General features: G+C 37.9%; 1 protein-coding gene across 1 annotated transcript; it reads left to right on the plus strand.

The window, feature by feature from the left end:
- The first annotated feature begins 37,520 nt into the window (after positions 1–37,520).
- Positions 37,521–115,706, plus strand: LOC130027620 (hyaluronidase PH-20-like). The gene is made up of 6 exons (XM_056118470.1): positions 37,521–37,696; positions 37,792–37,978; positions 44,043–44,103; positions 102,604–103,544; positions 111,386–111,475; positions 115,413–115,706. The coding sequence occupies exons 1-6, from the start codon at positions 37,521–37,523 to the stop codon at positions 115,704–115,706; spliced, it is 1,749 nt and encodes a 582-aa protein (XP_055974445.1).
- The last annotated feature ends 28,473 nt before the right edge of the window (positions 115,707–144,179 follow it).

A 144,179-nucleotide genomic window follows, 5' to 3' on the forward strand; every position in this document is an offset into this window, starting at 1 on the left:
ACTGCAGATGAGCTGGTGAAAACTCAGACACTTAGAGACCAAACAACTTACAACTGGACAATGAGTGTTCAAAGATTAAATATAGGAAGAAACCACTACATTCCTGGACACAAATGAGAATGAAAACATGGAGTTACTAGAACTTATGGGATACTACTAAAAGATATTCTATGAGGAAAGTTAATAGCAATATAAATATTCATCAGAAAATAAGAAAATTCCACAGAAAATACCTAAATGCACTACGTACGTAAAAGACAGTGAAAGGAAGACCAAAGTAAGCAAAGAGGGATATAAAGGATACAGTTAAATCAGAGATATAGAAACCACAAAATGGACAAAAAATGGTGAATTCAAGAGCTGTTAATTTTTATTAAAAAATATTCAACCCTTCACTAGACCCATGAAGGCAATAAAAGACAGAAAACACAAATCTCAGAAATGAAAGCAGAGGAATAACAGCAGATAGCACAAGTATTCGAAGGATCATCAGAACACCTTTAAGCTACAAATTTGGAAATGAATACACTTTGGAATTCTATCATTTAAGACTGAGTGAAGAGGAATCATAACTGCAGAACAGCCAAACATTAACACATAAATTGAAAGTATTATCAAAGAAAAAAAAAAGCCCAGGCTCAGAATGTTTTACTAGATATTACGTCCAAACCATGAAGAGGATCGTTTTCCCAACCTTCTCAGGCTTCGTCCCTCCTTTATAGAAATTGAAATTGTAATCCTACAAATATTCTCAGAGGCTGATATTTTCCTGGCAATAAAAGTAGACAATATATGACTGAAGTAAATTGCCTGTCCCTAATGAACTGACAAAAATGCACAAATGTCCAAAACAAAATCTCAATGAACAGAATTCAACACTTCATTACGAGAACGATAGGCCATGATCAGATGGGATTTATCCCAGCCATGCAAGAATGACTCATGATATGCCAATCAAATAATAATCATTTCTCATGAATATAAGGAAGGATAGTAATCATGTGATCAAACTAATAAATGTATAGAAAGCATTGATAATATCCAACAATATTTTATGATTATAAAAGAGTCTCAAAAATAGAAATAGTAGGATGTTTCTCAATATTGCAAAGTATATATATTATAACCCACATCTATCATTATATTCAATGGTGAAAAACTGGAAAACCTTTGCTCTAAGAACAGACATAATATAAGGATGTACTGTTTCACCACTATTAATTCAGCATAATATTGAAATCCTTTGCCATAGCAATTAGACAATAAAGAGATTTTTCAGGGATTTGAATTTAGAAAGAAGTGAAAATATGACTAGTCACATGAGGCATGACATTATACTTAGAAAATCCTTATATCTCCAAACACCAAATACTTCTACAAACAAATAATTCTCCAATTGAGTGGTAGGCTATACAATCAGTATGCACAAGTCTCATATGCACACAAAGTGAAAAAAGAGGGAGATTTATTTTTAAATAGTCAAATCCCTATCACAATTGTGCCTTCATAAACCAAATGCCTCGAGATCAACTTATCAAAAGAGGTTAAAGAGTTATGCAATGAGAAATCTAAATTACTCTCAAAAGAAAAAGAAACTCAAGGAATTGTTTCCATTTCCTTATTCAAAGATTAGAAGAATTAACATCATTAAAATGACCACTCTATCTAGAGCATTATACTGATTCAATACAATCCCAATCAGAATCAATGCTTTTTAAAGCAACATTGTCTATATAGTGCTAAATTTCATATAAAGCAAAAAATACTAAATTGTAGTAGAAAAATCTGGAGAAAAAAAGATAGGTCCCTTTACTCTCCTAAACTTTAGTATATATCTATAGTAATCAAAACTATGTGTTTTGTCGGAGGCTGGGGAGTGGTCCATTTTCCACACCCTGCGTGCATGTCCCTTTTCCCACAAAGTGGGCCCCCACCACCAGGCAGTCAGAGAAGACTTTGGGGAACACCTGCCCGAGTTCCGCCAGACCTCCCACTCATCTCTTCAGGGCCCCACCCTCCTCTGCAGGTTACTAGGTCAGCACTGCCCAGGAACCAGCTGGGGGAGTGGCCTCCCAAAAGTGGGCGTGGCCTTCTCCAGGGAGCTATTTCCCACTCCCAGCACTCTCGACTCACACCCTAGCCTTTATCACCTAGTTCTGTGGAAAAAAACCTGGTCACCTCAACTACAATACAGCAATAATCCACTGGCATACTCCAATTCTAACAAAAAGCCAGTACACAAGAAGCTATATAAGCCCAATAGTAAAGAGCACTTCCTCCAAAGTTTCACTAGATGCCCGACATAAGACAAAGAATAATGCCTGAGAGGAAGATCAGATTCTAGAAAGGGAGAAAGGCGTCCACCATCGACCAACATAATCCAGAATCCTATCCCACAATAAGAGGGAACAGTACTAGTGAATTCCAAGGTTTTACCTCTAGAATACCACAACAGTGTGAAGAAACAGCACATATCTCCATTACAAGGAGAGGACAAAAAAGAACCCCTAATACTCAACCGGGGTTATCCACAAATATGCTCTCTCTGATAAAGAATTCTTAGATGAAATGCGGAGGAGGTTCAAGGAACTACTCTAAGAATCAATGGAGGAGACATCCAGATAATTAAAGGAAGAAATTAAAGAAACGGTAGAATGGATAGTGAGAAAATACAGGAAGAAATGAGAGCAGAAATTAAAAAGCTACAAAAAGAATTGTCACAAACAAAGGATTCGGTAGACAAAATTAAAAACTCAGTAGATGCCCTCAGCAGTAGAATGAATACAGCTGAAGACAGGATCAGTAAGCTTATGAAGATGAACAACAGAAATCCCATAGTGAACAGCAAACAATGGGAAAATACCTCAAAATAACGCGAAAGAGAATCAGAGACCTAGGGGATGACTCCAAGAAGAACAATATTAGAATCATCAGAGTATCAGAAGGACAGTGAGGCACCTAGATGAAAAAGCCACAGTGAAAGAAATCATTGCTGAAAAGTTCACAGAGTTAAAGAATGCAGACATCCAGATCCAAGGAGCCAGAAGGGTGCCAGTTAAAAGAGACCCTAATAAAAATAATCCAAAGCATTTCATAATCAGAATGATGGATGCCATGGATAAGGACACATTACTGCAATCAGCAAGGTCAAAGAAGGAAATCACATACAAAGGAGCACCCCTTAGATTTACAGTAGACCTATCAGAGGAAGCCCTCCAAGTCCTAAGACAATGGTGGGATATAGTGAAAAAGCTCAATGAAATGAATGCCTCACCAAGAATACTTTATCCACCTAAACTCTCACTCAAACTTGATAGAACGATACACCTTTTTGTATATAGAAAATAGCTCAGGAACTTCATAGACTCAAAACAAAATCTAAAAGAAGGATAAAAGGGAAACCTGTAAGATAAGAAAGAAAACACATATAAGCACAGTCAACCCCTACAGAAAGATAGCACAAAACCTCATGACAATAATGGCAATGGACTAAATGCACTAATCAAGAGACACAGAGTGGCAAAATGGATCTAGAAACTGAAAGCAACATTCTTCTCTCTACAAGAAACTCATCAGAATAGTCCGAGCAAACACAGACTCAAAGTGAAAGGATGGGAAACGATGCAGCAAGCAAACAGCTTCATTAAAAAAGCTGGGGTGTCCATACTAGTACCGATAACATAGATTTCTGGTTGAGAAAGATTAGAAAGGACAGAGAAGGTCATTTTCTACTTACTAAGGGATATATACAACAGAAAGAAATCAAACTCTTAAATGTATACGACCTAATGAGGGACTAGTTGAAAACTTAAAACAACTTCCAACAGATTTTAAGGAGGACAATACTAGGAACAAAATAGTAGTAGGAGACTTCAACATCGCCTTATCACTTCTGGATAGGTCAGCAAGAATAAAATTCATCAAGGAAACATTGACTTTTAAGGAAGAAATAGAAGAGAGAGGGCTAATAGACCAATACAGGGATTTACATCCCAAAAAGAAAGAAAACACATTCTTCTCTAGTGCACATGAAACATTTTCCAAAATAGACCATGTGTTAGGCCACAAAACATACCTCAATAGAATCAGGAAGATAGAAGTAGTATCAAAAATTTTTTCAGACCACAATGCACTGAAGATAGTAGCGAATGACACAAAGAAACCTAGAAACAAAACAAAGAACTGGAAATCAAACAACTAAATGTTGAACAACGAGTGGGTCAGGGGAAGTCAGGAAGAAATCAAAAGATAGAGAAGTTTCCATCTAAGAAGTTAGCTTATGGTTCCTATGGCATATGTAGTGGGAAAATATTTCGCAGCCGCGTTAGTGGCCGCGGATCCGGAAAGAGTCCCTGGCACTGGGCGAGGAGTTGGGAACGTCTCCTGTTTGGAATTGGAGCCGTTCAGCTTTGTTGCCCAGAGCTGGGCCTCTGTGCCCGTCCCACGCAGATCAGGGGTTGAAAACCGGCTGTCTAGGGGCTGTTTCTAGCTGCACGTGCCCAGAGAGGGACCCAGGCCCTTGGGGGCGGGCTGTACCTGTTGGAATTGGAGCCGTTCAGCTTTGTTGCCCAGAGCTGGGCCTCTGTGCCCGTCCCACGCAGATCAGGGGTTGAAAACCGGCTGTCTAGGGGCTGTTTCTCAGAAGCCAATAACTCATAAGCCTATCTTAACTCACACTGCATATCAAGCAGAATAGTAACAGTGAAAGTGAAGGACTAAACCACACCTCTCACAAATGGTAAAGCAACGCAAAAGCCCACCAAACTTTCATATTGAAGAGTCTAGCCCAGATGACACCAACAGTACTGTAGTGTTAGACAACCTCTCTGACAAGGAATTCAGAAGGGAGCTACTTAGGATGCTTAGGGAATTAAAAGAAACAATGGAAACCAATGCCAATAGAAGACAAGAGGATCTGGAGGCAGAAGTGAGGAAAATGCAATCAGAAATGTCAGACCTGAAAAATCTCGTAGGCGAATTGAAAAGCTCAGTGGAAGGCCTCAGCAGCAGAGTAAGAGCGGCTGAGAACAGAATCAGTGAGCTCGAAGATGAAGTTCAGAGACTCTCCAGAAAAGAGCAGAAAATGGAAAAGAGACTCACAATTCGGGAACAGATGGCAAGAGAAGATCGTGATGAAGCCAAGAGGGGTAACATAAGAATTATTGGAGTCCCAGAGGGACAGGAAGAAAACCTCGATGAAGAAGAAACTGTCAAAGAAATCATTGCTACAACATTTCCAGAGCTGAAGAAAACTTGTGAGCACATTCAGGAGGCCCGAAGTGTACCAGCTAGAAGAAATCCGAATAAAAATACCCCAAGACACATTCTGATCAAAATGACCAAAACCTTAGACAGAGACAAAATTCTGAAAGCACCAAGATCGAAGAAAGAAATCTCTTACAAAGGAGCATCCTTAAAATTCACAGCTGATTTTTCTGATGAAACCCTCATGGCCCGAAAACAGTGGTGGGACATAGTAAAAAAACTCAATGAAATAAATGCCTCCCCCAAAATACTTTTCCCAGCAAGACTCTCATTCATAATAGAAGGAACAACACACAGTTTCACAGACAAACAACAGCTCAGGAACTTCATAGACTCAAAACCATGGTTACAAGAACAACTAAATGGGCTACTTTAAGGCAAGAAAGGCCCCTCAAATACACCAAATTTTAACAGAACAATGGGACAAAATCCCATAACAATAATCTCTCTCAATGTTAATGGGCTAAACGCACCAATTAAAAGACATAGAGTGGCAGGATGGATTAGAAAATTGAACCCAACATTCTGCTGCCTGCAAGAAACGCATCTCAATAGTCAAAGCAAACACAGACTCAGAGTCAAAGGCTGGAAAACAATCCTACAGGCAAACAGCTCCCATAAAAAAGCTGGGATACCATCCTTATATCAGACCACATCGATTTCAGAGTGAGGAAGGTCATAAGAGACAGTGAAGGCCATTTCTTATTGATCAGAGGATCTGTACAACAGGAAGAACTTACAATAATAAATGTATATGCACCTAATGAGAGACCAGCAAAGTACTTAAAACAACTACTCATAGATTTGGAAAAAGACATCTATAGCAACACAATACTAGTGGGAGACTTCAACACTGCTTTGTCACCTCTTGATAGATCAACCAGACTCAAGCTTAGCAAGGACATACTTCATCTGAGGGAAACAATCGAAGAAAGGGACTTAGGAGATATATACAGGACACTTCATCCACAAAAAGCTGAATACACATTCTTCTCAAGCATACATGGAACATTCTCCAAGATAGACCACATGCTGAGCCACAAAACATGCCTCCATAAAATTAAGAAGGTAGAGATTGTATCAACAATCTTCTCAGACCATAATGCGCTGAAATTAGAAGTAAATCACACACAAAAACAGAAAACTAAATCAAACACCTGGAAATTAAACAGTGCACTATTGAACAACGAGTGGATTAGACAGGAAATCAAAGAGGAAATCAAAAGATTCCTAGAAACGAATGAAAATGAGAACACGAGTTACCAAAATTTATGGGACACAGCAAAGGCTGTGTTAAGAGGAAAGTTTATAGCTCTACAAGCATTCCTCAGGAAGGAGGAGCGAGCACACATAAGTAACCTAACCTCACAGCTTAAGAGCTTGGAGAAGGACCAAAAAAAGGAGCACAACCCGAACAGGAGAATGGAAATAATAAAACTCAGAGCAGAGATTAACGAGATGGAAACCCAAAAAACAATCCGAAAGATCAATGAAACCAAAAGCTGGTTCTTCGAGAAAATTAACAAGATCGATAAGCCTCTAGCAAAACTCACAAAGAAAGGGAGAGAGAAAACCCTAATAAACCGAATCAGAAATGAAAAGGGGGTCATTACAACAGAAACCACAGAAATTCAGAGGATCCTCAGGGAGTACTTTGAGAAGCTTTATGCCACGGAACATCAAAACCTCGAGGAAATGGATAAAATCCTAGACTCCTACAGACTCCCAAGGCTGAACCAAGAAGACCTGGAATACCTGAACAGACCTATCACAAACAAGGAAATTGAAATGGTAATAAAAAGTCTCCCCAAGCACAAAAGTCCTGGTCCGGATGGATTCACTAGTGAATTCTTCCAAATCTTTAAAGAGGACTTACTCCCGATGCACTTTAAGCTTTTCCACGAAATTGAAATATCAAAAACACTTCCGAACAGTTTCTACGAAGCAAATATCACACTGATACCAAAAGCAGACAGAGATAACACAAAGAAAGAGAATTACAGGCCGATATCCCTGATGAACACAGATGCAAAGATCTTCAACAAACTACTAGCAAATAGAATCCAACTACTCATCAAAAAGATCATACACCATGACCAAGTAGGATTCACTCCAGGGATGCAAGGATGGATTAACATTCGGAAATCAATCAACATAATCCACCATATCAACAAAAGAAAAAATAAAAAGCATATGATCATATCAATAGATGCAGAGAAAGCATTTGATAAGATCCAGCACCCCTTTATGAAGAAAACCCTAGCCAAAATGGGTATAGAGGGGACCTTCCTCAACATAATTCAAGCCATCTACCACAAGCCTACAGCAAGCATCATCCTCAATGGGGAAAAACTGAGAGCCTTCCCTCTAAGATCAGGGACGAGACAGGGATGCCCACTCTCTCCACTGCTGTTCAATATAGTACTGGAAGTACTTGCAATAGCGATTAGGCAGGAAAAAGATATTAAGGGCATTCAGGTAGGAAAGGAAGAAATCAAGCTCTCACTATTTGCAGGTGATATGATACTCTACTTAGAGAACCCAATAACTTCCACCAAAAAACTCCTAGAAACAATAGACTCGTATAGTAAAGTTGCAGGTTATAAAATCAATACCCAAAAGTCCATGGCTTTCCTATACGCAAACAGTGAGAGAGAAGAAAGCAACATGAAAAAAACAATCCCATTCACAATTGTGCCCCCGAAAATCAAGTACCTAGGAATCAGCTTAACTAAGGAAGTAAAGGACCTGTACAAAGAAAACTACAAAACGCTACTTCAGGAAATAAAAGAGGACATGAGGAAATGGAAAGATATCCCCTGCTCATGGGTCGGGAGACTTAACATTGTCAAAATGGCAATACTACCGAAAGCATTGTATAAATTCAATGCAATCCCTATAAGGATACCCATGACATTCTTCAAAGAAATGGAGCAAACACTCTTGAAATTTATATGGAACAATAAGCCCCCACGAATAGCTAAAGCAATTCTTGGGAAAAAGAAAATGGGAGGAATCAACCTCCCGAACTTCAAACTGTACTACAAAGCAGTAATAATTAAAACAGCATGGTACTGGAACAAAGGCAGAACTGCAGACCAATGGAACAGGGTTGAATACACTGACATCTCTCCTCAATCATATGCTTATCTAATCTTTGATAAAGGTGCAAGTAATGTGAAGTGGAGTAAGGAAAGCCTCTTTAATAAATTGTGTTGGCATCACTGGACGGCTACATGCAAAAAAATAGGCTCAGAACTCTGCCTAACACCATGTACAAAAGTAAGATCAAAATGGATTAAAGACCTCAACATCAGACCAGAAACCATAAGGTACATCGAAGATAAAGTTGGCAAAACCCTCCATGACATTGAAGCTAATGGTATCTTCAAAGATGCCACGCCACTGGCCGAGCAAGTGAAAACAGAGATAGATAAATGGGACTATCTTAAACTAAGAAGCTTCTGCACCTCCAAAGAAACAGTGACCAAAATACAAAAACAGTCTACAGAATGTGAAAGGATATTCACCGAATACACATCTGACAAGGGGTTGATATCCAGGATATACATAATATTGGTTAAACTCCACAAGAAGAAAACATCTAACCCCATCCAAAAATGGGGCAATGAAATGAACAGAAACTTTCTCAAAGAAGAAATCCGAATGGCAAAAAAGCACATGAGAAAATGCTCTACATCATTAATCATCAGAGAGATGCAGATCAAAACCACAATGAGATACCATCTCACACCTCAGAGACTGGCCCACATTCAAAAGAACAAAAGCAACCGATGCTGGCGTGGATGTGGTGAGAAAGGGACACTCCTTCACTGTTGGTGGGAATGTCCACTGGTTCAGCCCTTCTGGAAAACAGTATGGACGATTCTCAAAAAATTAGAAATTGAGCTCCTATTTGACCCAGCAATACCACTCCTGGGAATATATCCCAGAGAGGCAAAAATGCATAGTCGAAGTGACATCTGCACTTGTTTGTTCATTGCAGCACTCTTTACAATAGCCAGAAACTGGAAGAAACCTGAATGCCCAAGAACAGATGACTGGTTAAAGAAACTTTGGTACATCTACACAATGGAGTACTATGTAGCTCTTAGAAAAGATGAAGTCATGAAATTTACATACAAGTGGTACAATATGGAAAGTATCATGCTAAGCGAAATGAGTCAGAAAGAGAGGGATAGACATAGAAAGATTGCATTCATCTGGGGGATATAAAGTAACAAAGTATGAGATTAATACCCAAGAATAGCTGAGATCAGCACCAGGAGGATTACTCCATAACTTAGAGGCCAGCCGGGTATCCTAGAGGAAAGGGCAGTTCAGATAGAGAAGGGAGCACCAAATAAAGGATGTTTGGAGGATCCTCCCAGGAGGGGAGATGCATGTCGAAAGTAGACTATGGACTGAACATGTTTGCCACTCAATGCCTCTTTTGCAGACCACAACACCCAAACGGAGAGAGAGAACACAGGGGATTGCCCTGCCACAGAGACAGGGGGGATGGGGGGATGGGGGTGGGAGGGATATTAGCCATGGTGGTGGAAGATGGGCACTGGTGGAGGGATGGGTATCTGATCATTGTATGATTGAAACCAAAGCACAAAAAATTGTAAATCTACAACTTTAAAAAAAAATAAAATAAAATAAAGGGGAAAAAAAAAAACTTCCTGCAAAAAAAAAAAAAAGAAATCAAAAGATATCTGGAAATAAATGAGAATGGAGACATGAGCTACAAGAATGTATGAAATGTAGCTAAAGCCATGCTAAGAGGAAAATTTATAGCTTCGCAAGCATTCCTAAGGTAAGAAGAAAGGACCTACATAGATAACCTAACAACACAGTTCAATATCTTAGAAAAAGACCAACAAAAATAACCCAAATTTGGCCAAAGGAAGGAAATAATAAAACTTAGAGCAAAAATTAACGACATGGAAACCCAAGAAACAATCCCAAAGGTTAATGAAACCAAGAGTTGGTTTTTTGAGAAAATAAACAAGATTGATAAACCACTAGCAAGAATCACAAAATAAGAGAGAGAGTACCCTAGTAAACTGAATCATAAATGAAAATGGGGACAACACAACAGAAAATAATGAAATTCAAAAGATCATCAGAGACCACTTTGAGACTCTGTATGCCACGAAACAAGAGAACCTAGAAGACATGGATAAATTTTGTGGATTCCTATAATCTCCCAATATTGAACCAAGAAGACTTGAGATACCTGTATAGACCCATTATTATCAAGGAAATTGAAGCGGTAATCAAAAGTCTTCCCAAGATCAAAAGCCCAGTCCCAGACAGATTTACTAGAGAATTCTTCCAAACATTTAAAAAAGAACTCATGCCAGTTCTCCTCAAGCTTTTCCAGGAAATTGAAGAAACAGGAACTCTCCAAACAGATTGTATGAGGCAGATATCTCCATATAAAATAAAGGCCCTCCCGTTGATCGTCGATTTGCTCGAGCAGGCCCAGTAACGTCTCCATTGGAGACTTTGTTGTTATTGTGTCTGGCATATCGAACACTCTCGGTAGCTTGCCAGGCTCTCCGAGAGGGGCGGAGGAATCGAACTCGGGCCGGCCATGTTGGCCGCTTGTAAGGCGAACACCCTACCCGCTGTGCTATGGAGATGCAAAATGTATATGTTATGTGTGGGGTCAATATGATGAACTCAGACAGTCTCTCACCCTGTTCGTTCCATTCTAGGCAAAGGGTCCCGATGTGGAGTTCTTTGGCTGATCTTCTCGGTCCTATCTTGGCATTAAAATCACGCACATTGATCTTCTAGAAGGTGTGGTCTTCTTTATAGAACTTCTCCAGCTCCATGTAGAACTTCTCAATTTCTTCTTCATCATAATTGGATGTTGGTGCGTAGACAACGAAGATAGAAACTGCCAGCAGTGAACCACATCTATTCAAATTTAAACGTCCGATTCTGGTTGTTAGGCATTCGAATGACTATATGCTCATGGCCAAGTTTGTGTTGACAAGGACACCGACACCTCTGACATCTCTTTTATCACATGTTCCAAGGAACAATTCTTCTCCAGTGTCGAAAACAGCATGATGAGATTGGTGCCTTCTTGTCTTGGTCAGACCAATGATGTCGTACTTGATCTTTCACACTTGTACCATCAGATCCTCAATGGATGCATCTGATGCTAGTGCACATGCATTTACAGTACAGATGATCATTTTTGTCTTCCTTCCTTGTGGCAGCCTAGTTGGCCTTGAGATTTTATCGGCCTCTCCTTTCTCACCCTTCTCAATGCTGCCATATTGGTGACGCCTTCAAGGTCAGGGGAATGAGATTCATTGCAATTACTGGTTTTGGCATATCGAATACACAATGGATAGCTTGCGAGGCTCTGCTGTGCGGGTGGAATACTCTTGGTAGCTTGCCAGACTCTGAGAGGGATAGAGGCTTTTAGGGCGGCCTCTAATCATCCTTGTAGGTGTCCCCATGGTTCAAACCATATTTGAACCTTATCAAATATGGTACGGCAATTCTGGAAGGTAGGTATTTAGTGTCTTATAATGTGTCGTGTGGTCGCTGGAGCATGGTGGCAGCTAGGTAGTGGAGGTAGTGGAGGTAGTGGAGGTCTGCCGGTGAGGTATTTATCTGGCACCACCAGTAGGAGTAAGGTGGGTCTTCTGTGTGCAATCCAATCCCTGGGTCTCTAGTGGTTGGTGGAAGCAGACAGGGGAGGGTAGTGTGGGGCTCCTGATTTTAATCCCTTTATCACCTGTGGTTGGTGGGAGCAAGCAGTGAATCTCTGTCTCTGGATCCATTGAGCCTGGAGTCCAAGGTCTCAGAGTTCCGCTTATCTTTTTCTGTGGGGCTTCAGTCGTGCATGAGTCTCGGCCAGAGTGTCCGGAAAGCATAATGGAGCATGGTGGCAGCTGGGTAGCGAAGGTAGTGGAGGCCAGAAGGTTCCAGAAGGCCAAATTTAAACGTTGGACATGGGAGTCTCCTGGTGGACGGTTCCACAACGCAATAGACCACATCATATTCAATCGACATTGACGGTTTTGCCTGACCGATGTCGCTGTTGCCCCAACATTCCAAACAGGATCGGACCACCGTCTCTTCATGCAAAATTCTACTTCACAGAGTGGGGAGAAAGGGCTGCAAACTTTAAGAAGAGAACTCCGAGCTGTGAGACCATCAGCTGTGAACTATTTGGCACTAATGCTGCAACATGGGCAGATGCCATTGTTGACAACATCGATGAGGAATATGATCGACTGGTTCAGCACCTTCATGATTGTGCGAGGAATGCCAAGAGAGAGATAGCCACAAAAAAAATGCCTGTCTTTGAAAACTCTTGAGCTTATTCACCACCGTGGTTTGGCGCATACCTCAGGCAACCACAAGCGAATGTCCAAGCTCACAAAGCAGTGCAGAGATGCGATCAAGGAGGACCTCAAAGAGGGAAGAGCAGAAGCGCTGGTAGATATGGCAGAAGCCAGGAAAAGTATTCATAATGCCTGCCTATCCTTCATCAAATAGAAGACCAAGATGACTGCCCTCCATCATCCTGGTGGATCTATCACATCTTCCACAATGGCAATGGAGAAGATTATACATGACTTCTACTCAAATCTCTTCGATAGCCATGTCCACCTGCTGACATACCAAATTCTACAGGATGGATATGTCGTTCCCAATGCTCTCCCTTCCGAAATCTGACATTCCATTTTGTTGTTAATGAAACAAACAGCACCCCGCCCAGACAAGGTCAGACCTGAACACCTGAAGAACCTGACGTCAGTACTCATCAAAATGCTGGCTCGGCTCTTCACACGCTACCTGTCTGAATGCAAGGTTCCGTCCCAATGGAAAACCAGGAGGACTGTACTACTGTACAAGAAGGGAGACATCCACGACATTGGCAACTATCGCCCAATCTGCCTACTGTCTGTCATCTACAAGCTTCTCACTCAAGTCATCCTGAGTAGGATTGGAAGAACACTAGATGAAGGAAAACCATGCGAGCAATCCGGGTTCCGAAAAGGATTCAGCACCATCAACCATATCCACATGATAACCAAGCTCATTGAGGTTTCTAGGGAGTTCAGCATGTAGCTCTTTCTCACGTTCATGATATAAACAAGGCCTTTGATTCTGTTGAGACTGAAGCGGTCATTGAAGCCCTAGCCAATCAGGGCATTCAAACTCAATACATCAAGATCCTCCGTGAGCTGTATTATGGATTCACTACCAGGATCTCACCATTCTTCAAAGAAGTAATCATTGATATCAACTGAGGGGTTCGGCAGGGTGATACCATTTCACCGAAACTCTTCAGTGCCACCCTCGAGAACATCATGCAACAATTGGAATGGGAAGGAATAGGAGTGAAGTTAGACGGTTGGCAACTGCACCACCTCCTCTTTGCTGATGACATTGTTTTAATAACACCAAACATTAGCCAAGCGGCACAAATGCTGGCCAACTTCGACGGTGAGTGTGGAAATGTCAGACTACAGCTGAATCTTACGAAGACAATGTTTATGAGAAACAGCCTCATTCCTGATGCTCCAACTACTTTCAACGCAACGACCATCTCCAAATGCAACTGTTATGTATACCTAGGTCGAGAAGTCAACTTGACAAATGACCTGGATCCTGAGCTGCACAGGAGGAAGAGAGCGGCTTGGAACGCCTTCAAGAGCGTCAAAGAAATAGCTAAGAGTACGAAGAACCTCCTGCTCTGGGCACATCTCTTTGATTCCACTCTTCTTCCTGTATTAACATATGCCTCAGAGACATGGGCCCTATGCAAATAGGATGAGAATGCTATATGGGTCTCCCAAAGAGGAATTGAAAGAGCTATGCTTGGAGTATCACGTTTCACTCAAATGAGAGAAAGAATCCGGAATTCCGACCTACGTCTAAGATCAAAAATTAGGGATGCTGTCTCGTTTGCCAAGCATCAAAAATCAGATGGGCTGGTCACGTAATGAGATTTAGAGATGACCGCTGGACTAGAGCCATTACCGACTGGATTGCACGGGATGTCAGAAGACCGCGTGGCCACCCACATACCAGATGATCAGACTTCTTTATCAAGATCATGAACGATCGTTTTGAGGCTCTTCGTGTTCCTAGAACAAACAGATGCTATTGGGCTACACTAGCACACGAGAGGGACAAATGGAGACTTTACTGGCGCCCTCTCGAGCAAATCTACAATTAATGGGAAGTCAAGTGATCAAGTGATGTGTGGGGTCAAAAATGCGAGGGATCTACATATAATGGTTAGGGATTATGATACTCTGATAACTGAGAGTTTTAATATTTTTGCAATACCGTGTTGGGTTCTGTAATGTCTCCTTCGTCCTAGCCCTAAGATTTTAAAGGAGCGATATTCAATGATCTTTCAGGGTTACAAGAATGAGTCCCATCATTGTCACTGGTATTTGGCATATTGAGTACTTCATGGTAAGTTTGCAAGACTCTGCTCTGCGGGCAGGATACTTTCGGTAACCTGACGGGTACTCCTAATGAAAAATGAGATAATAAGGTTCGCACAGCCACATTTGCAACAGGGAGCTGGGTTTTAGTACTACAATGGTGACAAAGTAATCAGAACTCTCCCGTTTTATGTAGCTATCTTCTTGAAGAGCTTTAAATTTGTTGAGCTGTGTTTATGCTTAGGCACTTTTGCTCTTAATCTCCCACCAGCTGCCTACAGATATTCCCTGAAACAGAGTATCAGATACTCCACAAATCATAACTTCTCGTCTTTGTTCAGAGCTTACTCTTTGAAGTATGAGTTTTGTGGGTGTAATTAGAATCTGAGTTCTCCCATCATTCAGAGTATGCTTGGTTTCTCTGTATTTAGTTGGGAAGTTCTACAACAATTGCTTTTTATTTTTAATAAAAATATCCCATGTATTATTAAGAAATCTAATTACTTTTGTTTACTGACTTCTTTAGAGACTAGGACATTTTCAATGATATACAGTATTTAAATATCATTTGAATATAACATATTGGATATGGTCTCTTAAATTGTACTTTCATTCTTTTTTATTATAATTTTCTTTCAAGTTTCCTTCTATACACAGAATTGTAATACTCTCGAAAATAAATTCTTTAGAGTTTCTTTTCTCCTTGCTTTTTAACTTCTGTTCTATAAAATTTATAATCTTAAATAGAGCAGTCTGTACAGCCAGCAGAAATAATTTTGAGGGGTAATAAATAATAAAAAACAGTTTTTACAACATACAGCCAAGGAGAAGGACCACATGGAGGGCGGGAACCACAGATCCCGGAGGAAAAAAAAAAAACAGGTTTCAAAAAGAGCCGAGATCACCGGCAAGTCCCAGATGGGGTAAGTACCGCATCCCGCCTACCCCAGATGGAACCCCGGTGACCAGAAGCCTCTACAAGCACAGCTCGAATATGCGGGAACTAGGACTTTTTCTCAAATCTGCCGGAACTACAGCTCCCAGGTAACCTCTGATTCCGGAAGTCACGCCCACAGCCCGCCCCCCCAGCGCCATCTTTACAACATACAGCCAAGGAGAAAGACCACATGGAGTGCGGGAATCACAGATCCCGGTGAAAAAAAAACAGGTTCCAAAAAGAGCCGAGATCACCGGCAAGTCCTTTCGCGGCTGCGCGACCTCTCTGTATATACAAAGTGATCAATGGGAAGTAAACCACCCAACTTTTCTCCCTGAAAATCAGAGTTAAGTTTGGAGCACGGCCACAGCCCCAGAAACACAAGGACTTAATGCAGAACCCAGCAGATCGGAGCAGAAAAGTGAACGGACTATGCGCTAATTCAGGCCATCACGTCTGCCGGAGGAGAAAGGGTGTTGCCCCATTGGTGCTCTCTTCTCTGGAAAGAAGGATGGCGGCCGCATGGGAGCCTTGTGGACAGCAGGTATGAGCCGGGGGTGTGGGGGCGACTAAAACCTCATGGGAAGGGGGGCGTTCCGGTCCGTCCTTCACGCCCTACCGAGGTCTCCAGCTGCCCCCTGCAAGCGGCTCTCCAGCACATCCACAGCCCCAGAAGCACAAGGACTTAATGCAGAACCCGGCAGCTTGGAGCAGAAAAGTGAAAGGACTATGCATTAATCCAGTCCATCAAGTCTGCCGGAGGGGAAAGGGTGTTGCCCCATTCGCCTTCTCCTCTCTGGAAAGAAAGATGGCTGCCGCATGGGAGCCTTGTGGACAGCAGGTATGAGCCGGGAGTGTGGGGGCGACTAAAACCTCATGGGAAGGGGGGCGTTTCGGTGCGCCCTTCACGCCCTACCGAGGCCACCAGTTGCCCCCCACGAGCGGCTCTCCAGCACGGCCACGACTCCAGAACACAGAAACCAATTTCTTAACTATCTGACTTTCAGTAGAAATACTTCCAGGGTCAATAGGTAAAATAGCAGAAATCCAAAATCAACATTTAATTCTTGTACCCAGCTGTAGAAAGCAAATCACTTCACAATGCTTTTTCAGCATGTCTGATTTGGGGGGGTAAACTCTAAATAATAGTGGTGAATCTTTTATTGAAACAATGAATCTAATCAAAGCAGATAGAGTGTTAACTAGAATTCATCTGCCTCACAGGGACTAGGAGGGGTGGGGTTGGGGTTTTATTGGGGTTCTTCATGGTAAAAAATAAGTATTGGTAAAGGGAAATGTGTTTGATATTTGCATGACTGAGACCTAAACCTGAAAGCTTTGTAACGTTTCCCACAGTGATTCAATAAATAAATAAAAAAAAATAAAAAATAATAAAAAACAGTCTAAGTGTCAAAGAATCTGTCTAAAATAACTAAAAAAAAACTTCCTGGTAAAAATGTATGCTATGATATGGATTTATTTTTTTTAGTTATGACAATTTAAAATTTAAGGACTTTGACATATCACTGATAAACATAAAATGTAATTCTTCTATAATGGATATCTTATTACAATTATAAATATTAATTTGTCAGTAATCAAATAAATTTTTTCATAAATTGCACATTTTTGACTTAAAATAGGAAAGTATGATCAAAATAATTTTTAAAACTTTGATATTTGGCATCAGAGTTATAGTAGAGTGAGTTGGGAATTGCCTTGCATGTGACCAACTTGGTTTTGAACCTTAGCATCCCATATGGTTCTCTTGAATCCTCCAGGAGTGATCGAGCCCCCAGCATATACAGGTGTAGACCCCAAAACAAAGACTAAGAAAAAAATTCTTTGACATTTTTTAGTTATAGGAAAGTACTAGTGTTTTGATACCTGCTCATTTTCCTTGATGAGAATGTATAGAGAAGAAGAGGGAAGAAATGCCCAATAAATTAGTGACATAATGCCTCAAAAACAACTCCCCTAGATAGATATATCTATCTAGATATCTAAATTTATTTTAAATATTTATATATTGGGCTGGAGCGATAGCACAGTGGTAGGGCGTTTGCCTTACAAGCGGTCAACATGGCCGACCTGAGTTTGACTCCTCCTCCCCTCTCGGAAAGCCCGGCAAGCTATCGAGAGTATCTCGCCCACATAGCAGAGCCTGGCAAGCTACCCGTGATTTATTTGACATGGCAAACACAGTAACAACAAGTCTCATGATGGAGATGTTACTGATCTCGCTCGAGCAAATCGATGAACAACGGGAGGACCATGACCGTGACATATATTTTTATATATTTGTACATTATACATTATATAATAAATTTATTACAAAATAAATTTGTTATTTATATATAAATAGTCAACTTTTATTTAATTGTTTCTCTTTGTAGAGAAGAGACAAAACAAACATTTTTACTTTGAGAAAACTTTGTCCTGTTGTGTCATAATACAACTAGAAATTATCATGTCTATATTTATTGAACAGCTATGGTTGACTTGATCAGAGAAAACTGTATTTATAAAATGTTTGTAATTCACTAAATGTCTGAACTTATGTCAGATCAGACTCACTGAGAAAAAAATTTACTGCCTTAAGCTATTTTGAAGATGACATAGCATAAAGCATGTTTTGAACACATATCTTTTTAACATAGCAGTAAAAACAGATGGTGGCTGACAAAAAAATATGTAAAAACAACCTGAGAAAAATAAAAGTGGCTTTCTGAGAGAAATAATAAAATAGATTTCACTGGGGTTACTTTGCTCAGAGGAGCTCCCCATTCACAGATAGGTATGCGCTCCTGTGAGAAGGCCACAGTTCCAAGACCTCCTCATCGCTAGGTCACTAGATTCTGTACCTCTGTGTTGCCTTCGACCTCAAAGTTGATAACACCTGATTCTTCCTAACTCACACTTTGTCATCTTAAATAACTTCCTCATAGTACTATAACCTTTTACCATTCTAATTATTTATTGACTTATGGATGTAATATTGATTCTGTGTGAACTACTTATCAACATTTTATGAAAAATCAGAAATTTATCTAAGCAGCAGTAACTTATGCATAAGGACGAGTGTTACAATTAATTGAAATATTTTTTATTTGTTGTGCTCTAATAAATCTGACTGTGTAAAGACACCAAACTTAGATGTTATGCTTTAAAATGACATCAATTGTAAGCATATTACTTAAGACAAAGAGAAGTGAGAAGGGCATAGACTGATGTTAATATGAAATTTAATTTGTCTATGTTAAGCAAATGATATTTATATATTGAAAACAGTGAATACCTTAGCTTTCATGAAAAAGCATGTGAGATTGATACAAATAAAGTTTGATAAAAAACAAAAATTTAATTTTGACTAGGAATGTGACTCAGTGGTGGAGCACATGCCATATACATACAGTATCCTGGGATATTTATCCAACACCAAAGATAAAAAGACATATATAAAACAATAATATTTATTCTATTGTTAACTTTTTTCAAGAATAATAAAAAGTAAACCAATATTACTAGTATTTGTAACAATACTAGATATTAAAAAAATCTAGTAATGCAGGTAAAAAATATAAAATGATTCTTATAATGATAAACTACTTGATGTTTTAAGGAGCTATATAAGAGTTCAGTGCAGTAATATTTTTTCTGGAATATCTGTTGTAAAACTTTATGTCATGTGATTCATTAATTTTATCCAGAAACATCTGAATGGCAGTTGTAGAATAAATTCCATCTTAATACACACTCACTTTCTTTTCTCATCTATACAAAGTAACTCTTTTCCATTCAAGTTTTATGTTAAATTTTTGGCAAATTAGTCACATTATCAGGACCAAACTATAATTTAAGGTCTTTTAAAATAATGGAGGATCTGGGTGTAGTATTCTCGACTCCAATCCAAGTAGGCTTAGAGATCTCGGCTCCGGAACCCGCGTGGCTTTGTCCCTTTGCTGGTACCTTCATGTGTGCGGAGAGTGGTCTCAGCATGGTGGTGGCTGGTCCTGGAGGTCTTTGGCTGCCGGAGCCCTGGTCAGGGTGGGGAGGAAAGCTCAACCTGCTCCTCTCCAAGGGACCCCGGCGAGGATCAGCCAGGCGCAAGGGCAGGAGACTGCACTGGTCTCGTCTGGGAGCTGGATTTTATAGTCTCTGAGTCTTGGCCGTTGATGGGATTACACGGCGCCAGGGGGCCAGGTGGTAGGTGTGACCCCCGCCTACTGGAATTTGGAGGATCTGGGTGGAGGATGCTCAACTCCAATCCGAGTAGGCTTGGAGATCTCGGCCCCAGAAACCGCGTGGCTTTGTCCCTCTGCCAGTACCTTCATGTGTGCGGAGAGTGGTCTCAGCATGATGGTGGCTGGTCCTGGAGGTCTTCGGCTGCCGGAGCCCTGGTCGGGGCGGGGAGGAAAGCTCAACCCGCTCCCCTCCAAGGAACCCCGGCGAGGAACAGCCAGGCGTAGGGGCAGGAGACTGCACTGGTCTCGTCCGGGAGCTGGGTTCCAGTAGGATCTAAATAGGCATCTTATCAGGACATTTTTTATGACATCTTATTATCTCATTCCTACTTTGGACAAACTGGCAGGCTATCGAATGTAGCCTGCCTACAGGGCAGAGTCTGGCAAACTCCCCGTGACATACCAAATATGCCAAATACCAGTAACAATGATGGGTCTCATTCTCCTAAAGAGCCTTGAATATAATCTCAGGGCTAGGATGAAAGAGACGTTACTGGGGCCTGCTCGAGGCAATCGATGAATAACAGGATGAAAATGAAAATAATAGGGCTGGAGCAATAGCACAGCAGTAGGGCATTTGTCGTGTGGACAGAAAGTCTGGCCAAGCCAGGTTCAATTCCTCCACCCCTCTCCAAGAGCCTGGCAAGCTACCGAGAGTATCTCACCCGCACGGAAAAACCTGGCAAGCTACCCATGATGTATTCAATATGCCAAACACAGTAACAACAAGTCTCAAAATGGAGAAGTTACTGAACACATACATTTTTAACATAGCAGTAAACATAGATGGCAGCTGACAAATCAATGAACAACAGGAGGACAGTGTTTATTATTTAAAATAATATAAAAAATGATAAATATTGAGTCATTCTAAATATGTGTCAAAAAAAAAGAACCAGATGAATGTTGGAGGTGAGATTTCAAGTATATTTTTGAGTCCTGGGACACCAAACCTATCCAACACCAAAAATAGATAGCAGAAAACCTAAGTCTACCAGGACTGAAACCTTTTTGACCGTATAATTTTACCCCATTCTGAATGTTCTGAACTAAACTGACTGAAAACCTCATTTTCATAAAGCAGACTAGATTGGGGACTAGCTGTTCCATTTTTCTTTGTAAAAATTTTGTTTTTAGCTGAGAACTTAAATAACTTTTAAATATTTCTTGGGCCTGTGTCTTGTGGAGTGTAGTACAGTTCTAAAGCTTTGTAGTATATATTTGTAGCATCGAAAATATTCCATCCTCACCACAGCATACAGCCTGAACATAGCTAGGAATAATCCCTGAGCCTAGAGACAGAAGTACTGCTGGGTGTGACCGAAAACAAACAAACAAAATGAACAACAAATGTAAATAATAGAGCAACAATTACAATGTAATGTTATGACATTTAGTAAGATACTATTTACCATCCTCTTCAGACAAAGGCTGTGGAGGGATTTTGAACAGGGCAGGAACCAAAGTGGATCATAATAAATTCACCTACTCAGATAGCCTTCCTCTTTTCATTCATTTTTGTTTGTTTGTTTTCTTTGTGGGCTATATCTATGCCATATCAGGGCTTACTTCTGGCTCTATGCTCAGGGATAACTCCTAGATTCAGGTGGCAGTATCGTGTGAAGGGGATTAAAACAAGCAGCATCCTGTGTGAAGCAAACACTCTACTTGCTGTGCTTCACCAAAACCTTTCTATTAATTTTTTAATGAAGTTTCTGGTCAGTTTCTCAATGTAATATCCTTAGAAGATTCAACTTTGCTTTGTAATACCACAAACTAGTATTGTTCTTTAATACACATATAAATTCGTAGTTAAAACTGATACTTTGATGTCTTATTTTTTGTTTTCTCAAGTCTCATATACATACATATATATAGTACACACATATACATATATTATTTTCTCCTGTTAATTTGTTCTTCTGTGAATTCACGGTGTTCAAGTATCTAAGAGTGAGAGAAAATTCTTTTTTTTTTCTTCAAAGTAAACACAAAGAATAATAAAATAAGGCAAAACCAAAATCATGTAATGATTCATAGACCTGCTAACATTAACTATTCTCTAGAAAATGTTTTTAATCTATTTGAGTCATGAAAGAGTCATTTTGGAGGAAATAAAAAGCTAAGAAATTCAAATTTCATAAGTCAGATATGAAGCTGTAACTCTTCTGTAGTAATACATTCATCTCCACATGGGAGACTCTGAGAAAAATCAAACTTGAAAAGTTTTCATAGATGATGGCTGTATCAGCAGGCAGACAGACTTAAGTCTCAGTAGGCATTTCATCCATTGAATTGCCCACTTATCTTTGTGAAGGGGTCCATTAAGAGAAAAAACCCATTCAAACCCAAATTTCAAGTTGTCTTCTCTCAACCTAGCCTAATCGAAATTGTAATGCTTACTAATTATTCTTTCTTGGAGTTTTAATTTAATTTAATTCAGATAAGTGTGATAAATAGATGGGATGTAAACATATTGGCTTTCAAAATAAATAATGGCAAATAAATTATTAATATGTAAGTCTGATAATTTTTACATTGTAAAAATTTTGGCCAAACAGTCTGACTACTTTTGATTCTATTTCAAAGCAGAGTTTTTTTTTAAAAATCACAAATCATTCGTTAACAAGGGGATTTCTCAGTAACAAACTCAAAGCAACTGACTTTGACTACTAGTATGTTCTTTATACCCACAAAACAGTAGTAATCACTAACAGTAATCATAGGTTTGTTATAAAAATAAACTATCCAGTGAGTATGTCACATATGATAAAATATGTGATTGATGTCAACCTTAAAAGAAACATAATTTATAACATGAACTTTCTAATATCATTAGAAAGAATTCTTAGTAGTTTTAATTTTCTTTACTGCTGTACACAGAGATAAAGACTGGAACACATTTACCCTTGCAGATGAGAAGAGCAGGCAGTTTCTTTGTCCACTCACCAAGAACAGAAGAAACCAAGAGTGCCCTATAATAAATGCCTGAGAGAAGTGCAACAGAAAGTCAGTGTTTGAGTGACAGCCAGCTAAGAACCTGGTAAGGTGATGACAAAATGGGAGTGTCCCCGAGACTCACAACTGGGAAAAGACACAGTAAATAAAGGAAGTCTGGCAGGATTAGAAAATCAACTGAGAATATCCAGGAATATTTAAGATGGAAGGTTTGTTTTAACTCACCTATATGTTAAAGAAGACCTCCAGAACCAGCCACAGCCATGCCAAGACACTCTCCACACATCCAGACAAGCCTCCTGCATGAAGGAACTGGCAGAAGAACCCAGGCATGCAGGTCCTGGGGCTGAGATTGCCAAGCCTGCTCGGATCAGAACTGAGCCTTCTCCACCCAGATCTCCCATCTTCCAGTAGGTACGTGTTACATCCACCAGCTGCTGCTGGCGCCAGGTGGTTCCCATCAACGACCAAGACCCAGAGACTATAAAATCCAGCTCCCGGAAGCACACGGCCACAAACGCGGCCGTGCGACATCTTATTGTCTCATCTTTACTTTGGAGAACCCGGCAGGCTACCGAAAGTATCCTGCCCACATGGCAGAGTCTGGCAAACTTTCCGTGTTGTACTCAATATGCCTAATACCAGTGACAATGATAGGTATCACTCTCCTAACCCTAAAAGAGCATTGAATATGGCTATTCTAAAATTCAGGGCTAGGAAGAAGGAGATGTTACTGGTGCCTGCTCAAGGCAATCGAGGAACAACAGGATGATCGTGATCGTGATGTTAAAGAACTCAGACCACATCCATATGAGGTTTGAAATGGAGAAAATATAAGGTTGGATAGGGGGATGATAATCTTGATACAATTACTCTTCTGATAAAATCAAATTATAAGGTTTAATATAAAATAATTTCAAGTTCATGTGCCTAGCTGTTATCATAATTATGCAATGTATATTCAATGATTCATGCACTACTCAACTGTTCAATGAATGGTTTGGAATATATCATTCCTCATTCAAATATTGACTTTGAATTCAATTATATTTTATTTGTTTTTTACTTTTTAGCGGGAAAAAACAAGATTTTACTTTTGACTTGTGGAAAAAGAGGCATATACTATACTCTGCACCAAAGCTAGCATTCACATTAGGCAGTCTAGTGATGATGCATCAAATCAAATGCAAGGCCTCACATATGTGTCCTCTTACTTGAGTCAATTCCTGATCCAACTGTCACAGTTTTAAATATTCAAGCTATAAGTAACATATATTTATTGCTCATTATGGAAATTCCTCAAAATGTTCAAATGAAACAAGTGCCCATCAGTTGAAAATAAATGAAGATATGGTAGTCCTCAGTGGCAGAATTGGATCTGTACACAGTTGCTATCAAACATATCCTGGTGCCTAATATGCCAGAGAAGAGGAGTCATGCCAGAGAAGATCAGCCCATCTTACCCTGGCTCTAGAACCAGCCAAGTGCAGCCTCCAACCATCAGAGACTGCACTATCCTGAGCCTAGAACCAGGTCAGCTGAATTGGTTCCCTCAGTCAGTTCCCCATCCTTAGACCAGGAACCAAGCAGAACCAACACACCTGACTTGCACTTCTACAAGCCCACCTGAGCTGGAGCTTTATAGTAAATGCCTCCAGACCCAGGCCCAATCTGACAACAGCCATCAAGGAGGATTGCAGTTTTCTCACTGACTATAGGATCCATATGTGAAGAATATATAACTCTCATTTATAAATGCATGAATGAAAGGACAATGAAGTTTATAAATGCATGAATGAAAGGACAATGAAGTTTATAGAACAATTTCTAATAGAACGGACGAGACACAATTATGCCATTCAAATAGTACTGAAAGATTTTAATACTCCACTCTAATCATTAGACTAATAAACCCGACAAAATGCCAATAAACAAGAACCCTTAAAGAGGAATTAGAAGAACTGACTAATGTATGCAGAGGCCTCATTCTCCAAAAGTTTCCTCCATGCCCATGAACATTCTCCAGGATAGATAACATGTTGGGATAAAATTTTAATTTCCACACTGTAACACTGTCCTTCCTTTGTTCATTAATTTTCGCGATGTTTGTTTATCAGACAAAGAAGATTATTATTCTCACATTTAAAAAGTGTGACAATCCAAAGAAATCATATAAGTGATGAAAAGGGAGAAACTGTAACAAATACCAGGGGTCACAAAGTGGGCCTCACAGAGAGTAGACTCTGGCACGTGGTTCAACCAGTTTCAATTTTCAACATCCTGTATTGTTTCCTAAGCTGTTCAAGTGTGATCCCTGAGCATAGAGACAGATGTAAACCCTGAGTACTGCTGGGTGGTCCAAAAAGAGAGTGAGAGAAGAAAAGAAGACAAGACAAGAGAAAAGGAGAGGAGAGGTGAGGAAAGGAGAGTAAAGGGGAGGGGAGGAGAGGGGGAAAGAGAGTGGAGGAGGAGAGGAGGACAAAAGAGGAGAGGAGAGGAGAGGAGAGGAGAGGAGAGGAGAGGAGAGGAGAGGAGAGGAGAGGAGAGGAGAGGAGAGGAGAGGAGAGGAGAGGAGAGGAGGGAGAAGGAGAGGGAAGAGGAAGAGAGGGGAGGGGAAGGGAGGGGAGGAGAGGGGAGGAGAGGGGAGGAGAGGGGCAGAGAGAAGAGAGGAGGAGAGGGGAGGGGACGGGAGGGGAGGGGAGGGGAGGGGAGGGGAGAGGAGGGGAGGAGGAGAGGAGGAGAGGACAGAGTTGGAGGAGAGGAGGAAAGGGGAGGGGAGCGAAGGGGAAGAGAGGAGAGGAGAAAGAGGAGAGGGGAAGGAAAAGGCGGAGAGGGGAGAAGAGAGGAGAGGAGAGGAAAGGAGAGGAGAGGAGAGGAGAGGAGAGGAGAGGAGAGGAGAGGAGAGGAGAGGAGAGGAGAGGAGAGGAGAGGAGAGGAGAGGAGAGGGGAGGAGAGGGGAGAGGAGAAGAGGAGGAGAGGAGAGAAGAGGAGAGGAGAGGAGAGGAGAGGAGAGGAGAGGAGAGGAGAGGAGAGGAGAGGAGAGGAGAGGAGAGGAGAGGAGAGGAGAGCGGAGGTCAGGAGAGGGGAGGGGAGGGGAGGAGAGGGGAAGGGGGAAGAGAGTGGAGGAGGAGAGGAGGACAGGAGAGGAGAGGAGAGGAGAGGAGAGGAGAGGAGAGGAGAGGAGAGGAGAGGAGAGGACAGGAGAGGAGAGGAGAGGAGGGAAAAATAGAGGGAAGGGCAAGAGAGGGGAGGGGAGGGGAGGAGAGTAATGATGATGTGCCAAGAGAATAGGAGAGGAAAGGGGAGGGGGAGGGGAGGGGCGGAGTAGGGCAGAGGGGAGGAGGAAAAGAGGAGAGGGGATAGTTGGAGGAGAGGAGGAGAGGGAAGGGGAGCGGAAGGGAGGAGAGGGGAGGATAAAGAGGAGAGGGGAAGGGAAAGGCGGAGAGGGGAGGAGAGGAGGGGAGAGGAGAGGAGAGGAGAGGAGAGGAGAGGAGAGGAGAGGAGAGGAGAGGAGAGGAGAGGAGAGGAGAGGAGAGGAGAGGAGAGGAGAGGAAAGGAGTAAATTGATGAACTACAGGATGTCAAGTGACAAGTGATATTCTTTTTGATATTAGTTGTAGAGTTTGTCCATTTCTCTGTAGCAAGATGGTGGGTGTGAGCAGGGGCTGTCAGTTTTCCTGTGACTGGGAAAGAGCATGGAGGACTCAGCCTGACCTCATTCTGAGAATATTTCAGTGTTTTCTACCCATAGAGTGTTCCTAACTGGGTAGGTTCAGAGGATCCTCATTCTTATTGAGATTAGTTGTGATAGGCTGGACAGTTAATGTGATGGAAGGATGGTAGGTGGGAGTGGTGCTCTTGAGTGTGCTGGTTGCTTGGCGGGATGTCTGAGGGGACTTGGAATGCTCCCACTTTGAAAATACCTCAGAGTTTCAGCCTGTAGATTGGTCCCTCTTGAAAGGTTCAGCATTCTTTATTCTTTTTAAGATTTTTTGTGGAGTATGTTTTCCTCTGTTGGAGGGTGTTCTGTGTGGCTGCGGACTCCTATGACTTCAGGCACAAAGTGGAATATACCTGCTTCTATTCCAAGAAGGCCCAAGAGTTTTCAGTCCTTAAACTCTTCCGTACAGGGAAGATTCAGATGCTCCTTGTTCTTTTTGAGTTTTGTTGTGAAGCTGGGCATTTTCTATGTTAGACAAGGTCTGGTGTGGCTATAGGTGACTGTGCCTTCAGTTAGAAAGTGGAGTCACCCTGCACCCTTTTCAAGAAGTTCTTAGAGTTTTCTCTACCTGAAAGATTTTGCAGCATTATATTCTTTTGGAGATTAATATTCAAATTGAACCATTTTTTTTCTGCCAGCAAGATGGTGGATGTTGGTGGTGTTACTGAATAATGAATGTTAGATAACTGCATTAGATCTTCAACTGAGGATTCTGCAAACACTATGAGCTTGTCCCAGTAATTAAACCTAATAACAAAATTAGGTTAAGTTTGTTAATTTGTTAATTTTGTTAATTAAAAACTTTATAACAAAACTGGGTTCAGATGAAGATAGTTGAATTCTAGATTTCCCTGGTACATTCTCCTTGATGTTGGCAAAGTGGCTTGTAAAATATTTGAGCTGCTAGAATGCAATTAAGGACTGTATGTTATATTATAAATAATTACATAAAAATTACTCAGCTTCATACAGGCACCCCATAAAATTTTAAGAAAGCCAATTTATTAAGAAATAAGTTGGGGCTGGAGTGACAGTACTGCGAGTAGGATGTTTGCCTTGCATGTGGTCCACTTGGGTTCAATCTCTGGAATCCCATATGGTCCCCCGAGCACCACCAAGAGTAACTCCTGAATGTAGAGCCAGGAGTAATCCTGAGCATTGCTGGATGTGATTCCAAAAAAAAGCCAAAAAAAAGTTAGTTTCTGTGTAAATTAAATTGTTATTATAAGTAATGTACAGAAATTGAGAAAGACAAAAACCAGATCAGATAATAGATAGAAAATTCATCATCTATTTATTTCAGATATATTTTGTAAATATTTCTAAGTGAGTTTTACATACAATTTCAAGCCATGTAATAATTGGTGAAAGCTTAACCTACCTTAATTGTGTTCTTCCTTAATATTTGATAAGTTTATGGGCTTGGGAGAAGAATAATATGCCAGTTTAAGCATGGGTCCTGGGCCCATATGTTGAGAATGTAGCCCTAATTCCACTAGGAACCTTCCATTCTTTTTGGAAGGGAAGGATTGCCAAATGGTGCCAGGAAGGAATCCATGGATCACTCATGGTTCTCAGCAAATGAGGCTATATTTCTAGCAAAAGAGCCTGAGGACATAGTGCATTTAAGATCCCTTAATGCTCAGGCCACACCTGGCAGTGCACTGGGGAACCAGATAAAACTTGGTTGGAGTGAATGTAAAGTATTCTTGAGATCAGAACCTGGTGGAATGCATGTAGAAAATGTACCTTAATCCTTCTACTATCTCACCACTACACTCACATTTTTTAAGTTTTCAATTATGGGTAAAGTCTCCAACTTCCTTTAGAAATATATTTATTTGGTTGATGTGATTAATCAATAACTAAAATATTTCTGAGTTTACAAAATCATGATCTGTTCAGGATATCAAACGAGACACCATACTTATTTTTTTTTAATTTATTTATTTATTTATTGAATCACCATGGGAAAGGTTACAAAGCTTTCAGGTTTAGGTCTCAGTCATGCAAATATCAAGCACATTTCCCTTTACCAAAACTTATTTTTTACCATGAAGAACCCCAATAAAACCCCACCCCCCACCCCTACCAGTCCCTGTGGGGCAGATGAATTCTAGTTAACACTCTATCTGCTTTGATTAGATTCATTGTTTCAATAAAAGATTCACCACTATTATTTAGAGTTTACCCCCCCACCCCCGAATCAGACATGCCGACAAAGCATTGTGAAGTGATTTGCTTTCTACAGCTGGGTTCAAGAATTATATGTTGGTTTTGGATTTCTGCTATTTTACTTATTGACCCTGGAAGTGTTTCTACTGAAAGTCAGATAGTTAAGAAATTGGTTTCTGTGCTCTGGAGTCGTGGCCGTGCTGGAGAGCCGCTATTGGGGGGCAACTGGTGGCCTCTGTAGGGCGTGAAGGACGGACCGGAACACCCCCCTTCCCATGAGGTTTTAGTCGCCCCCACATACCCGGCTCATACCTGCTGTCCACAAGGCTCCCATGCGGCAGCCATCTTTCTTTCCAGAGAGGAGAAGGCGACTGGGGCAACACCCTTTCCCCTCCGGACAGACCTGATGGCCTGGATTAACGCATAGTCCGTTCACTTTTCTGCTCCAAGCTGCCGGGTTCTGCATTAAGAGACACCATACTTAAATTGTTGCTTTCCTTTTCTTTTGTTTTTCTTAGCTGGGGTGGGGGGGGCAGTGTTGAGACCAACTGGAGGTGCCCAGCCTTATCCTTGGTTCTTTGCTCAGATAGCACCCCTGTTGATGCTTGAGGATATATGGGATTCTGGGGATCTAACTGGGGTTGCAATATGCAAAGCATTGCATTATGCTATCATTCTAATCACTGATTTTTATTTTATTTTATTATTTTTTATTCAAATGATTTTTTGGTTTATTCCTGTGACTATAAACCGTTTGTTTACTATTTTTTTCAGTAGAATCCAAGGTATATTGATAAATATATATCCAAGGATCAACTCAAAACAGCATATGAACAACAACAAAAAGGAATTTATATATGTAGATTTAGTAAAAACTAAAACTTGCTTGGTTTTTAATGTTGATAAAGTTCTTCTCTATCCAGAATCATAGTGATTTCCTTTAGGCCAAATTCTAGTGTTTTTGTCTCAACTTTAAGAAAAGTCTGCTATTACAGTACTTTCTTATTTTTGGGGGGGTGGTATGGGGTACTAATAGAAATGTTTGAAGTCCTAACAGATACGATTGATACATTTTAAATAACTGATTTATTACTGCTGTTACTGTTCTGTGTTAGAATGCTTTATTTTGTAAAGCATATCTGTGTAAATTTTTTGAAACTTATGAAAACTTCAAAAGATTTCATGATATGTAAATACCTATAAATTTAATTATAGGTAATACACTTAAATTTCTAATAGATTGTAAGAGAGCTGAGGTTTAGAACAAAGTTGTGTAATTTATCAATTTTCACGAGTTGCACAGTAAAAGAAGACTGGAAAAATAGGTCTCTATGAGAAGAAATCAATACTTAGAAATTATTATTACTGATGCCTATTAATAACTTTGAAAAATAGTTATTCTTTATTCATTTGTCTCTAAATTAGAGATGAAATTGGAAGTTACTGAACTAGAAAGCACAAGGGATAGTACAAGAGTAAGGAGCTCATCTTACATGTGTCCAAACTGGGCTTGATCTCCTATATTGCATTAGTTTCTCTGAGCATTGCTAGAAGTGATCCTTGAATACAGAGCCGAAAGGAAACCCCAAGCACTGCTGCATTGGCCCTTTCCAAAAAAAAATTGGATGTCATTGTAAATGGCCAGGTTAAAGTCTTATTAATAAATACAGGCCAGTTTTGCAGGGAAACAACATATAATCATACCTAGAAGTCATCATTAGGCAGTGTCTTCCTATAACTGTTTAGAAATATGAAAGACTTGACTACATAATAAAATAAAGCAAGAATTTCAGCAAATACTATCGATATAGTTGTATTAACTCATTGCCTTTAGTACAAATATGTACGCTAAATTATCATGAACAGTCAAGAGAGCTAAAAGATACCAGAATCTCAAAATTAGGTCCAGTTTAAGTAATTGACAGCAAGAGAAAATTTTATGAAAAGCCTTAAAGAACATGAGTGGATCAATGGAATGAATTAATTCAATATTTATATTTGGAATATGGCCTACTGAGTAAAGCAAACTTCAACCTGTTTAACAAGTCATTGTTTTTCAAAGTTGAACAATGACTGCTCACATTGTTCAGTTCAGTAGTTAATATTTTCCCCTTGAAGTCCTGGTGAGTTAACTAATCTAATGTTACCTATTTATCATTCTAAAAAATCTACACCTTCACAAATACCTCTATAAAATCCTATATGAGTTATTAAATATTGACATTTCTATGTATTTCATGTTGAGACACTAGCTCATAAACTAGACTTGATGAGACATGCAGATTACCAACACAGAGATCTAATATTTCAGTTTCATCACTCAATCTCAGCAATGTTAAACAACTTATGAAATATCTATTGCCCTTCACCTCTTGATACCCTGAATATTATTTAATAATACTGATGAACACTGCTGGGAGTCATCCCAATACTGCATCAAAAGGCATGCACACAATGTGAATTATCAAAGAACATTAATTTGATGCTAGGTTCTAGAATTGTGGCTGCTAGTCAGGACAGTCTAGTAAGTGTTTAAGCACATCCATTCCCTGTGTCAATCATGCATCTTCGCATGTTGATCAGATTAAATGGGAATACCAAGGCAATGTCATATCAACTTCATATCAAAACTTGGGGAGATGAAGTACTAGGATATTTATAGATGCGCAATTGAAAAGGAAGAAGATACAGGCAAATTGACGATCTAAGTATGCAACAAGAGGTCAAAAGAAAGCAGATTACAAGTAGAAAAGAAACAAAGAAAGAAAATTGTGATGATTGGAAAATTAATAAATGGAATGCTGAAGAAGTAAAATAATTGACCAGTTAAATATAAGACGATCATATATTTAAATCACTGTAATCACTGTAATCCCATTGTTCCTCGATTAACTCGAGCAGGCACCAGTAACGTCTCTATTCATCCCAGCCCTGATATTTTACCAGCCTCTCCCAACTCGTTTTTCCTAATGATTGGAGGCTCTTTCAGGGTCAGGGGAATGGGACTGTGATAGTTACTATTTTTGGCACATTTAATATGCCATGGGGAGCTTGTCAGGCTCTGTTCGTGCAGGTGGAACACTCTTCGTAACCTGCTGGATCTCTGAGAGGCATTTATATACATTTCTCTCTGAATCTGTTGCCTACTCTCTGAACCCCATAAAACTTGGTGTGGTAATTATGGAAAATGGGTAGAAAGTGTCTTATAATGTGTCGCATGGCCCTTTTCTGGAAAGCAGCCTGGAGCATGGCGGTGGGTGGGTAGTGGAGGTCGGCTGCTGAGGCTGGGTCCTTTGGGGTGGGGAGCGTCCCAGAGGGTGGCAGGTGATTTATTTATTTTAACCTTGAAAACATTAGAGATGTTTCAACAGGCTAAGACAATAAATAATTAATGCTTAGGTTCTAAAACCTAGCAAAGTTAAGTCAGGATTAACTCCTAAGAAGAAAGGTATTACATAAACTGTAGCACTGTCCTTCCATTGTTCATCAATTTGCTGGAGTGGGCCCAGTAATGTCTCCATTGCGAGACTTGTTGTTACTGTGTTTGGCATATTGAATACATCACAGGTAGCTTGCCAGGCTTTGCCGTGTGGGTAAGATACTCTCGGTAGCTTGCCAGCCTCTTTGAGAGGGTAGGAAGAATTGAGCCCGGCTGGGCTGGTGGGCTAGTGGCACACAAGGCAAATGCCCTACCACTGTGCTATTGCTCCAGCCCATTACATTAACTAAGAACCATAATTAATGCACATAAAATACTCATGACATTCAAAGGAAACCATGTTCTTTTTTGAATTCATATCTATAAACATTTAGCTATTGATGGAACTTTTAACATACTAACACACTATTTTATGTTCCTACAGATCTAAAAGAAATTTATAATGAATCCCCATGTACAAAAAGACCTCATTTTTATTACCTTCTAAACCCTTCCATGATCACCAATACCATCACTATACCTAAGAGAGGAAACTTCAGACATATTTCCTCTTTAAATTTTACATTATATAACCAATACAATGTCTACTATATGATAATTGTTGGCCATTTTTAGATCCTTCTGACCATTTTAGAAGTAGTATTGTGGGAAAGCAAATGGGAGTTGTGCATTGTAGCACTGTAGCACTGTCCTCCCGTTGTTCATTGATTTGCTGAGTGGGTACCAGTAACATTTCCATTGTGAGACTTGTTGTTACTGTTTTGGGCATATCAAATACACCACGGGGAGCTTGCCAGGCTCTGCCATTTGGGTGGGTTATTCTCGGTAGCTTGCTGGGGCAAATGCTCTACTCGCTGTGCTATCACTCCAGATCATTGTAGCATTAATTAAGTGGCTGCTCTCAGAGGATCGGAAAGTTCTACTCTCTGCTGTAAAGATTCATGAAAGAGTTCATCATTTGTTTATTTTCTTCTATTCATTCTTTGAAAACATCCATTTGTGTCTCCAAACTAATTATTCTTCGACATTGAAGGCATCAGACACTTTGTTTCCTTAATGACACCCATGAAATTATTTTCTGACATACACAGATTCTTAATTGTATGCCAGAGCATGCTGAGATTTTATCATTTTACACACATTGCTGTCATTTTCCAATTTCCAAGCATTTTGTGAAAGTACAACACGCTTACTAGACACAGGGAACATACTACTTCACCTTGAATGATCTGTGACTATACTAAGCCTAGCAGACAATAAATGCTTATGTGTTTTTAGAAGTATCTAATTGATGCTTTGAGAAATTAAGGAATTTTAGATACGTGGAATTCTCAAATTTGGCAATCAAGGATCAAAGAAGTGAGAATTACATAAATATGAATTTTTGTATATACTACACCAAGAGTAAAAGTTTATGGTATAATCATTTAATGAATAATTTCGTGAGCAGAAAACTACCTTTTATTCAATACAACTAAAATCCTCAAAATGAAATAACTAATAAAGTTAGTTGATTTTATGCATAGGAACAGCTTATGTTATTAGAACAAAGCATTTTGAAAGATTTTGTACCTCAATATTTTGTAACATTTTATTATGATTGCAAAGTATTGTACACCTATTTGCAGTAAATTTGCATAATTGTAATCTTCACTTTTCTAAGAAGTTAAGTTGACCTGAAATTGTTGCAGGTCTTTCAATAAGTCTTTGATAGAATGAAGAATATAGTAGGCAGTTCTAACTGACTTTCACTCTAACACTATGCACAATAAAAAAATATTCCCAGTCTGCCCATAGCAGTTGACAATTATAAGATGGAACATCCTCTTATAAACTCAATTATGTGGCATGTTAATAATCATATTGAAATCAAATGAAGATACGATCAAAATCCATTGTAAATATTTATTTACTTGTCATCGAACTATACCATGATTTTTATTTGTTTTGTTCTGTGTTAGGATCACATGCACAATTCTCAAGGCTTATTCCTGGCTCTCTTTCAGGGATATATCCTGACAGTTCTAGGAGAGTTATTTGCTATACTAGGAGTCTAGCTGGGGTCAGCTACATGTTTGGTGAATATTTGATGAATGGGTTACCATTGCACAAACTCTTCACCCCATTGTTTTGAAAATTAAAGTTTATAGTCAATTTTTAATTTATTAATCAATAAGTATTAAAACTTTTGTTGAAAAAATGACTGGCTGATGTGAAACAAAAGTGGGTAAGACTTGCATGTGGCCAATCTGGGTTTCATCCGTGGCATTTCATATGGTCCTCTGAGCACTGCCATGAATAATTCCTGAACATAGATCCAGGAATAACCCCTGAGCATAACCAGATGTGGCCCAATCCACCCGCTCAAAAAACAAAAACAGTAAACTTTAATAGATTCATTTTTAAATTCACATTTCAAATATCAAACAAAATTTTTTTAAAAAAAAACTATAACTGCGTCTGCTAAAATTTTATTTTACAAAAAGAAATATTATATAATGTAAAAAGTGTCAACACAAAGAGGTTGCATATACATTTGCAGATTTTCCTTGTTTGATGTAAAGATGGCTCTCTTGACCTCAATGGGTGCACCAATACGATTTTCATCAAAATTAGGAGTCTATGTGATTAGATAGGAATATGTGTGGTCTCATAGATGACGGGATAGTGAATACATAAGGTGATATAGTGATTTGTGTAGTGGGTTATGTGGAAAATTGTGAGTTGGCTGTTGTGAGTGTTTCCTTGAATCTTGGAAGAAATGCCTCTGCTGCCTGAGTTTACAAAGGCTGATATGAAAACTTCATCATTAATGCATACCCAAATATTTTTAATATTTTCTACTTTATCATTCTTATCACAAGTGACATTGGTAAAACAACTGCAATCAAATTTGTCAGAAAACTGCGTTAGGTCTGGAAGTGATGGTTCCCCATATATTATGAGCTTGTCACAGCACCCAAACTTAGAAACAAAATTCTTTGGGTTCAGGTGAATATAGTTATCTGAATTCCAGTTTTTCCTGGTACAGAATCCTCCATCTTGGCAAAGTGCTTGGTGACACATTTTAGCTGCCTGAATAACATTGATTAAGTAACGACTCAGTCTCTTCTTCTCAAAAGTTTGTAGATTTTTGCAAATATCCTGTATTTTTAAGGAAATTCAGAATATTGAGGAACAAATTAGTTTATATGTGAAAAAATTAATCATTATAAGCAATGTGTGGAAGCAAGAAATAAGAAATAAAAAAGAAATCCAAATTAAGATAGAAAATTCTTCACTTTACTGTAACAAGAAGTAGTATGTCAAATGGAGTGCATGAATCTTGTGCTTTAATCCTTTCACTAACTCCCATTGCTCTCATATTTTTTAATTTTCATTTTTTGGCTAAATAAATTATCCAGATTATGTTCCACTATATGGTAAGGATAAATATAGAACTGTCTAGTAAATGAAAATGTACTACACACATAAATGCAACCTATGACTGAGATTGCTTATAGATACAAATAAGAGTAAGATGAACTAAAACAATATGAACAGTGAGATCATATTGTATGACTTCTGATGAATCACATGAGACATAAAGAATGTAGAAAAAAATTTACCTGGAAAATATACATGAGATGTGTCAGGGAAAATAAATTCTAAGGTCATAGAAATTGACTCAAAAAATTTCTGACTTTGAGGATGCAGGAAGACTAAAATCGTAGTGCCTTTAAGAATCAGAAGTTAATGAAAAAGAAGAGGCTTTATTGTTATAACCAGAAGGAAGTGATTTATGCAGACAACCTAAATAAGCATGTTGGATCCTCTGTAGAAAGAATAAAACCTTGCCAATTATTTGATTTTCAGTCACTGAGTTTAATCTTTAATTTCTTACTTATAGAACTATAAGATAATAATGAATATTTGTTCCTAAGTCACTAATTTTGTTAAGACTTTATGGAAAGGTAAGAAAACACCTTACTAATACATTAATATCTTTGCATGATAATTAGGGTAAAATTCAACATTCTGTGGTTTATTTTCTAGTTTATTAAACAAATTCTGTAGTTTAGAGTCTGATGCAGTTTATTGCTTCTCTTGTATAACCATCTCTCATCATTACACATACTAATTGTCTCACTGCATGGCAAGATAATTTCTAGATGCTTTTACTGTTTCCTCATATTAGAACACATTGTTCTATAATTTAAAAAAATAGATACCACATTATCATTAGGTTAAATCTTAATAAGACACCATTTTGTCTATAGACTCACATCTCTCCTAATTTTCTGCATAGAACTTTTACACCAAACATTTTACCACATCAACATTAATATAAATTTTATGAATATACTATCGTTTAACACAAAGTTCTCCATGCATAGGATATCATGATCACGACCGATCATGACCATCCTGTTGTTCATCGATTGCCTCGAGCAGGCCCCAGTAATGCCTCCTTCATCCTAGCCCAGATATTTTTTAAGAAGTGCCATACGCAAGGCTCTTTTAGGGTTAGGAGAATGAGACCCATCATTGTTACTGGTATTTGGCATATTGGGTACACCACGGGGAGTTTGCCAGACTCTGCCGTGTGGGCAGATTACATTTGGTACCCTGCCAGTTTGTCCAAAGTAAGAATGCGATAATAAGGTGTCGAGCAGCCGCAAATGCGGCCACGTGCTTCCAGGAGCTGGGTTTTATAGTCTCTGAGTCTTGGCCGCTGATGGGATTACATGGCGCCAGGGGGCCTGTTGGTGAGTGTGACCCCCACCTACTGGAATTTGGAGTGTCTGGGTGGAGGATGCTCAGCCCTGATTTGAGTAGGCTTGGAGATTTCAACCCAAGAACCCGTGTGCCTTTGTTCCTCTGCCAGTACCTTCATGTGTGCGGAGAGTGGTCTCAGCATGGTGGTGGCTGGTTTCTGGAGGTCTTCGACTGCCGGAGCCCTGGTTGGGACGGGGAGGTAAACTTAACCCGCTCCCCTCCAAGGGCCCTGGTTAGGATAGCCAGGCGCGGGGGCAGAAGTTTTACTTAGCCAAGCTGGCTTTGGGCCTGGACCACCTCCACAGCTTGGGCATCATTTATAGAGACCTGAATCCTGAAAACATCCTTCTGTATGAGGAGGGCCATATCAAGCTCACTGACTTTGGCCTAAGCAAGGAGGCCATTGACCATGGGAAGAAGACCTATTCCTTCTGCGGGACGGTGGAGTACATGGCCCCAGAGGTTGTCAGCCTCCAGGGCCACACCCACAATGCTGACTTGTGGTCCTATGGGGTGCTGATGTTCGAGATGCTGACAGGCTCCCTGCCCTTCCTTCCAGGGGAAGGACCAGAAGGAGACTATGACACTGATTCTGAAGGCGAAGCTAGGCATGCCCCAGTTTCTGAGCACAGAAGCCCAGAGCCTCCTGCAGGCTCTCTTCAAGCAGAATCCTGCCAACCAGCTTGGCTCTGGTCCTGATGGGGCAGAGGAGATCAAGCGGCATGTCTTCTACTCCACCATTGACGGGAACAAGCTGTACCGTCGGGAGATCAAACCCTCTTTAAGGCAGCTGTGGCTCAGCCCAACGACACCTTTTACTTTGACACTGAGTTCACATTCCGCACCCCCAGGGACTCCCCAGGCATCCCCCCCACCGTGGGCGCCCATCAACTGTTCCGTGGCTTCAGCTTCGTGGCCACAGACCTGATGGATGATGACGGCAAACCTCACTCTACACAGGCACCACTTCACTTCACTCGGTGGTTCAGCAACTACACGGGAAGAACCTGGTGTTCAGTGTGGGCTCCTACTCCGTGTGTAAGTGCTATGTCCACAAAGTCATCAACACAGAGTATGCTGCCAAGGTCAAAAAACATAAATAAATGGGAAAAACAAAAAGAATGCACAGTTGAAAGTGGGCAGTGTGGTGTCTCCTACCGGGGCCACTTTCTCCAGCATGCACCCCCTCACACGGTTAGCCCCTTTGAGGGAAGGAGCCGGGAATCCACACAAGCATGAATTTCTCCAGAACCCAAGGTAGAAACGAGAGGGTGGACACAGGCAGGGCGTGTACAAGCCAACTGTAGCAGCGGACACACCCATGTGCTGGAACCTCCCAGAGCCTCAGTTTTCCCAGCCATGAAATGGAATGACCAGGGTGAGGCCAATTTTGCCAAGCATGGGAAACACCCCAACAAAGGCAGGGCACGCATGGGGCTTTGCCCAACACCTGGTGAGCAACCTGGCATATGAACGGGCCCTTGGAAAGCTGTGCCCTTGGCAAGAGGCAAAGTGCCCTGGTCACTCTGCGAAGTGGACAACACAGTGGGGCCCCTGTGTCCTGGAAACGGTCTTTTCTGGGGGACAGTGGTAAGGGGGGGAAGCAGGATTCCAGAAAAACAGAAACACTGATTGAACCTCAACTTGGGCTTTTTCCCCAAGACCCTGAGCACTGGGCACCCTTTGGGTGGTTTTGGTTTTTATTTTTTATTTTTTTATTTTTTATCAGAAGGAGTGTTTGGGAAGTTATAGGGGTTTTTGAAAAATTGATTCGTGAGAGAGTTGTCCCCAGCTCGTTGTGCATATAAAAGGCAATCAGAGCCCCTGCATGCTGGCGTTCACGATGCCTCTTTATTCATTACCGTGAAGCAAGAGCTGTGTGTCACCCGGAGCAAGGTTCGGGAGATGGGGACCTTCCCCCTGTGCCCGACAGAGTCCTTGCAAGTTGCGAATCTTCTTTGAAAAGAAAAACATTTCTGTGGGTGTAAACATTTGTCCCCTTTGGCTCGGAAGATGGAGATGAAAGAGTCTCAAGTTTGGAGTGTGAATTGGAAAAAAAAAAAACCCAGAACCAGAAAGTTCAAGAATGTTTTACAGCTGACAGCGCCAGAGTCGCAGACTCAGAGAGAAGAAAGTTCTTGTAATTGCCAAATAATTACTCAATTAACGTCACTCTGCACAGTGCTCTCAGAGTGGGCTGCTGGAGAAGCCGCGTCAGTCTTCCTCTGCCAAATCTGCTGTGGTTTCATTGTGAGTTTCCAAGGGGGAGTTTTAAGATCTTCTCTGAGTGCCCACATGGAACGCACCAGTGCTCCGTGGGGCTCTGGCCTATGACCCTTTTGGGATTATGCATTCATTATCTCAAGGGCTGGAAAAAACCATCTCTCCACCCTATTCAGTCCCATTCGCTTAGGGTGACTTAGGACTGTGGGTTTGAAGGGGGGAAGCAGATAGAAAAGTTCCCCCAGAGTCAGCTAGAACAATCTCCTAATGCCTGCAGGAGTATCTAGCACCACTGAGGTGGAAGAAATGAATGTCAATAAAAATACCTTAAGGCTATTCAATTGCGGGTGGGCAGGGAGACAGCACCCCATGAAAGTGCAGGAAGGTGCAGGACAATGAAAAGTGGGGGCCAGTGAGACTCAGGTCCCTGATCCCAAAACAAAACCACCCTGGGCTGGAGCAATAGCACAGCGGGTAGGGTATTTGCCTTGCATGAGGCTGACCCGGGTTTGATTCCCAGCTTCCCATATGTTCCCCCGAGCCCTGCCAGGAGTAATTCCTGAGTGCACGAGCTAGGAGTAAACCCTGTGCATTGCCGGTGTGACCCAAGAAAGCAATAAAATAGAATAAAATAAAAATAAAAAATAAAAACCAAAACCACCCAAAGGGTGTCCAGTGCATAGGATATATGAGAATTTATATCCAGTAGAGTTGGCATTGCAGTTTTCAATAGAGATTATATTTAGGAAATTAGAGAAGAAAAGGAATAAGAATCATTTGAGAAATAGTCTATACAGTATGGAGTGTTTAGAAAGCTCTAAAATTATATCTTGACGGTTAGAGAGATAGTACAGTGGGTAGGGAGCATGATTTGATGCATGTGGTCTAGGTTTGATTCCTGGCATTCTACACGGTGAACACCCTTCGGGTAATTCCTGAATACAGAGCTTAAAATAACCCATGCGAGTGACCAGTTGTGACCAAAAAAACAAAAGAAATTTAAAAATTGGAGCTTGATAAAGGTAAGATCTTGTTTCTGTAAAACATAAGACTAGCATTACTGATGTTATCGTATAAATACTTTTAACTTACCCAATTTAGCCACCAGTTTGATAACACTGAGTATACAACTGGAAAATGTGTAGCTTGCTATTGTACAATATAAGAGTATGCTGTAGAATGGTTCATATATTTCCACTTATACAGATGTGGTACTTACAAATAACCTAAAAATATATTAGTAAATTGAAGTATATCATTTATACCCTTTCAATTATAATTACTATTATTATAATTTATTTCAAAGTCAATGATTGCAGTGTTTGAAACCAGGCCACAGATTTCTAAATATTTAATAATCAGGTCTTGTGAGCTAGAAAAAAATAGAAAGTTAACGACTTGATTTTCTAATAGAGCTGTCAATTAGTGGGTATACTAAAAAAATGAAGGGACTATATTGAAACAGAGATTAAAAAATATACCTTGCACATGACCAACCTGCTTAGATCTCTTGCATTACATGATCCCTTGCACATCACTTGGTAAAACCACTACTTTATTTATTTATAGTTACACAATTATTGGCTTTCCCAACTTGCCAATGAATCAGAGGAAACATGATAGAATAAGACTCTTTGATGACAAACGGCATAAAAATAATTTTCCATTAAAGAAATAACATTCAAATGAAAATAAATGAGGGAATCGAGGAGAAATATTCGTAATGATGCCCAAAGGTGACAATACTGAGGCAGTGTCATTAGTAGAGAAGTGTCATCTCTTAAAATAGAAGGATGGAGCAGAGATAGTACAGTGAACAGGGTACTTGCCTTACATGTAAATAACCCTGATTCCACCTTTGGCACCCTATATAGTCTCCTAAAACCCCATCTGGAGTGAATCCTGAACACAGAGCCTGTAGTAAACCCTAAACAAAGGGGTGAGTCCGTCCCCCATAAAAACCAAACAAATAAAAAAAAAAAACAACTGACATACTGTTTCTCCATAAGTAATACTGGAGATGATCTGAGAATCATAGGATAAAAAGATTTAAGTGAAAATTTTAAAGGTAGAAAATCAAATTCTTTATATTATCAAACTAATTGGGAAATATCATTGACAGCATCAATGATCTAAGCCATCATTAGATCTAAGATAGATCTAAGCACCATACATCATAAACCTAAGCCTTTAGTCTCCCATCTGTACTTCGACTTTTACACCTCTAAAATTTGTTCTCAATTACACCAAGCTAATCAGAGATCTCAGCCTCAGAGTTGAATAAAACCTGGCCCATGAAGCACTTCATCTGACCTTCTGTGTCTCTGTGACCACATTTTTTGCTACTCATTCTTTGTACACTGTATTTTCATCACACAGACCTTTTTTTCCTTTTTCTTGAAAAACACATTCTAATTTTAAGACCATTGCTGGGATCCCAAACTCAGTCCATAATTTTCATTAAATTTCTGTTCTAATTTCAACAGATCAGATAGACCTGCTATGAGTATCTTACCTAGAAATACCCAACCCACATCTTTTCATCCTATATATACTATTTCATTGCTCTATGTGGCATATATTACTACTAAACAGACAATGTATGTACAGCATGAAAATGAGGCTATATGGTGAAGGGATAGTTCTCTGGGCCAGCTACATTTCCAGCCCAATTCAATTGTCTGTTATCTAACAATAATTGCTTTTTCATAAGTAAAATGTTCACATGTTTTTCTATTAGGGACAAGAAGGTAAATATTTTAGGTTTTATAGTGATATAGAGACTATCTTTAACTAGTTAGCAATGAAATATGAATGCATATATCCACAAACATCTAAACAAACAAACATGACTATGTTGCCCCTCACAATTTTCTTTTAAACTCTACTAGATAGTCAAGGAAATTTTTATTTTACATTGTAAAACATGTTTATGGGATACTGTTCTTTTGATCTTTTTGTATTTAGACTATAATAAGCCATTATTAGTCCAGAATTTGTGCAAAGAAAAAAGCCAGCTAGATTTGACCATGGATTTTTTTTTTATCTCTACAATATGCTATTCTTATTCAGTAATTAAATAAGTGGTGTCCAAAGAAAAGTAACTAAATGAGGTGATAAGAGCTTAATTTTCACCAAATATGTATTCACAAGGTCAGTCTGGCAAATATGAAAGAGTTAACAGAAATAATATGAAAATACCACTCATAGGGGGAAAATACTGAATGAATAAGTAACTAAGCAAGTGCATGCAAAATAATAATAATTATTTTAACAGTATTTCTATTACTATGCAATGTAGCAGAAAAACAATCTTATAATCTTTTACTCTGTCAGCAAATTGAGATTATAATCTTACTTCTACAAAACTAGTTAGAGAATTTCAATAAATCTTGCTATTTTATTTCCATTTAATTTCATTAATATATTTTACACTGATCTATTAGCTGGCTAAAACAAGTGAAATATTTCTATTAAATAATTGAACAAAAGCAAGGATGCACTTGATTCAATCATTATTATTAAGTGTCTACTACTATGTGCCAAAGCATAATGCTTATCTTATTACTCAATATCACAATATCATTACATTAAATAATTAATTTTAACATCTATTTATTATCAATTCAACTTACCAAAGGTTTGGGTAAAGTGAAACTTCCCCATATTATAATTCCATTGGCCCCCAGAGCATAACTTTCACCAATTGTATTCACAAGATCAATCTGGTATATGTGAAAGAGTTAACAGAAATATGTGAAAATGTCATCATAGGAAAGTAATTTCAAATCTAAGCATGCTAAGCCAACAATAATTTAACAATATTCACATCCCTTATTACCCTTTTACATATTCACTGTTCTTCTATATCCAAAATATATGTTATTATGTTCATTGATTCTATTGTCAAGAAAGTAAGCACTTTCATCTTAAATAAACTGTTACTACATTGTTTATATTGCCTTATTCCCCTGGCTGTATACAGGATTAAATTAAAAACAAATTTTATTTTGTACTTCTGTATGCACAATTAATTAATACAAAACTATGTAGGCTTGTTCGTAAAAACAATTAAAGATGAATTTTAGGAGCCGAGAGATATCTTAGTGGGTAGGATGCTTGCCTGGTACCCAGGCTGCCAAGGGTCAATGCTTCACATTCCATATTCCAAAGCCTGCCAAGGAGTGATCTCTGAGCTCAGAGCCTAGAATGAGTCCTGAGCACTTCCAGGTGTTGCTCAAAACCAGAAAAAAAAAAGATAAATTTTAGGGCTGTAAATATTACAAAGAGTAGGGCACCCGCCATACACACGCAGACCTTGATTTGGGCTCTGGCACCCTCTTTAGTCTCTCTGAAACTTCAGGAGTGATTCCTGAACACAGAGCCAGGAGCAAGCTCTGAATATAGTAAGATGTGTCCTCGAAAGAAAGAAGAAAAAGAAGAAGGAGGAGGAGGAGGAGGAGGAGGAGGAGGAGGAGGAAGGAAGGAAGGAAGGAAGGAAGGAAGGAAGGAAGGAAGGAAGGAAGGAAGGAAGGAAGGAAGGGAGGTAAATTTTTCTCCCTTTCAAAATGTAGTCAACTTCTACTAAACAGCATTGTGGACACTATTTTGCAGTTAACCTACCTTGATTTACTTACCTTGGAAAGAAATTCTGAAAATTTATCAGTAAAAACTGGACACACATATACAAAAACCGGAAGCGGATTATTACAATTGCGGATTTTAGATAGCTCAATGGCTTCATTAATACGTTTGTAGGAAAAGAGTGCAGCCTTTGGAGTTTGCTTTAATTTTGTATTTAGATAGATGGATGAGTAAAGGGCAGTGCTTTCATTCCACAACCAGTCGAGCCGATTATTTCTTCTCTTATCTATTTCAGGGCACCTTCCAGAGTAGCGGTCGTTGTGGTGATAATTATGATTATAACAATCAGGAAAAAGGTAAAAACCCCAATAATTTTTTGGCCGAAGTCTCAGTCCCAACTTCAAAGTCCTCAACATGAAATCCTTTCCTGCCGCTTCAAATTGTTTTGGGGCAAGGGACTCAGCAGCTTTATGAGAAAGGTTTGGATGTTTTTGCTTAACCAAATCAATTGATTCGTTCCTGTAAAGTTTTTTATATCCCCAGTTTCTTATCCAGATTGTTCTCCACTCATCCCAGTCAATTACAGCCAAACCTAACTCATTTTCTGGTAAGTAATAGATAATGTGTTTCTCAACCTGTTGCAAATGCGCATCTAGATTTCCCAACTGAGGAATTGTTCCATGATTCCCGTGGTTTGTGTGTGCTTCTATGTGGGGATAGAAGCCACATTTTTTGACATAGAATAGGGTAATAGTTTGACATGTGGCACCGGCTTGGGGATTTCCTATTAATGAATAGATAGATGCTCAGATCCACAGAAATATTATATGTTTTTACACAGTAGTCACTTGGGGTATTCCATCCTGAAACTAATGTGTTTGAGAGAATAGGAGGTGCTCTGAGATCCAGTCAAGAAAATTGGAAAAAGAAAGAAAATGAACACTGCCTTGGATGATCCACAGAGCCCAACAAAGCTCCTAGCAGAGGTATACTTGACCCATAACACTTCCATGCTATGGTAATGACTATTAGAATCACTTCTTCCTAGAGGTTTTGCTTTATTCAATAATTAATGTAAGCAATAAGCATAGAAGGAAATAATGATGTAACATTTATTTTATAATTATTATCTTTTTTTGCTTTTTGGGTCACACCCGGCAATGCACGGGGTCACTCCTGGCTCTGCGCTCAGCAATTACCCCTGGCGGTGCTCAAGGGACCATATGGGATGCTGGGAATAGAACCTGGGTCGACCACGTGCAAGGCAAACGCCCTACCCGAGGTGCTATCGCTCCAGCCCCGATGATGTAACATTTAAAAATTATTCTTCATGAATTATATTTCAGGTATGTTTTGAAAGTTGTTCCTCTATAGGTGAAAACAAAAAGAAACACAAAATACGTAATTACAGTGTGCTTTTGTACCAGAGATGGTAAATTTTTCTGACTTCTCAAACTTTCTTTGCCTAGAGTTTAATTTCATTTTTTCAATATAGAATACCTATTCCTGTGTGAAAACACTCATGTGTTTGAATCAAAACAATTCTTTCTTAATACAAATTCTTCTTAATACAAATTCTATAGTAGCTAACATTTCTCTCTTCTCAACTTGTTACTGAATTTGCAGAAAAGTGAATGTAGATATTTGTACTTTAACCTAACTAACTGTGCAGAATTGTTTACCAAGTAATGCAACAAAAAATACCTTTGAAATAATATAAATTGTTGGAACATTAATTCTGATTGATATTTATGAAAGACAACTTCAAAATTATCTCTCATATCCTTAAAATAACTTCTCAGAATTGTGAGAAAGTATCATTTTTTAAAAAGTGAGGGAAAATAGAGAAGCACATAAAACATTTCACAGGTTAAAAGTCAAAAGTTTGCTCAATTTTTGAATCAAACTAAATCTCCCCCTGGTGGCCAAGTTCAAATGCTCTTCAGAACAATACTCTATCTTCTCTAAAAACAATGCGTTCTCATGTTTAAAGTTAACAAAATCCTTTTTTCTGTCTTCACCTGAAAGAATGAATTCTGTCCTAGCTTCATCACATAATGGCTTATAATATCCAAATCTTCACAACTTAATTTTTGTCATCTTAAGTAACTTCCTTATAGTACTTTACCTTTTCTAATTATTTATTGACTTATGGGTGTAATATTGATTCTGTGTGAACTACTTATTAGCCTATATAATTAACCTGTAATTCATCTGAGTAACAGTAGCTTTTGTGTGAGAATAAGTGCTTTGATTAATTGAGTTATTTTTGTTTGACGTGTTCTAATATAGCTGACTATAGAAAGACACTAATCTCATGTTGTTTTTCCAAATGACTACAATAGTAAGCATACCACTGAGGCACAGAGAAGTTAGAGGATCATAGTCTGATTTTAATATGAATTCTAATGCTTCTGTCTTGGAAATGATATTTATATATTATAAAATATTTGAATATATTAATTCTAATGAAAATACATGAGTGGTCAATATAAAAAGGTTTTATTAGAAATAAAAATAATAATTTAGACCACTGGTTGGTACTGAATCCTTTGTGGAACTGGCTAGCTCGCATGGTTGTCCTTCATCTAGTGTTCTGCCAATCCTATTCAGGATGACTCGAGTGAGCAGCTTGTACATGACAGACAATAGGCAGATCGGGTGATAGTTGCCAATGTCATGGATGTCTCCCTTCTTGTACAGTAGTACAGTCCTGCTGGTGTTCCACTGGGATGGAACCTTGCATTCAGACAGGTAGCGTGTGAAGAGCTGAGCCAGCATATTGATGAGTACTGACGGCAGGTTCTTCAGGTGTTCAGGTCTGACCTTGTCTGGGCGGGGTGCTGTTTGTTTCTTTACTGACGAAATGGCATGTAGGATTTCGGTAGGGAGAACATTGGGAATGACATATCCATCCTGTGGTATTTGGTATGTGGGCAGGTGGATGTGGCTATCGAAGATATCTGAGTAGAAGTCATGAATAATCTTCTCCATTGACCTTCTGGAAGATGTGATAGATCCATCAGGATGTCGGAGGGCAGTCATCTTGGTCTTGTAGTTGGCGAAGGACAGGAGGGCATTACGAATTCTTTTCCTGGCTTCTGCTGCATCTACCAGTACTTCTGCTTTTCTCCCTTTGAGGTCTTCCTTGATCACATCTCTGCACTGCTTTGTGAGCTCAGACATTCACTTGCGGTTGCCTGAGGTATGCGCCAAACCACGTTGGTGAATAAGCTCAAGAGTTTTCAAAGACAGGCATTTTTTTGTGGCTATTTCTCTCTTGGCATTCCTTGCACAGTCATGGAGTTGCTGAACCAGTTGATCATATTCCTCATCTATGTTGTCAACAATGGTATCTTCCCATGTTACAGCATTAGTGCCAAACAGCACCCAGTTGGTGGTAGTTCTGGGAGTTCTCTTCTTAAACTTTGCAGCCCTTTCTCCCTGCTCTGTGAAGTAGAATTTTTCACGAAGGAGATGGTAGTCTGATCCTGTTTGGAACAACAGCGACATCGGTCAGGAAAAACCGTGGCTTGAATATGATGTGGTCTATTTCATTGTGGAACCGTCCACTGGGAGACTCCCATGTCCAACATTTAGATTCGGCCTTCTGGAACTGTGAGTTACCATGGATGGTCTTGGTCAACATGATGAACTCAGACAGTCTCTAACCCTGTTTGTTCCATACTAGGCCATGGGTCCTGATGTGAAGTTCCTCAGCTGATCTTCTCGGTCCTATCTTGGCATTAAAATCACCCACAATGATCTTCTAGAAGATGTGGTATTCTTTATAGAACTTCTCCAGCTTCGTGTAGAACTGCTCAGTTTCTCCTTTATCATAATTGGATGTTGGTGTGTGGACAATGAAGACAGAAACTGCCGACAGTTAGCCACATGCATTCAAGTGTAAACATCCTATTCAGGTTGTTAGGCATTCAAATGAATCAATGCTCATGGCCAAGTTTGTGTTGACAAGGACACTGATGCCTCCCACACCTCTTTTGTCGCATGTTTCGGGGAAAAATTCTTCTCCAATGTCAAAAACGGCTTAATGTGATTGATGCCTTCTTGTCTCGGTCAGACCAATGATGCCGTACTTGATCTTTCGGGTTTGTACCATCAGGTCCTCAGTGGATGCATCCAATGCTAGCATACATACATTGAAAGTACAGAGAATCATTTTTGTCTTTCTTCATTTTGGCAGCCTATTTTGGCTCTCCTTCTTCATCCTTCTCAATGCTGTCATATTGATGACACCTTCAAGGTAAGGGGAATGAGACCCATTGTAATTACTGGGAGTGAATATAGATGGTCGGCAACTGTACCACCTCCACTTTGCTGATGATATTGTTTTAATAACATCAAACATTATCCAAGTGGCACAAATGCTGGCAAACTTCGACCATGAGTGTGGAAAGGTCGGAGTACAGCTGAATTTTATGAAGACAATGTTTATGAGAAACAGCCTCATTCCTGATGCTCCATTCGCTCTCAATGGAATGACCGTTTCCAAATGCAACAGTTATGTGTACCTAGGTCGAGAAGTCAACATGACAAATGACCTGGCACCTGAGTTGCGCAGGAGGAAGAGAGCAGCTTGGAATGCCTTCAAGAGCATCAAAGAAATAGCTAAGAGGATGAAGAACCTCCGCCTCCAGGCACATCTCTTTGATTGCACTGTTCTTCCTGCATTAACATAAGTCTCAGAGACCTGGGCCCTATGCAAACAGGATGAGAATGCTATGCTATTCAGGTCTCCCAAAGAGGAATAGAAAGACCTATGCTTGAGTATCATGTTTCACTAAAATGAGAGAAAGAATCTCGAGTTCTGACCTCTGTCAATGATGATGTTAAAAAGGCTGGAGCGATAGCACAGTGGTAGGGCGTCTACCTTGCGCGCAGCCAACTTGGCGGAGCCAGGTTCGATTCCTCCGCCCCTCTCAGAGAGCCTGGCAAGCTACCGAGAGTGTTCGATATGCCAAACACAGTAACAAGAAGTCTCACAATGGAGACGTTACTGGGCCTGCTCGAGCAAATCGATGAACAATGGGAGGACAGCTCCTTACAGCTCCTGTACAAAGTAACTTCTATTTCATTCAAGTTTTATTTAAAAATTTTAGTAAATTAGTTTCATCATCAGGCCCGAATTAAATTCAACATCTTTTAAAAATAATATTTAAAAAGAATAAGTATTGAATGATTCTGAATCTGGGTTAAAAAAAATAAAACCTGAAGAATGTTAGAGTGAGATTTCAGTTATATCATGGTGTTCTGGCACACCTTAAGGTATCCAACACCAAAAATACATACTGGGAAACCTAAGTTCTTTCAGGAATGACACCATTTTGACTTAATTTTTCACCATTTAAAGTTAAACGGACTGAAAATCTCATTTGCATAAGCAGATCAGATTGGGAACTAGCCATTCCATTTTTCTTTGTAAATTTTTTTTTAACCTGAGAACTCAAATATCTCTTAAATATTTCTTGGACTTATGTCTTGTGGAGTGCAGTGCAGTTCTAAAGTTTTGTAAAACATGTTTGTAGGATCAAATTCTATCCTCCAAATTTCCTACAGCCTGAACACAACCAGGAGTAATCCCTGAGTCCAGAGTCAGGAGTAAGCACTGCTATTTTTTTTTTTTTTTGGCAAAAGCAAACAAAATAAACAACAAAAGTAAATAATAGAGCAACAATTACAATGCCATGTTATGATGTTTAGTAAAATGATATTTATCAACCCCTTCACCAAAAGCCTGGGTTTTGAACATGGCAGGAACGTCAAATCAGCACTTTAGCATATTGCTTATTTTGAGTTGAAGGTGATTGAGCAAATAACAAATGCAGAAAGGCACCTTTGTGCTCCCCTTCCATTCTATGGTGGAAGAAATTTCCCATATAAAAAGTACATTCCCGCTGCCAGGAAAAGAAAAACAGCTAATTACCAGAGACTAAGAATTGAAAAAGTCAATCAGAACTAATTCACCCACTAGGATAGTCCTCCTCTTTTCACTTGTTTGTATTTAATTTTGTTCATTTGTTTGTTTTGTTTTGGGACTTTCATTCGGCCATGCTCAGGGCTTACTCCTGATTCTGCGCTGAGAGATAACTCCTAGTAAGTTCACATGACAATGCGGGGTGCTAGGGTGTGAAGTTAGAGCCTACCTGTGCAAGACAAACACCTACTTGCTATACTATCATTCTGGCCCCTCCAGTAGTTTTATTACTAAAGTTTCTGGTCAGGTTTACACAATGTATTATCCCTAGAACCTTTAACCTTTGCTTTGTAGTACCACAGTTTATTATTATTCTTTCTTTAAAACATATACATATACATATACAAATACATATACATATATGTGTATGTGTGTGTTTCTCCAGTTAATCAGTTCCTATTCTTTGAATTCATAGTACTCAAAATATTTAAGAGCCTGAGAAGTTTCTTTTTTCCTTCCTTATTGTTTGTATATGGTAAATATCAAGCAAAGAAAAGAGGAGGCAAAACCCAAAGTCATTTAATGATTCATAGAGCTGCTAACATTAACTATCCCCTAGAAACTGTTTTTAATCTATGTGAGCTGATAAAGAATCATTGATGGAAATTAAATATTAGCAAATTTAAACTTCAGATGAGTCAGATACGAAGCTGAAACTATGTCATAGCAATGCATTCATCCCCAGAGTGGAAACTCTGAGAGGAACTCTACCTGAGAAAGTTTTCATGGATCATGACTGTATCAGCAGAGCAGATTCCCACCTCATTGGACACTGTATTCGTAGAGTTGCTCATTTATCTTCGTGAAGGAATCCACTAAGAAAAAAGAAAAAAATCAAGCTTAGGCTTCAGATTGTCTTCTTTAAGCCTTGCCTCAATAAAATCATGCTAACTCTCCAAATATGATTATTTGTGGTATGAATCATTTAATTTAGATGAGTAGGATAAATAAATGAGATGCAAATATGTGGCTTCTAAAACAAATAATGGCAAATTATTAATATATAATCCTGATAGTTTTTACATTGTAGAGTAACTTTGGCCAGTCTGATTGCTTTGCTTCTATTTCAGAGAAAAAGAGTTCTTACTAAAAATCAAAGAAGCATTTGATAACAAAGGGGTTTCTCAGTACCAAACTCAAAGCAACTTCTAGTATGTTCATCATACCCACAAAATAGGTGTAATCACTAACCGTCATTACATATTTGTTATAAAAATAAACTATCCAATGAGTATATCACATATGATAAAATATGTGGCTGATGTTAATCTAAAAGAAAAATTAAATTATTAATGAATCTAAAAATTATGTCCGAAATAAGCATTAGCATTTAAAATTTTCTTTGCCTCTGCATACATTAATAAATACCAGAACAATTTACCCTTGTAGATGAGAAGAACAGGCAGTTTCTTTGTTCCCTCACCAAGAACAGGAGAAAGCAAGAGTGCCCTAAAATATTCGCCTGAGAAAATAGCAATAGGAAGTCAAAGTTTGGGTGATAGTCAACTAAGAACCTGGGCAGGTGATGACAAAATGGGAGTGTCCCTGAGACTCACAACTGGGAAAAGATATGGTAAATCAAGGTCATTATGTAGAATGGGGAATGAAACTGTGAAAACATACATCAATATTTAAGATGAGAGGGTTGTTATACCTAATATTTAAAGAATGCAGACCACATCCATTGAGGTTGTAAATGGATCAAATATGAGTTTGGGAGATGGGGTGATGATCATGATGAAGCTTACTCTCTATTCAAAATCTATTTATAAGGCTTTAAATAAAATAATTTCAAATTCACATACTCAGCTCTGAGCAAAATTGTATTGCAACTGGTCTCCGAATGTGGCATAAAGTCACTCAACTATTTAATGAATGTTTTAATAACATTAGAAAAAAGCAATAGCATTTAAAATTTTCTCTTATTTAAATATATTTCTATTATAATAGTTTATAATAACTCAATGCTAACTAAATGATAACTAAATACTGACTATATTCAATTGAATATAGCTTAGGTAAAGGTAAAGGTAAAGGCCCTCCCGTTGATCATCGATTTACTCGAGCAGGCCCGCTCGAATATAGCTTATTTGCTTTTAATTTTTATCAGGCAAAAACAAAAGTTTTAGCTTTAAGAGTTAGAAATGGAGGCATACCAAACAGTGATCTGCATCAAAGATAGAGTCAATACTATGCAGTCCACTGATGCTTGGGAGCAAACTCAAGACCTGATATATACGCTCTCTTACATAAGCCACATTCTGATCCAATAGTCACAGTTTCAAATATCCAAGCTTTATTCTATTGAATCAAAGTGAAAATACACTTTAGAAAAAAGAAATTGTCCACTGATCCTAAGTAGAGTGCCCTATTCAAGCTAATTCTTTTTTTTTTTATCAGTGAAACACCATGAGGTACAGTTGTAGACTTACAAATTTTTGTGCTTGGGTTTCAGTTATACAATGATAGAGTACCCATCCCTCCACCAGTGCCCATTCTTCACCATCACTAATCCCAGTATTCCTCCCACCCCCACCCCACCCCCATCCCTGCCTCTGTGGCAGGACACTCCTTTTTGTTCTCTCTCTCCGTTTGGGTAGTGTGGTTTGCAAAAGAGAAATTGAGTGTCAATCATTTTTGGTGTATAGTCTGCTTTTAGCATGCATCTCCCATCCTGGGAGGATCTTCCCAATACCCTTTATTTGGTGCTCCCTTCTCTATCTGAGCTACCTTTACCCCTAGAGTGTGTGACTGGTCTCTAAGCCATGGAGTAAACCTCCTGGTATTTATCTCGGCTATTCTTGAGTGTTTGTCTCCTATTTTGTTACTTTATGTTCCCCAGATGAATGCAATCTTTCTATGTCTGTCCCTCTCTTTCTGACTCATTTCGCTTAGCATGATACTTTCCATGTAGTACCACTTGTATATAAATTTCATGACTTCATCCTTTCTAACAGCTAAATAGTACTCCGTTATTCAAATTAATTATAAAGTATTAATTTTTCACATAGCTCTCTATAGTGAATAGTCCCTAAATTTGAGAAGGAAATATGAACACAATAGAATACAATTTCTGAGAAGGAAATTGACTTCTTTAATTATAAAGTGAAATATAGATGGTGGATATTTTTTCTTGTATTATTAGTCTCATACAATGCAGTCAGTATCAACATCCCTGGGATGGGAAGACATAGAGTTCAGTCTAAATATCTTCATAAACACGTGTTTAATTAGACCCAGAGCACTGCTTCTGCATCTGATACATTTGCTTATTTTTTGTTTTATTTGTTTTGATAACTTCTACACAATTGTTGCCTTGTTTGTCTATTTCCCCTTCTTTATTTTAAATTAATGTTTTGTTCATTTTGTATCCATACCCAGCATTGCTCAGGGGTTATTCCAAGCTCATGCAAACGGTTGCCCTTTCTGAGGAACTGTCACAGTTCTTAAATCTTTAATCAGTGCAATTTTGAGTCTGTGCTTGTATATTTCATCTTGCTCAAATATCTTATCTTACTAAAATATACACTTGAACAAAGAGGCAGACCTGACCTGCAAAGTAGTCAGGTCAGCTCTGGTTCCTAAGTCATTCCTATGAGGACTGAGGTAGAGACTAAAATTAAGCCATATTTATAAGAAACACATCAATTCAATCCCCAGCACTGCATATCATCCTTTGATCACTCCTAGGAGTGACCTGTGAGCACAGCACGGTGAGCCTGGACACTACTGGGCTTGTACCCCTCATTCTAAGACCCCAATTAATAAGAAAACATATCTGCTGAGAGATCAAGCTAAAAAATCATCAATTTTCTGCTTTTGAAAAGGACAGAAATACAATTAGAGTAAAATTTGGTATCTGAGGATGAACTGCATGCTTTAAAGAGGTTTTCTCATAGAGGAGACTGCAGCACACACTAAGGGATCCTTGATATCAACCCCTTGTCGGATGTGTATTCGGCAAATATCCTTTCCCATTCTGTAGACTGTCTTTGTATTTTGGTCACTGTTTTCTTTGCAAGCCAGAAGTTTTAATAATGTTTCAATTAAAAAAATGTTGTGGGCTCAAACTTCTAATTTTCTAACATGTTTTCCCACACGGTTAGTACTTTGGACAACATTGAGTGTGATCCAAAAGTCACTTCATAAACATAAAGTAACACTAATCACCCTTAACACTATAGATGATATGATTTTATGGAAGTATACCTAAGAGGAGATGAAGACCTAATTAATGTATCACATTTTAACTCCTAAAAATAGCAGTGGACACAATTTGAATTATTATATCTCCTAGTTCACTGATAATTTTATGTCTTATTGTCAGTTGTTAGAAAAGATAGCAAAGAGTTTTTTTATGCTTTATGTCATGAACATAGAAAGTAATTATAGTGACTGAAGGATTGCAGGTTGCACACATGAGTTACTTTGAGAAATATTTTTTGAAAATTGCTCAGGTGTAGATGCGCGACATCTTATTGTGACATCTTATTATCTAATTCCTACTTTGGACAAACTGGCAGGCTACCAAATATAACTTGCCCACACAGCAGAGTCTGGCAAACTCCCCGTGGCGTACCCAAAATGCCAAATACCAGTAACAAAGATGGGTCTCATTCTCCTAACCCTGAAAGAGCCTTGAATATGGCACTTTTTAAAAAATCTCAGGGCTAGGATGAAGGAGACGTTACTGGGGCCCGTTGGAGGCAATTGACAAACAACAGGATGATCGTGATCATGATGGCTCAGGTCTATAATGTGAGACAAGTTCACTGTCTAGCCCTAAAATCATATTCCTGTTACCTAGTTCCATAAGCTTTGTGATCATCAAAAAAAAATGTTTCACCAACACAGAGTAGATGTCCAGATACTTATATTATTTCGTGAAAAAAATCTCCATTGAATTACATTTTGTGTTATGTCACTTCAAATTAGTCAAAGGAATGAAAGTTCCCTAATGTGGGCTAGAGAGACAACACTGCAGATAGGGCACTTGCCTTGCATGTGACTGACTCAGATTTGATTCCCTGTACCTAACATGATTATCCATCGTGTCAGCAGTGATTTTTTTTGGCCAAAGACTGGAAGGAAATTCCGAGAACTTTCATGTGTGGCCCAACAACAAACAAATGGAAAAACACCAAAAGTATCTGAGATACCACAGAACTATGAGTTGAAATAAAAGTGCTTTATCATGCTTCTAGGTTGCTTATCAAAAAAAAAAAAAGAAATATAGATGTTTGAGCAGGATATTCACTTAATCTTCTCTGTATGGTCTACTTTTTCCAAAGCATTAATGTGATATGGTATAGTATGATTTTAAGTAGCTCTACATGATAGGGGGGGCTGAATACCTATATATATATGTATATATGCACACATATATACATATATATTATATATTATATGTGTGTAAAATGCTTTTTCTTCTGGTTCACCGATAATTTAATATTATGCCTTATTTTTCATTGTTAAAAATGTCAAATGCTTTTAATTTTTTTTGTTGAATCACTATGAAATAGACCATTGCAAAACTGCTCCTGATTGGGCTCCAGTCATATAGTGTTCCAACATCAAAATGCTTTTGAGCAGCCAGAACGATAGTACAGTGGGTAGGGCATTTGCCTTGCACGTGGCTGACCCAGGTTCAATTCCCAGCATCCCATATGGTCCCCTGAGCACCACCAAGAGTAATTCCTAAGTGCAGAGCCAGGAGTAACCCCTGTGCATCGCCAAGTGTGACCCAAAAAGAAAAGAAATGCTTTTGATATCATTCATGCCAAGAACATAAAAAGCAATTATGCTTCCTGAAGGATTACAGGTGGCACAACAGTCACTTTGTGAGATATTTTGTCTAATATTGTTCCAGTCAAGTCTCTGCATACCCCTGATATCATGTTCCTGGTACAGAGTGTTGAGAATCTTTGAGACCATCACAGAATATTTCACCAACACAGAATAGATGTTCAGATACATATATTATGTTGTGGAAAAATAATCTCCAATGCATGTACATTTTGTGATCAGTGTCTCATGAATAAGTCAACAGATTGAAAGTCCCTATTTTGGGACTTGAGAGAGAGTCAAGCAATCCCGTGTTTGATCTCTGCATACCAAATCATCCTCTGAGCCTTCCAGGAGTGATGCCTCAGCACAAAGCCAGGAGAAAGCCCCAACAACCACAGAATGAGTGAAAAAAAATGGTCAAAAAATTCTGAGAGACCTCAGAACTGTGAGATGAGATGAAAGGACGTTCCCAAGCTTGCAGGACACTTACAGGTTAGATGGAGCTATAGAAGTGGCAGAAGGAATTTTCACTTAACCTCTTCACTTAACTTTCTCATTCCAAATATAAGCGTGCTATGGCAAGAGAAATCTAAGCCTACATATCTAGTTATTTCGATCTAGAAATAAGATTTTATAGACTCAAATTTTAAAGGTTGGAAGGAGATTTCTTATTTGTTCACTGAGGAAAGAATAAAAAGATCAGTAACATAGAATCTGAGTAGAGGATATGAGAAAAATGAAACTGAAGATAAACCTCAGGCACTCTCTATTGAATAAAATAAATAAGGGGGAGGTGTTGCAAGGAAAATACAGAATATGTGGATTCACATCCTAGATATTTGGGAATATTGTGTATGTGAAATAATTATATGTCTTTATAAATGAGACGCTTCACTCTACAGTTAACTCTTCACAATTTATATACTGAAGAAAACTTGAATCTGTGTCGCCATTTGCCTGAGTGCAAGAACATGGTAAGAGGCAGACCCAAAAGTGAAAATCAGAAAGTTTGATTCAAAAAGACTTCTCTTACACATATAATAAAACTTGAAGATATTTAAAATTAGGTGGAACATCATAAAGATATAAGTATGCAGTTAAAATGATTTATGATAAGAAGGAACATATAAAAATATACATTTTGAATAGTCTGTTGAAGAGTGTGACTTTCTGACAAAGATTGACCTCCTCCCCAAAAATCAAGTAAGGGCATTCTCAAGAGACAGAGAAGAGATTCTCCTCTTCTAAAGTTTTCTCTAAATTGGTCTGCCACCTTCTCTAGTAAATTGATAACTAGACTGAGGTTATGGGCCAGTATTATAAATGGTGTGGGGTTTTATTTTTATCATTTCTTTCTTTACTTAATTGGTTGTTCTTAGTGCTTGATTTTTCTAAGGTTGAGACTTTTATATAGAAAAATTTCCGTTTGCTTTTCTAGATAGCCACCTCATATTCTAGAGCCACCTCAGTCATTTCAGTGCTGTTTATATTAATAAATGTAATTAATTTAATAGCAACATTATTATATTTCCCATGAAAGTTCTAGGTCAGAAATAATTTTTTAAAAACTACAAGATCAACAGTTGAAGGTACCCCATAAGAGGGCTAGGTTAATCTAGCCTTATCTACTTCCTGAAGTGCAAGAAGTACCTAACTGAAATTTTTACAAGCTGGAATCTTGAGAAACGTTTTCTGTAGAAAAAATGAGGTAGGCAGAGTGGGATGGGAGGGGGTGGAGAGAGGGATACTGGGATCAGTGGTGGTAGAAAATGGGCACTGGTGGAGGGATAGCTACTCGATCATTGTATAATTGAAACCCAAGCACAAAAATTTGTAAGTCTACAACTGTACCTCATGGTGTTTCACTAATAAAATTTTTTTTTAAAAATGTGGTGGACTGAAACTTTCAATTCTATAACCAAAAGATTAGTACTCTGGGCAATTAGAAGTGTGTACCAAAAGTTGCCTCAAACAAAAATAACACCCTGCTTTTATCACAATAGATGATGTGATTTTAAGTCACTCTACATGAAAGTGGTATGAAGACCTAATAAATATTTGATATTTTAAATCACGATAAAGCCAGTGGAGACAATCTGAATTCTTATTTATTCTGACCACCTGATAATTTTATACCTTATCATCATTTGTTAACAAAGAGAACAAATTTCTTTTGATATCTTTAAAGTGATGAGCACAAAAAGTAATTATATGACTGGAGGATTATAGTTGGCACACTTGAGTTACTTTGAGGATTAGTTTGTTCCAAGTTGTTCAAGGCTGAAATGTGAGACAGGTTCTCTGTGTAGCTATGATATCACCTTTTTGTTACTGAGTGTTCCAGAACCTTTGTGATCATCAAAATATGCATCATCAGCACAGAGCAGATATTCAGTTACATATCTTACATTGTAGAAATAAATTTCCAATGAATGTATGTTTTGTTTTCAGTCAGTCACAAACAAGTTAAGTAAATAAAAATATACTAAAATGAGGTGTGTGAGTGACCCAGCTATGATCCCCGGTACTCCATATGGTTCCCGAGTGAACCCTAAACACAAATCTGAGAAGAAGCCTTGAGCATTGCTGTGTGTGGCCCCCAAATTCTCCTAAATTATCTTAGGTTAAATGTATAGTTATTTCTAAAGATACAAAAGGTTAAAGGCTCAAAGTTTAAGACTCTAAAGATGATTTCTTGTTTACTCTCTAGGGAGAGATGAAAAGGTCAGAGCCTAGAATCAGAGCAGAAGATAGAGGAACACAGGAACTGAAGACACTGTCTTTCAGACACTATACATTAATGGAAGATGTTGCCAGAAAATAAAGAATTTTCTATTTATCCAGTGCATATTTGATATTTGGTATACTTTTATGAATGTGGAATATATGATATTGATAAATATATTGATAAATGAAGCTCCACTCTACATTTAAGCTTCAAAATTATTTTTACCAAAAAACCTCAAATCTTTGTGGCCACTTGTGTAATTGTCAAAAGATTAAAGGCAGAGCCAAAAGTGAAAATCAGAATATTTGATTCTATAAAAACCTCTCATCACCCATACCACAAAATCTCAAGATGTTTACGTGGAACTGCAGAATGAAGTAATTATATATTTCCAAGTATTTATTGAAAATCAGAATATTTGATTCTATAAAAACCTCTCATCACCCATACCACAAAATCTCAAGATGTTTAAGTGGAACTGCATAATGAAGTAATTATACATTTCCAAGTATTTATGCTGAAAAGGAACATTTACTACAAGAGTTGTTGAATGGTTTATACACCAGTGTGATTTACTGAAAACTTTCCAGTGTCGTACTTGATTTCTATTGTGTTCTCATCAAAGATTAAATGTCATATAAGGAACTCTCTTATCCTCAGAATGAGATTACTGACTCATTTTAAATTCCTGTGTCACAAAAAAGATTTGACTTGGCATTCCTTAAAGATTCTATGAGTAGAATGAGTGTTCCTACAATAGTGGTTACTCCCTGCTTGAAAATTAGTGGTTGTGTATTTTCTCAAGTGGTTGGACTGAGAAGTCTGAAAATAATAAGTCACTCTATGAGTGCAGAATTTAAATTTATATAAGAATTGGATTTGTGTTTTATGGCACCTTAAGGAAGATGTTTGCGGAACACCAGGGTTCAAAGAGGAACATTGTAATTAGTATGGCAACTCTAGTGCGTGACATAAAAGCAACACACAAATATTATTAAGTATTTAGGGTTGGGCTGCCATCCATGTCAGTATCTTTGAACATTCAGTGACACTGCAGAGTGTAACTATCTGGAACAAGGAACTAAGCGATTATCCCTTCTGACTGAGAAACTGGCCCTCCACAATTTTCTTAAAAACATTTAAGGCCAGGATATTTTATAAGTTTCAATGAAAATAATCTTAAAAACTAGAATTCGACCTATGTTGACCTTGATAATCCTTGTCTTGGAGAAAGCTTTACTTAAAAAATATAGAATCAGGACACTCCTTGTGTACATACATTCTATGCACGTAACATAAAGTCTGCTTTCATTATCATCCTCATATATAAATATAGACAGTAGGCCTCTGAAGACGTGAATTACTTTGTCTTAGTCCCACAAAAAATTGACTGTTCTATTTTTTGGCAGGTTTGGGGCCTAATCTTTGTTCAAGGGAAGATGGGATCTGGAAGATCATTGCAACCAGAGATGTGCCTGCTCAGGTGCTTTAGTGGTGGGAGTCAACCGGGCCTCATACCCTGATGTGCAGGAAGCCATTTGGTGCCAGGACAGAAAGGGTGAAATCCTATACTATATTCCTAGCCCTGTCATGATCTTAATAAAAATTATTCAGGATTTTCAAATTTAACAATCTTACAAAAAAAAATTCACCCCAAGACAATCTCATCACATATTTTGAAAATGAATTCAAGTATTATAAACAAAATATTCCACAGTTAATAATTTAGAGTGAATAAAATATTGTTCTCTTTAATATATACACATATAATATGATATATTATCTATGATAATATCAGTAGACAGAACATCGATCAAGAAATATGCATTTAATTTAGTTTCAAAATGTTAGAGATAAGAGTACTCAAGGGCGCAGGAGGACTAGAATGGTGAGAAGGCCCTTATCTTGCATGCCGTAGACCTGGACTCAATAGTATACATTCCTTATGATCTCCTGCACACTAGGAGTGATTCCAGTCTTGAGGTAAATGAAAAGCAAATGGTATAATTTTCTGTTTGCTTTTTGTATATCTTTGAACCTTTATAAAGTAAAAATACAGTATGTTTCATATTGATATCTATCATAATTCCAAAGAAGTATATGATCAATATATACCTTTTTAAAGGTGATGAAATAAGCCAGAAATAATCCCTGTACACCTTTAGGTGTGGCACAAAGCAACCTCCATAAAGTTCTATGGAGACTTAGATTGGAGTACTAGAAGATTCCTAGATGAGTAGAAAAGCCGATTGTCATAAATAGTGCCATTTTGACCAAATGTGCTAATTTTTAAGTACTTTAAATTACAAGCCACTCATTTCTCTCATATTGTATCTGACATTATATCCTCAGATATAATTTTGAAGCTATTGGTATTTATATTTTTTCCTCAGTGGGGCTTTTAACAATGTATGTGCAGAAATGTAAACAAAACATAAATGAAACATATATGAATAGTAAGATACTGTTGTTCCTCCTGTCATTTATGCTTTGTTTCCAAGATTTATGATGATTTCGATTTTGTCAACTTCTGTAGCAAAAGAACTCAACTGTTTGATCAAATTTTTTTCTGGTGGTTGCTGTGAAGGTTACAGTTAGGTGTGATCAACATTTAACGGAAAAACAATTGAATGAAATAGATTTCCCTTTATAATCTGAGTAATTTCATTTGATTAGTTAATAGCCATTAGGTATATGTATGGTCCCTTCAATCCCATACAAAGGAATTTGTCCTCTAAGATTCACAACTGCAGTATCAGCTGAGGTCAACAATTCTAAATTATCAAACAACACTGTGAAAATGTGAAAAGCAGTCTTGAGGTAAATGAAAAGCAAATGGTATAATTTTCTGTTTGCTTCTTGTATATCTTTGAACCTTTATAAAGTAAAAATACAGTATGTTTTATATTGATCTCTATCATAATTCCAAAGAAGTATATGATCAATATATACCTTTTTAAAGGTGATGAAGTCATTGGTAAACTATGATTTAGTTTACCAAATTCTAAAAGATTTTGTTAGATTGACTTCATTCCCTGAGCTGTGACTATAATACCTTATATGTCAAAGATATTTTGGAGAAATTATTAAAGCATGAAAATTATATAGAGTGCTGATATATTGGGTGGGGGGAATCAATATAATCACATGAACAGGGAGATGGTGCAAAGGGCAGAAGAACAGTTTTGCATGGGCCGTCTTGGGCTCCTAGCTCTCCACCCTCATCTTTCTCTTCCCTCTGGAACTTGATTGCTAAGTACTTATTTTCCCAAACATAAACAATTCAGAGGGCAAAGGTCCTTGTCCTGGATACGGCTGACCCGCGTTTGATCCCAGGAATCTTCTATGGTCCCAGGGACTCTACAAGGAGTGTTACCGGAGTGCAGAGCCAGGAGTCAACCCTGTCCAGCTCTGGACATGGCCTCCCCAAACACAAATAACAAAAATAAAATAAAATAAAATAAAGCAGAAAAGAAGATAGTCTTTCCTTTCCATGGGGCTGGAGCGATAACCCAGTGGGTAGGGCGTTTGCCTTGCACGCGGCCCACCCAGCCAATGGAGGCTCAATTCCTCAGCCCCTCTCGGAGAGCCCAGCAAGCTACCCAGAGAGTATCTCACCCACATAACGTATTTGATATGCCAAACACAGTAACAACAAATCTCACAATGGAGACGTTACTGGACCCACTTGAGCTAATCGATGAACAACAGGAGGACAGTTCTACAGTGCATTTGCGATCTTCTTGCATGCAGTGATATGTCAATTTTTCAACACTGAATCCACTACACAAAGGATATAAAAGAATTTAAGCCAAAGAGGAGATAATGCAGCTTTTCAAATAGATGAGGATTAGCTCAATAGAGAGTAAAATAATGAATAAAGTTTGAGAAACAGCCTACAAAAAGAACAAAAGATGTCATTTTTAGAAAGATTGGATCTTCAAACTATAAGATTCTATTTATAAAAGATACAGGTCTGCGGAACTATCACTAGGAGTGGTATGAATAGTAAAAACAATTCTAAGTTGAAGAAAAATTCTAACATCATAGAGGGCAGAGTTAGGAACCAAGTATACTAACAGTCCTATGGAAGGTAGTATGATTTGGAATGATGCCCATGTTTCCACTTACACAGATACAGTAGTCCTTAATAGCCTCAAATATATGGATAATGGTAAAATTAAGTAACTAATACCTTTCAAATATATTTTGCATTTTTAAAACAATTTTAGTCTCAGGTTTTCACAATTTAAGCTATACTTATGCCTAAGTTAATAAAGAATTAAAATGATTTTCAGTTATGTTGTGTAAGTCAGTTTATTAGATGCTCATTCTGGTACCCACTAATTCTATAATTCTGAGTCAATTATAGGATCACTAAGAAAATGATGGCTTAAGGAACCTATAGGGATGGGAGATATGTGCTGAAATCTATAAAATAAAATAAAATAAAAAAGAAATCTATAAAATAAAATAAAATAAAAAAGAATGGCTTGCTTGCATTTCACAATAATTGCTTTCTTTAAACTAAGTCATTGCACATAGTCCTGATATTACTTACCTCCCATGTGACAAATTAACCAGGAAACAAAAACAATTCCATAACTATTTATTGCAATGATAAAGATAAGTGGTATTTAAAAATGTATAGAACTTACACTTAAATGATTATAAATTATAAAAGAAAACAAATGTTTAGAATAGATTAAAGTGGCAACAATATTGAGGCAGTGTCATAGGCAGAAAATAGGGCAGTAAAATATCCCATTGTGTGTAATGCTGAGGATTATATGATCATAAATAAGAATGTGAAGCTACAATAAAGTAAAATGAATCAATGAGATAATTAAGTACTCTGTCTTGTCATTCTACTAATTTGAGTGTGCCATATTTATTACTCTTAGCATAATAAAAGAATCTTCATAACTTCTTTAAGAAGGAAATAATATAGAGAATTCATAATGTTGACTCAGAATTATAGCCCCTTGAGAATGGAATTTATGTTTAAGAAAATATTAGTGATACTTTGATTATTTCTTAAATAATTATACATTTTAATTTAATTTTATGTTATATTAAATATGCTACAGTTTATTTTTATTTATTTTTATTTTTTTAATTTTACTGAATCACTGTGAGATAGTTACAAGCTTCTATGTTTGGATTACAGACACACAATGATCAAACACCCATCCTTTCACTAGAGCTCATTCCCCACAACCATTATCTCTGGTCTATCCCCCCTTTCGCAACCTCCCCATGCCTCCATGGCAGACAATATTCCCCATACTCTCTCTCTTCTTCTGAGCATCATGGTTTGCAATGCAGATACTGAGAAGTTACCATGTTTGGTCCATTATCTACTTTCAGCACACATCTCCTAGTCATCGTTTTCTTAGTGATCCTTTTCTATTCCTGCTGCTTCCTCCCCTTTGTTCATGAGGCAGACTTCCAGCTATGGAGCATTAATTTAGTTTTCAATTAAATTTTAAGTAAATTTAATTATACTTTATTCAAATCCAAGAAAATATAAGTATACAAAATAGTTGAAAAAACTAACAATACCTTTTAAATGCTTCAAACTTGAGGAACCAAGAGACAGTATGGAGTTTAAGAAGCAAATCCTATTTTAATCCCCGGCAACACATATGGTATGCAAGTACTACAAGGAGTGTTCTTTGAGCACAGAGTCAGAGGAACCCCTGAATATCTGAGTACTCTAAAAATAAACAAAGGTAAGAAAATATGACTAGTCAATCTATAGTCAAAAATGATCAAATGGGCTCTTCAAATCCTTGAGGGTTAAGTCTCTTTCTTTCAGTCCTGATATACGATGCTTGGCCATGATACCATAATATTTTTCCCCATGGTATAAACATCACTACCATGTCTACTTCTATCTGAAATGGAAAAGTTCACCTCCAAATTACCAGTGTTCCATATGACAAGACTAATTTTGCTCTTACTCTAAAGGATCAAAGAGGTGTTGGATATAAGGATAGTAGATACACGAGACAGGAAGATTGCTCTATAGCTGGAAGCCTGCCTCCTGGGCAAAGTGGAGAAGGCATCTGTAATAGAGAAGGGATCACTAAGAAAATGATGGCATAAGGAACCTATAGGGATGGGAGATATGTGCTGAAAGTAGATAATGGAAGAAACATGATAACCTCTCAGTATCTGCATTGCAAACCATAATGCCCCAAAGTAGAGAGAGAGTATGGGGAATATTGTCTGCCATGGAAGCACGGGGAGGGTGGGAAAAGGGAGAATATACTGGGGATATTGGTCGTGGGGAATGTGCACTGGTGGAGGGATGGGTGTTTGATCGTTGTATGATTGTAACCCAAACATGTAAGCTTGTAACTATCTCACGATGATTCAATAAGAATAAAAAAAAAATAAAAGGAAAAAAAAAGAGGTGGTGGATAAAGATGTAGAATTGAGAATTAAGCAATGATGATGATGTGATTGTGATTAAAAATTTTAAAAAGATAATGCTTAGAGAGAAAAATAATTGGTAATCGTAGCTCAAAAATGTCTTGAGTTAATGAAATATATTAGAACTGTAGCACTGTAGCACTGTCCTCCCATTGTTCATAGATTTGCTCCAGCGGGCCCAGTAACATCTCCATTGTGAGACTTTGTTGCTACTGTGTTTTTGGCATAGCAAATACATCACAGGTAGCTTGTCAGGCTCTGCCGTGCAGGCGAGATACTCTCAGTAGTTTGGCAAGCTCTCAGAGAACAAAATGAATTAAGTTCATACTATCTGGAAAAATAACATTTTGATGTAGCAAATTTTATTTCCAATTGTGTTTTAAATAGATACTACTAATTTTAATCTATAGTCAAAAGGATTTCTAGTCTTCTCCCTTCAGGTTAATACTAGACTAATACACAAAAAACAGAAAAGGCTTTTGATCATCGCACACTTTAGATATCCAGAAAGCTTTCTGAATTTCATTTCATGCACAGAGTTTTGCCAGTGAATTTGAACTTAAATCTGTATTCAAATAAATGGATGGGTAAAGAGCATTGATTTCATTCCATATCCAGTTGAGCACTGCCTGAAATATTCTATTTAAACCAACAAAGATGCTAAGAAACACATAGTTGACCTCTAGTTCTCTTAGGAAGATGAGGAATAATGAAAAAACCACCTAATCAGTCCTCTATGATTTGGTATATCCGATACTTGATGTGAGACATAAATATAAAAAGGTGATAACTGTGGTATAATTTATTATCTTTCTTCTTTTGTTATAATTCATAGAGGTTCTGAAAATCGCTCATATAAAATTGTAAAAAAATACATAATTACTCTACTTTTCTGTATCAGATATTATAAACTTTATCATACCACCAAGATCAAGAATCATAACTTAGATAACATTTTTTAAGGCTTAAGAACTTTTCTTATGCTAATAGCTGCATACAATGCACCTTTCACTCTAAAATGGATGAAATCATTTGACACATGAAATATTTGCCTTTGTACAGTTGGATTTATATCCAAAGAGCATATTTTACAAAAAAATGGTTGGAATACTAAGTATCTTTAACATAACATGTTCAACAACAAAAATAGAATTTGTATATGTCTGATGACAAGTTAAATTGCCTCAGGGTCTTGACGAAAAAGTTTGACCATCTGGTAGGTGGGCGGCCACGCGTCCTTTTGATGTCCCATGAAATCAAGTCAGTAACAGCTCTATTCCAGCGGTCATCTCTAAATCGCATTACATGTAAGGCCCATCTGATTTTCGATGCCTTGGCAAGTGGGACAGCATCCCCTATTATTGATTGTCAACAGAGGTCGGAACTCCAGATTCCTTCTCTCACTTGAGTGAAGCGTGATACTATGAGCATAGCTCTTTTGATTACTCTTTGGGAGTCCGGAATAGCGTTCTCATCCTGTTTTTGTAGGACCCAGATGTCTGAGGCGTATGTTTGTGCAGGAAGAATGGTAGAGTTGAAAAGATGTGCCCAGAGCCAAAGGTTCTTCATCCTCTTAACTTCTTCAACGCTCTTCTTTTTTTTTTTTATCTTTTTGGGTCACAACTGGTGATGCACAGGGGTTACTCCTGGTTCTGCTCTTAGAAATCACACCTGTCAGTGTTCAGTGGACCATATGGGATGCTGGGAATTGAACCCAGGTCGGCCGTGTGCAAGGTAAATGCCCTGACTGCTCTGCTGTTGCTCCAGCCCCCTTCAACACTCTTGAAGGCACTCCAAGCTACTCTCTTCCTCCTGTGCAGTTCTGGTGCCAAGTCATTCCTCCTGTTAAGATCTCGACCCATGTACACATAGCTGCTGCATTTGGAGATATTCATTCTGTTGAGAGCAAATGGAACATCAGGGACTAGTTCGTTTTTTATGAACTTTCTCTTGTTGAGATTCAGCTACAGTTCGACCTTTCCACATTTATGGTTGAAGTCAGCCAGCTTTTGTGCCACTTTGCTAATGTTTGGTGTTATTACAACCATGTCATCAGTGAAGCAAAGATGGTCTACTTGCTGACTGTCTATATTCACTCCCATTTCTTCCCATTCCAGTCATTGCATGACGTTCTCGAGGGTGACACTGAAGAGCGTTGATGAAATGGTATCATCCTGCCCAACCCCTCTTTTTATGTCAATGATCACTTCCTTGTACAATGGTGAGATTCTGGTGGTGAATCCATAATACAGCTTGTGGAGGATACTGATGTACCGAATTTGAATGCCCTATTTGGCTAGGGCTTTGATGACCGCTTCAGTCTCAAAAGAATCAAAGGCCTTTAAATAGATGAACGTTAGACAGAGCAGCATCTTGAACTCTCGAGAAACCTCAATAAGCTTGGTCACTGTATGGATATGGTCGATCATGCTGAATCCTTTTTGAAATCTGGTTGCTTGCCTGGTTTTCCTTCGTCTAGTGTTCTGCCTATTCTACTCAGGATTACTTGAGTGAACAACTTGTAGACGATGGACAACAGGCAGATTGGGCAATAGTTGCTAATGTCATGGATGCCTCCATTCTTGTACAACAGAATGGTACTGCTGGTTTTCCATTGGGATGGAATCTTGCATTCAGACAGGTAATGTGTGAAGAGCTGAGCCAGTGTATTGACGAGTATTGGCAGCAGATTCTTCATGGAGCTGGAGAAGTTCTATATAGAAGACCACACCGACTGTAAGATCATTGTTGGTGATTTTAATGCCAAGATAGGACCGAGAAGATCGCCCAAAGAAATCTACATCAGGACCCATGTCCTAGAATGGAAGGAACAGCGTGAGAGACTGTTTGAGTTCATCATGTCAACCGAAACCATACATGCAACTCAGAGTTCCAGAAGGCCAAATATAAATGTCTGACATGGGAATCTGCCAGTGAAAAGTTCTACAATGAAATTGACCACATCATGTTCAATCGATGGTTTTGCCTGACCAATATCACTGTTGTCCCAAAATTCCAAATGGATAGGACCACTATCTCCTTCGTGCAAAGTTCTACTTTATGGAGCGGGGAGAAAGGACTGCAAATTTTAAGAAGAGAACCCCCAGAATGATCACCAACTGGGAGCTCTTTGGCATTGCAGCAACCTGGGAAGATGCCATCGCTGACAACATTGATGAGGAATACGATCGACTGTTTCATCACCTCCATGACTGCTTGAGGAATGCCGAAAGTGGGAAAGCCACAAAAAGACTCCTGTCTTTGGAAACTCTTGAGATCACTTGTCAATTTGGTTTGGCTCAAGTCTCAGGCAACCACAAGCTAATGTACAAGCTCACAAAGCTGTGCAGAGGAGCGATAAAGGAAGACCTCAAAGAGAGAAGAGCAGCAGTGTTGGTTGATACAGAAGAAGCCAGGAAAAGTATTAGCAATGCCTGCCTGTCCTTTCCAAACTACAAGACCAAGATGACTGCCCTCCAACGTCCTGATGGATCTATCACATCTTCTGGAAGGGCAATGGGGAAGATTATCCAGGACTTCTACTAGGATCACTTTGATAGCCACATCCACCTGCCCACATACCAAATTCCGTAGAATGGATATGTCATTCCCAACGTTCACTCTTCCAAAATCTGACACACCATTTTGTCAGTATAGAAGCATACAGCACCTGGTTCTGACAAGGTCAGGCCTGAACTTGACATATATATCTTTAAATTTGGTTATTATAATTTGGGTCTCATGTTTTCAGTAGTGCTGGGTCTAGTGGTTAATACTTACAGGTTCCTAGATACTAAAGAATTTTTGGGAAACATAAATCAAGAATAAATTTAAGGTGGGAGACAAAAAAGATCACTTGAGAATAAGAAGATAACATCTTGTAATAACTTTAAACATAACTGTTTTTAAAAATAAAAAATTAAATAAAGAATAAACCAGTAGGAATAACAACTTAAAAGAAATAAATTAATTTAAATTTAATTAAATTAAAGTCACAAACTCAATTATCAGCACAGTTTTAAGGATATAGACTAGGTTTTAATTTCTCAATGAGCAGTTTTGATGAAATATATTATTTATCCAACCATGCTTGAAATACTTGCTTCAGTTCCCTTGATGCCTTGCTTCCCATTGCTTCCTGTCTATTTTTCTTCTCCCATGATTTCTTGATTTCTCTCTTTCTGTACTCTTTCCTCCCCTCATCTAAGTGAGATCATCCTGTGTTTGTCCTTTTTATTCTTTTTTATGTAAATTAACATGATATCTTCCAGTTCCATTCATGTTGCAGCAAATTGCATGAGTTTATTTTTTTTTTACAGTTGCATAGTATCCCATTGTTTATATATACTAAAGCTTCAAGAGCCAATTATCTAGCATTGAACACATCTCCCTACATCTTAAAAACAGTTAGCATCAGTCAGGTTAGTTAGAAAAAATACAGTTACATGAACAAAGATATAATTTTATACCTATTAATTCTAGAGTAAGGTAGACCAAGGTCTTGAATTCAACTAATATATGGAATAAGGAGCTAAGTACTTCAAAGATTGATCCAGTAATTATATGACAAGAAGCATGTGACTCATAAAAATATTTTTATCTACAACTAGTTGATAACTATACTATACAGATAGGCTTACCTTTTTCAGAGTGTTTTTCTGGAGATAACCCTAAATCTGGATCATAATTAAAAACTTAATTCTTCTAGGACTATAAGGAAATGATAACTCACTTTTCAATAACCCTGGGGCCTGAACACATGTTAGCTCACCATGCATAAGTAAAATAAATGCTCAAAAACCTGATTTTCACATCTAGTGAAGGGTTATCTAGAAAGTAGAGAGAGCACTCTCCTTACAGGAAAGTATTATCAAACAAATATCCAAAATTAAAATAATCAGCAACTAATGACGAAATAATTAAGGATTTTTCAGAGCCAAGAATGACTTGTGGCAATTACATGTCACAGTTAACATACTTGGTTGCTGAAGATGAAACATATTTTCCAAATGAACAAACAGAAATCAGAAAATAATGTCATAGTTGTCATTAGATCAAAGCTACAGTAAAACCAGTTATAGCTAAATCTAATGAAACTTCTTTCTTTAATGCTCTCCATTGACAGGTCACAACAATGTAGAGATGAAATTAGAAAGACTGCGTACATTTTCTCTAAGGAAGACTTAACATTTTAATTGTAGAATACAAAACGGATTTTTCCCTCTAGTTTGAGTCTTCATACTGCTATTAAATGAAATGTTCCTTCCAAAATTAGGCGAAAATTCTAAATATTTTCAAACTATGCATATATAAAAACACAGAGCATGTTTAGTCTACAATAGTCTACCTTCAGCATGCTTCTCCCATCCTGGGAGGATCCTCCCAACACATTTATTTGGTGTTCCCTTCTTTATCTGAGCCCCCTTTTCCCCTAGTATGTGTGGGTGGCCTCAAAGCCATGGAGTAAAATTCCTGGTACTAATCTCGGCCATTCTTGGATGTTAGTCTCCTATTTTGTTACTTTATGTTCCCCAGATGAATGCAATCTTTCTATGTCTATCCCTTTCTTTGAGTCATTTTGCTTAACATGATACTTTCCATGTAGCACTACTTGTATGTAAATTTTGTGACTCTGTCTTTTCTAACAGCTACATAGTACTCCATTGTGTAAATGTACCAAAGTTTCTTTAACCAGCCATCTGTTCTCGAGCACTAAGGTTTTTTCCAGATTCTGACTATTGTAAAGAGGGCTGCAAACAGACAATTGCAGATGTTACTTCGACTATACTTTTTTGCCTCTCTGGGATATATTCCCAGGAGTGGTATTGCTGGATCAAATGGGAGCTCAATTTCTAATTTTTTGAGAATTGTCCATACTGTTTTCCAAAAGGGCTGAACCAGTCAGCATTCCCACCAACAGTGAAGGAGTGTCCCTTTCTCACCACATCCGCGACAGCACTGGTTGCTTTTGTTCTTGTGGATATGGGCCAGTCTCTGTGGTGTGAAGTGATATTTCATTGTGGTTTTGATCTGCATCTCCCTGATGATTAATGATGTTGAGCATTTTCTCATGTGCCTTTTAGCCATTCAGATTTCTTCTTTGTGAAAGTTTCTATTCATTTCATCTGCCCATTTTTTGATGGGGTTGAATGTTTTCTTTTTATGGAGTTCAACCAGTACTTTGTATATCCTTGAAATCAACCCCTTATCAGATGTGTATTTGGTGAATATCCTTTCCCATTCTGTAGACTATCTTTGTATTTTGGTCACTGTTTCTTTTGAGGTGCAGAAGCTTCTTAGTTTAAGATAGTCCCATTTGTCTATCTCTGTTTTCACTTGCTTGGCCAGTGGTGTGACATCTTTGAAGACCCTATTTGCTTCTATGTCATGGAGGGTTTTGCCAACTTTTTCCTCAATGTACCTTATAGATTCCGGTCTGATGTTGATTGTCACCCGTTGCCTCTTTTGCAAACCGCAACACCCAATAAGAGAGAGAGAACAAAAGGGAATGCCCTGCCACAGAGGCAGGGTTGGATGGGAAGGATGGGGGGTGGGAGGGATACTGGGATCCGTGATGGTGGGAAATGGGTACTGGTGGAGAGATGGGTATTTGATCATTGTATAATTGAAATCCAAGCACAAAAATGTGTAAGTCTGCAACTGTACCTCATGATGTCTCACTAATAAAAAACTTTTTATTAAAAAAAGAGCAAAGTTTGTTTTCCCAAACTTTTGAAAATATTAGTTTTTAAAAACTTTAACATAATGATTGAAACATTTTTCACTTATTATATTTTCTGTGAGTTTTCTCCAAGTTATTAGAGATGTTATTATTATTGTTAAGTTAAATTTTTTATTTTGATCAGGAGCAGCTGTTCCTTGTCACAAAACCACGAACTTTAAGACCTTTAACTGAATAGACTAAAACTTTAAAAAATATAGGACCAAATGTAGCAAGATGTAGATTAATTATATTGGGGAGGATTTTATAACTTGGTAGTTTTTTTTAAAAAAGATTAAAGGGTTAAGTTTGTTTCTTACAGTTCCTGAAATTAAATCCTTGGTCATTAAATAGTCAATCCTCAAAATATAAGCTTCTAGGTTATTAAAGATATAGGTACGTGGAATTATCACTAGGTCTGAAATAAACAATCTAACCAACCTAATATTAAGGACAAATCTAAGATAATTTTATACAGAATTAGGAAGCAAGCACAGCGGTACTACTCTGAAGGAAGTATGTTGTGGACCAATGCCCATACTTCCACTTACTGAAACAATGGTCATCAAAAGCCTCAATAATGTGGATTATAGTAATTAAGTTGCTGTATATTTTGATTACATTCTATATAGAAAATTTATTTTATTTATTTGTTTTTAAATAAGTGTTCCTTTATTTTATTTTTTTGCTTTTTGGGTCACACCTGGCGAAGCACAGGAGTTACTCCTGATTCTGCACTCAGGAACCACCCCTGGCGGTGCTCAGGGGACCATATGGGATACTGGGAATCAAACCCGGGTCCGCTGCGTGCAAGGCAAAGGCCCTCCCCGCTGTGCTATTGCTCCAGCCCCTCTATATTGAAAATTTAAAGGTAACTTTTATTCTAAGATTGTCATAGTTTAAGCTGTAATGATGGCTTATTATTGACAAGAAATTCAAACCATTTTCAGTCATGTCTCATAAGGCAGACTATTAGATACTCATTATGGTACCCCATTAATCTCATAAAATGAAATGAAAAGAAGGGCTTGCTTACATTTCATCATAATTGTTTGCATCAAGCTGAGTCATTGCAAATAGACCTGATATTACTGATCTCTCGAGTTGGAAATTAACCAGGGCACTTAAGAGGGAATCTATAACACTAATGCAGTGATATAGAAACACTTTATTTTTAATTCAGGAACTTGCAAGTAAATATTTTTAAATTGGAATTGCAATCATATATATGCAATCATATATATATATACATATATAGTAAAGTGATAACCAAATTGAGGCAGTTTCAAATGTAGAAAATGATCATGATAGCGAAATGTACCCCAATATATGTGATGCTGAGAATTTTCTGATCAAAATTGCAGAATGTGAAACTACGAGTGAAGTAAAGTAAATCAATGAGATAATTAAGTACTCTTTCTTGTCATTCAACTAATTGGGGAGTTCCATATTAGTTCCACCTTGCATAAAAAAGAATGTTCTGGATATTTTTAAGCAAAGAAGTAATATTGATTATTTATACTGGTTAATCATAGATTTACATTTCCTAGATACTGGAAGTTATATATTTGAGGAAAAACTAGTGATACTATGGATTATTTATTGAATAATTTTACATTTTAATTTATTTAATAAAATAAAAATTCTGCAAAGGGTTTAACTGGTTCACTTTCACTTTATTTTTCCTTGTATTTGCTTATTTATTGTTAAAACCTCAGAAAATAAAAGTATAAGAAATAGGAAAAATCACCGAGATTATCTTATAAAAGTTTCAAACTTGGGGAACTGAGAGACAGCATAGAGTTTAGGTACTTGACTCAGATGCAGCAAATCCTATTTCATATAACCTGGCAACAGACATTTATCTCCAGGAGAAATCTATGAAAACAGTGTCAGAAGTAAACTTTATTATAACCAAGGGTGGCCTCCAAGCAAACAAAGATTAATTTCCACAGTTACCATTTACTAAATATTTAATTAAAAAATTGAAAAAAGACTCTTTTATCTAAGGGCAAAATAAGACTGAAAGTGTTCTTTAAATCTTAGAGGGTTACGTTTGTCTCTTACAGTTCCTGAAGTTAAATCCTTGGTCATGATATCATAAAGCTTTCTCCATGGCACATACATCACTATCGGGTCTGCTTCTATCAGAAAAGGTAAAATTCACCACCAAATTAGCAGTGTCTAAGGTGACAACACAACTTTTGCTTTGAGTATTAAGGTTCAAGCCCAATACATCAGGATCCTCCCTGAGCTGTATTGCGGATTCACTACCAGGATCTCACCATTCTACAAAGAAGTGATCGTTGATGTCAAGAGAGGGGTGCGGCAGGGTGATACCATTTCACCGAAACTCTTCAGTGCCACCCTCGAGAACATCATGCGACGACTGGAATGGGAAGAAATGGGAGTGAAGATAGATGGTCGGCAACTACACCACCTCCGCTTTGCTGATGACATTGTTTTAATAACACCAAACATCAGCCAAGCGGCACAAATGCTGGCCGACTTTGACCGTGAGTGTGGAAAGGTAGGACTACAGCTGAATCTTACGAAGACAATGTTTATGAGAAACAGCCTCGTTCCTGACGCCCCATTCGCTCTCAACGGAATGACCATCTCCGAATGCAACAGCTATGTGTACCTAGGTCGAGAGGTCAACATGACAAATGACCTGGCACCCGAGCTGCGCAGGAGGAAGAGAGCGGCTTGGAACACCTTCAAGAACATCGAAGAAATAGCTAAGAGGACGAAGAACCTCCGCCTCTGGGCACATCTCTTTGATTCCACTGTTCTTCCTGCATCAACATATGCCTCAGAGACCTGGGCCCTACGCAAACAAGATGAGAACATTATTCAGGTCTCCCAAAGAAGAATAGAAAGAGCTATGGTTGGAATATCACGTTTCACTAAAATGAGAGAAAGAATCCGGAGTTCTGACATCCGTCGACAATCAAGAATCAGGGACGCTGTCTCATTTGCCAAGGTGTTGAAAATCAGATGGGCTGGTCACGTAATGAGATTTAAAGACGACCGCTGGACTAGAGCTGTTACCGACTGGATTCCAAGGGATGTCAAAAGACCTTGTGGCCGCCCACCTTCCAGATGGTCAGACTTCTTCGTCAAGATCATGAATGACCGGTTTGAGGCCCTTCATGTTCCCGGAGCGAACAGATGCCATTGGGCTACACTAGCACGCGACAGGGACAAATGGAGACGTTACTGGCGCTCGCTCGAGCAAATCGATGATCAACGGGAGGGCCTTTACTTTACTTTACTTTTAATACAGCTTTAGCTGCATCCCAAAAATTCTGGTAGCTCGTGTCTTCATACTCATTTTTTTTCCATGTACCTTTTGATTTCGTCCTTGACTTCCTTCCTGACCCACTCGTTGTTCAGCAGTGAGTTGTTTAGTTTCTAGGTGTTTGATTTGGTTCTCCGTGTCTGTGTGTGATTCCTTTCTATACTCAGTGCATTGTGATCTAAAAATATTGTTGATACTATTTCTATCTTCCTGATTCTATTGAGGTATGTTTTGTGGCCTAGCACATGGTCTATTTTGGAAAATGTTCCGTGCGCACTGGAGAAGAATGTGTATTTTTTTCTTTTGGGGGTGTAAGACCCTGTATAGGTCTATAAGACCTTCCTCTTCTATTTCTTCACTCAGAGCCAATGTTCCTTTGCTGAGTTTTGTTCTTGTTGATCTACCCAGAGGTGATAAGGCGATGTTGAAGTCTCCAACTACTATTGTGTTGCTAGCAACGTCCTCCTTAAAATCTGTTAGCAGTTGTTTAAAGTATCTAGCTGTTCCTTCATTAGGTGCGTATACATTTAAGAGTGTCAAGCTCTCACTATTAGTAGATGATATGGTACTATACTTAGAGAACCTTAACACTTCTACCAAGAAGCTACTAGAAACGATAGACTTTTAAGGTAAATTTTCAGGCTATAAAATCAATACCCAAAAGTCCATGGCTTTCTTATACACAAATAGTGAGAGAGAAGAAAATGACATGAAGAAAACAATTCCATTAACAAGTGTATGCCAGAAAATCAACTACCTAGGAATTAGTTTAACTAAGGAAGTAAAAGACCTGTACAAAGAAAACTACAAAACACTCCTTCTTGAAATAAAAGAGGATGCGAGGAAATGTAAAAATATCCCCTGCTCATGGATCTCGAGAATTAATATTGTATTATGCATCACTCAAGTTAGAGAAGGAATCCGGAGTTCCGACCTCTGTCTTTGATTGAGAATCAGGCATGCTGACTCGTTTGCCAAGGCATCAAAAATCAGATAGGCTGGACATGTAATGCAATTTGAAGACAACCACTGGAATAGAGCTGTTACTAACTGAATTCCACGTGATGCCAAAAGAACGCATAGCTGCCCACCTACAAGATGGTAAGTCTTCTTCGTCAAGACTCTGAACAATCAGTTTGAGGCTCTTCATGTTCTTGTAGCGAGCAGATGCCTCTGGGTTATATGTGTATGTGACAGAGACAAATTGAGACATATTGGCTGCTCAAACAAATTGATTAGTAAGAATATCAAGTGATTAAGTTAACTAGCATGCTTCATCTTATTACTGAGTTTCCTGCATTTATAAAGACAAAAGCTGAAAGTAAAACATCACAACATAGTGTATGAGCTCAGAATGATCTTTAATCGAAAAAAGAAGTAGCAAAAAAAAGATTTGATTGTTTTGAAAGAAGCTATATGTGTGATGCCTTCAATATTTAACAGTAAGTGGTATAAGGACACAAAGTGGAGGGGGGGTTAGAAGAATGGATAGTAGAATGTGAATTTTAGATTTTTTTAATTACATATAACTGTAGTCAGCTGATGAGATGCTTTTTGACTCTAAATGAAGGAAGACATCTAGGTTTTATGGTTGCAACATTTTGCACTTCTTTAATCAGAACGCATTAGATACAGAAATCAAGGATGTTCTTCACAATGATTTCTTTGATTATAGCTGTTCATTCTATCCTTAGAAAACTAGAAAATAAGTTTGTAAAAATCCTAGAAATCCCAAACTCTATAATAATGGCAGGAAAAAAAAGCAGATAAATCAATGGCATTTGGGTATGCAAATAAAGAAGTAGAAGAGAGAAAAAACAATCAAACAATTCCTTTCACATCATATCTGAAAAAAAATCAAGAACCTTGAAATCAACTTTACAAAAGAGATTAAGGACATATGCAAATAAAATCATATCACAACTAAAACATGTAAGAGGACCAAGGAAATAGAAATTCATTCCTTGTTCTAGATAAGAGAGATTTTATGACCAGTATGATTTAATGACCATGCTACCTATTGCATTATAGATATTCAATATAGACCCATGATATTTTTAATTGAGAAAAGCTGTTAAACTTTATATAGGGTACTAATATTTCAGAATAGCAAAAGCCATTTTGTGTAAAAATATCAGACTGTTCTATCTCCTACAATAAATTATATTACAAATTACAATTTATTGTATTCCAAACTGTATGGTACCATCATAGGGATTCTCAGACCAATGCAATAAAATTAAGAGCTCAAATACATTTGCTCCAGAATATATAAAATCATGTAATCTTATCTCTGGATCTTGGTCATTGATGGGATTACATGGTGCTGGTGGCAGTTTGTGGGTGTGACTGCCTAGCTACTGGAAAATTGGGGATCTGGGTAGAAGAGGCCTCGTCCCCATCCAAGCAGGCTTGAAGATCTCAGCCCCAGGTCCTGCACATCTGGGTTCCTCTGCCAGTTCCTTCATATGTGAGGCTCGTCTGAGTGTGTGGAGAGTGGCCTTGAGCATGGCTGTGGATGGGTTTCAGAGGTCCTTGGCTGCTGGGCCAAGGGCTTGGCAGTTCAATATGGGGCCTGAGAACATTTACTTTCCGGGGAAGGAGAAAAACTCAACCCTCCCCCCCCCCCCGAGGGACCCCAGTGAAGACAGCCTGGCTCTAGGGCAGGAGACTGCATTGCTTTTTTCTGGGAGCTCTTCTTGTCTAATTATCCCTCTCAGAGAATTCGGAAGCTACTGAGGGTATCCTACCTGCACAGCAGAACCTGGCAAGTTCCCCATGGTATATTCGTTATGCCAGTAACAGTAACAAGGATGGGTCTCATTCTCCTGATCCTGAAAGAGCTTCCAATGCAGCACCATTGGGAAGGATGAGGTAGGAGAGGCTGCAAAAAACTCAAGGCTAGGACGAAGGAGATGTTACTGGTGCCTGCTCAAGCAAAGTGATGAACAACGGGATGACAGTGATACAGTGATGTAATCTTATTAAAGTATATAGGTATATGAACTGGATTAAGTAAAGCCTCTTCGATAATTTGTGTTGGGCAAACTAGCCACTTGCAAATATTAACCCAGAAACAGACATCACATTTAAATTATTAGAAATTGCTATAAGAAACCAAATGAAAATAAACAAAAACCCAAGTTCAAATTAGTGTGGGGTTTATAGATATATTATGTCTTTATATGTAGTATGATATTAATTAGAAAATGTACTGTAAGAGGATTACCTGAAGAAACAGAAACAAAACTGTAATTATGTGTACATGCATATTTACCAATGTACCTGTATATGCAAGCATTTGAAATGAATAGATACATCTTCCTTTTGACTGAAGAGATGTTTGACATAAATAACTGCCTAAATGATTTGAAGTTAAGGAAGTCATTAAGTAATTGGATAAAATTATTGAAATTATGAAAAGAAATCTACTTCATTAGATTACTTTGTAACTAAATGTTAATCACACCTATAATTACTTTCACAGCAACAATTAGAAAGAAAGGCATTTTAAAAAACACCTTAATTCTTTTTCGCAGAACTTGATAAGATAAAACTTATCAAAATCCCGAAAACAATGCACAAATAACAGCAGGGAAAATGGTATCATAGCATATCTATATATTTTCCACCACAGTTTTGTAAATATTTCTGCACATAGATAGTTCAAAATACATTTGATGAAAAAGAAAGCAGATAAATGTCATGTCAACACCTTCAAAATTTATTTTTGAAGAGATAATGTCAGATAACATATGACAGACATTATTTTTTTTTTTAATTTAGGTACTAAAAATTGCAGTTGGTCAAAGTTGGAACTGCTTATCTTTTGTTTTCTAGGAATCGACTCTTTGGGCCCACCTGGGGGCAACACAGCTCTGTAATTACTCCTAGATCATAGGGAATGTGGATGATTGAGATCAGTTCCACTGCATGCAAGGCAAGTGCCTTCTCACCAAATTATCTCTCCTGCTGCCCTAGAGCACTTTTATCTAAAATATGTTGAAACTAAATTAAGTGTATCTTTCTTAATAAATTATTTCTCTCCTACTAAATTATAAATTATATATATATATGTATTCACTTGTCTTAGAGAGATCATTTTATATCCACTCTAAATTATACTAGAGAACAGTTTACAGTTTGTTTATAAAACTTGTCATGATAAAGCCCTTAAATTTGTTTTCAAGAGATGTGATGAGATTGTCGTTTGGTGTTTTCTGTTTATATTTTTGTAAATTTGTCAAATTAGAAAGTCCTAAACCACTTTGATTAGGGTTTGATCGGGTTAATAATATAGTTCAGAATTTTTTATCTATCTCTCCTGGTAACAAATGCCTCCTGACCATCAGTAGTTGTGGTTCTGGTGACCTCTAGCACCACATAACCTGAGAAGCCATGTTCTCAGGCCCCATATTGGACTGCCAAGCCCTTTGTTTACTCAGCAATGCATGTGATCCCAAACTTGTCAAAAATAGAGACCTTTTTTGTTGTTGTTATGTGAGATTATACCTCACCTCCTTATAGGACTAATGTTTGTACATATTGAGAGTGATAATGATAGCAAGCTTTATGTTGTGTGCATTGAAAGTGAGTACACAAAATGTGTCCTGATTCTCTATTTTTCATGTAAAAACTTCTCCAATTCAATAAATAGCAACGCTCTTACATTAAAAAAAAATCACTTCTCCAATCCAAGAATTATCAACGTTCATGTAGGTCCAAATACAGATTATTTTCATTGGAACTTCTAAAATATTCTAGTCTGAAATGTTTCTAAGAAAAGTAAGAAGGGACTATTTCGCAGTTGGGAATGATCATTTACTTCCTAGTCCAATTCAGTTACTCTCTGTAGTGTCATTACATGTTTGCATGAATGGTAGCCTAGCCCTGAAGGCTGAATAGTGTTTTTGTGTTACTTACATGTAATCCATTGGGGTTGTCAGACTACTCACACTATTCCTTTTTGCTTGCTGATTTATTATAAGCATATTACTTAAGGTGCTCTAGAACATTTAGAAAAACTTTTCTATACATTAATATTCTGCTGTCATATATAGGACTTATTATTATCAGACTGGCAGTTCAACCACTTAAGAAAATCTACAACCCCCTGCTTTTCAAACTTGTATTAACCACCATTGTAGGGACACTCTCCCTTCATCTAGATTCTTTTTTATTTAATTTTTTATTGTATAAAGTGGTTCACAATATTTGATTACAGTTAATATTCAAACATCAACCCCGCCACCATTACACCTTCCCATGAACAAATTTGGGATGTTTCCATCCCAAGCCCCAATCCCTGTCCCAAAGGACAACCGAAATAATACATTTCATATTGTCTCCCAGAAGAAAACAGTGCAGTCTTCTGCCCCTGCGCCTGGCTGTCCTTGCTGGGGCCCCTTGGAGGGGAGCGGGTTGAGCTTTCCTCCCCGCCCCGACCAGGGCTCTGGCAGCCAAAGACCTCCAGGACCAGCCACCACCATGCTGAGACCACTCTCCGCACACATGAAGGTACTGGCAGAGGGAAAAAGCCACGCGGGTTCCAGGGCCAAGATCTCCAAGCCTACTTGGATGGGAGAGACTATAAAAACCAGCTCCTGGAACCGTGCGGTCACATTTGCGGCCACGCGACATCTTATTATGACATTTTATTATCTAATTCCTACTTTGGACAAACTGGCAGGCTACCGAATGTAGCCTGCCCACACGGCAGAGTCTGGCAAACTCCCCGTGGTGTACCCAATATGCCAAATACCAGTAACAATGATGGGTCTCATTCTCCCAAAGAGCCTTTAATATAATCTCAGAGCTAGGATGAAAGAGACGTTACTGGGGCCTGCTCGAGGCAATTGACGAATAACAGGATGATTTGTGATTTGTGATTTGTGTCTGTTATGGAAAACCATCTTATGATGTGCCACGCAACTGCATCCAGGAATACGTTCACTTCTATGTGAGGCTCGGTCTGAGCCTGTGGGTAAAGGCCTTGAGTGTGGCAGCGGTTGGGTTCTGGAAGTTTTGGGCTGACAGGGCTGTGTTGCTTGGAGCAAGGAGGACTCTCACCCACCCCAATCTTGGGGCACTCTAAGTGAAACAGCCTGGCGCAGAGTCCAGTGAAATGGCTATGGAGGGCATCATGTTGCTCCCTATCAGAGAAAAGCCATGTGACCTGGATGGTGGAGGCCCTTCATCTAGATTCATAAAGGACTGTCAATGGGGTTCCAAATCACTTCTGTGGTATTTTATTAAAGGATGAAAAAATACTAAGAAAGTATAAACCAATAGGGCTGGAGCGATAGCACAGCGGGTAGGGCGTTTGCCTTGCATGCGGCCAACATGGCCTACCCGAGTTCGATTCCTCTGCCCCTCTTGGAGAGCCCGGCAAGCTACCGAGAGTATTCGATATGCCAGACACAGTAACAACAAAGTCTCCAATGGAGACGTTACTCGGCCCGCTCGAGCAAATCGATGATCAACAGGAGGGCCTTTACCTTTACCTTACCCTATAAACCAATATATTTTATTAGCAATATATATATTAGCAATATATTTTTATTTATTGACTTATTTTCTTTTCCCATCACACAACTAATCCCTTACTCGTATAACCCAGAAATTTAAAAAAAAAAAAGAGTAGAATCAAGTCTCAGTGTCTTCTTTTCCAAGTATCTGATTGGAATGTTATCAATATCAAGTAGCTGAAATAACAAATCTGATACCCATACCATGAATGCATATTTATTCTAGAATATCTCAGGATAATTCTACAGCATTGATGTTTTCAACTATACAATCAGTGGAAAACTAAGGATGCCTATCACAAATACTATGTAAATAAAATGTAAATGGATGTTAGTTAAGAAACAGATATGAAAAAATGCTGACTCATTTGCTTGTTGTTTTGTTTAGGGCCACCCAATCGCATTGATAGGGATCACTCCAAAAGACCTCAGGAAACAGTAAATGGTTTCAGGACATGAACATGTTTTCTCCATGTGCAAGTAAAAGACACTGCTTGCTGAACTAATGTTCCCACACCCCTGATGTTGAATTAAAACTGAGGTTGTGGACAAGTAAGAATCACAATGTAGATTATATGGTTGCCAATTATTATAAGCCACACCTTGACTGTAACTTACAGGAATATTGTCTGGTTGTAGAGGATATAGGCAAGAGTATTGTAATGGGAAAATGTAGGGCTCAAGCAGGGTTCTTAAGTGCCAACCACTTAGCTTATTACAATATGCAATTCTCTAAAAAGAGATCCAAACAACAAGGAAAACTAAATGCAACATACTAGTGGAGCAATGGAAAAATAACTCAAGTTCCTTGTAGAAAACCCTTAAAAATGAGTGTACATCAATCATTTCAGAATGTAAGGCATTATTTTCCTGAGAAGATGGAGGCTATTTAGGTAAATATGTGACATGGCAGTGTTTCATTTTGAAACAGGTAGATGCACAAATTAATGTAGAGTTGAGGTGAGGTTCACATTGTGTATTTTTGGGCAGAATTCAATTTCCTGGCTCATTTTCTTCCATTATTCTCACTGGCTACCATCCCAAAACTTCAAGAGACTGATGGCAGTAACATTTCAAAAGTTACCTCCATCAGTATTTGTTAATGGTGACCTATAAAGCACAGAAACTCTCCTGATCTCACTGTGTAAAGTTTCATTTACTCTTCTGAACTACTTACATAAGTCAAAAAAAGTGTTTGATATAGAGTACATGTGATTCTAAAAATCTGAGTTCAAGGGATTAGAAAGTAATTTCCTTTAACTGAAGGAAAGATTACACTGACTGATATTTTCAAAAATGGGACAACGCAAAGGCCTAATTTGTAGGGATTATATTAGGATCATGTCAGTTGAGTGACTGAGAAAGATATTGCTATAGAAAAGAGGGGAACCAAGAATCTGCGCCAATGTGGGGGCCCTCCACCCACAAGAACACTGGTGTGCTGTGCAGTGACAGTGAACAGGAAGATCCCTCTACAGCCAAAGGTGTCCTAATGAGCAACTAGGTGAGAGGGAATTTTTGTGATTTTAAAGTGCTCCATAAATCAAACTGTAATCCAGAATCTGTTTGAACCTGTGACCCCTGCCTCCACAGATACACAAATGGCAGAGGGCATGGCCTCCAGGGATGAGGTCGCTCAAAAGGCAGCCAGTTAATTTCCTCTTTCATAGTGCATTGGATCCATATATTAGCATCTTTTACAAACCACTTACAAGGGCAACCTGGCTACTCCATACACATTAAGACAATAGCCCACTACCTACTCCAATCAAAGTATCCCCAAAACACTTCAAAACAATGTAGAACACAAGAATCTTTACAAACTCAATCTCAAAGAACACATCCCATGAATCAGCACTAGCCAGCCCACATAAATTACACAGGAGCAGCGAAGAAGAAGGTAATATCATTGAAAGGGAAAGAAGAGACCACCATCGATCGAGCTTGCCCACAATTCTCCCTAGCAGTGAGAGAGCGACATTGATAGTTGACCTTGAAGGATCCACCTCCACAATGCTGCAGCATCATGGGAAACAGTTTAGAGCTCACCATAATGAGTGTATAAAGAAGAGAGCCATGAAGACTCAACAGGGTATACCCACATACACAATCTCTCAGACAAAGAATTCAGAGATTAAAATGAGGATATTTAATGAACTCAAAGAAACAGTGGAATGGACATACAATACATGAGGATAAGGAAGACAGTGGAGCAGGAGCCAATAAAATACAGAAGAAATGAGAGCAGAAATTAAAAAAAAAAACTACAAAAATGAAATAAAGATAGGTAGAAAAATTCAAAACTTTTATACCTTATGTGGCAAAAAAGACTTTAGAAAAATTGGTAAGAAGCTTAGATAGAGTACTGCTATTTGGAGAATCAAGAGAATCACACGAATGTTGATCACGATCACGATCATCCTGTTGTTTGTTGATTGCCTCAAGCAGGCCCTAGTAACCACACGAATGTCAATGCAACCAATTTACTAACAATGCGTGTAATGGTCTGTCAATTATTTTTAACACTGAATCCATGTAGAAAAAATATATATAGCATATAATAATTTACATAAAAACAGTGATAATGCAGATTTTCAAATTGATGAGGAATAGTTCAATGAAGAATAAAGAATGAAAATCATTTGTGAAACAGCTTATAAAGGAAAAAACTGTAATTTTATCAAAAACAAAGCTAGGATCTTCAAAATATAAACTTCAAGTTTATTAAAGATACATATATGCGGAATTATCTCTTGGACCATTATAAATAATCTAACCAGTTGTAATTTGAAGAACAAATCTAACATCCTTGAACCAAGTAGAGAGCAGACATGTGGATTATAGTACCATGTGGTGCAGGATGACATTGCTTTGTCCTTTCTCCCTTGCCACAGGAGCTTAGGTTTATCAGGTTACACCCATCACAGTGCTCCCGAGTCACTCCCATTCCTTTTTTTATGTGTAACCACTTCTATGCTCTCCACCCCAACTAGTTAATCAGCTTTTCCCCCTAGTCAGAATCTGTTAATTTGTAATGTAAGATCCTTCTAGGACACTGAAATTGTGTTGTAAGTTAATATAGCCTTTTTCCTCTCCTTATGTCTTTTGAATAGTTTACTTTAAAGCAATGTCCTTTTTTTGTATAGAAATAGGAAGACCATTAATATTATGCTTTGTAACTTAGGGTTTAATTGGCTTTGCATATTATCCACTTCTGGGCATCTGCTTTCTTTACTTTAGCCTCAGTTGCCCTTGGTTCCTAATACCCTAAAAGCTGGGTCCCAATGAGGGACTGAATGGACCCGGGGCAAGAGGTGAGCTACCCTGGCACTGAAATGAGCCAGGCCAAAGTGCCACAATTCTTAACTATAAGTTAAGAGCTTGATCATAATGATGAGAGTAGAACCCTGCTAGGGATAGGAAAAACTCTCTGGCCCGAGCACTGAGATCAAGATGGCCCTAGGAGAGCAATTCTATAAGCTTAAGGTATTTCTTACTGTATCCACACAAAATGATTTATATTATGAATGTTTATATGTTTGTTGGTCAAGGAGAGAAGAAACACACCCATGGGATTCTGCTCTTGGGTGGGTCGTCCTGCTGAGATGGTATCTGTTCTAGAAGAAGTACCCCCTGAGGGAAAGAACTTTACCCCTATTGATTGTGACCGCACCTATATGTAAGCCCCAACCCCTCATGCTTTGGGATATAACTAGACTGTAAGAGTGAGCTGGAGGATCAGAATCCAGACTCGAGAAGGAGAAGGACAAAGGGGATCAGGACCCAGACTCCAGAAAGAGGAGAAAGGGGATCCAGATTCCAGAGTCAGAGGAGAATGAAGGGGGATTGAGGAGGAGAATGAAGTAGCATGGGGGAGGAAGAAGCAGGAGAGTCAGAGGAGACTGGAGATGGGAATAGAATAAACTGCAACTGACACCAACCAGCCTAGCTCTCACTTCCTCCATTTGCCTGTCCATTGCCATAGAACTCCCTGGGGCTGGGGAACAAGCATTAGACTACTGAATGCAGACAGCAGGAGAGATAGACCACCCTGCTGCTGTCTTTTTGAGTTTACACATCTGGCGTCTCTAGGTGCTGTCTTTTTTGAGTTTACACAATGTGTGGTGGTTTTCATATTGTTATAAAATTAAATTACTGAATCATTTTGATTATATATTACATCTAGGCTGGAGCAATAGCACAGTGGTAGGGTGTTTGCCTTGCGCATGACTGACCTGGCTGAGCCAGGTTCGATTCTTCCGCCCCTCTCGGAGAGCCCAGCAAGCTACCAAGAGTATCTTGCCCATATGGCAAAGCCTGGCAAGTTACCCATGATGCATTCAATATGCCAAACACAGTAACAACAAGTCTCAAAATGGAAATGTTACTGGGCCCACTCGAGCAAATCGATGAACAACGGGAAGACAGTGCTAAATTACATCTAATTAAATTACATCTAATTTTTCTTTTTTTTTTTCTTTTTGGGTCACATCTGGCATTGCACAGGGCTTACTCCTGGCTCATGAGCTCAGGAATTACTCCTGGCGGTGCTCTGAGGACCATGTGGGTTGCTGGGAATCAAACCCAAGTTGGCCGCATGCAAGCATGCCCTATCCGCTAAGATATTGCTCAACCCACAACATTAAGTTTTTAAACGTAACTTCAGTCTAAGTTTTTCACAGATTAAGCTCTAACAACAGTGATGTTTAATCAGAAATTAAAATCATTACTGTCATGTCTCATACTCCAGACAATTGGATACTCATTATACTGAACTACTCTCATTAAATGAAATGTAAGCAAGGGCTTGCTTACATTTCATTACAGTTGTTTACTAATAAACATGCCATAGCAAAAAGATCTGCTGTTATCTCTCCAGTAGCAAATTAATCAGAAAACATAATAAAAATCCATAACTCTCTTTAATACAACGATATAAAAGAGATGTCTTAGTTTTGGTTAGAGAACTTGAACTTAGGTGACTTAAATTAGAAAAGAATTTAGAAACCATTAAAATGAATGAACGTTGTGTGGTATATCACAGATGAAAATTATTTAGGGGAGTAAAGATTGCCCCTTTGTTTGTCATGCTGAGGATTATCTGATCATAAATACATGTGAAGCTAAGAGTAAAGAAAAATAAATGTAATCTTATAGTACTTTCTCCTGTCACTCTACTTATTGGGGCAGTACATATTTGTTCCTCTTTTCTTAAAAAAGAATGCTCAGGACATCTTTAAGCAAGAAATATTATGGGAAATTTATAATGGTTACTAATAGAATTACAATACCTTGAGAATAGAATTTGCATGTGTAAAGAATTACTACTGATACTTTGGACTACTTTGTGAATAATTATACATCTTAATTATTTTATGACATAATAAAGTTTCATCAAAGGGTTTGTTTCATTTTCTTTCAGGTTGTATTTTCTGTTATCTCTATATTTGGTGTTCAAACCTTAGAAAACTATCCCAAATAGATCAAAGAATTGAGATTATCTTTTAAAAGTTTAAAAGTTGAGGAATGAGTGACAATATAGCATTTAAGACGCATGCCTTAGATCCAGCAAATACTAGTTCTAATACTGACAATGCATTTATACTCCTAGTAGTTCCAGAAGTGTCCTTGAACACAGAGTCAGATGGAATCTCTCAGCATAGGCAAGAGTGGCCTAAAAACAAAGGTAAAGTTTCAAAGTTGATTGCTACCAAACAATTTAAGTTAAAACAATGTTAAAATATAACTAGTCTATCTATGGATAAAAAAGACAAAAATGGTATATCTTGGTTACAGTTTTTGATGTGATAGCCTTGACCATGATATCATAAGACTTTCCCAAATATACTGCATCACTATCATGCCCACTTCTATCAGAAATTGAAAACTTCACCTCCAAATTACCAGTATGACAGATGAATACTGTTAGGTACACAAAAGCCAGACCTAGAACAAGACTGTAGTCATGAACACATCTATTGTTAAGTTTTGGCGAGGCCTAAGTTTCTGTTTCCCAGAAACTGAATTTGTAATTTCTTTTAAGGAACTGCTAGAATATCTGACTGGTCATTAGGGGTCACTATGTCCATTTTTGGGAACAACAACAAACTGGATAACTGTTACTATGTTCATTTTTTTAAAACAACCAGAAATTGACTATTATCAAAGGTTGACTAATAGCTGGTGACTGTTGCTTGATCACTATTATCATAGTGCTTGCTCAACCTTGGAACCTATATAAACTTAGGTGACTTAAATTAGGTGCTTGCACTTGAAGGTCAGGGTCGCTATCAAGAGACCACTTTGTGGGTGAGATAGGTGACCCCAGTTAACTGGATTAAAACTCCTTTGAACTTGCATTACCGACTCTCTGGCCCTGTGTCATTCACGCCGAAACCCGAAAACCTGAATACAGCAATACACTCATTTTAGTTTAAATCTAAAGGTTAGAAATGTTGGTGGAGAAGGATGTGAAATTGTGAATCAAATAAGGGTGATGATTATTAACAATGAGGATGATTAAAAAAATTAAAAACACGATACTTAAAGAAAAAATAATTAGGTAATCATAGCTAAAATATGTCTTGAGTTAAAGAAATTGTATTAGAACAAAATGAATAAAATTCAAACTACATATAATAAAACACGTATTTTTCGATGAAGCAAATTTTACTTCAAATTTTATTTTTAAAAGAAACTACTAAGTTTGGGGATGGAATGATAACGTATCTAGTAGAGCGTTTGCTCTTCTCCCTTGGGAATACTTTGAATAATTCCATTTTTTTAAAGTAGTGCTTAATTCTCCACGTATTATACTTCCAGTACTATCAATTTCAAATAAACTGACTGTTCCCAAAACTTTTACACACAAACCTGGGTGTTTTAATTTTACATTATTCTTCATTTCATGTTCCAGAATTCTATCACTCAAAGTCCAGAGAGATAATAGAGTTTGAAGGGTCCTTGTATTTCTTGCTGTTAAACCTAAAATCCCTAGTACTACTTATGGTACCTTGAGCCCCAGCAAGAGGGATCCTTCAACACCCAGTCAGGAATAAATCCTGATAACAGCTGGGTGTGACCACAGGACAGGAAAAACAGAATTTTATCAATCTTGGATTTTTTTAGCCCATTTCCAAATGGCTAAAATATTTTTGCTTAAAAGCTGTATTAAGCACTCAACCCAATTTTATCCATCAGCATTGTTTCATGATTTCTACAATAAAATAATTTTTAAATCAGTAAATAAATCTATGCTCAACAAAGAATAAAAGTCATAAACTAACAAATTCATATTGATTTGTGGTAGCAGATTTAAATGTAGAAACAGAAGATTTCAGTAGCAAACTTGTTCAATAACAGAAACTTTAGATAGTAGATCTGATTTTTGCTGCCCAATAAGTATCAAGTCCAGAGAATTGCAATTAGTCACATTAATTTCTTCTGCGCTTGCACCATCAGGTCCTCAATGGATGCTTGGTCCAAAGCGTGGAGGCAGCTGGGTATTGGCGGTACTGTAGGTCAACCAATGAGGTATTTATCTGGAATGGGCAGTGTGGATTTTCTGGTGTGGTCCCTGAGTAGCCAGAGATTGGTGGAAGCAGGCAGAGGATCTCTGCTTCCAGTCCCATTGAAACTGGAGTCCAAGGTCACAAAGTTCCACTTTCCCTCGTTCTGTGGGTTTTCACTCATGTGTGATGCTCAGTGGTCCACAAAGTGGCCTGGAGTGTGGCGGTGGCTAGGTAGTAGAGGTAGAGGAGGTCAGCTGATTGCAGAAGATCAACTATGACATCATTGGTCTGACCTAGACGAGAAGGCATCGATCACATCACGTCATTTTCGACACTAGAGAAGAACTGTTCCTCGGAACATGCAACAATAGAGGCGTCAGTGGTGTCAGTGTCCTTGTCAACACAAACTTGGCCATGAGCATTGAGTCATTCAAATGCCTGACAATGTAATTCAGATGATTACGCTTGAATAGATGTGGCTCACTGTTGGCAGCTTCTATCTTCATTGTCTATGCACCAACATCCAATTACGACAAAGAAGAAATTGAGAAGTTCTACATGGAGCTGGAGAAGTTATAAAGACCAAACTTTCTACAAGATCATTGTCAGTGATTTTAATGCCAAGAGAGGATCAAGAAGGTTGCGCGATGAACTCCATATCGGTACCCATGGACTAGAATGGAAAGAACAGGGTGAGAGACTGTCCGCGTTCATCATGTCGACCAAGACCATCCATGGTAACTTACAATTCTAGAAGGCCAAATCTAAACACTGGACCTGGGAGTCTCCCGGTGGACAGTTAGACAACAAAATTGACCACATCATATTCAATCGAGGGTTTAGACTGACCAATGACGCTATTGTCCAAAAATTCCAAATGGGATCGGACCACTGTTTTCTTCCTGTAAACTTCTAATTCATGGAATAGGGAGAAAGGACTGCAAAGTTTAAGAAGAGAACTTCCATAATGACCACCATCTGGAGTCTCTTGGCACTATTACGGCAATATGGGAAGGTGCCGTGACAACATTGATGGGGAATACAATGTACTGGTTGAGCACCTCCATGAGTGTGTGAAGAATGCCGAGAATGGAAAAGTCACAAACAGACGCTTTCATCGGAAACTCTCAAACTCCAACACAGTTTGGCACAAGCCTAAGGCAATCACAATCTAATATCCGAGCTAGCAAACTTGTGCAGAGAAGCAATAAAGGAAGACTTCAAAGAGAGAAGAGCAGCAGTGTTGGCAGATGTAGCAGAAGCCTGCAAAAGTATTCACAATGCTCTCCTGTCGTTCTCCAACTACAAGACCAAGGCGACTGCCCTCTGACATCCTGATGGACCTATCACATCTTGCAGAAGTGCAATGCAGAAGATTAACCATAAATTCTACTCGAATCTCTTTGATAGCTACGTCTACCTGCCCATATGCAAAATTCTGCTATATGGATATGTTGGATATGTTGCTCCCAACGTTCTCCATTCCGAAATCCAACACACCATTCCATCAGTAAAGAAGTGTACAGCTCCTGGTCTAGACAAGGTCAGACCTGAACACCTGAAGAATCTGCCGCCATTACTTGTGAATATACTGGCTCGGGTCCTCACTCACCACCTGTCTGAATGCAAGGTTTTGTCTCAATAGAAAACCAGCAAAACCATTCTGTTATACACGAAGGGAGACATCCATGACATTGGCAACTATCACCCGATCTGCCTGTTGTCTGTTGTCTGCAAGTTCTTTACTCGAGTCATCCTGAATAGAATAGGAAGAACACTAGATGAAGGACAACCTTGTGAACAAGCCAATCTTCAAAAAGCATTCAGCACAAAAGACCATATCCATACAGTGAACAACCTCATTGAGGTTTTGTGAGAGTTCCAGATGCCACTTTTTCTAATGTTCATTGATATAAAGAAGGACTTTGATTCTGTTGAGACTGAAGAGGTCATCGAAGCCCTAGCCAAACAAGGTGTTCAAATTCAGTACATCAGGATCCACCATGAGCTGTATTACAGATTCACCAACAAGATCTCATCATTCTACAAGAAAGTGATCATCGATGTCAAGAGAGGGGTTCAATAGAGTTATACCATTTCATCAAAACTCTTCAGTGCCACCCTCGAGAACGTCATGTGGCAACTGGAATGGGAAGGAGTGGGACTGTCTGACAGTCGGCAACTATACCACCTCTGCTTCACTAATGACATCATTCTAATAACACCAAATATTAGGAAGTGGCAAAAATGATGGCCTACTTCGACCGTGAGCATGGAAAGATCAGACGGGAGCTGATTCTCATGAAGAAAATATTTATAAAAAATGGAATAGTTCCTGATATTTCATTTTCTCTCAACAGAATGAACATCTTGGAATGCAGCAGCTATATATACCTAGGTCGAGAACACAACATAACAAATGACCTGGTACCTGAGCTGCTCAGGAGGAAGAGAGCACTGTGGAATACCTTCAAGACCATTGAAGAAATAGTTAAGGGGATGAATAGCCTAGGGCTCCAGGCACATCTCTTCAACTCCACTGTTTTTCCTGATCATAGACCTCAGAGACCTGGTTTCTAGGAAAACAGGATGAGAATGCTATCCAGGTCACCCAAAGGGGATCAAAAGAGCTATGCTTGGAGTATCACACTTTACTCAAGTGAGACAAGGAATCCAGAGGGAGGTCCAACCTCGATTTATGATTGATAATCAGTGATGCAGTCTCATTTGCCAATGTAGAAGTCATGGATAATCTTCTCCATTGCCCTTCTGGAAGATGTGATAGATCCATCAGGATGTTGGAGGGCAGTCATCTTGGTCTTGTTGTTGGCGAAAGACAGAAGGGCATTGTGAATGCTTTTCCCAGCTTCTGCCACATCTGCCAGCTCTGCTGCTTTTCTTTCTTTGAGGTCTTTCTTTAACTCTTCTCTGCACTGCTTTGCGAGCTTGGATGTTGGCTTGCACTTGCCTAAGGCTTGTGCCAAGCCAGCCATGTTGGCGAATCAGCTTGAGTGTTTTCGAAAACAGGCATCTGTTTGTGGCTCTCTCTCTCTCTCTCTCTCTCTCTCTCTCTCTCTCTCTCTCTCTCGCTCGCTCGCTCTCAGTGTTTTTCGCACAATCATAGAAGTGCTGAAGCATTCAATCGTATTTCTCGTCAATTTTGTCAACAATGGCACCTTCCCATGTTGCCACAATAGTGCCAAAGAGCTCCCAGTTGCTGATCATTCTGGGAGTTGTCTTCTTAAACTTTGCAGCTCTTTCTCCCCACTCTGTGAAGTAGAATTTTGCACGAAGGAGATGGTGGTCCAATCCCATTTGAAATTTTAGTACAACAGCTACATCGGTCAGGCAAAACCATTGATTGAATATGCTGTGGGCAATTTCATTGTGGAATCGTCCACTAGAAGAGTCCCATGTCCAACATTTAGATTTGGCCTTCTGAAATTGTGAGTGAGCATGGATGGTCTTGGTTGATATGATGAACTTAGACAGTCTCTAACCCTGTTTGTTCCATTCTAGGCCATGGGTCCCAATGTGGAGTTCTTCGGCTGATCTTCTTGGCCCGATCTTGGCATTAAAATCACCAACAATGATCTTGTAGAAGGTATGTTCTTCTGTATAGAACGTCTCCAGCTTCATGTAGAACTTCTCAATTTCTCCTTCATCATAATTGGATGTTGGTGCATAGACAACAAAGATAGAAACTGCAGGCAGCGAGACACATCTATTCGAGTGTAATCGTTCCATTCGGCCTGTTAGGCATTTGAATGAATCAATGTTTATGGCCAAGTTTGTGTTGACAAGGACAGCAACACCTTGGACACCTCTTTTGTCACATGTTCCGTGGAATAGTTCTTCCCCAGTGTTGTAAATGGCGTACGTGTATTGAAAGTACAGACAGTTATTTTTTGTCTTTCTTTGTTGTGGCAGCCTAGTTCGGCCCTGAGATTTTATCAGCTTCTCCTTTCTCATCCTTCTTAACAATGCCATGTTAGTGGCTATTTCAGGGTCAGGGAAATTGATATCTTTCTTATCCTCATGCATTTTATTGTATGTCCATTCCACTGTTTCTTTGATTTTATTAAACTTTCGCAATTTCATCTCTGAATTCTTTGTCTGAGAGATTGTGTATTTTGGTATTCCCCGTTGAGTCTTCAGGACGTTTTTTCTTTATCCACTACTCATGTGGGGTGGCTTCAAACTGTTTCCCATGATTCTGCAGCACTGTGGAGGTGGATGTCTCCAGTTCACTATCAATGTCCGCCTCTCCCTGCCAGGGAGGACTGTGGGTGAGCTCGGTTGATAGTGGTCTCCTCTTTCCCTTTCAAGGATATTGCCTTCTCTTTGGTGCTCCTGTGTAACTTGTGTGGGATCGCTAGTGCTGATTCAAGGGATCTGTTCTTTGAGATTGTGTTTGTAAAAATTCTTATGTTAGCCATTATTTTGTGATTTTGGGGGATATTTTGATTGCAGTCAGTAGTGAACAATTGTCTTAATGTGTTTGGTGTAGTCAGGTTGCCCTTGTAAGTGTTTTGTAAAAGATGCTGATATATGGACCCAATGCATTATAAAAGGGAAAATTATCTGGTGGCCACGTGAGTGACCTTCTCCATGGAAGCCATGCCCCCAGCCACCTGTGTGCCAGTTGAATGAGGGGCCCTATGTTGATATAGATCCTGGATTACATTTTGACTTCCAGCACACTTCTAAAACCACAGATGCTCCTTTTTGCCTAGTTTCTCATTTGAGCACCTTTGGCTCTAGAGGGATCATCCTGTTCATCATCACTGCTCAGCGTACCAGTGCAATTATGGATATAGGGCCCCCACATTGGTGTAGATGCTGGATTCCCCTCTTTTCTATAGTCATTCAACTGACTTAATCCAATATAATCCCTGTGAATTAGGCATTTGCAATGTCCCATTTTGAAAACGTAACTCAACATAACCTTTCCTTTAGTTAAAGAAAATTATTTTCTAATCCCTTTGAACTCAAATTTTAGAATCATATCTCCTCTATGGGCTGGAGCGATAGAACAGCGGTAGGGCGTTTGCCTTGCACGCAGCCAATATGGCCAACCCGAGTTCAATTCCTCCACCCCTCTCGAAGAGCCCGGCAAGCTACCGAGAGTATCTCGCTGCACGGCAAAGCCTGGCAAGCTTCCTGTGATGTGTTCGATATGCCAAACACAGTGACAAGTGTCACAATGGAGACATTACTGGGCCCGCTCGAGCAAATTGATGAACAACAGGAGGACCGATCTCCTCTATGAGTTTTCGAAACTTGTAGAGTAGGAGTCACTCATACAGTAGAACTCATAGAAGCAGAACTGGCAGCTGCTTCTCCTGGAAGGGAACATAAAATTAGGCCCCCATAACCATGTCACCCAGACTATGCGCCAGGCTGTTTTCACTCGGGGCACTCCAGAGGTGGGTGGATGAGAGACCTCTCTGTTGCAAGGGACCTAGCCCCAGGAGCCAACATCCACTACCCAACTGCCGTCACGCTCCAGGCCACTTTCCACATTCTTGGGCCGAGCCTCACATATGAGTGTACATATTGCTAGACAAATAGTAAGATACTCCATACCCATTTTCCATAATTGCCACACCATGTTTGTTTGGGTTCAGACAACAGACAACAAACCACAAAGGAAATTATATATATATCTTTCACAGAACCTGGCAAGCTACTGAGTGTATCCCGCCTGCATGGCAGAGCCTGGCAAGCTTCCAGGGGCATATTCGATATGCCAAAAACAGTAACGATAACATGTCTCATTCCCCGACCCTTAAAGAGCCTCTCATACAGCAGTGTTGGGAAAGAAGTTAAGGAGAGACTGCTAAAATCTCAGGGCGAATGGAGATGTGGAGATGTTACTGGTGCCTGTTCGAGTAAATGGGTGAACAACTGAATGACAGTGATACAGTGATCTACTCTATGGAAAATACCATATTTAATATTTGATAAAATATACTTCTAAATCACAGAAAGCCTCCTGGTCTCACTGTGGCAAGTTTCATTTCCTCTTCTGAACTACTTAGATAAGTCAAATAAGGTATTTGCCATAGAGTAGATATGATTTTTGATCTTACCTTAGCCTAGCAGAAAATAAATAAGCAGTACATTATTTTGGAATCATTTGAATGGATACAAAGAGAGTATTAGATTTTTGTTATAAACAGCATTCTCAAATTTGAGAATTAAATACTGAATGAAATTAGAATGTATATGACTTAGTAACACTACTATTTTCAACAAGTATTTACACCAAATAAGGAACTGTTGAGGTAAGGGTCACATTATGTATGTTGTGTAGATCTCAATGTCATGGCAGAGTTCCTTCCAGTGTTAAGACTGGCTGCAGATCCCAAGCCTTCAAGAGACTGATGTCAGTATGTCACCTGCACAAATATTTTCTATAGACTTATAGAGCTCAAGAACACACCTGGTCTCACTCTGACTGGTTCAATTTCCTCATCTGAACTGATGAGCTATGTCACTTTGGGTGTTTGTCAATGGAGTTGATATGGTTTTAAAATCTGAGTCCAAGGAATTGGACTATAATTTCATTCACCTGGTGGATAGAAGTTGAGTAACATTTGTAAAATGGGACAATGGATTTGCCTACTTCATGGAGATCGTATTAGGATTAAGTCAGTTGAGTAACTGAGAAGAAAATGAAATATGGAAATGAAGGAAAAAACAAGCATATAACTATTGACTTTTCTACATAGTTTGAGTCAGAGTACATGCAAAAACTTTTGTCCTCTGTCTCATGCCACACATGATTCTATCATGAACACTACTATCTAAATATTGAAAACTGTATTCATCTTCCACTTTTTCTTATAGTGTTTGGAGAAAGTCATGCTACAATTCTGCATTTTATTTCATCTGTCTGAATATAAAGAACATAGAATATTTAATCAGTAAGAGATAAAATACTCCTAGTAGTATTTCTTCTCCATCATATTATACTATTATACTTTTGATCTTAAATTTTGTTACAGTTTTTTTCTCTTCAGATAACGGTTTCTTATTTTAAGGTATTAGTTTTTGAGACATATATTGCGACTAAATATCAGATGACTAAATGTTCCTGATCAAAATAGGATATGTAAATTAATTGTCATAATGACATCTCTAATTATATGAACCAAATGCATAACATTATGAATAACTGAAAATTTTGAAAGATTACAACCACTGTAATAAAATTTTAAGACGCCAACTTTTTAGGCCAACACATTTCTCTGGAATCCTAATTAATGCATAATTTGAAAAAATTAAGAATTTGAGTTCACTTTTGGAAGGGAAATTTCAGTTCGTTGAAGCATGAAGATTAAAGCTAAAGAAAAATTACTTGCTTTTACTCTAAAGTGAAAATATTAAAACTTCCTTCTTAGCAAATGAACCAAGTCTTTCAATTTCATGATATTGTCATGATCTGTCCAATAAAGGTGCATTATAAAGAGAAATCTCCTTAAAATTATTTAGAACTGATTTTATTCTAGCTTTGGTCAGGTGATAAATATTATTTAGCTTTGTGATGTGTTTTTGTTCATTTGGAAAATCTGAGTAATTTATTCAACCCAGAGAGCTGCTGTGCATGGAATTGCCACAAATTATTCTTAATTAAGTGATAAATATTTACTTTTATTATTAGTTTCTAGAGTCCCTGCCCCTGCGTCTGGCTGTCCTCACTGGGGCTCCTTGGAGGGGGCAGACTGAGTTTCTCTCTGCGCCCCAAGCAGAGCTCTGGCAGCCTAAAAACTCCAGGACCCAGCCATAGTCATAGTAAGGCCACTCTCCACATGCTCGACGAGCCTCACGCATGAAAGAACCACCAGGGGAACCCAGGTGTGCATGAACTGGGGTTGAGATCTCCAAGCCTATTTGGTTCAGGACTGGGCCACCTCCACCCAGATCCCCCATCTTCCAGAAGCTAGACAGTTACATTCACCAACTGCCATGTAACCCCATCAATGGCCAAGATCCAGAGACTCTAGAACCAAGCTCTCAGAAGTGCGAAACTCTTTGGTTTAGTTCTCACTCTCAGAGAACCCGGCAGGTTAACGAGAATATCCTGACCACGTAATTGCCTGACTGGGAACACGTGTAAAGGTAATTAGAGACTTTCCCAAAAACATCCTTCCCTCTCGAAGAGCCCGGCAAGCTACCGAGAGTATCCCGCCTGCACAGGAGAGCCTGATAAGCTACCTGTAGAGTACTCGATATGCCAACAACAGTAACAGTGGTCCTCACTCCCCTGACTCTAAAAGAATCCCCAATATGCCATCAGGCTACACTAGCACTAGACAGGGATGAATGGATATGTTACTGGTGCCTGCTCAAGCAAATTGATGAACAACGGGGTGATAATGATTAGTTTATGATTTTTCTAATTTTTGAAGTTCATTTGAACTGACTTTTTCATGAGGATAGTCTACTTTCTACTTTCCAGACAAGATTTCAATAGGTATTCAGAACAGGGATTTAACCATCAATTTTATTTAGGCATGGTGAGCTAACATCATGTTGGTTCACAATGAGTCCGGAAAATCAGTTATCATGTCCTTGTAATATATAACATATAACGACTATATAATGTCTCTGAAGAATAACATATTGGACTGCCATCCATATTTCATGTTATATACAAAAATATTATACTGAATATAAAGAAACCTATCTTTATTGTAAGGTTAACAACTTGTTATCAATAACATATTATTATGTATCATGATCTGTTGTCCTAGGAGTCTTGAATCTCTACTAGAGGTACTTGTCTTCCTTTAGCTGAAGAATACAAAAGTCTTCTACCTTAATTTAAATCTAACATATAAAAAATATATTGTACATCTACAGCTGTATCTCATGGTGGTTTGATAATAAAAAATAAGAAAAAATAAATCTAATATATAAAAATATTTGCTTGTTTACGTAAATATATATTTATTCTAGCCCATTTGATAGCAACTTTTTATTTTAGCTGGGTGAAACAGGCCTATGTGGAGGTTTTCAACAATAAATAAGTGGATCTAGAAACTCCCATATATGTATATGTATACATATATATGTATGTATATATGTACATATATATGTATATATATGTATAAGTACTGGAATACTTCACAACTGTAAGAAAAGTTGAACTCATGCAATTTATTGCAATATAGATGGAAATAAAATTATCAAGTTTAATGAAATAAACAGAGAGAGAAAAGCTCTCATTTATGTGATATATGGAATACCTGTATGAAATGGTTTACTGTTTTAAAAGATAAGGAGGAGGTGTGTACATCACTTTAGACCCAGAATATACAGAGAAGGTCAGAGATTGTAAGAAATCATGGGGCGTAAGAAAAGATAAACTGGAGCAAAATTGCTCCATGACTTGGAGGCCAGCCACACGTGCTAGGAGAAAAGGAAGCTCAGATAGAGAAGGGAGCACCAAATAAAGGGTGTTGCGTGGATCCTCCCAGGATGGGAGAAGCATGCTGAAAGTAGACTATAAACATTTTTGCCACTCAATGCCTCTCTTGCAAACCACAGAACCCAAAAGGAGAGAGAGAAAGAACAAAAGCGAATGACCTGCCACAGGGTCAGGGTGGGATGGGGAGAATGGGGGGTGGGAGGGATGCTGGGACCTGTGGTGATGGAGGTTGGGTGCTGGTGGAGGGATGGGTACTTGATCATTGTATAACTGAAACCCAAACACAAAAATTTGTAAATCTATAATTGTACCTCGTGGTGTTTCACTAATAAAAAAAGAAAATATAATTTAAAAAAAAAGAAATAAAAAATACCTTCAGTACTAATTTGAAATTAATGTGATTAATTATTATATAATATGGGAACACAGATTTTTTTCTTGACTCCCTAGTTTAGATTTTAGACAGTTGGAAATTCTAGAGTTTCTTTTGGAATTAAACTGCATGTGATATGTCTAACAAAATATGGAAAATTTCTAAATAAACAACTCACCAGTAAAAAATAAATATTGATTTAATTAGGCAAATTATGTTTTTAATATTATAGGTTTAATATGAATAAAATATAAATTTGTGATATTTCTAAAAAAAAAAGATAAACTGGAAACTATGGGTAGTGTTGGTCAAGTTGATTTGAGAACATTGTCATTTAAAGGAGTGTTATAGATAAATATCCAAAACACATTGTCAACAAAACTAAAAACAAGACTCAAAATCCTGTAACCCCATTTACAAAAGTGCTTCTATAGATGTCAGGCTTCGAATATGTGGTGACTGTGTGGGGACCTGAGAACCCAAGAGAGGGAAAAAGACTCTGGTGATGGGATTGGTATTGGCACATAGTATGTCTAAAATCTAACTATGAATAACATTGCAAATCTTGACGTATTAATACAATGGCAAAATAATAATGCATAGATAGGATAAATAAAAGAACTATGTGTATTTGTGCATGAGGTGGGAGACTTGTGAAAAGAGGCAATGAGAAGCAAAGGGGGCAGGGTTCAGGGGGATTCAGGTACATCAGTGGTGTAAAGGAATGAGCTAGCTAAATATTCAGAATCAGTTGCATTGATTGATTGTGATTTATTCAATCACAGAATCAACAACTTTGTAATTATAGACTAGAACTTTAACAACCAAACTTACAAAGGTCATTGTTAAGTTGCAGCCTGGGAATGAAGGGTAGGGGACGAAACTTTTCAGTGGATGGAACTTGACAATGGTAGGATTGATGTGAGAACATTGTATGTCTAAAGGTCATCTATGAATATCTTTGGAATTTACAGTACTTTGATAAAAAAAATTGAAAATACAGTTTAGAGATAATAAGAAAATTCTGTCATCTCTCTTAAGAAATGTATTACTTCAATGTATAAAACATTTTATTGATTAAGGAATTTTATTGGTGCCAATTTTAAAATGTAACTTATAGATTACTAAAAGCAAGTCATTCAAGCATGGTTAGATAAAATATTATATTTGCTCCAAACTTGTCATTGTGAAGATAAAAACTAGTGGACCCACACTACTGAAAACATGGGACTAACCTAGATTAATTAAATTTGAACATATATCTATCAAATTTGGAGTCAGTGAATGGACTTAGGTTCATTAGTTGAGCAATTGGATCATGGAGTGTTTGATTGAAGGTGGGAATATAATTTTAAGTAACTTTGTAAGTCATACTGTAACTTTGTAAGTCATACTGTCTAAATGAAATAATTATTTGTTCTTACTTTCTGAAATTGATGTATGAGAAGCCTTCTTTTTATCATAATATACATTCTTGCATATTTTTATATTTGATTTCCCCAATGCTGTGAGATTTTAGTGGTTGTGCCTTCTCTGAGTAGTAAATTGATGATTCTCTGTGGCACTCCCATTTTGTCATCACATGGCCTTGTTCTTAGCTGAACATCACCCTGGAACTGAGTTCCTGTTTCTCTTCTCAGGTGATTATAAAAGGGCACTCTTGGTTACCTCTGTTCTTGGTGAGGTGATAGAAGAACTACATGCTGTTTTCATCTGCAAGGATAAATGTGCTCAGGTCTTTATTAACTCGTGCAGGGGTAAGAAAAACTACAAATATTTGGCACACCTCAAGAGTGAAAAAATCTTCATATCATAAATTATTTTCTATTTTAGATTGCTATCTCTCATATATTTTAACACTTATATACTAACTGTATTGTTTTTTTATAAAAATAAATAATTGTTAATGATTGCTGATATCCTGTAGATATGTTCAATATTCTACTACTCTGAGTAACTTATTTTAAGTTTCATATAGCAATATTTACTTTTTTCTTATTTTTAATAAATATTTTTCTTTTCTTTGGTGAGCAGAGTTCTCTATGGTTAAAGTAACATATAATGACCATGTAATATCAAAATGCCAAGATTCTAAAGTATTTCTTTCCAATATTACTTCTCAAATTCTTTTGTTTTACTCACCTATGTTGTCAGTTGCCAATCAAGTACAGAAAATTGTATCCCAGTATCTTGGATAAATCAGAAAGACTTTGTCAAGTTGAAAGAAAACAATTTAAAGTTTAAGTTTTAATGGTTTTCTTCTTTACGGAATTATTCACTTAGATGGAAAGAGACAAGCCAATGTAGGCTGTGTACTTTAAATCTTCTATTAGTCTGATCTGTTAATACAGTCATGAAACTTCAAGACGTGTTCATGTAGATTTACTATCAATGTGTCCAGTATGGAAATATATGGCATTTCTGAGGCACTGTTCCATCATTGAACTGACTCCATTGCAGTTAGATTTCATATGGTTTCATTTCTATCTGAATGTTTCTTTAATGACTCACACAGCTGTTAATTAAAAAAAAATCTGTAGAAAATACTAAATGCTACTAGGATTGTGGACTATTCAACAAACGTGCTTATCCATCTGTCAGTTTTTTCAGTCTTGGTATTTACTATGTCCCAGGTATGAAGAAAAAGTGAATTTTTGTTCACCCTCCTCTTATATAAGTTTATGAGCACATAGAAGAATAGAGTTATATTTAGATAAAGTAGTAATCTTTATTAATTTCTATGTACAAAGGAGCTTCTTTTTTTGTTTCTGTGTCATACCTAGTGTTGTTCAATTCATACTACTGGGTTTGCACTCTGGGATCATTTCTGTTGAGCTCAGAGTTGCTAGTAGGCATCTGAGAACAGACCCTCGGTTTGTCACATGCAGTGCTAAGAGATATTACCATATGTGATCTTATCAGTCTTCATAAAGTAGACTTTTTACAAAATTTAACCTAAAATATATACCAGGAGCATATATAAAAACTATATGTCTATATATATATGACAAATTGTAGTTATATAAGACAAAGGACCATAAAAGGCTGGATTCTAGGGATAATAAAAATGAACAAAAATCAGCAGAAAAGTTATGAGGAAAAATAATGAAAGACCTATGCTCATTCTAGGCATTTTGGTTTCAAATTTCAGTGTGATTATAAGATATTCTACATCTTTTATATGGGATCTCTTCTATTGCAACATAGACAGAAATGGGGGGGTCTTAATCATCCTCAATGTAAAAAAAACAATATATAAGGATAGCAAGTTCAGAACACCTTCATATACATTTTTTAAAGTTTTTAAAATGAATATTGTTTATTGAAATGTCACAAAAGATAAATCATATTTTTAATTTATTGTCCAATTTCTAACGTGCTGTAACATCCCCAGCAAATAAATTGTACAAATAATTCAATAGTTTGAGCAACTAGATTTTGACCTTACATTGAAGAAGCAGAGTCCAACCTGCTGGTGTTAATCAAGAAAAATAAGTGATTTTAGTAGTTGAGTTATTTGTGGATAGTAAGTTCAGGAGCCATCAGAAAGATAAAAATATTATTTTGCATACAGAACATATGTAAAAAGACATTTAATAATCACTCTAGGCCCTTAATTAGTAATATTTTCTCTTTCCATATAAATCCAACTTAGAAAGGCAAATGCTCATAAAGGAAATGACTTGATTAATTTTAGATTTACAGGTACATTCTGTGTATAAATGACCATAAGAAAAGATTTTAGTCTTCAAATGTGTTATCAAAGTCATGATTCTTGACTTTGAGAGTATGATAACATTACAATCTATAATACAGATAAGTAGGCTTAATATGTATTTTTTCCAGATATATCTATGCAATTTGCAGTTTTCAAAACATCATTGAAATATGACAGAAGAAGAAAAATAATAAATTGAACCACTTTTATCATCATCATTTTCTGTTACTATCTCACATCAAATATTGAATATATCAAATTGTTGATCACAGAACAGGTGACATTTTCCATTATTCTCTTTTGTCATGAAAGTCAAGTTTATCATCCTTTGCAGCTTTGTTGGGTTCAGAGGATCATTTCTGGCAATGCTCACCTTCCTTATGTTTCCAGTTTACTTGACAATGAATTATTCTGCATCGCTGATTATTCCAAACACTACTTACATTCTTGCATGGAATGTTCCAACAGAAAAATGTCCTAATGAATACAATGTGACAATAAATCTGAGCATCTACTCATTTATAGGATATCCTACTAAAAATACCACTGGACAAAATGTTACATTGTTTTATGTGGATAGACTTGGTCTATATCCTACCATAAATATGAGTAATAATGAAGATGTGAATGGAGGTATTCCCCAGTATGGAAATCTGACAGCTCACTTGGAAGAATCCAGTAAAAACATTGAATATTATATAAAAAACGATTCTGTAGGCTTGGCTGTTATTGACTGGGAAGATTGGAGACCGCTCTGGGATAGAAATTGGGGTTCAAAAAATATTTACAGGAACAAATCTATTGAGTTGGTTAAACTAAACAATAAAAGTCTTAATCCACTTGATGTTAACAAGACAGCGAAAAGAGAATTTGAAAAGTCAGCAAAGGATTTCATGCTAGAGACTTTAAAACTCGGAAAATCATTAAGACCAAAGAACTATTGGGGTTTCTACCTTTTCCCTGATTGTTACAATCATCAATATAGGAAAAGCGAATATAATGGAAGTTGCTTTGACATAGAAAAAACAAGAAATGATCAGCTCAACTGGTTGTGGAATGAAAGCACTGCTCTTTACCCATCCATTTATTTGAATAAAAATTTAAGTTCTAATCCACGGGCAGCACTCTTTGCCAGAAATCGGGTCCAGGAAGCCACTAGGGTATCTAAAAGGCCAGAAGTTGAAAATCCACTTCCGGTTTTTGTGTATGTTCGTCTGGATTTTATAGATGCTCCTGGAGAATTTCTTTCTGAGGTAAGAAAATACATGCAAACCACGGGCCATGACATTGTGTTCAGTCTGGTATTTAGTGGAATTGAACATCATTTGTGAAGGGAACAAAACTTACCTTTTCGTAGACTTGAGGTAGAACCAGGTCATTATGTAATGAAAGGAGTACAAAATGAGATTATATCATATAAAGGAACTGACTAGAATGCGGTATTTTAAACAATGCAGAGTCATTCTAGTCTTAGTTTCCTCTTTTTATAGGTTGGTCTTCCCTTCCTCTCTTCCTCCCTCCCTCCCTCCCTCCCTCCCTCCCTCCCTCCTTCCTTCCTTCCTTCCTTTCTTCCTTCCTTCCTTCCTTCCTTCCTTCCTTCCTTTTTCCTTTCCTAATTTCCTCCTTCTTTCTGCACAGGGGTTGAAAATGCTCTTGGGAATGGATGTGGTGCTAGTTTTAAGGTGTGTTAGATGATTGCCAGGCAAGTGCCTTACCAATTCATTGTGCTACCCAAATCAGTAATATCTTTTTTGACAAACAAACAACGAAAATAATAAAAAGTGCTTAGTAAGTTTTACTGAATCCAGTAATTTTTCATATATTTCATTCTAACAGAGGTAGGAACTATTTTCATTGTTTCCAGTAAGGAAGGAAAGTAATGTAAATGATTGTAATTTTCTTTTTTCCCTCCTTCCTTCATTTTTTCTACACAACATTTTTTAAGGGAAGAAAACCTTTAATACAGTTGAGGTACATGGAGATCATAATATTCTTTTTTTGACCGTGACTGTGAAGTTCTATTTACTCTTTTTTTAAAAATTTTTTTTAAATTTTTTTTTATTAGTGAAGCACAATGAGGTAGTTGTAGATTTACAAATTTTTGTGCTTGGGTTTTGGTCATACAATGATCAAATACCCATCCCTCCACCAGTGCCCATTTTCCACCACCATGGATAATATTCCCCCCACCCCCCCTCCAACCCTGCCTCTGTAACAGGGCATTCCCTTTTGTTCTCTCTCTCCTTTTGGGTGTTGTGGTCTGCAAAAGAGGCATTGAGTGGCAAACATGTTCAGTCCATAGTCTACTTTCAACATGCATCTCCCCTCCTGGGAGGATCCTCCAAACACCCTTTATTTGGTACTCCTTTCTCTATCTAAACTGCCCTTTACCCTAGAATACCCGGCTGGCCTCTAAGCTATGGAGTAATCCTCCTGGTGTTTATCTCAGCTACTATTGGGTATTGATCTCATATTTTGTTACTTTATATCCACCAGATGAATGCAATCTTTCTATGTCTATCCCTCTCTTTCTGACTCATTTCGCTTAGCATGATACTTTCCATAGTACCACTTGTATGTAAATTTCATGACTTTATCTTTTCTAAGAGCTACATAGTACTCCACTGTGTAGATGTACCAAAGTTTCTTTAACCAGTCATCTGTTCTTGGGCACTCAGGTTTCTTCCAGTTTCTGGCTATTGAAAAGAGTGCTGCAATGAACAAACAAGTGCAGATGTCACTTCAACTACACATTTTTGCCTCTCTGGGATATATTCCCAGGAGTGGCATCACTGGGTCAAATCGGAGCTCAATTTCTAATTTTTTGAGAAACGTCCATACTGTTTTCCAAAAGGGCTGAACTAGTCGGCATTCCAACCAACAGTGAAGGAGTGTCCCTTTCTCGCCACATCCATGCCTGCAACGGTTGCTTTTGTTCTTTTGAATGTGGGCCAGTCTCTGAGGTGAGAGATGGTATCTCATTGTGGTTTTGATCTGCATCTCCCTGATGATTAATGATGTAGAGCATTTTCTCATGTGCTTTTTTGCCATTCGGATTTCTTCTTTGAGAAAGTTTCTGTTCATTTCATTGCCCCATTTTTTGATGGGGTTGGATGTTTTCTTTTTTTGGAGTTCAACCAGTACTTTGTATATCCTTGATATCAACCCTTTGTCAGATGTGTATTCGGTGAATATCCTTTCCCATTCTGTAGACTGTCTTTGTATTTTGGTCACTGTTTCTTTGGAGGTGCAGAAGCTTCTTAGTTTAAGATAGTCCAATTTATCTATCTCTGTTTTCACTTGCTCAGCCAGAGGCGTGACATCTTTGAAAATACCATTAGCCTCAATATCATCGAGGGTTTTGCCAACTTTGTCTCCAATGTACTTTATGGTGTCTGGTCTGATGTTGAGGTCTTTAATCCATTTTGATCTTACTTTTGTACATGGTGTTAGGCAGAGTTCTGAGCCAATTTTTTGCATGTAGCTGTCCAGTGATGCCAGCACACTTTGTTAAAGAGGCTTTCCTTACTCCACTTCACATTTCTTGCACCTTTATCAAAGATTAGATGATCATATGATTGAGGGGAGATGTCAGTGTATTTAACCCTGTTTGATTGGTCTGCAGTTTTACCTTTGTTCCAGAACCATGCTGTTTTAATTATTACTGCTTTGTAGTAGAGTTTGAAGTTCGGGAGGTTGATTCCTCCCATTTTCTTTTTACCAAGAATTGCTTTAGCTATTCGCAGGGACTTATTGTTCCATATAAATTTCAGGAGTGTTTGCTCCATTTCTTTGAAGAATGTCATGGGTATCCTTATAGGAATTGCATTGAATTAATACAATGCTTTCGGTAGTATTGCCTTTTTGACAATGTCAAGTCTCCCGACCCATGAGCCGGGGATATCTTTTCATTTCCTCATGTCCTCTTTTATTTCCTGAAGTAGCGTTTTGTAATTTTCTTTGTACAGATCCTTTACTTCCTTAGTTAAGCTGATTCCTAGGTACTTGATTTTCTGGGGCACAATTGTCAACAGGATTGTTCTTTCATGTAGCTTTCCTCTCTCTCACTGTTTGCATATAGGAAAGCCATGGACTTTTGGGTATTGATTTTATAACCTGCAACTTTACTATACAAGTCTATTGTTTCTAAGAGTTTTTTGGTGGAGGTTATTGGGTTCTCTAAGTATAGTATCATATCATCTGCGAATAGTGAGAGCTTGATTTCTTCCTTTCCTACCTGAATGCCCTTAATATCTTTTTCTTGCCTAATCGCTATTGCAAGTACTTCCAGTACTATATTGAACAGCAGTGGAGAGAGTGGGTATCCTTGTCTCGTCCCTGATCTTAGAGGGAAGGCTCTCAGTTTTTCCCTATTGAAGATGATGCTTGCTGTAGGCTTGTGGTAGATGGCTTTAACTATGTTGAGGAAAGTCCCCTCTATACCCATTTTGGCCAGGGTTTTCATCATAAAGGGGTGCTGAATCTTGTCAAATGCTTTCTCTGCATCTATTGGTATGATCATATGCTTTTTATCTTTTCTTTTGTTGATATGATGGATTATGTTGATTGATTTCCGAATGTTAAACCATCCTTGCATCCCTGGGATGAATCCTACTTGGTCATGGTGTATGATCTTTTTGATGAGTAGTTGGATTCTATTTGCTAGTAGTTTGTTGAGGATCTTTGCATCTGTGTTCATCAGGGATATCGGCCTGTAATTCTCTTTCTTCGTGGTATCTCTCTCTGCTTTTGGTATCAGTGTGATATTTGCTTTGTAGAAACTGTTGGAAGTGTTTTTGATATTTCAATTTTGTGGACAAGCTTAAAGAGGATTGGGGATAAGTCTTCTTTAAAGAATTGCAAGAATTCACTCTTGAATCCATCCGGACCAGGGCTTTTCTGCTTGGGGAGACTTTTTATTACCATTTCAATTTCCTTGGTGGTTATAGGTCTGTTCAGGTATTCCAGATCTTCTTGGTTCATCCTTGGCAGTCTGTAGGAGTCTAGGAATTTATCCATTTCCTCGAGGTTTTGATGGTCCGTGGCATAAAGCTTCTCAAAGTACTCCCTAAGGATCCTTTGAATTTCTGTAGTTTCTGTTGTTATGACCCCCTTTTCATTTCTGATTCGGTTTATTAGGGTTTTCTCTCTCCCTTTCTTTGTGAGTTTTGCTAGAGGCTTATCGATCTTGTTAATTTTCTCGAAGAACCAGCTCTTGGTTTCATTGATTTTTTGGATTGTTTTTCGGGTTTCTATTTCGTTAATCTCTGCTCTGCGTTTTATTATTTCCTTCCTCCTGTTCGGGTTGTTCTCCTTTTGTTGGTCCTTCTTCAAGCTCTTAAGCTGTGAGGTTAGTTTATTTTTGTGGGCTCACTCCTCCTTTCTGAGGAATGTTTGTAGAGCTATAAACTTTCTTCTTAAGACAGTTTTTTCTGTGTCCCATAAGTTTTGGTAACTCGTGTCCTCATCTTCATTCGTTTCTAGGAATCTTTTGATTTCCTCTTTGATTTCCTTTCTAAGCCACTCATTGTTCAATAGCGCACTCTTTAATTTCCAGGTGTTTGATTTAGTTTTCTGTTTTTGTGTGTGATTTACTTCTAACTTCAGCACATTGTGGTCTGAGAAGTTTGGTGATACAATCTCTCTCTTCTTAATTTTATGGAGGTATGTTTTGTTACTCAGCATGTGGTCTATCTTGGAGAATGTTCCATGTACACTTGAGAGGAATGTGTATTCAGCTTTTTGAGGATGAAGTGTCCTGTATATATCTACTAAGTCCCTTTCTTCCATTGTTTCCCTCAGATGAAGTATGTCCTTGCTAAGCTTGAGTCTGGTTGATCTATCCAGAGGTGAGAAAGCGGTGTTGAAGAATCCCACTAGTATTGTGTTTCTATTGGTGTCTTTTTTCCAAGTCTATGAGTAGTTGTTTTAAATACTTTGCTGGTCTCTCATTGGGTGCATATACATTTATTTTTGTAAGTTCTTCCTGTTGTACAGATCCTTTGGTCACTAAGAAATGGCCTTCACTGTCTCTTATGACCTTCTTCACTCTGAAATCGATGTGGTCTTATATTAAGGTGGCTACCCGAGCTTTTTTATGGGAGCTGTTTGTCTGTAGGATTGTTTTCCTGCCTTTGATTCTGAGCCTGTGTTTGCTTTGACTATTGAGGTGTGTTTCTTGCAGGCAGCAGAATGTTGGGTTCAATTTTCTAATCCATCCTGCCACTCTATATCTTTTAATTGGTGCGTTTAGGCCATTGACATTGAGAGAGATTATTGTTATGGGATTTTGTCCCATTGTTCTGTTGAAATTAGGTGTATTTGAGGGGCCTGTCCTGTCTTAAAGTAGCCCATTTAGTTGTACTTGTAACCATGGTCTTGAGTCTATGAAGTTCCTGAGCTGTTGTTTGTCTGAAACTGTGTGTTATTCCTTCTATTATGAATGAGAGTCTCTCTGGGTAAAGTATTTTTGGAGAGGCATTTATTTCATTGAGTTTTTTCACTATGTCCCACCACTGTTTTCGGGCCATGAGGGTTTCATCAGAAAAATTAACTGTGAATTTTAAGGATGCTCCTTTGTAAGAGATTTCTTTCTTCGATCTTGCTGCTTTCAGAATTTTGTCTCTGTCTAAAGTTTTGGTCATTTTGATCAGGATGTGTCTTGGGGTATTTTTGTTCGGATTTCTTCTAGCTGGTACCCTTCGGGCCTCCTGAATGTGGTCACAAGTTTTCTTCAGCTCTGGAAATGTTGTAGCCATGATGTCTTTGACAGTTTCTTCTTCATCAGAGTTTTCTTTCTGTCCCTCTGGGACTCCAATAATTCTTATATTACCCCTCTTGGCTTCATCACAATCTTCTCTTGCCATCTGTTCCTTAACTGTGAGTCTCTTTTCCATTTTCTGCTCTTTTCTGGAGAGTCTCTGAACTTCATCTTCAAGCTCACTGATTCTGTTCTCAGCAGCTGTTACTCTGCTGCTGAGGCCTTCCACTGAGGTTTTCAATTCGCCTACCAGGTTTTTCAGGTGGACATTTCGGATTGCATTTTTCTCATTTCTGCCTTCAAATCCTCTTGTCTTTTATTGGCATTGCTTTCCATTGTTTCTTTTAGTTCCCTAAGCATCCTAAGTAGCTCCCTTCTGAATTCCTTGTCAGAGAGGTTGTCTAACACTACAATACTGTTTGTGTCTTCTGGGCTAGCCTCTTCAATAAGAAAGTTTGGTGGGCTTTTGCCTTGCTTTACCATTGTGACCAGTGTGCTTTAGTCCTTCACGTTCACTGTTATTATTCTGGTTGAGTGAGGAGAGAGTTCCCGGATCCGTTCAGTTTTGTTGCTGCGGGATATGATGTTGGCTCAGTTCCCCTCCCACGCAGGTCAAGGGAGAAAACCGGGTATTCTAGGGGATCAAGCTAGCTGAGCATGCACTGGGGGAGTCCCAAGCCGTGGGGGCAGGCAGTACCTGGTTGAATAAGGAGAGACTGCCAGGAGCCATTCAGTTTGTTGCCGAAAAATGGACCTTGGTTCCCATCCGGCGCAGATTATACTGTTCCCTCTTATAGTGGGAAAGGATTTTGGATAAGGTTTGGTCGATGGTAGGCACCCTTCTACGTTTCTGACTTTGGCCTTCTTCTCAATCAGGCGTTATTCTTTGTTTTATAACCGACATTGAGTGAAACTTTTGGAGGAGGTGCTATTTGGTACTGAGCTTATACAGCTATTTTCAAACACGTCTTTGTTGGAAATTGAGTAGGCGAGTGGGCTGTTGTTGGATTGTAGTAGAAGAGGTGGGAAATTTTTGGTTGGTATTAGGCGGCAAGTTGTGGGATGAGAGTCCTGAGTGCTTGATATGAGTGCGGGTAGGGTGTCTGCCTTGCATGCAGCCAACATGGCCAACCCGAGTTTGATTCCTCCACCCCTCTCGGAGAGCCCGACAAGCTACTGAGAGTATTCGATATGCCAGAAACAGTAACAACAAAGTCTCCAATGGAGACGTTACTGGGCCCACTCGAGCAAATCGATGATCAACGGGAGGGCCTTTACTTTACTTTACTTAATTGCGGCCGCATTAGCGACTGCCTGCCGGGGCGAAGGCCACGCCCTCTTTTAAGAGGCCACGCCCCTTTCCTGGTGGCCACGCCACTAGCCCGTCCCAGGCGACTCTCACCCAGGATCTTGGAATGGAGGAAGGGTGGTCAACAGTCTCCCAGCTGGGCTTCAGGGGGGAATCTGAGGGGCGGTTGGGGGGCAGGAGCGGTTCCCAGCTGGACGCCCCCTACCCACCTGGAGGGGAGTAGCTGATGGACTGGTGGGCGGTCCTGCGGAGCTGGACGGGCACTCCGAGATCATAATATTTTGATATGAGTAAAAATAAGAATGTATTTGAATTTTAATTTAATCATATAAAAAAACAACAATTGCAATAAACTAGACAATGTATAAATTAATCTGTTCTTGGTTTCTTTTTATAGCTTTACTTCCTTTCTCCCTCCTTCCCTCCCTCAATTCTTCCCTCCCTCCCTCCCTCACCCCTTCTCTTCCTTTCCCTCCCTCCTTTCCTTCTTTCCTTCCCTCCCTCCCTCCCTCCCTCCCTCCCTCCTTCCCTCCTTCCTTCCTTTTTTCCTTCCTTTTTTCCTTCCTTCCTTCCTTCCTTCCTTCCTTCCTTCCTTCCTTCCTTCCTTCCTTCCTTCCTTCCTTTTCCTTGTTTTTTCTTCCTTTTTATTTCCCTCCTTTTGATCCTTCCACACACACAGGCTGAACATGCTCAGTGTTACCTAAGTGTTACCATTATCTAAGTGTTACCAGAGATCTAAGGTCTGTCAGATGCTTATCAGGCAAGTGCCTTAATTATTCACTGTACTATCAAGCTCTATATTTTCTTTTTTTGACAATGAAGCAAGGAAAGATTGAAAAAAAAGAATTTTGTTATATGATGGCCATAGTTATTTAAAAGAAAAAATAACTCAAATATTTAACTTAAAAATAAGTGAAAAGTATCTAATTAAAATCATGTTGACTAAGTTGCTTAAAGTTACTGTTCCATGTGTAACATTTTAGTTTTATTCCAATTGAGTTAACTTTTTCTATCTTATTTGGCAGCCTGACCTTGTGAATACTATTGGTGAAAGTATTGCTCTAGGCGTGTCTGGAATTATAGTATGGGGAAGCCTTAATTTCAGCAAAAGTCAGGTAAGTCGAATTGGTAGGTAATGAGAAAAAACATTCTTATGTTTAATGTTTTTTTTTTTGATTCTGAATAACGAAAATCGTGCTCTGCTTGGAATAAAATAATAGCTACTCCGTTAGGATTAGTGAATCTAGTAATTTGCATTTGGTTCATTCTTTTCAAGATTGGAGATATTTTCCTTGTTTCCAGTCAGAAACTAAAATAAAATTATTATTTGAATTTCTTTGGACTTTATACGTATTCACCAGCAAAATCAGCTCTAATATCTCAAAATTTATGCACAGTTTTGAGTAATTTTTTGAATAAAATCTTTTGTTTCTACTCTTTAATGTGTCTCCACTAGTCAATATGCACTTGTTTATTTGTGATGTATTTTTAAATTTTCTTTACAATGAATCTATATATACATAGTGATTGCACAAAATTATTTTATTGTAGAGGTCATCAAATAAAGTCCTGGGGTAAAATTGTACTTAGTGCTTTCTTTGTACAACTTTTAGACCAAAATTATTTTGATATTTAAAATCGATAAGAAAATCCAAGAGTGATAGACTTCTGTTTTTTTTTTTTTTATTATTCCTTTTTGTAACAAACAGTGTACTCAGTACAATTTTGGCAGATTTTGAGTGATCACTATCAGTGGTTCAAAGATATATATGTGGTACCAGGAATTGAAGGGTCAGCAGCATGCAAGACGAGCATCCCATATTCAGTACTATCTCACTGGCCCAACAGTTAATTTACAGAATTCTATTAAATTCTTTAAATAAAAGAAAAAATAATATTGGGGTCAGAGTGATAGTACAGTGGGGAGAATGTCTGCCTTGCATGCAGCCAATGGGGATTTGATTCCTGGCTTCCCATATGGTTCCTTGAGAAACATCAGGAATGACTTAAGTTCACAACCAGGAGTAACCCTTGAGCATCACTGGATTTGACTCAAAAAGCCAAACAAAAATAAATGTAAAATTAAAATACTATTGTTTATAAATTTTTTGGCACATAAAGAGTTAATTTTAATTTTAATTCAGCCTGGAAAAAATAAATATTTGTGTAATAAAACATTAGTTTTGCAAATCAATGAATGTTCAAAACATATCAAAGGGAGATTAATAGAAATATATTTTCTCACATTTATTAAACTTAACCGAATCTTTAGACTCAATGCAAAAATATTATTCTCATAGGGGACACGGATCTTTTAGAGGTTACCTTTACCTTTGCTGATAAAAATAGACATGATAACGGTGTATAAGCCATAGAGAAATCAATATCATCTTTTATTATAGACAGAGAAGAGCAAGTGTGTTAAGTCCCCAATTAGTTGAACACAGGACAGTGTGCTGAATTATTTCATTTATTTATTTTACTTCATTCTTAGCATCACAGTCTGCGTTATGATCAGGGGATCCCCAGAATCCCACAAAAAGGGATAGATTTTACTACCTTGATTATTTTTTACCTATGACACTTCCTGATTATTGTTGCTACCTTACTCTATTTTAAATGATTCTACCTGCTTTTCCAATTTATGATCTTTTAAGTGCAAGTTTTTTAATTAAACACAACATCCCTTTTTTTATATCATATTAAATCAACTTAAGAATTTTTCTAAGTGTCCTCATTAGTTTGCACTTGAGTTACAGTAATATGTTTAACTACAATGACTGGAGCGATAGCACAGCGGGTAGGGCATTTGCCTTACAAGCGGCCAACATGGCCGACCCGAGTTCGATTCCTCCGCCCCTCTCGGAGAGCCCTGCAAGCTACCGAGAGTATTCGATATGCCAGACACAGTAACAACAAAGTCTCCAATGGAGATGTTACTGGGCCCGCTCGAGCAAATCGACGATCAACGGGAGGGCCTTTACCTTTACCTTTACAATGACTAGGGTTGAAGCAAGCAATATCAGGAAATGTCTGCAAACTCATGTTTCCATTTTATTTTAAGAGATTCTCTTGGTACCAGAAGGAGCGTCTAAAAGTCTGGTTTAAGAAACATGAGTTAAATGATTTTAATTTCTGGTTAAACATAGACATCATTACAACTGATATTGTGAAATTTTAGTCAGAAATGTGTTTGAGAATTGCACTGTATCATTGTGCGATCGCTCAAGCCCATTTGAAAATTAAATGTAGAATCCAACCAATGTGTACCACTCATGTAATTTTACTTTTATCTGTAATCGTGAGGCTGTTGATGATTATTGCATCTTTATAAGTGGAAATTTGGGTACTGCCCCACATCATATTATCTTCCAGTTTTGTAGGCTGTTTCTCAAAGCACATTTTCACTCTCTCTGGTGCTTCACGCATTTATTTGTAAAATTCATTATCTCCTATTTTCACATAAATTGTTTTATATACCTTGCACAGGGGATTGTGTTTTTTTTTTATTTGTATGGGGTCACACTCAGCAATGCTCAGGGGTTACTTCTGGCTCTGCATTCAGGAATTAATCTTGGCAGTGCTGGGGGGACCATATGGGATGCTAATCATCGAACCAGGATTGGCCACGTGGAAGGCAAATGCCCTACCTGCTGTACTATCGCTCCAGGCCCAGTCCATGGTCTTGAAAATTTAAAGATCACTGCAGCAATAAATATTGTAAATGTGATTGTGTTAAGGATACATTTAATTATGGAGATCACCTAACATCCCCCCGCCCCAAACTATAAACACTCCTAATTCCTTCATTAATAATTTTCCTACAATTCTTTGACAGGTCAGGTATTGCAGTCATAGTATAGGGAAACATATATCAGTCTTTTAATTCATGACTTTACCACCAATGTCATCACCTTTAAGTACATATTTACAAGTAGGTTGAAGTGAAAGTCGTCCGTATATGTTCACTTATCTGCTTATGAAACTGTGGTTTACTAAAGGACTAACATATTCAGATATAGTCTGGGGACCTATATTCAAGAACTAAAGAATCCACTTTTAAGATTTTGAAGGGACATTATCTGAAAATAGATCTCTGGTCTGAGTATAAATCATTTTGGGTATTTATTACTCATACTCAGAGGCATACACATTTGCAAATGACATGCCTGATTCACACAAAACTGAAAAATTGTTAAATTTAATATGAGCAGTCATATGAATATGTACACGTTTTAGCTCTCAATTTATGAAGTATCCTTTTATGTGAGGTTGAAAAATTTTATCAAAGCTCTATTTTTATTAAATAAATCTTTGATGATCGCTGTATGATATTCTTGGCTTTGTAACAGTCAATTTTATATAATATTTTCTACTCTATCTTCTTTACAATAATCCTAGATAGTATGTTCTATAACTCTCCTTATTTGAAAGATAATAAAGATAAAAAGAGTTTGGAAGTTTAATTTTTCCAAGGTCAGGTGGATAAGAAAATTTGAGAGTTCCTTAAATTCAGACTGTTTCTCTCTGATGGAATTGGGATAAAGAAACAGAGCCCATATCCTATCAGATTTACTGATTTGAATTTTGAGTCACCCCGTAATGTGGAGAACTTACTCCTGACTGTGCTTGGAACTCTCAGGTGGGGCTGAGGTTCATGTGCAGTAAAAGGGATCAAACCTGGGTCATATGGCTGCAAGGCAAGGACCATACCTGTTATACCATTTCTCCTTCTCTCGTTAAATTAATATTTTCTGACCTAAATTAGTGCATAAAAATATCAAAGGAGTCCTAACCTGGAGTATTTTAGGTCTCAATTATGCAAAGATTCAGTGCCATTAAATAGTAGATAAAATAATTTAGAATTACAGAAAATATATCAAATGATTTTGTTTGATAAGGTAAAAGAAAAGATTGTTTTTTTTTTTTATTACTGAGTTTGTTTTGTTGCTGCTCTTGTTTTTTTCCTCATTAGAAAATGGTTCACACAGTGAACTAAATCCCATATATATTTACTTGTCCTTTGATGTTCTCAACTTTTTTTATTTTTAGGCATCTTGTAAGAATCTAAGCAATTACATGAACACTGTCCTAAATCCTTACTTACTGAATGTCACCCTAGCCGCCAAAATGTGTAGCCAAGTGCTTTGTCAAGACAAAGGAATATGCATAAGGAAAAACTGGAATGCAGCTGATTACCTTCACCTAAACCCAGAAAATTTTGGGACTGAAATTGGGGATAGTAAAAAGTATAAAATGATTTTGAATACTACAGTTCCAGACCTGAATGAATTTGATGAAAAATTTAATTGCAGTTATTATTCCAATGTGAATTTTACAATTTGAGGTTGTAAACTAAACATTGAGTACATTACTATATGTCCTGCTAATGTTTGTATTTCACCTTTCTAGGACCTAGATTGTCTTTTTTACTAGGATAACAAAGTCACTTTGTAACATTTTATCAGTATCTCGTTTTCTTTACTACATGCAATGTTGACTTTTTTTTGTCTTGAGAAAGCAATTTTGGGCTTCTGCAAATTCAATGTTCAATGGAAATCATCTCCAATAGCCTCTGAGAAGTCTACCAGTACAAAAACATTACCAACCACTTACACACTGAAAACAACAAAAATGAATGATCTATTCGATTTTGTGTTAAACGATAATCATTATGGGGAGGCACACCTAGAGGTATTCAGGTTTATCCTGGCTCTGTGATTAAGGATCATTCCTGTAAGTGCTTGAGGGACCCTATGTGATACAGGGGATTCTAGCCAGAGTTGGCTACATACAAGGCACATGCCTTAACCCAAGTACTAACTGGGCCCATTATGCTAATTTATTTTACTATATGTATCATGTTCTGATCTCCTTTTCAATTTTATACTTGAGTTTAGCAAAGCAAAGTTGAAGAAACCTAAGAATAATTACTATGTTTTAATAATCTAGATAAAAGGTATTTATATTTGAACTTTATGTTTCATTGTGAATCAGCTCTTACCTGTCCCAGACTATAGTTTAATATTTAAAAAATTTAAAAAAAACCTATTATTGGTGAAATTTTCACTGAAAGGGGTACTAGTGAATGGTGAGGTGTTGGAACATTGTATACCTGAAACTCAGTCACGAATAACTTTGTAACTCATGCACAATGATTAAATATAATTATTATGAAATTAATTTCATTTTTTCATTATTTATCTTTAAATTGATACTTATTGATGAGGACAATTACTTGTGACTTTTTCAATGCCACAATAAAGATAGTTTTACAGTATGTAAATGCACCAATGTTATTTATATAATCTATATTTCATTTAACTTCATTATTACCACAGCATGGGTTTTAAAATGAAGCCTCATAGAACATTTTCCTCGTGTCTATAAGGGACATTTCTAAATATTATGGATGTATACACAGGTTAAAATGTGACCTGGCTTTTGTAAAAACAGATTTTAAGGCCATGTTATGAAGAGGTTTACTTGAAATAAAAACAAATTTTTCAATCATTCCAATTTACTTTCAATAAACATCGAAAATATCAAAAACATTAATATGAAATCTCTCTCATTTAAAAAGAATATGCATCATGAAATTATCCAGTGAAAACTAAAATATTAGCTATTTTACCTAATGAGCTTTCAAGTTATACTGAATAAAACTAATCATAAATAAGTAATTGTGTTATAAACATGTTTTAGTTTGTATTCCTAATTAAATTTAGAGAATTCTGCTTTGTTTCAATATTTGCTTATCAAATGTGAAAACCCATTGTATCAAAATCAGCTAATTTCCTTTAAGTATCTATTTACATAATTCTTGAAAAATTTACCATTTAATTTTTGCTAGGCTCAGTATGGCCAAAATTTATCCATGTGGTAGGAGCAAACTTACTGATATTATTGAATTTATTGCATGCATTTTTGAAGAAAGACATTGCAAGTGAAAAATCTTAACATAGTATATGAGCTCAGTGTAATCTGTAATACAAATTAGAAATTTCAGGAAAGAATAGGAATATTATGAAAGAAGTAGTATGTGTGAAGCCTTCAGTCTTTAACAGCAGGTGATACAAAGACATAAAATGGGAGGAATTTTAAAAGGAAGGAACACTGAATGTTCTGGATAGATTGTTGAATGATATATGATTATAATCAAATTATGAGATCCTGTGTAACTCTAAACAAAGAGACCCTGAGTTTATTATGGCTGTAATAAACTTTGAGCATCTTAAATCTGGGTGCATCCAATCTTCAACTCTGGCAAGTACCTCTGAATGTGTTCTTTAAGTAGAAGCTCTTAATTCTAGACTTGGGATCCATAATGACCCTATAAAAGTCCTGTAGCACTGTCCTCCCACTGTGATTCGTCGATTTGCTGGAGCGGACCAGTAACGTCTCCATTTTGAGACTTGTTGTTACTATGTTTGGCGTATCAAATATGTCACAGGTAACTTGCCAGGCTTTGTCATGTGGGAGAAATACTCTCAGTAGCTTGCTGGGCTCTTCGAGGGGGGTGGAGGAATTGAACTTGGGTCGACCTTTCTTGGGCACATGCAAGGCAAACACCCTACCTGCTGTGGTATCGCTCCAGCCCCATAAAAGTCCTATAAATAAAAAACTGTTACAGTAGTGGCGGGCACAGAAACCCATTGCATTTTTGTATGTAATAATGTAGTAGAAGTAGAAAACAAGTAAAGAAAAAAATTACATTCACTGTTGAGTCTCAAAAAAAAATAATCATTCTGATACAAGCTTAACCAAAAAGGTAAAAGATGGATACAAACAAAACCTTATCTCAGCTAAAAGATAAAAGAAGATACAGAGAAATGGAAACATATATTCTGCTCATACATTAGGATTTATAAAGTCCAAAGGGTCATCCTATTGACAGAATTATACAGATTCAATGTAGTCCCTATTAAAAAAAAACCCATAACTTTTAAAAAGAGACATAGACCAAGCGATGTTAAAATGTATATAGTGTAATAGGATTCAATAATAACTAAAGCCATTTTAGGAAATAAAAGTTATGAGTGTTTTCATTGACCAATTTTGTATTTCAAAGCATTTGTAATCAAAATAGCACAGTACATTGATAAAGGTACACTCGCAGAACAATAAAGTAGAATTTAGAGTACAAAGACAGTTGCTCAGGTATATATATGGTTATGTAATCTTATAAAATGATATAGATATATAAGGTGGATAAAGGAATGCCTCTTCAAAATACGGTGTTGGTAAAACAGGTAATCCACATTAAAAAAAATAGCTCAGACTGCAATCTCACCCTTACTGATTTAGAACTATGTATTAGAAACCAACTAAAGAAAATGAAATAGAATTCAAACACATATCTGTGCAGGGTTTATACATACGGTCTTTTTTTTTGAAGCATGACATTAATTACAAAATAACTTGCTCTGGGATGCCATGATTTCCAGGCAACATTATACTGTTATTACTATACCATTTCTTAAACCATGTATTTTTTTTTTTGCTTGTTGGGTCACACCTGGCAATGCACAGGGGTTACTCCTGGCTCTGCACTCAGGAGTTACTCCTGGAGGTGCTCAGGGGACCATATAGGATGCTGGGAATCGAACCCGGGTCGGCTGCATGCAAGGCAAACGCCCTACCTGCTGTGCTATCTCTCCAACCCCTGTAATTTTTAATTATGTCGATTCTCTTTGCCTTGATATCATAGTCATTGATATCATGTGATCCTTGTGAATGTAGTCTACTATTTTCTATCAGTACTACTCCTCTTACATACATTTCTAGTATGAGAGCCTTTGTCCAAGGTTCCCAAATCTGGAGCAACTGATACTGAGCCACCAATCACCAATTTCTCTTGCTTACTAGAGATTCTGTTCTGTTCCTATCTGGGTTTCTGAGAGGGACTAATACCGTACCTCAAATAATCACGTTTATGGTCAAGTTACTTAGAAAATCAAAGGCCTTCTTTAAATCAATGAACATTAGACAGAGCAGCATCTTGAACTCTCCTGAAACTTCAGAGCTTGGTCACCATGCAGATATGGACTATTGTGCTGAATCCTTTTTGGAACCTAGCTTGCTCGCATGGTTGTCCTTCATCTAGTGTTCTACCAATCCTATTCAGGATGACTCGAGTGAAGAACTTTGAGATGACAGACAATAGGCAGATGGGGTGATAGTTGCCGATGTCACGGATGTCTCCCTTCTTGTACAACAAAAAGATCCTGCTTGTTTTCTTTGGGACGAAACCTTGCATTCAGACAAATAGCATGTGAAGAGCCAAGCCAGTGTGTTGATGAGTACTGGTGGCAGATTCTTCAGGCGGTCGATTCTGACTTTGTGTGGACTGGGTGCTATACACTTCTTTACTGATGAAATGGCATGTTGGATTTCAGAAGGTAGAATGTTATGAATGACGTATCCATCCTGCGGAATTTGGTATGTGGGCAGGTGAATGTGGCTATAGAAGAGATCCAAGTAGAAGTCATGGATAACCTTCTCCATTGCCCTTATGAAAGATGTGTAGATCTATCACGCATCTCCTTCACTGCAGGTGGGAAGGTGAACTGGTTCAGCCCCTTTGGAAAACAGTATGGATGATTCTCAAAATATTAGAAATTGAACTCCATTTTGACCCAGCAATACCACTCCTGAGGACATAACCTGAAGAGGCAAAAAAGTACAGTCGAAATGACATCTGCACATGTATGTTCATTACTGGACTATTCACAATGGCCAAAATCTGGAAATAAAACCTAAGTGCCCGAGAACAGATAACTTAGGTTAAAGAAACTTTGGTGCATCTACACAATGGAATACTATGCAGCTGTTAGAAAAGATGAATTCATTAAATTCGCATACAAATGGTTCTACATGGAAAGTATCCTGCTAAGTGAAATGAGTCAGAAAGAGAGGGACAGACATAGAAAGGCTGCACTCATCTGGGGAATATAAAGTAACAGAATGGGAGACAAACACCCAAGTATAGTTGAAATAAGTACCAGGAGGTCTGCTTCATGGCTTGGAAGCTGGCAGCACATGCTGGGGGAAAAGGTAGCTCAGAGAGAGAAAGAAGGAAACTCAAAGTAAAGGATGTCTGGAGCATTCACTCGGAATGCGAGATGTGTGCTGAAATTAGACTATAGACAAACACTATAGGTACTCAATTCCTCTACTGCAAACACAACCCCTAAAGGAAAGAGAGAGCAAAAGGGAATACCCAGAGGCGGAGCAGAGAGTGGGGGTTTATCGGGTGGAGGGGTTGGGAGGGCTACTGGAATCATTGGTGGTAGAGAATGGGCACTGGTGGAAGGATGGGTACTCAATCATTGTATAACTGAGACCCAAGCACAAAAGTTTGTAAGTCTACAACTGTACCTCATGTTGTTTCACTAATAAAGATAAATAAATAATTTTAAAACAACATAAAAAAATAAAAAATCACTGTCACTGTTACTGTCCTCCCATTGTTCATCGATTTGCTTGAGCAGGCCCAGTAACATTGTGAGGCTTGTTACAGTGTTTGGCATATCAAATATATCACGGGTAGCCTTCCAGGCTTTGCCGCGTAGGTGAGATACTCTCGGTAGCTTGCCGGGCTCTCCGTGAGGAGCAGAGGAATTGAACTTGGGCCGGCCGTGTCGGCCGCATGCAAGACAAACACCCTACATGCCGTGCTATCGCTCCAGCCGCCCCAAATAAAATAAAAATAAAAAATAAATTTATTTTATTGTAGAAATCGTGAAACAATGCTGATGGATAAAATTAGGCCGAGTACAGCTTTTAACTAAAAACTTTTTTGCCATTTGGAAACATTAAAAAAAAAAAAAACTAAGATTGATAAAGTTCTGTTTTTCACCCCTGCCGTCTTACTCAGCTGTTCTTAGGGTTAATTCCTGGCTGTGTGTTGAGGAATCCCTCTTGGTGGGGCTCAAGGTACCATACATAGTACCAGGAATTTTAGGCTCAACAGCAAGCAAGCCAACGACCCTAACCACACTATTATCTCTGTCCTTTGAGTGATAGAATTCTGTAAAATGAAATGAAGAATAATGTAAAATTAAAACATCCAGATTTGTGTGTAAAAATTCTGGAAACAGAGTCAATTCATTTGAATGTAATAGTTCTGGAATAATAATAAGTGGGGAATTAGGCATTAGTTTTCCAAAATAATGGCATTATTCAAAATATTCCTAAAGGAGAAGAACAAAAATCTTCCTCCTCATTTGTTAAACTTAGTAGTTTCTTTGAAGAATAAAATTTGAAGTAAAAATTTTCTTCATTGAAAAAATTTGTATTTCATTCTATGTAGTTTGAAATCTAATCATTTTTTTCTGATACAATTTCTTTAGCTCAAGACATTTTTTAGCTATTATGACCTAATTCTTTTTTTCTTTTAGCATCGTGGTTTTAAATTTTCATTCATCCTCATTTTGAAATATTATCATGCTTGTTTGATTCCCAATTGCTCATACTTCTCCATCAGGTCTTCTAACATTTAGACTTAAAGAAAAATTACTATGTTCATCTGGCGCACTGGTAATTTGGAGGTGAATTTTTCAATTTCTAATAGAAGTAGACATGATAGTGATGTGGTGCATTTGAGAAACCTTTTGGTATCATGGCCAGGGCTGTTATATCAGAAACTGTAATCAAAGTAGCAATTTGTATTTTTTTGTCCATAGATAGACTAGTAATATTTTCACATTGTTTTAACTAAATTTTTTTGATACCAATCAACTTTGAAACTTTACCTTTGTTTTTAGGCCACTCTTTCCTATACTCAGAGGTTCCATCTGAATCTGTGTTCAAAGGACACTCCTGGAGCTACTAGGAGAATAAATACATTGCCAGTAATAGAACTAAGATCTGTTAGATACAAGGCATGCTTGTTAAATGTAATATTGTCACTCATTCCTTAATTTTTAAACTTTTAAAAGATAGTGTGAGGTCTTTGATCTCTTTTGCATAGATCAATGTTTTCTCAGGTTTGGACAACAAATATAGAGATAATAGAAGATATAAACTGAGAGATAATGAAACTAACTCTTTGATGAAAATTTATTATGTCATAAAATAATTAAGATGTATAATTATTCATGAAGTGGTCCAAAGTATCAGTAGTAGTTCTTAACACATGTAAATTTCATTCTCAAGGTATTTCTATTAGTAACTGTAATAAATTACCTATATTACTTCTTGCTTAACCAAGTTCTGAACATTCTTTTTTATGGAAAGAGGAACAAATATGGCACTCCCCAATAAGTAGATTGACAAGAGAAATTACTACATGATCACATTTTTTTTATTTTACCTTAGTCATAACTTTCCATTCTGTATTTAAGATCAGAAAATCCTCAGCATGACACACAAAAGGGATAATCTTTATTCACCTAATTATTTTCTATCTGTGATACACCACAGTATGTTGTTTTTTTAATGGTTTTTATATTCTTTTCTAACTTAAGTCATTTAAGTGAAAGTTCTCTAACCAAAAATAATAAGTATTTTTTATATAATTGTATTAAAAAGATTTATGGATTGCTTCTTATGTTTCCTGATTAATTTGGTACTAGAGAGATCAGTAATAGCAGGCCTTTTTGCAATGCCTTGGTTATCAGTAAACAATTGTAATGAAATGTAAGCGAGCCCTTCCTTCCATTTCATTTAATAAAAGCAGTTCAATGAAATTATTATCCAATTCTCTGGAGTATGAGATATGAGTGTAATGATTTTAATTTTTTGTTAAACATCACCATCATTATAGCTTAATCTGTGAAAACCTTAGACTAAAAGTTCACTGTATCACTGTCATCCTATTGTTTATCGATTGCCTCAGGCAGGCCCCAGTAACATCTCCTTTGTCCTAACCCTGAGATTTTAGAAAGTGCAACATTCGAGGCTCTTTCAGGGTCAGGAGAATGAGACCCATCATTGTTACTGGTTTTTGACATATAGAATATGCCACGGGGAGTTTGCCAGACTCTGCTGTATGGGCAGGATACTTTTGATAGCCTTCCATGTTCTCTAGAGTAAGAACTAGATAATAAAATGTCATACAGCCACAAATGTGGACCAAGCTTTCGGGAGCAGGGTTTTATAGTCTCTGGGTCTTGGCTGTTGATGGGATTACACAGCGCTGTGGGCAGTTGGTGGGTGTAACGCCTACATACTGGAAATGGAGATCTGGGTTGAGGAGGCCCCAGTCCCAATCTGAGCAGGCTTGTAGATCTACGACCCGGATCTTACACACCTGGGTTCATCTGCCGGTTTTTTCATGCATGAGGCTCGTCCGAAAGTGTGGAGAATGAACGTGTGGAGAATGGTCTTAAGCATGGCAGTGGCTGGAACTGGAGGTCTTCAGCTGCCGGGGCTCTGCTCGGGGTGGGGAGGGAAACTCAACCCATCCTCCTCCAAGGGGCCCCGGTGAGGACAGCCAGGCGTGGAAGCAGGAGACTCTGAGCTATTCTCTTCTGGGAGCAGGGTTTTATAGTCTCTGGGTCTTGGCCATTGATATGATTACAAGGCACCGGGTGTATAAAACTCTGTATCCTATAAAACTCTCCTCCCAGAAGAGAACAGTGCAGAGTCTTCCTCACTGGGGCCCCTCAGAGGAGAGTGGGTTGAGTTTCCCTCCCCACCCCGAGCAGAGCCCCAGCAGATGAAGAACTCCGGTTCCAGCCAAAGCCATGCTTAAGACCACTCCCCACAGGTTCGGATGAGCCTCACATATGAAGGAACTGGCAGATAAGCCCAGGTGTGTGAGACCTGGGACGTAGATCTCCAAACTTGCTCAGATTGGGACTGGGGCTTCCTCCACCCAGTACCCCATCTTCCAGTATGTAGGCATTACACCCACCAACTTCCCCCAGTGCTGTGTAATCCGATCAATGGCCAAGACCCAGAGACTAAAAGTTACATTTAAAATTAAATGTAATATATAATCAAAATGAACCAGCAATTTAATTTTACCACAGTACATATTCTTGAGGCTTTTGATGGTTATGGTTCTTGTAAGAGAAAATATGGAAACTTCCTATATAGTACCAAGATCCAGAGGACTGCCTTTATACTTGGTTCAAAGATGTTAGATTTGTCTTCCAATTGCATCTGATTAGATTATTTGCAATGATCCTAGTGATAATTCCCCAGATATGTATCTTTAATATACTAGAAGTTTATATTTTGCAGATCTTAACTGTTCTTTGATAAAATTACACGTTTTTCCTTTATAAGTTGTTTCTCAAATGATTGTCATTGTTTTATTCTTCATTGAACTATTCCTTATCAATTTGAAAAGCTTCATTATCTCAATTTTTAATGTAAATTCATATATATCTTTTGTACTTGGATTCAGTGTTGAAAAAATTGACAGACTATTGCACTCATTGTTAGTAAATTGGTTGCATTAACATTCATGTGACATGAATGGCTGGAGTGATAGCACAGCAGGTAGGTCATTTGCCTATCATGCGACCAACCCAGATTCGATTACTCTGTCCCTCTCCTAGATTCTGGCAAGCTACCGAGAGTATTCCTTCCAAATGGAAAAAACCTGGCAAGCTACTTGTGATGTATTCGATATGCCAAAGGCAATAACAAGCCACACAATGGAGCCATTATTGGTGCTTGCTAGAGAAAATCGATGAACACTGTGAAGACAGTGCAACATTCATATGATTCTTTTGATTCTCCAAATAGCAGCATTCTAGCTAAGCTTCTAATCTAACCAATTTTTATGAAGTCTTTTTTGTCATGTAAGGTATAAAAGTTTTTAGTTTTTCTACCTATCTTATTTCTTATTTTTGTTCTCGTTTCTTCCTACATTTTATTGGATCTTCTCCACTGTCTTTCTTATTCACATGTATTTTATTGTATGTCCATCCCACTGTTTCTTTGATTTTATCAAACACCTCAATTTAATGCTAAATTCTTTGTCTGAGAGATTATGCATGTGGGTATACCCTGTTGAGTCTTCAGGACTCTTTTCTTTATCCATTCCTCATGGTGAGCTCTAAACTGTTTCCCATGATGCTGCAGCATTGTAGAGGCAGATCCCTCAAGTTCACTATCAGTGTCCCCCTCTCACTGTCAGGGAGCACTATGGGTGAGCTCAGTCAATGGTGGTCTCCTCTTTCTCTTTCAAGATATTACATTCTCTTTGGTGCTCCTGTGTAATTTATGTGGGGTCACTAGTGATGATTCAAGGGATGTACTCTTTGAGATTGAGTTTGTAAAATTTATTGTGTTCACCATTATTTTGATGAGTTTTGGAGATACTTTGATTGAATTAGGTAGTGGACTATTGTCTTAATGTGGTTGGAGTAGCCAGGTTGCCCATGTGAGAGTTTTGCAAAAGATGCTGATATATAGATCCAATGCACTACGAAAGGGAAAATTAACTGGCGGCAACATGATGGACCCCCTCCATGGAAACTATGTCCCTGCCACCTCTGCATCTCTGGAAAGAGGGGCCCCAGGTTGACACAGATCCTGGATTAGTTTGACATCTGGCACACTTCTAAATCCACATATGTTCCCTCTAGCCTAGTTGCTTGTTTGGGCACCTTTGGCTATAGAGGGATCTTCCTGGTCACTTTCACTGTTCAGCACACCAGCGTAGCTGTAGGTGGAGGGCCCCCACATTGGCGCAGATTGGTTCCCCTCTTTTCTATAGTCACATATTTATCAGTTACTTATCTGAGTTGATCCTAATATAATCCCTATAAATTAGGCCTTTGAATTGTCCCATTTTTTAAAATATGACTCAACATTATCTTTCCGTCAATTAAAGGAAATTATTTTCTAATCCTTTGAACTCAGATTTTAGAATCACATGTACTCTATGGCAACCACCTTTTTATGACTTATCCAGTTAGTTCAGAAGAGGAAATGAAACTTTAAGTGAGACGAGGAGGCTTTCTGTGCTTTATAGGTCTCCATTATCAAATACTGGTGGAGGTGAGTTTTGAAATGTTACTGCCATCTATCTCTTAAAGGCTTGGGATAGTAACCAGTCAGAAAAATGTAAGAAACTGAGCCAGGACATCGGATTCTGTCCAATGACACACAATATGAATCTCACCTCAACTCTAAATTAATCTGTGCACCTACTTGTTGCAAAATGAAACATTGCTTATGTCACATATTTGCCTAAATTGCCTCCTGGATCTTCTTAGAAAAAAATTCTTACATTCTGAAATGATTGATCTACACTCTTTTTTAAGGGTTCTCTACAAGGAACTTGAGTTGGTATTTTCCCACTGCTCCACTATTCTGTTGCATTTAGTTTTCCTTGTTGTTCAGATCTCTTTTTAAAGCATTGCACATAGTAAAAATTTCAGTGGTAGGCACTTTAGCACTCTGCTTTAGATCTAGGTTACTGCACTACATTTTCCAATATAGTACTCTTGCCTACAACCTCTACTATAGTACTGTAGCACTGTCCTCCCGTTGTTCATTGATTTGCTCGAGTGGGCCCAGTAACATCTCTATTGTGAGACTCATTGTTACTGTGTTTGGCATATTGAATATGTCAGGGTAACTTGTCAGACTTTGGCGTGCAGGCGAGATACTCTCGGTAGCTTGCCAGGCTCTCTGAGAGGGGCATAGGAATCCTGGAGGAATCGAACCCAGCTCAGACTGGCTGGCCACACGCAAGGCAAACTCCCTACCACTGTGCTATCACTCCAGCCCATAAACTCTGCAAACAGACACTATTCCCAGAAGTTAAGTCAATGTGTGGCGTATAATAATTGGCAACCATAAAAATCTACATTGTGATTCTGATGCTCATCACTTCAGTTATGACTCAACATCCGGGGGTGGGGATGGGTGGGAGCATTAGTTCAGCAAGAAATGTCTTTGACTTGCACATAATGAAAACAGGTTCATACCCTGGCACCATTTATTGTTCCCTGAGGTCTCTTGGAGTGATCCCTATCAAAGCGATGGGTGGTCCTAAACAAAACAACAAGCAAAATATTCAGCATTTTTCATTTTAAGGAAAATATATGTTCCGTAACTTAGCTTATTTCTATTTACATTTTATTTATATAGTATTTGTGATAAGCATCCTTAGTTTTCCACTGATTGCATTGCTGAAAATGTCAATGCTGCATAATTATCCTGAGATATTCTAGAATAAATAGATTTTTCCATTCATGGTATGGATATTAGATTTTCCAATTCAGCCACTTGATATTGATAACCTTCCAATCACAGACTTTGAAAAAATACCACTGAGACTTGAATCTACACTTGTTTTAATTTCTGGTTTGTATGAGTAAAAGATTAACTGTGTGATGGAAAAAAGAAAATAAGCCAGTAAATAAAAATTTTTACTAAGTGGTTCATACTTTCTTAGTATTTCTGGATGCTTTAATATAATACCACATAAGTGAATTGGAACCCCTTTGACAGTCTTTTAAGAATCTAGATGAAGGGCGGCTGCCATCCAGATCACACGGTTTTTCTCCCTACAGGGAGCAACACGAAGCCTTAAATAGTCAGGGCACTGGACTCCAATCCAGGCTGTTTCACTTGAGTGTCCCATAATGGGGAGGGTGAGATTCTTACCTGCTCCAAGGAACCCAGCCCCGGCACCCAAAAACCTCCAGAACACAACCACTGCCACACTCAAGGCCTTTCCCCACATGTTCTGGCCGAGCCTCACGTATGAGTGAACATATCCCTTCGTGTGGCTGTGAGACATATCATAAGACAGTTTTCCATAATAGACAATACAAAATATATTATTTCAGTTGTGCTTTGAGACAGGGCTTGGATAGAAACATCCCAAATTTTATGGTGGAAAGGTGTAATGGTGGTGGAATTGGTGTTTGAATATTAACTGTAATCAAATATTGTGAACCACCTTATGAAATAAAAAAAGATTAACAAAAGAATCTAGATGAAGGGAGAGTGTCCCTACAATGGTAGTTAATCCAAGTTTGAAAAGCAGAGGGTTGTATATTTTCCCAAGTGGTTTAACTGCCAGTCTGATAATAATAATAAGTCACTATATGAGAGCAGAATATAAATGTATAAAAAAGTTGTTTCTAAATGTTCTAGAGAACCTCAAGTAATATGCTTATGATAAATCAGCAAGAAAAAAAGGAATATGAGAATAGCCTGACAACTTCAATGTATGACATGGAAGTAACACAAAAACACTATTCAGCCTTCAGGGATAGGCTCCCATCCATGGCAGTGCCTGTAACATGTAATGGCACTACACAGAGTAACTGAATGGAACTAGGAACCCTAATCAAAGTTGTTTAGGACTTTCTAATTTAACAAATTTACAAAAATATAAAAAGGAACATGAGACGACAATCTTATCACATCCCTTGAACATAAATTCAAGACTTTATCATGACAAGTTTTATAAACAAACTGTAAACTGTTCTCTAGTATAAATTAGAATGGATATAAAATTATCTTTTTAAGAGAAGTGACTACAGATATATGATATATAATTTAGTAGGAGAGAGATTATCTATCAAGAAAGATGCATTTAATTTATTTTCAACATATTTTAGATAAAAGTGCCCTAGGGCAGCAGGAGGGATAATTTGGTAAGAAGGTGCTTGCCTTGTATGCAGTGGAACTGATCTCAATCATCCATATTCCCTATGATCTAGGAGTGATTACAGAGCTAAAGTAATCCTTTGTTATTCCTAAGTGTGACCCAAAATGTCAGCCCAGAATGTTATAGGTATTTAAATAGGAATACTAGTAGATTCCTAGATACAGTGAAAACAACAGATAAGCAGTCCCAGCTTTGACCAACTGTAAAATTTTTAGCACTTAAATTTAAAAACTAGTTAATTACTCTCATATGTTGTCTGACATCATCTCTTCAAATATAATTTTTGAAGGTGTTGACTTATATCTGCTTTCTTTTTCATCAAAGGTGTTTTGAACTATGTGTAGAAATATTTACCAAACTGTATTGGAAAATATATATATAAATGCTAAGATACCATTTTCCCTCCTGTTACTTGTGCATTGTTTTTGGGATTTTGATGAGTTTGATCTTTTCAAGTTCTGTGAAAAAGAATTAAGTTTTTTCTTCAGATGTCTTCCTAACTACCTAATGTAACCAGCCCACACGGCAGAGTCTGGCAAACTCCCCATGGCGGACCCAATATGCCAAATACCAGTAACAATGTTGGGTCTCATTCTCCTAAGCCTGAAAGAGCCTTGAGTATGGCACATTTTAAAAAATCTCAGGGCTAGGACGAAGGAGACGTTACTGGGGCCTGCTCGAGGCAATTGGCGAACAACAGGATGGTCGTGATCGTGATGGTCTTCCTAACTGTTGCTGTGAAAGTAATCATAGGTGTGATTAACATTTAGTTACAAAGTAAACTAATGAAGTAGATTTCTTTTCATAATTTCAATAATTTTATCGAATTAGTTAATTCCATTAAAGCAACGGATCCCTAATCCCATAAAACAAAATCTGTGTACTGACTAAGACTCACAAATACTGTATCAGCTCTTGCCTGCAGCACTAGTCTACCTAACAAATTCCAAGGGTCAAACTTCCTTAATTTCAATAATTAAGGCAGCTCTTTATATCACACCTCTCATCAGCCTAAGACAAGATGTATTTATTCATTTCAGATGGTTGCATATACAGGTAAATGGGGAAATGTGCATATACTCATAATGACAGTATTGTTTTGGATTCTTAGGAGAATCCTTAACAGTACATTTTCTATTTAATATCATCATCCAAATACATAATATGTCTGTAAATCCCGCACAAATTTGAACTTGCATTTTTGTTTATTTTAATTTGGATTTTTATAGCATTTTCTAATCCTTTGAATGTGAGGTCTGATTCTGAGTTAATTTTTTGCAAGTGGCTAATTAGTTTTCCCAACACGAATTGTTGAAGAGGCTTTACTTAATCCATTTCATATGCCTATATCCTTTATTAAGATTACATGATCATATGTACGTTGAAGCAAATGTATTTGAGCTCTTAATTTTATTGCATTGGTCTGAGAATCTCTATTGCTGCATCATGCAGTCTGGAATATAATAGCTTTATAATGTAATTTATTAGGGGAAGGAACAGTCTTATATCATTTTTACACAAAATGGCTTTTGCTGTTCTCCAATATTATTACCCAATGTAAATTTTAATAGCTTTTGTCCCTTAAAAATACTATGTGTCTATACTGAATCTCTATAATGCTACTGGTAGCATTGTCATTAGGACAATATAAATCTCTCTTATCAAGAACACAGAGTGAGTTTCCATTTCCTTGGGTCCTCTTACATGTGTTAGTTGTGATATGATTTTATTTGCATATGTTCTTATCTCTTGGAAGGTTCTTTCAAGGTTCTTGGGTTTTTTTTTTTTTTTTTTGCTTTTTGGGTCACACCTGGCGATGCTCAGGGGTTACTCCTGGCTCATGCACTCAGGAATTACTCCTGGTGGTAATTGGGGGAACATATGGAATGCTGGGAATCGAACCTGGGTCAGCCATGTTGGCTGCGTGCAAGGCAAATGCCCTACCGGCTGTGCTATCGCTCCAGCCCCGGTTCTTGATTTTTTACAGGTATGATATGAATGGAATTGTTACATTTGTTTTTTCTCTCTTCTACTTCTTTATTTCCATTCACAAATATTATGGATTTATCTGCCTTTTTATTTTTTTATTTTACAAGCTTTCTCCTAGTTTTCTTAGGATAAAACAAAGAGCTATAATCAAAGAAATCATTGTGAAGAACATCCTTGATTTGTGTGTTAATGCACTCAGATTAAAGAAGTGCAAAAATGTTGCATTACCTAGATATCTCCCTTCATTTAGAGTCACAAAGTGTCTCTTAAGATGACTACCATTATATGTATTTTAAAAATGTAATATTCACAGCTAATTTTTATCTTTCTGAAACTCGAATTTTGTGTCCTTATACCACTTACTGTCAAATATTGAAGACATCACACAAATAGCTTCTTTTATAACACTCAGATCTTTTCTGCCACTTCTTATTTGTATTAAAGATTATTCTGAGCTCATGCACTATGTTGTGATTTTTTACTTTCAGCCTTTGTCTTTATATATGCAGGAAACTCACTAATAATAAGAAGCATCTAGTTATGTTTGAAGGATTTTTACTGCAGAAAAATTATTTACTGCAGAAAATAAATAAACACTCAGGTGTTTTCCAGATTCTAGCTATTGTAAAGAGAAAAAACCTGAGTGCCCGAGAACAGATGACTGGTTAAAGAAACTTTGGTACATCTACACGATGGAGTAATATGCAGCTGTTAGAAAAGATGAAGTCATGAAATTCATATACAAGTGGTACTACATGGAAAGTATCACGCTAAGCGAAATGAGTCAGAAAGAAAGGGACAGACATAGAAAGATTGCACTTATCTGGGGAACATAAAGTAACAAAATAGGAGACTAACACCCAAGAATAGACTAGATAAGTACTAGGAGGATTACTCAATGACTTTGTGGACAGCCGCACATGCTAGGGGAAAAGACAGCTCAGATAGAGAAGGGAGCACCAAATAAAGGGTGTTGGGAGGTACCTTTCAGGATGGGAAATGCGTGATGAAAGTAGACTATAGACCGAACAAAATTGCTACTCAATGTCTCTTTTGCAAACCACAGCACTCAAAAGGAGAGAGATAACAAAAGGGAATGCTCTGCCACAGAGCGGGGGTGGGATGGGGTGGTGGGGAGTGGAAGGGTTACTGGGACTGATGGTGATGGAGAATGGGCACTGGTGGAGGGATGGGTATTCGATAATTGTATAATTGAAACCCAAGCACAAAAATTTGTTCTTTTGGATGTGGGCCAGTCTCGGAGGTAACTGATGCTGGCACGGATGTGGTGAGAAAGGGACACTCCTTCACTGTTGCTGGGAATGCCGACTGGTTCAACCCTTTTGGAAAACAGTATGGAAGATTCTCAAAAAATTAGAAATTGAGATCCCATTTGACCCAGCAATACCACTCCTGGGAATATATCCCATAGAGGCAAAAATGTATAGTCGAAGTGACATCTGCACTTGTTTGTTCATTGCAGCACTCTTTACAATAGCCAAAATCTGGAAAAAAACTGAGTGCCCAAGAACAGATGACTTGTTAAAGAAACTGTGGTACATCTACACAATGGAGTATGTAGCTGTTAGAAAAGATGAAGTCATGAAATTTACATACAAGTGGTACTACATGGAAAGTAACATGCTAAGCAAAATGAGTCAGAAAGAGAGGGTAGACATAAAAAGATTGCATTTATCTGGGGAACATAAAGTAACAAATTAGGTGATTAATACCCAAGAATAGCTGAGATCAGTACCAGGAGGATTACTCCATGGCTTAGAGGCCAGCTGGGCATTCTATGGTAAAGGGCAGCTCAGATAGAGAAGGGAGCACCAAATAAAGGGTGTTTGGAGGTTCCTCCCAGATTGGGAGATACATGTTGAAAGTAGACTATGGACTGAACATGATTGCCACTCAATGCCATTTTTGCAGACCACAACACCCAAAAGGAGAGAGAAAAAAAGGGAATGCCCTGCCAATGAGGCAGGATGAGATGGGGGGATGGGTGTGGGAGTTATACTGGGATCCATGGTGGTGGAAAATGGGCACTGGTGGAGGGATGTGTATTTGATCATTGTATAATCGAAACCCAAGCACAAAAATTTGTAAGTCTACAACTGTACCTCATGGTGTTTCACTAATAAAAATTAACAGAAAAATTGTAAGTCTACAAGTGTACCTCATGGTGTTTCACTAATAAAAATTTATGGAAAAAAAAGAAATACAAAAAAAAGAAAAGAAATAAGCAGCAAATTTTTTTGGAATCATTTGAATAGATACTCAGAAAATATATGTATTTTTCATAAACAGAGTTGTCAAATTTTAACAATAAAATACTGAAAGAAAATAGAATATTTATGACTTAGTAACACTACTGTTTTGCAACAAATATGTACACAGAATAAGGAACAGTTGAGGTGAGGGTCACATTGTGTATGTTGTGTGGATTTCAATGTCATGGCAGAGTTTCTTCTAGTGTAAAGACTGGCTGCCCATATCATGCCTTCAAGAGACTGAGGTCAGTACGTCAACTGTGACTATTGATTTTCCTACTTAGTTTGGGTCAGAATACATGCTAAACCTTTTGTCCTTTGTCTCATGTCACATATGGTTCTTTCATGAACAATACTGTCTAGGTGTTGAAGACTTCACTCATCTCCCACTTTTTTTATACTCTTTGGAGAAAGGAATGCTACATGCCTGCATTTCATTTCAACTGTTTAAATATAACCATCATAGAATATTGAATAAGTATGAGATAAAATACTCCTAGTAATAATTAGTCACTATTTATTGTACATTTGATTTTAAATTTTGTTGCATAATTTGTCTCTTCAGGTAAAGGTCTTCTTATTATAAGGTATTAGTTTTGAGACATATATTGTGAGTAAATATTAGTTGCTCCATTTGACTGCTCCTGATAAAAAATAATATGTAAATTAATTGTCAAAATGTCATCACTAATTATTTGAACCAAACACATAAAAATTATGAATGACTGAAAATTTTGAAAGGTTGAAACTATTGTGATAAAAATTTTAAGACCCAATATTACCAAGTAGTTAGGAGAACACAATTTCTCTGGAATCCAAATTAATTCATATTTTGAGACAATTGATAATTTGAGTTCCAATTTGGAAGGAAAATTTCAGTTAGTTGAAGCATAAAGATTAAAACTAAAGAAAAAATTACACTACCTCTATAGTACTCTAAAGTTAAAATATTAAAGCTTCCTTCTTAGTAAATGAACCAAGTCTTTCAATTTCATCTCTATATTGTTGTGACTGTACAATAAAGGTGCATTATAAAGCGACATTTCCTTACAATTATTTAAAACTGCTTTTATAATAGCTTTGGTCAGGTGATAAATATTATACTGCTTTGTGATGTAGTTTTGTTCATTTGGAAAATCTGAGTAATTGTATTTAACCCAGAGGGCTGCTGTGCATGAATTTGCCACAAATTATTCTTAATTAAGTGACAATATACCTATTTTTATTATCAGTAGCTGAGTTTTCTAATTTTAGAAGTTCATTTGAAGGACTTTCTCATGAGGATAGTCTTTTCTCTACTTTCCAGATAAGATTTCAATAGGTGTTCAAAACAGGGATTTGACCATCTATTTTATTTAGGCATGTTTAGCTAACATCCATTTGGGTCCCTAGGAGTAAGGAAAATCAGTTATCCATGTACTTAGTGTCCTTGAAGAACGATGTATTGGACTATCATCCACATTTACTGTTATATACAAAAATATATACTGAATTAGAGAAAACTGTCTTTTTGTAAAGTTAACAACACATTTTCAATAACATTTTTTCCCGTGTCATACTCTCCTTAACCTAGGAGTCCTTAGTCACTCCTTGATGTACATAGATTATATACCATGCTTTACTTGAAGAATACATAGACTCTTGTACCTTACTTTAAAACAACATAAAAAATTCTTTGCTTATTTTTGTAAATGCTGGCTACGTGCAAGGCAAATGCCCTACCGCTGTGCTATCGCTCCAGTCCAGCGATAGCACAGTGGGTAGGGCGGTCGCCTTACAAGTGGCCAACATGGCCGACCCGAGTTCCCTCTCCTCTCGGAGAGCCGGGCAAGCTACCGAGAGTATTCGATATGCCAAACACAGTAACAACAAAGTCTCCAATGGAGATGTTACTGGGCCCGCTCGAGCAAATAGACGATCAACGGGAGGGCCTTTACCTTTTTACCTTATTTTTGTAAATATTTTTTCTTTCTAATCCATTTGATGGTAACTTTGTATTTTAGCCAGGTGAAACATGCCTACGAAGAGGTTTTCAACAATAGATAAGTGGACCTAGAAACACACACACACACATATATATATATATATATATATATATATATATATACACACACACACACACACATACTAGAATGCTACACAACTGTTAGAAAAGTTGAACTCATGCAATTTATTGCAACATAGCTGTAAATAAAATTATCAAGTTTAGTGAAATGAACAGAAAGAGAAATTATCTCATTTATATGTAATACATGAAATACCAGGATGAAATGGTGTACTGTTTGAAAAGGTCGGGGGAGGAGTGCGTACATCACTTTAGACACAGACTATACAGAGAAGGACAGAGATGGGAAGAAAGCATGGGGGAAGAGAAAATATAAAATGGAAACTATGAGTAATAGGGGTCAAGTGGATTCATGTACATCGTGTTTTAAATGAGTGGTATAGATAAGTATCCAAACCACAGTGTCAAAGAAGTAAAAACAAGATTCAAAATTCTCTAACCCAATTTATAAAGGTGCTTCTAAAGATGGCAGGCTGTGAATATGTGGTGGCTGAGTGGAGACCTGAGAACCCAAGAGAGGGAAAAAGACACTGGTGATGGGATTGATACTAGCACATAGCATGTCTAACACACAACTATGAATAACATTGCAAATCCTGACACATTGATAAAATGACAAAAATAATAACGTATAGATAGGAGAAAGAGAAGAACTACATATGTTTATGCATGAGATGGGATACATGTGACAAAAGGCAATGAGAAGCGAAGGGGGGAGGGTTCAAGAAATGGCATACAGAAATGAGCTGGCTAAATATTCGGAATCAATCACATTGATTGATTGCGATTTAATCAATCACAGAATCAACTACTTCGAAATTATAGACCAGAAATTTAACAACTGAATTTACAAAGGTCATTGTCAAGTTACAGCCTGGGGCAGAAGAATGGGGAACGAAATTTACAAACTTGGTGGATGGAATTTGACAACAGTGGTGGGATTGGTGTGAGAACATTGTATGTCTAAAGGTCATCTATGAATATCTTTTGAAATTATAGTACTTTGATAAAATAAAATTTGAAAATAAAGTTTGGGGATATGGGTATAAATCTATCATATCTCCTAAGTAATGACAATCAATTAATTACTTCAATGTATAAAACATTTTATTGATTAAGCCATTTTATAGGTGCCAATTTTAAAATGTTATTGTAACTTATTGATTACTAAAAGCAAGTAAAAGCATGGTTAGAGAAAATATTATACTTCATCACAACTTATCATTGTAAAAATAAAATGTAGAGGAACCCACTTCTGAAAACATGGGACTAAACTAGATTAAGTAAATTTTAAAATATTTCAAATTTGAGACAGGGAATGGATTTAGGTCCATTGGTTGAAAATGGGATCATAGAGTGTTGGATTGAAGGTGGGAAAAATATTTTAAGTAACTTTGTAAGTCATATTGTGTAAATAAAATAATTATTTGGTTTTACATTCTGATATTGATATATTAAAAGACTTCTTCATATCATAATATACATTCTTGCATATTTTTACAGTTGATTTTCCAAATACTATGAGATTGCTTTGAGTTCTTGTGACTTCTTTGAGTAGTAAATTGTTGAGTCTCTGTGACACTCCCATTTTGTCATCACTTGGCCTTGTTCTTAGCTGACCATCACCATGGACCTGAATTCCTGTTTCTCTTGTCTCAGGTGATTATAAAAGGGCACTCCTGGTTACCTCTGTTCTTGGTGAGGCAACAGATGAACTGCTATTTTCATCTACAAGAATAAATATGCTCTGGTCTTTATTAACTCAAGCTGGGGTAAGAAAAACTACAAATATTTCACATATCTCCAAAAGTGAAAAAAATTTCATACATAAATTAATTTCTCTTTTAGGTTAGCATCTCTCACATATTTAAAACTTATATACTAACTGTATTGTTTATTTTATAAAAATAAATATTAATGATTACTGATATCTTATAGATATGTTCAATATGTTACTGCTCAGAGTAACTCAATTTGAGCTTTATACTGCAACATTTACTTTTTCTAATTTTTATTAAGCATTTTTCTCTTCTATTGTGAACAGAATCCTCTATGGTTAAAGTAACATATAACTACCATGTGATGTAATGATACCAAGATTCTAAACTATTTATTTCCACAATTAGTTCTGAAATTCATTTGTTTCTCTAAAACTATGATGTAGGTTACCAATCAAGACAGAAAATTGTATTTAAGTATCTTTGGTAAATAAGAAAGAGTTTGTCAAGGTGAAAGAAAACAATTTAAAGTTTATGTTTTAATGGCTTTTTTCTTCACGGAATCATTCACTAAGATGAAAGGGACAACTCAATTAAGTCTGTGTACTTTAAGGCTTCAATTAGTCTGATCTGCTGATAGAGTCATGAAACTTCAAGACATGTTCATATATATTTGCTATCAATGTGTCCGGTATGGAAATATATGGCATTTCTGAGGCACTGTTCTATCAGTGATCTGACTCCAGTGCAGTTGGTCTTAATCATCCTCAATATAAAAATCAATATATAAGGATAGCAATTTCAGAACACCTTCACATGCATTTTTCATAGTTATTAAAATAAGTATTGCTTTAGTAAAATGTCACAACAGATATATGATATTGTTAATTTATTATACAAATTCTAATGTGATATAACATCCCCAACAAATAAATTGTAGAAATATTTCAATAGTTTGAGCAACTGAATTTTGACCTTACGATGAGGAGGCAGAGTACAATAAGCTGGTGTTAATAAAGAAAAACAAATGACTTTAATGGTTTAGTTATTTGTGCATACTAAGTTCAGGAACTATCAGACAGATACAAATATTTTTCTTACTGAACATAGCACAGGGGTAGGGCATTTGCCTTGCACACGACCTGGGTTTGATTCCTCCGCCCCTCTCAGAGAGCCTGGCAAGCTACCGAGAGTATCTCATCTGCATGGCAAAACCTGGCAAGCTACCTGTGACATATTTGATATGCCAAACACAGTATCAAGTCTCACAATGGAGACGTCACTGGGCCCGCTGGAGCAGAATCGATGAATAACGGGAGGACAGTGCTACTGTGCTACTGAACATATGTTAAAGAGGCATTTAATAATCACTGCAGGTACTTAACCAAAAAAATCTCAGTAATTAAAAAACTATTTTGTCCTTTTACCTTATCAAACAAAGTTACTTCAAATATAGTCTGTAATTCTCCATTATTTTATCTACTATGTAATGGCACTGAATCATTGCATAATTGAGACCAAAATACTCCAGGTTCAGACTCCCTTAACATTTTCATGCACTAATTCAGGTTAGAAAATATTAGTTCAATGAGAGAAGGAGAGATAATATAACAGGTATGGTGCTTGCCTTGCAGCCAGCTGACCCAGGTTTATCCCCTGTTTCTGTACATGAACCGGAGTCCCACCTGAGCGATCCATGCACTGTCAGGAGTAAGTTCTTCACATTGTTTGGTGCAGCTCAAAATTCAAATCACTATATCTGATATGTTATAGGCTCTGTGTCTCTCCCAATTCCATCAGGTAGTAACAGTCTGAATTTAAGGAACTCTCAAAATTTCTTATCCACATGATCTTGGAAAAATTAATCTTCCTAACTCTTTTTAGATTTATTGTCTGTCAAATAAGAAAAGTTACAGGACATACCTTCTAGGATTAATGTAAAGTAGACAGAGTAGAAATTATTATATAAAATTGCCTAGCTCAAAGTCAAGTATATTATATGTTGATAATCAATAATTTATGTAATAAAAATGTAGTATTTATAAACATTTTCAACCACACAGGAAATGATAACTCATAAGTTGAGAGCTAAAACAAGAATACATGTTCATCTGACTTTCATACTAAATTAAAAAAAATTAGCTATGTGTGAATCAGGCATATCATTTGCAAATATGTTTATCTCCAAATAGCACTTTAGTACTGTCCTCCCATTGTTCATCAATTTGCTCTAGCGGGCACTAGTAATATCTCCATTGTGAGACTTTTTGTTACAGTTTTTGGAATATTGAAAAAGTCACGGGAAGCTGGCCAGGCTTTGCCTTGCGGGCAAGATACTCTCGGTTGCTTTCCGGGCTCTCCAAGAGGGACGGAGAATAGAACCCAGTTCATTATCGTGCAAGGCAAATGCCCTACCTGCTGTGCTATCGCTCTAGCCCTGTCTCCAAGTGTGAGTAATAAATACCCAAAATGATTTGTATTAAGACCATAGATCTACATTTGAGACAATATCCCTTCAAAATTATAAAAGAGGATATTATGGAGATAATGAAGTTTTACAAATAAATGCATAAGGCACAAGAGAGGGTAAAATTGTGCTTTGAGAAACAGTCTACGAAACAACTAAAGATACAGTTTCTGGAAAGATCAAAGTTTGGATCTCCAAAACATAACTTTCTAGTTTGTTAATGATAAAGGTATTTGGAATTGTCAGTACAACTGATATAAAAATGTAATTTTAGGAGCAAATGTAACAACATTGAGCACATAATTGGAAAGGAAATACACCTCCAGTATTGTGGAAGGTAACATGTGGGGCAGTACCCAAATTTCCACTTACAAAGATGCCATAATCATCAACAGCCTCAAGATTACAGATAACAGTAAAATTACAATGGTGATACACATTGATTATATTCTACATTTAATTCTCAAATGGGCTGGAGCGATAGCACAAGGGGTAGAGCATTTGCCTTGCACACGGCCATCAGTGTTGGATTCCTTCATCCCTTTCTAAGAGCCCAGCAAGCTACTGAGAGTATCCTGCCTGCAAGGAAGAGCCTGGGAAGCTCCCTGTGGCGTATTCGCTATGCCCAAAACAGTAACAAGTCTCACAATGGAGACGTTACTGGTTCCTGCTCAAGCAAATTGATGAACAGCAGGAGGACAGTGCTACAGTGTAATTCTCAAACACATTTCTGTCTAAGATATCACAATATTAGCTGTAATGTTGGCTATGTTTAACCAGGAATTAAAATCATTTCAGTCATGTCTCTTAAACCAGACTTTTAGATGTTCCTTCTGGAACCAAGTGAATCTCTTAAAATGAAATGGAAAGAAGAGTTTGCAAATATTTCATCATATCACTTGCTTCAACCCTAGTCATTGCAGTTTAATGTGACATTATTGAAACTCATATACAAACTAATGAGGAAATTTAAGAAAGATTCTTATGTTGATTTAATAGGATATAGAAAATGGATGTTGTTTTTAATTAAAAAGCTTGCACTTAAATGGGTATAAATTAGAAAAGCAAGGAGAATAATTTAAAATAGAGTAAAGCACCAACAATACTCAGGAAGTGTCATAGGTAGAAAATAGTCAAGGTAGTAAAATCTATCCCTTTGTGTGGGATGCTGAGGATTTCCTGATCATAATGCAGACTGTGATGCTAAGAATGAAGTAAAATTAATCAATGAAATAATTCAGCACACTGTCCTGTTTTCAACTAATTTGGGACTCACCATACTTAATCCTTTCTGTCTAAAATAAAATGTGATATTTATTTTTTTCTCTATGGCATATAGAGCATTATAATGTCTACTTCTATAAGTAAAGGAAAACATCACCTCCAACAGATCTGTGTCCCATATGAGAATAATATTTTTGCATTGAGTCTAAAAGTTCAGTTAAGTTTAATAAATGTGAGAAAATATATTTCTATTCTTGTCCCTTAGATATGTTTTGAACATTCATTGATTTGGAATTCTAATGTTTTATTACACAAGTATTATTCTTCCAGGCCGAATTAAAATGAAAATGAACTCTTTATGTTCCAAAAACACTTACAAACAACAGTATTTTAATTTGACATTATTTTTTGTTTGGCTTTTTCGGTCACATCCGGCTATGATTAAGGGTTACTTCCTGGCTCTGAACCAAGGACTTACTCCTGCTGTTGCTCAGGTTACCATATGGGAAGCCAGGGATCAAATCACCATTGGCTACATGCAAGGCAGACACTCTACCCACTGTACTATCACTCCAACCCCAAAATTATTTTTTTCTATATTGTTACAGAATTCTATTACAACTGGGCCAGAGAGATATTACTGCATGTGGAATGCTTGTCTTGCATGCTGCTGACCTTTCAATTCCTTGTACCACATATAGACACTGACAGTGACCCACAACACTCAGTCAAAATTAGTACTGAGTACAAGGTGCATTGAAAAAAGGGGGCTAAAAAAAGAATTCTATCATTCTTGGATTTTCAAATCGATTTCAAATATCAAAACAATTTTGGTCTAAAAGTTGAACAAAGAAAGCACCAGTTTCAATTTTACCCATGGAAATTGTTTGAGGACCTCTATAATAAAATAATTTTGCTCAATCACTAAATATATAGTTTCACTGTAAAGAATATCTGAAAATACATCACAAATGTACAAGTACATATTGACTAGTGGCAACACTTTAAAGAGTGAAAACAAAAGATTTTATTAAAAAATTGCTGAAAACTATGCATAAATTTTGAGATAGTAGAGCTGATTTTGCTGGTCAGTAGATATCACTTAATCACTTAACTTCCCGTTAGTCGTCGATTTGCTCGAGTGGGCGCCAGTAACGTCTCCATTTGTCCCTGTCGCGTGCTAGTGTAGCCCAATGGCATCTGTTCGCTCCGGGAACATGAAGGGCCTCAAACCGATCGTTCATGATCTTGACGAAGAAGTCTGACCATCTGGTAGGTGGGCGGCCACGCGGTCTTTTGACATCCCGTGGAATCCAATCAGTAACAGCTCTAGTCCAACGGTCATCTTTAAATCTCATTACGTGACCAGCCCATCTGATTTTCGACACCTTGGCAAATGAGACAGTGTTCCTGATCCTTGATCGTCGATGGATGTCAGAACTCCGGATTCGTTCTCTCATTTGAGTGAAACGTGATATTCCAAGCATAGCTCTTTCTATTCTTCTTTGGGAGACCTGAATAGCGTTCTCATATTGTTTGCGTAGGGCCCAGGTCTCTGAGGCATATGTTAATGCAGGAAGAACAGTGGAATCAAAGAGATGTGCCCAGAGCCGGAGGTTCTTCGTCCTCTTAGCTATTTCTTCGACGTTCTTGAAGGTGTTCCAAGCCGCTCTCTTCCTCCTGCGCAGCTCGGGTGCCAGGTCATTTGTCATGTTGACCTCTCGACCTAGGTACACATAGCTGTTGCATTCGGAGATGGTCGTTCCATTGAGAGCAAATGGGGTGTCAGGAACAAGGCTGTTTCTCATAAACATTGTCTTCGTAAGATTCAGCTGTAGTCCTACCTTTCCACACTCAGGGTCAAAGTCGGCCAGCATTTGTGCCGCTTGGCTGATGTTTGGTGTTATTAAAACAATGTCATCAGCAAAGCGGAGGTGGTGTAGTTGCCGACCATCTATCTTCACTCCCATTCCTTCCCATTCCAGTCGTCGCATGATGTTCTCGAGGGTGGCACTGAAGAGTTTCGGTGAAATGGTATCACCCTGACGCACCCCTCTCTTGACATCAACGATCACTTCTTTGTAGAATAGTGAGATCCTGGTAGTGAATCCGCAATACAGCTCATGGAGGATCCTGATGTATTGGGCTTGAATGCCCTGATTGGCTAGGGCTTCAGTTACCGCTTCCGTCTCAACAGAATCAAAGGCCTTCTTTAAATCAATGAACGTTAAACAAAGCGGACACTACTTCCACTACCCAGCCATCGCCACAGTCCAGGATGCTTTCCTGACCCGCGCGGCCGCTTGCGGCCACGTGACACTTCATAAGACACTAAATATCCATCTTCTGAAATTGTCATACCATATTTGATAGGGTTCAAATATGGTAACACCTACAAGGGTGATTAGAGGTCACCCCAAAAGCCTCTATCCCTCTCGGAAAGACTGGCAAGCTACCGAGAGTATTCCGCCCGCACGGAAGAGCCTGGCAAGCTATCCGCTGTGTATTCGATATGCCAAAACCAGTAACTACAACTGGTCTCATTCACCTGACCCTGAAGGCTTCACCGACATGGCAGCACTGAGAAGGATGAGAAAGGAAAGGCCGACAGTAGATATCAAGTCCAAAGAAATTAAAATAATCATTTTATTTTACTTCCTGCCTGGAAACAAGAAAAATTTCTCCAACCTCTAATAGAATGAAAATGCAGATTACTGGATTCAGTAAACCTTACTGTTTTATTCCAATCACAGCACAATTTTCATTATTTAGAATCAAAAGAAAAAACATTAAACTTAAGAATGATTTTGCCAATTGCCTATCGATTCAACTTACCTCACTTTTACTGAAATTGAGGCTTCCCCATACTATAATTCCAGAGGTGCCAAGAGCGATACTTTACCAACAGTATTCACAAGGTCAGACTGCCAATATGATAGAAAAAGTTCACTCGATTGGAATAAAACTAAAAAGTTACACATGGAACAGTAACTCTAAGCAACTTAGTCAACAAGATTCATTAGAATCTTTTCATTTAAGTTATTTTCTCTTTTAAATCACTATGGCCATCATATAACAAAAATATATTTTCCAATCTTCATTGCTTCATTGTCAAAAAAGAAGATATGTAGCTTGATGATACTGTGAATAAGTAAGGCACTGACCTGACAAGCATCTAACAGACCTTAGAACTCTGAAACCACTTAGATAAAGTCCCCTGACAATGTTCAGCCTGTGTGTGGCAAGAATAAAAAAGGGAAGGAAAAAGGAACAGAATAAGAAGAAAATGGAAGGAAGGAAGGAAGGAAGGAAGGAAGGAAGGAAGGAAGGAAGGAAGGGAGGGATGAAGGAAGGGAGGGAGGGAGGGAGGGATGAAGGAAGGGAGAGAGGGAGGGAGGGAGGGAGGAAGGAAGGAAGGAAGGAAGGAAGGAAGGAAGGAAGGAAGGGAGGGAGGGAGGGAGGGAACAATGGAGGGAGGGAGGATGGAA

This window comes from Sorex fumeus, unplaced genomic scaffold (genome assembly GCF_029834395.1).
Source record: "Sorex fumeus unplaced genomic scaffold, SorFum_2.1 ptg000037l, whole genome shotgun sequence".
Classification (NCBI taxonomy): domain Eukaryota; kingdom Metazoa; phylum Chordata; class Mammalia; order Eulipotyphla; family Soricidae; genus Sorex; species Sorex fumeus.

Bases quoted from the DNA above. Each gene is read 5' to 3' on its own strand.
- LOC130027620 (XM_056118470.1), top strand. From the start codon at position 37,521: ATGACACTGATTCTGAAGGCGAAGCTAGGCATGCCCCAGTTTCTGAGC. The intron at 44,104-102,603 runs GTAAAAACCCCA...TTGTCATGAAAG, and splicing joins TTATAACAATCAGGAAAAAG to TCAAGTTTATCATCCTTTGC. The intron at 103,545-111,385 runs GTAAGAAAATAC...CTTATTTGGCAG, and splicing joins CTGGAGAATTTCTTTCTGAG to CCTGACCTTGTGAATACTAT.